Consider the following 134,690-nt stretch of genomic DNA (forward strand, 5'->3'; position numbering starts at 1 on the left):
TCTTCTGCTCAGTATAAAACATACAAAATACCAAACTGGAAGAATAAAGTGTTGGCGTGACTTGTGGATATTGACTTACTTTCCTTACACACCAAGAATTCCTATTATAATTGTAATTGATTTAGTTTAATTCCTGATTTCCTACTGTAAATGGATTTAGGAATTTATTATTTACTTGCCCATTCAGGTTTTGTTGTATTATAAATATGACCTCCTACAAGGAGAAGAATACACAGAAAATTCCCACAAACAAATATTCTCTCATAGTTTTTTATATTTTAGCATGGTATCAGAGCGGCGATCTTGGGATTGCTGACTCTAGTTTCTAAACCTTAGCCGCCACCATGGGGGAGGATGACTCTTCTACTCCTCATGGCGGTAGCACCACTGCTTCCTCCTCTCCTTCTCAACCAACCATAGCCGAGTTGAGTGCCCAGGTGGCTCAACTAATGCAGATGCAGACTCAGACCTCGAAATTGATCCTAAATCAGGATCCTACCAAGACGACCCCGACCTCGACTCAGACGACGACCCCGACCTCGAATCAGATGACGACCTTGAACCCGAATCAGACAACGATTCCGACGACCATTACCTATGAAGCTTCCGCTGCACAGATTGGCATAAAGTTGGATGGCACCAACTATGCCCTATGGTCCCAAGTTGTAGAGTTGTATATCTCCGGCAAAGACAAATTTGGATATATTAATGGCGATCTTCCGCAACCTCCTTCGACTGCTCCAACGTTTCCTCGCTGGCGCACCGAGAACTCTATTGTGAAGGGATGGCTTATCAATTCTCTGGAGCAGAGCTTGATTGACAATTTCATTCGATTTTCAACGGCAAAAGCAGTGTGGGATGCAATTGCCACAACTTACTATGATGGCACTGACACTTCTCATGTTTATGATCTGAAACGACGAGTCTCTCGTATGCGACAAGCTGGTGGCTCCATTGAAACCTATTACAATACTCTCCAAAGCTTATGGAGAGAAATTGATTTTCGTCGTCCAAATATGATGGAGTATGAAAGTGATATCAAGCGCTATAATGATATTCTGCAGGAAGATCGAGTTTACATATTTTTGGATGGCCTTGATGATTGTCTTGATAAGGCCCGAAGTGATGTTCTTCACATGACTCCATTCCCTACTGTTGACCAAGCTTATGCCTATGTTCGCCGTGAAGATGTTCGACAAGCAGTGATGATGGGTTCATCCGATCGAGCCACTGGTGCTGGCTTAGCGGCCAAGAGTGCGCCTCGATCAGGTCCCCCTACTCGTGCCGGACAGCCCCATAATTCCTCTACTGCAGCCCACCTTCAGATCCAGTCATATGCTACTGCTGCTGGTGCGCCACTTCCTAAAACCATCCCACCTTCCCGTCCCAAGGCTCCGACTGATGGAAGTGGTTGCACGCACTGTGGCAACCTCAAACATACCCGTGACACCTGTTTTAAGCTAAATGGTTATCCTGATTGGTGGGAGGACCTCCGCGCTCGCAAGCTCAGAGAAACTGCTAGTAATTCTGGCCGTGCTGCTCTTGTCTCTACCGAACCCCCATTAGCCTTGTTCCCGCAGGTAGATCCTCCTGATAGTCCCGCGCTTCCGGATGTCTCAGGTAACTGTGGTTATGCATTTCATACTTCTGATCTACGAGATACTACTGGTTGGATAATTGATTCTGGCGCCACTGATCATATGACCTTTGATCCGAATGATTTTTTGCACACCACTATACCCCGCCGCACAAGTATTGCCAATGCAAATGGAGTTACCTATCCTGTGACAGGGGTCGGCACTGTTGCCCTTTCACCTTCTCTGTCCCTTTCTAATACTCTACTTGTTCCATCTTTGTCCAATAAATTAATGTCTGTGAGTCAGGCAACTGAAAAACTAAATTATTGTGCCCTAATTTATCCCAATTTTTGTTTACTACAGGATATTCTCACCAAGGAGATCATTGGGCGTGGTACTAAAAGAGGGGGGTTGTACTATGTGGATGACTTCAGTATGGGACGTGCCAATAGTGTAAAGCATCCGTCTGATGACAAGCACCGACAAATTTGGCTCTGGCATCGACGTTTGGGGCATCCATCTTTTGGTTATATGAGACATTTATTGCCCGAATTGTTTTCTGTATTTAAGGACTCAGATTTTAAATGTGACACTTGCATTCTAGCCAAGAGTCATCGAGCATCCTATCCTTTAAGTATGAATAAAAGTACTATTCCTTTTTCTTTAATTCATTCTGATGTTTGGGGACCCTCACCTATTTCTACTCATTCCGGTATTCATTGGTTTGTCACATTCATAGATGATTGTACACGGATGACATGGCTTTATTTGATGAAAAATAAGAATGAAGTATTTTCCGTGTTCCAATCCTTTCACAAACAGATGGAAACACAGTTCAATGCTCGAATCCAGATTCTTCGCTCTGACAACGGTGGAGAATTTGTTAATCATGATTTTCAGACTTACTTCCAGACACATGGCATTATTCATGAGACAACTTGCCCCCAGACACCACAACAAAATGGTGTTGCCGAACGGAAGAATCGTCATCTCCTTGAAACAGCTCATGCTCTTCTCATTGGTGGCCATGTTCCTCGTCATCACTGGGATGATGCTGTCGTCACTGCTGTCCACCTTATCAACCGCATGCCATCTGGGGTCTTGAACTTCAAAACTCCATTACAAGTGCTCGCGCAACACGGGCCTCTGCCCTCTGTTTTGGTGCTTACCCCTCGCATTTTTGGCTGTGTGGCCTTCGTTCATCTCCATAAAAATCAGCAAAGCAAACTTGATCCATGTGCGCTTCGTTGTGTTTTTTTGGGTTATGCCACTCATCAGAAAGGCTACCGATGTTATCACCCTCCTACCCGGCGAACCTATGTCACTTTGGATGTCACCTTTTTAGAATCAGATATGTTCTTCTATGACCCAGCATCCAATTCTACTCTTCAGGGGGAGATACCGAGTGAAGAGCTCAATTGGAGCAGCTTGGAACATGAGGATATTCATCTATGCAAGCAGATTGCTCTCGGCCAAGAAACAATAACAATCGATCGTCCTGAGTCTGGCACGTGCGAATGCTCTCTGCCAAACAACGATCGATCGCCTAACCCTTGCGAAGATGTTTTTGATTCGAGTCATACTCTTACAGATAACTCAGAACAACAAGATGAAGACCCCCCTCTCATTCAACAGTACCAACGAACCAATCTCCTGAGAATATCTTTGAGGTAAATACTCCTACTAGACTTGTGCATTTAGAGGATAAAACTATTGGATATCAATTACCTTTCAGGCAAAATCGTGGGAAGCCACCAAACCGTTATTCACATGATATTGGCAAGACATCCAAGTATCCAATTGCAAATCATGTATCCACTGAGAAGCTGTCTGAACCACTCAAGGCTTTTGTGCATCAGTTGTCTGCTATCCATATTCCAACCAAGGTCTCTGAAGCATTGAAAGATCCTAAGTGGGTCCAAGCTATAAAAGAGGAGATGAAAGCTCTTGAGAAAAATCAGACTTGGACATTGGAGACTATACCACGAGGAAAAAAGACTATCGGATGTAGATGGGTATTCACTATAAAACATAATGCAGATGGATCTATCGAGCGATACAAGGCAAGACTTGTGGCAAAAGGGTACGCACAGACCTATGGTATAGACTATGAAGAAACTTTTGCACCAGTTGCAAAGTTAAACACCGTCAGAGTCTTATTGTCCCTTGCAGCTAATTTGGATTGGCCACTACACCAGTTTGATGTAAAGAATGCTTTTCTACATGGCGAACTCACGGAGGAGGTGTACATGGACATTCCTCCTGGATATAATACTACTCAGAGTGGAACAGTTTGCAGGTTACGAAAAGCATTGTATGGATTGAAACAGTCACCACGTGCATGGTTTGGACGGTTCTCTATGGCAATGAAGAACAATGGTTTCAAACAGTGCAACTCAGATCATACTTTGTTCTTGAAACATCGAAAAGGGAAGGTAACAGCATTAATAATCTATGTTGATGATATGATTATTACTGGGAATGATAAACAGGAAATATCACAGCTACAAGACTATTTGGCTACTGAGTTTGAGATGAAGGATCTAGGTGGACTCAAGTATTTCTTGGGAATTGAGGTGGCTCGGTCGCAGCAAGGCATATTTCTCTCTCAAAGGAAATATGTCTTGGACTTGTTGACGGACATAGGAATGCTAGATTGCAAACCTGCGGACACTCCTATTGTTCAGAATCATCATCTTGGAGAATATCCGGATCAAGTTCCAACTAACAAAGAAAGATACCAAAGGTTAGTGGGAAGATTGATCTATTTGTCACATACTCGACCAGACATTACTTATGCGGTGAGTGTTGTCAGTCAATTTATGCACTCTCCAAGTGAAGACCACATGAATGCAGTTCTTCAGATACTTAGATATTTGAAGTCTGCACCTGGAAAAGGACTTATGTTCTCAAAGCATGGTCATCTAAATATTGATGGTTATTCAGATGCAGATTGGGCAGGTAATGTAACAGATAGAAAATTCACATCGGGTTACTTCACATTCGTGGGAGGTAATTTGGTGACATGGAGGAGTAAGAAACAGAATGTAGTAGCTTTATCAAGTGCAGAAGCCGAGTTCAGAGGCATGACTAAAGGGATTTGTGAACTTCTTTGGTTAAGAAAGCTGCTTACTGAACTTGGGTATAAACCTACATCCACAATGAATCTCTTTTGTGACAACAAGGCTGCTATAGCAATTGCACAAAATCCGGTTCAACATGATCGTACTAAACATGTTGAGGTGGATCGACACTTCATCAAACAGAAGCTTGAGGCTAAAGTGTTTCAGTTTCCTTTTGTGAAATCCGAGGATCAATTGGCGGATATTTTGACAAAGGCAATTTCCAGTAAAGCATTCCACAATTCACTGGATCAGTTGGGCATTGGCGACATCTATGCACCAACGTGAGGGGGAGTGTTGGCGTGACTTGTGGATATTGACTTACTTTCCTTACACACCAAGAATTCCTATTATAATTGTAATTGATTTAGTTTAATTCCTGATTTCCTACTGTAAATGGATTTAGGAATTTATTATTTACTTGCCCATTCAGGTTTTGTTGTATTATAAATATGACCTCCTACAAGGAGAAGAATACACAGAAAATTCCCACAAACAAATATTCTCTCATAGTTTTTTATATTTTAGCATAAAGAGCAGTTTTCTTTTGGCCAATACTGAGCAGCAGTTTCCAAAAAAAAAAAAAAAATGCAAAGACTTGACTGATTGCTATAATAAACTACATAATGTAGTTGTTTCTTCTTAGCTCTCTACAAATTTTCATGATGAATGTACAGTCTCTAAATATGAGATCTTGAAAATGCAATTTTACATGAAGACATATTAAAAACTGCTCTTATGTTTGCAAAGCAAAGTGTATTTCAGCAATACAGTTGCTGAAATTTTCGTTTTGCCAAGAATAAATTTACTTGAAGGAATTAAAAGAAATATGCAGGGGCTGATTCAATACAGTGCAGTGCTTGTTTGCGTTAGCCATTGACGGATGGACTCGCTGTGAGACACACATAAATCAAAGAAAATTGTAGGCATATATAAATACAAGGCTAATTGATCTATACAGTGAAGTCCTTGTCTGCAATCCTAATTAATTATTTCTTTGAGTCTTTGTTTATTTGCTCTACCATTTGGAGTTAAAGACTCAAACATTAAAGAACTAAATAAGACTTTGAAGTTTTCGCAGGCAAAATCATAATTTGAACGTTTTAGCATCAAGAGGAAAGAAATCAAAGAATTATGTTGAACGTTTTTGTATCATTAGTTAGATTTAGGATATATCAAAAAGAACAATATTGTCCAGATTTTATAGTTAAAATTTTTGAGAATCAAAGTATGGAGAAAAGGGGATCATAGGGAGATTGATGAATATTGTTGGTTTTTTTTTTTTTTTTGGCGAGATAGAGTGTATTAGGGTGTACCATGGGTATTTTTGGTAATTAAATAGGGTGTACTTAGTTAATTTTACATTTTGATTTAAATATTAAGGTGTACTTAGATCATAGGGTGTACTCAGTTAATTTTCGGTTCGTTTAGCAGCACTCTAATAAAATCTTACTAACTTTTTTTCCGGTCTCTTCGCAAAGTTTAATGGTGTTTCTCTTCCCAATATTAAAATCAGTCCCTAATTCATTGATAAAAAATGGGACAATTCAGTTACCAAACAAAATATGAACCATCTAAATTCTAATCCCCAAGTTGAGTTTTCTTACCAAAATAAAGACTTGTGCTCTCTATACGAAAACACCTCAAGTCACGTAAATGATTGATAGTCGTTGATGTAGCTCTCAAAATGAGTCACATCTCAATACATATGACCATCACCCACATCTACGGCTAGCCTCTAATTAGAGTCTCAACCCAATCAATAGTTAACAATCATTCATAAGTTTTGACACACTACATACAACCATTGATCGAATGTAGTTCTCGTATTGAGTATAACACTAATCAACAACACAAAGTCAGTATATGAAATGGAAGAATAAATATCGTAGATGCTCATGGCAGAAAGGAACATAAATTTATTCTCTTTTTTAAAAAAATAAATAATTTAAAAAAAAACTTTGAAAGTGCATTTGAGCAGCATTCGACTTGTTTTTGGTAGTGTTCGTTGGTCCTTAATTCTGAAAACAGATTTTCAAAAACCAAAACTAACAGCAATGGAATTGAATTGCAAAAGAAATTTGGAATTCAGCCTCTGCAATTATGTACAGAAAATCAACCAAATGCAGGAGAAGCCAAACCATTCTTAGAAGAACAAGGCAGTCAAAATCTAATGAAACATTAATCATTCTTTGTCAAGGAACATAAACTCAATCAAATACAAGAAGGTTATCGAATTCTGGTCCTGAAATTGCACATTTCATCACATCCTCTGCTCTAGGAATGCATTTCTGTACATCAATACCATAAGGTGCTTGGATCTGATGAGCTGCGTATGGTCTTGAATCTGACTCTCCATTCAAGAACATAGTGAGCATATTGTTTGAAAACCCAGTTAAAATAAGACCTACTTTATGGTTCTCCTTCAATGGGCAATTAATAACCTCTGGCTCACGCATGCCACCATTAAGATTCCAAAAAACCATATCTTGCAGAGTCTGATACCCTCTTCTTCTGTAATTCTTCAAAGCCTTTCTATAATTGTCCCGCCAATCGCATTTGAAGGCTTTCCGAAAATCCGTGTTGGTGAACACAAAAATCCTCTTGGGCATCTTTTCAGGGCTTAGATTTTGTGAGGTTGCAGTGGCCAAGATTTGGTTGTAAACTGCTAAGAAGTCCAATTTCACAGAACACTCTATCCCCTTGGACTGAAGATTTATCCGCCTCATGAACTCGCACTTGGACTGAAGATTTTCTCCTTCGATCTTGCAAAGCTTGGGAGAAAGGCTAAAGGGAAAAACCATTCCATTCCATGGATTTTCACTCAGTTCTGAAATCAATAACCCCATGCCAATGCAAACCATATCCTCGTATGTCTTTCTCATGCTCTCTTGGATGTCACATACGGCAAGACAATTCCTCAGCTTCCCTTTGTTTGAAAAATCTTGGACTAGTGTCTGCCATTCAAGCTCTGATCTTTCATTATGTTCCTTGTTCATGTACAAGAAAGGAAATACTATTTGGTGTGGAAGTCTTAGCCCATCACCAATGCTTACCCGGAAAAATTCAACAACGTTTATATAAAGCTTAAATTGAGATTTGCTTCCATTTTCGCCTCCATTTTCCATCAAATACAATGTGCTTTCATATTCTCTCTCATTGCTCAGGATCCTCCTGTATCTTCTCAAACCAGCCAGGGCCTTAGGGTCTTGGGATAATAGCCCTGGTACAGTAGGAACATATCTGATCTTCCTTGATGATGATGATGATTCTAGCACTTTGCGCAGAGGAACAAGTACTTGTTTCCTCAAACGATCACGAACCCTGTAAGCGTAATGAGCTTCTTCAAGCTCACTGTACTCTTCATAGTCATGGCGTGGGAAAATTCTCTTTGCTATGTTTTCACACAGCAGGGTTGCTCTGTCATAACCAGAATTAACTGAAGCACAAAATTTGTAAGCAAAACTGATTTTTTCGATCTCACCAGACTCCAGAAACCTGAGATCCGATGTCAAAAAATGTGCAAACATCTCCGAGATTCGATCATGCAAGTTTCGATAATCCGGGTCACTTTGGTACCTCTCGACCGCCATTTTAGCCCTGCCAATGCGAGTATCTGTGCCAGTTATCTCTTCTCTGTTCTTCTCCTCAACCCCAGTTTCTTCCTTGTACGGATAACTCTGATAAAAGTCATCTTCGTCAGAATCATAATATGCATAGTCATAATTGATTATTCCATTCTTCTTTGATTTTGCTTTTGCTTCTGCTTCCTTCATCGGGTCTTCCAAAACAAAATAGAGAAACCCCAATAGATCTTTGAACCAACCTTTACCCCCCAAAGCCATGACATTCAGCGACAGGGTTAAAGGGTGGTTTTTGTGCACCCACAACAAGTCAAGCCTCTCCACCATTCGAAGAGCAAATATGAGCTTGAAAGTGGAGAGAGGGTCAAACTTCCATGCCTCTTCTTCATAATAAATCAGATCCCGCTGGATCCCCCCGAAGTACCAGTACTCGGGAGGGGTCTTTTTCCGGGTGTGATCAGCAGTGTATCGGCTGGCTTTGAAGAAAAATGTAATGCACGGGTTTGAGGTTGGGTGTGAAGACTGCCTAGATTGGCCTCTACCCATTGAAGGGCCTGGTTCATAGGTTGTCTTAAGCGTAAGGTCGAAGATGTCCGGGAAGGGGTTAGGCCGGCAGAGAGCCGATGGCCCAGAAGATAATCTTGAGAAGGAGGAGCCATAGTTGGGTATGGAGAGAGAGATGCAGGGTTTAGGGTTTAGGGTTTTGAAAGAATTGGAGAATGCTGGGAAGATCTGTTGCGGCAGAGAGAGATATTAGATTTGTTTGTGGCTAATTTATAGGATGAAATTACTTGGGCATCAAGTCTAAGTGGAGGTGATAAAGTAACTGATCTTGGCCAAAAGTTGCTTTTTTCAATTATTTATTGGATTTTCAATTTTTCTTTTGAAAAATTAAATGAGATTTTTTATTTAAACCCCTACTTTTCTTTGTTCACCCCAATACTTAAATCATTAAGTTGTAAGTTTTAACACAATATAAAAAGCCAAAAAACGTCATCCAACTTAATACTTAACCATAGTACATCTATTCACACACCCCACCACTCTACATAATAAGTTTTAGAAAAATGCAAATTCCTCACCACTCTTGATATCCTTGAGATCCGATGCATTGAAGCACCTTGTGCAGCTAGGCGATTAGGTTCCACAACTGTAGAAGATTCTTTCCAAGGCTTGAAGAGAAAGATCAGTCATGACAAAATCTCATATATACTACAAATACTTTTACTTCAAACGGATGCCTAGCACAAGAAGAAAATCTCATGTATTTTTGCTTCAAACTGATGCCTTCAAACCGTCCTTAAATTGATGCCTAGCACATACTTTTGCTTCAAACTTTCACCCCAAACAAAATCTCATGTATACTACAAATATTGTTTAATGATTTAAATATTAAAGTGAACAAAGAAAATTGTGGGATATAAATAAATTTTTTTTTATTTCTTATTTTTTTAGCTTGGGGTGTATTTAAGAGTAGTTTGGAAAGATAGTGGGGTTTTCTTAGAAATTGTGAAAATTTAAATTAAAAATTGGGGTAAAGTTAGAACATAGGGTAAACTAAAAGAAGTGTAGTGTTTAAATAAAAAATCTCAATTAAATTTGCAGACCCTTGTCCAATCTCCGTTTGAGGAAGTGAACCAAAGGAGGAGAGAGAGAGAGAGAGAGATTCGCGGAGTGGACCGGATCTGGCCATGTGGCGGCAGCGGAGATAGAAAGAGAGAGGAAAGGTTCAGAGGGCGTGGAGAGAGAGAGTGACGGCGGAAGAAGAGAGAATAAATAGGCGATGTAAGGTTCTCATCTAAGTTCACTTACATTTTTTACTACCAAAATCACGCTCTTTTCAAATTCTATTTAAAACTAGCTGACCTTTACATGCTTTGCAAGGCTTCATCAGTTTTTTTTTATAAAGTTTAGGGAAGATGTAAAATCTAGCTTACCTTTACCTGCTTTACAACTATTGTAAATTAAGTTACAAAACATGGATTGAAAGTATACACCAAGTATGCAAGACAAAACACAACAACGATTCGTTGCATCTAATAGAAAGCATCACCATAATTTGGTGGTCAAGTTCCAAAACTTTTCCTGCAAATGAGCACCCAAGCAACAATCATCTCAACAGAAACTATGTGGTCCTTTTATCAGTGTGACTATTTACAACTATAACTCTTCGGCAATATGGGCAGTCCCCTCGAATTCGAACCCAGGGACCCAAGCAGACAGCATGGAATCTATGCGCACAAGGCAAGTTTATAAGCTCATCTCCATCTAGGAAGCTCTCCAGGCAGATACTACAATCTCGGGATGCCCTTAAAACCAACCTGTCAACATCCCTTTCTGAGCTGCTGAAAAGCTCAGGGCTCAGACAATCAAGGACCTCTTGAGTGAGACCCGGAGGCTTCTTGTTTGCTTCTTGCAAGAGTTGCTGCCTTTCAATTTGGGAGCCCAAGTTAGTGAAAGGATAGGCACCGGCTGACCGACCAGTCAAAATTTCATTACCCCAATCCCTTACATCAAGGGGACTTGATTCATCACCATGCACTAGCCCACTTCCGTAAACGTTCAATGCTCTACGATGCCTAAATAAAGCCAAACAGAACAAGGAAATTTCATCAGAGTCAATACGAAGAGGCAGGTTTTTTAAATTTAGGCAAGGAAGTTGCTATCATCTCTACATGGGTGCTTAACCAGTTGATGGATGCTGAGTTACACGCCAAACAATAGATCATAATGCTCGGCTTAGACGGGCTGACAATCGTCAATTGGTAATTGGTGTGCATCCCACAACCAATTGGTAACTGGTGGAGAGTTCTCATAATTTTATACATTGAGATCATGCAATGCTCAGAATATCTAAGCACGGTAAAATTCCACAGCAAGATTCATTGTGAAGTCTAGTCTTAATCTCCAAATTAACTTGAGTGTTACCAATAAATGGGCAATAATTTGCAGCCAGCATCCAAATTTCAGCTCCTAAGTACATGTATAATCCATTAGAATTGCTAATATGCTATTGTAATTGGTAAACAAGAAACAAAGCTAGCTATTTTCCTCAAAAGAAGTACAATTTGGAGGCATTAACATGCAGAGCAGCAGAAACTGACCTGGTTTGTGAAGGAGGCATCCCTCTCAGCCTCTCAAGAAGCCTTTCCCTAGCGAGCAAAACAGACCCAGGAAGCCTCTCGTTCCCGCTCAACCCGGGACTGCTTGCACCGACCCCATTTCCCGAACCCGAGTGGGCCCCACCTTGCTCAGCCCCAATTGCGGCTCGCTCCTGACCAACCAAACCCAAAAGCGCACGGATTTAAGAAATTACGAAATTCAATTGCAGAATTTGAAATTAAAAAAAGAAAGAAAAAAGTTACCGGAAGGGAGGCGCGGTGGCGGAGATGGCGAGGGGTTCGGCGGAGGAGAGGATCGCAGCCGTCGGATTCATGATGGTGATTGTGATGGCGACGGTTGTGATTGTGGTTTCGATCGGGAAGAGGAGGAGGGAGAGAATCGAACCCTAGATCGTGGGTGGCGGTTCGGCTGTTGTAGCGAGACCTCCGGTTGTAGAAAAGCTCCGATGCGCTCGTCATGCACACACACACACACCAAACAGCGTTCTTTAACCTCACGCTCCAAGAAACGATTCTTGTTTCTGTCTGATGTTGATGGATTGACAGTGTTTTTTTGCAGAAACGGTTGGGGAAGAAGAAGGGACGGTACTCAAAACTCTCCACCTTAAAAACGCGGTAGCTGAAGACTGAAGAGCATTTTATAGTAATGTTTTTTATTTATTGGTTGGAAATGGCTTGTTTTTTGTTGCTTTTTTGGTACGTTTTTTCTGATTTGGAAAGGATAGGATTGAGATGAGGACGCGTGTCAGTGAGAGAAGGAATTTCGTGGATTTTAGGCGTTGGATTCAGATTATATTTATTGCTTTTTTTGGTCAAAGATATTTATTGCGTTTTTTATATTTTTGGGTAATGATATTTATCGCGTTTAACCAGTATTTATCGGAGAAAATATCTTTGATGAGATGGATTGGATTGAATTGGATAGTGACTTGAAAATAGACAACCAGCTTTTGCTTTTTTCTTTGAACAAAAATAGAGCTTTTGCTTTTTCTTGTTAAAATAAAAAGGAGGAAGTTGATGTTAGGCCCAAAACACAAACGCTGTAGATACAAGCAAGCCAGCCTTTCTTACCAACTTGGAAAAGAAAAACTTGTCTATACATGTTTCATTGATGACGTGTGTCTTACGTGGTCGTAAAACATATATAGGCAAGTTTTTCTGCCATAATACGGATTCAATTTTTAACCCAAAAAAAAAATACTGCTTCATACGTGGTCGTGAATATAGATTAAGATGTATATTGCCAAAGGGATCATATTCGATGATCGTATAATAAAACAGTTGATTTATATACTTATTACATCAATTATTTAATTAGCGAACAATTTGTGTGTTACTATATTGTAAACATGGAAGCCAAATTTTGCAAATATTGCACGAACTGGGGAATATTGTACTCGTGTACGTAGCCATGCATGTGTATGTACATATCCAAAGAGTACAATTTATACAAGGGCTAGCTTAATATATATATATTATATATATGATATTGTTCGTAAGGGCACCGATCTTATTTAAACAGTAAGTCCGGCCACAATATACAATTAGGCCATATGATTCACAATAAACCCTTTCTAATAATATTAGATACTTCAGTTTTATAGATATAGTGATGATTGAATATATTTTTCTCAAATGAGCTCACATATGCATGTACCGATAGTAATGATCCGGAGAAGTGTCCGGGTCGGGTTTCTCGAGTACTCCATCGACGTTCCGGAGCCAGAAAGTCTGGTTGAGAGAAGCAGCTTCCTTGGGGACATCATCCATCACCCCTTCATGCCCTTTGGGAACATATATTCCTGTTCTTGGATGTGGAACCCAGTTGCACATCCATGATGGGCTGCCACTACCAGTCTCCTCACTGTCACTCTCATTTCTGCTTGAAATTTTCTCTGCAGCTCCCTTCATCTTGCTGAATTGACGTTGATGATCCACTCTCTTAGCTTCCCTGCAGTATGAAGTGTCGCACATGCATATCATTATGCCCCCAAAACTAAACCAGTTGTACCATCTTAACTGACCATGTATAAAAACATTACCTAACCAGAAACATCTTTGATTTTGCCACCCCGCTGCCTCTTGTCATGTCCCTCAGCAATCACCTAGCTATTATCACAAATTTGTATATGCCAAGGCTTATATATGCCTGTATGCATGCGATATATATATATATATAATAGACGGAGGAATATGTTCTATATGGTGAAGGTTTATGCAGCGAAGGGCGTTCAAAGAAGAGAAAAAAAGAAGCATTGGGTGCCAAGAAACTGATGGCTCTAAAGAAGTTCAAATGATAAATGTGCCTTGTGCTGATTTGGTGCTCTTCGTTTAAGTACAATTGGAATATATTGTTCTTAAAACATGCGTGACCGTACACATTCTTTTTTTCTGCAGATGTGACGTCTGGTTGCTGCCCAAGTACTGCACGTGTCAGTTCCTCTTTGGTGGATTATGAATAACCCTAGCTTTGTTGGAAATTAATCTAGGTGATGCACGATTAGGAATATCTTTGTGAAGTTGAACGCGATAGCCCAAATCTTCACATCAATGATCATGACCAACACTAGTCACACTCAACTCATATCACTGTCATTTTTCTATAAAAATATAGTTATATAAGTTTCTTTTCTTTCAATGACTGTCGTTTATGATCTATGTTAAACTTATCTTTCAATAACTGTCGTTTATGATCTATGTTAAACTTATTTTTCAATAACTGTCGTTTATGATTTATGTTATCAGCTACTGCTTAATTAAGATAAAATTCTTTTTAGAAACTTTGATGGTATCGGTATAAGAATAAATTTATTAGTTATAGAAGGCATTAAGCTTATTCTAGGAAAGTGTCATGAATAGTATCAAGAAAAACTCAAAATTTTAAACAAATCTTTTAAATGTGTCATATGATAGCTCACTTGAGCGAGTTTGATTAACCTTGCATGCTCAAAGATACGTCGTACATATATACACCGAACCAATTATGATTTTTTATTCGTACTTGAACAAATTAACCACCTATTTCCACTTTCCATCCTAGAGAATAAATCATAAGGAATCATATTGCAATCAAAATTTCTGTTTTGGGTAAAAGATTGAATTGAATACACTAACATTTTTGCTTTCGCACATAATCTCTAAAGAGGAACCTTCCCACATAAGTCAAGTTTTCAAAAAATCATAGCCACTTCTCTCTCAAAAAACACTCTATAGTCGTTTTCACTTTGAGGAGGAGGAAGTCACTGTTCTTCCTCCCCTCTCCCCCTTCTTTCTTCCTCAAAGGCAGAGCCAATGAAAGCCCACAAGGGTCAGCTGACCCTTTTGAAATTCCATAAATAACCTTGCATTCATTACTATTTACCCTTTGCATATAATTTATTATTAAAATATGACCCTTCTCAACTTTCCTTTTTTCTTTTCTTTACTATTCTTTTTAAATAACTTAATTAAAGAATTACTAACCTAAAAGTTAAAGCAGGCAACCGAATGGGAGATATATGGATGAATGACAGCTTGATCATATACATTGAGAAAGATACATTTGATATTATTAATGATAATGAAGTGATTATGAAAAGATTTCAAGAGATGAAAACTCTTCGAGGACGATTGTGAATGTATTGGAATGACATATGAGTTATTACTAAAGACTTTGTATTATTAGATAAATTTATCTTGTTATGAGATTATTTTATTTTTTGAGGTTGACCCTCCTCGATGAATTTTCTGGCCCCGTCATTGCTCTTCCTACCTTCTCCTTTTCCCCTTAATTTTTAGAGACAGAAGGTTTCCCCTATTTATCTTCGTTTTTTTATTTATTTATGATTTTCCTCCACTCATCACATGCGAATACGCCTCGGCATCGGATCTCCACCTACGTTTCTGTGTCGGATCTCTACCACAATCAATTTTGTTGTTTCTTTATATTTGGAATAAGTTGTAGAGACTCTTTGGCTTTTCTGTGTAGTTTTCATCTCTTCTTTGTGAAAGCTTTCCACATCTCCTTTGTGAGAGTTTTATTTGTATTGTTATGGCTTGATTTTTTCAAGCTTTATCTACTTTTGGTTATTTGCACTCTTAGTTGGGATGATTATGCTAGAGATTCTTCAATCATGCATGATAGTTAGTGGTAGAGCCCCATATAGTCTTAATTTTGATGTTAGATCGCTCCATTATTGTAATGGCCATTTGTGACTAGTTTGCATTGGCTCTTTGTGGCTAGTGACATCTTTGCTTGAATTATAAATGCAATTTCATTAATTAAAAAAATATAAATAAATAAATAAGAGGAACCTTCCCCTTCGGCCAAGCCAAAATTACATTCTTTTTTATGAAGGCCAAGCCAATTACCTTTGAGTACTTGTCCTTGACACATAAGTTCAAACGACATTACATTGGCTAGGAAAGGTACACAAACAAATATCATACTTCTTAATTAATCTTACAAATAAAAAAAATATAAAAAGAAGGCAAGAGTGTAAAAATAATTGTTATTGACCACTTAAGTTATAAGTTTTTATGAGTGCCGTATAACTTAGTTTTTTGAATTTTTCACCTTTATTTGTGTGGGTAGGGATTCAAAATCCCAATGTATCTAATAAATATTTGCGTAGACAATAAACCCCCACCTTGTAAGTATCATGCATCCTTAGTTCTAGGTTTGATTCTCCCGCCATCAATATCACTTTGTACCAGAAAAAAACCCTTTCCTTTAATCGCTTGTACTAAAAATTAAAAAAAAAAAGAAGAAGAAGTTAAAAGTCCATTATTTGATTTTGATTTTGATTTTTTTTATATAAGTTATAAGTCCCTTATAATTTTGTTTTATTTATTGAAAACAAAATTGGTCATTTTCTTAGACTTTAGAGCACTTCCACCTCAAAGGGCAAAGGCAAAGCAAAGGCAAGGCAAGGTTTGTAACTATTCACGTGTATAGTGGCAACCCTTGTCTTTTTGTTTCCATCCCAAAGGGTAAGGGCAAGGTCAATTACTATTCACTTTAATTTATTTTCTATTTTTTATACCTAAACCATTAATTTTGATAAGATTTTTTGATAACCACATGTCACTATTTATTATAAAAATTCTCATCTCAAATTTCAAATAAAATTTTAGGATAAGATTTTCGGTTGCCACGTGTCCATATTTATTATAAAATTCACATATCTAATTTTAGATAAAATGTTCGGGTAAGATTTTCGTCTGCCACGTGTCCATATTTATTATAAAATTCACACCTCACTCATCATACAATTGAAATACTCCCGGTCTTCATAGTCCAACACAATTGAGTACAAGGACGAGTCAATCATTGGCGGAGGCAGTTCCACTGGATCACGACGTGAGAGAGTATTTTTCTTCAGAGGATGTAATAGTGCCATTATTTTCGACACAGAACGCACCACTAGAACCGACTGGGGCATTGTTCACTTGAGGAGCCATGTGTAATGGTTTTCCGCTTTTTTGTTTTGCCTTGAATAATCTATTTTAAAAAATAAAATTGGAAATGCAAGAAATATATTAATAAAAAAAAAGACATTAAATTGAATAAAACGACAATTAATTTTTTTTAACTTCGTTGCCAAGATTTTGACCACTTCGAACATTTGTCCACGACCATCTGGTTTCAATGGAGGATGCCATTTGTATTTTTACACAGATAGATTTTTGTAGTAGAAAATTTGGTGTGGAAAGTGAATAATATTGGTAGGTATTTGTAGAAAAAATTTATAGAATTTTTTGATTTTTTTTTTTACAAATTTTTTCAATGTTTTTTAGCCAAAAAATGGACAGTCGTTGGATTGGATAAGCTTTTTGGACCGGAGGCTCCAAAAGAAGCCACGTGGCTTGTAGCCATTGGTTTCTGGCAGTTGTGGATCAGCACTGATGTCAACACAAGAAATTTAAATATTTTTGGGAGACTTTGGAAAAACCCAAAGGAGAGAGAAATGTTTTAAAAGAAGCTAAAATGGACAAAAGTGCTCTTATTTATTTTTGGATTTCTTAAGGAATCCTTTACATTTGCATGTTTTTGATTTGAAAGTTGAGAGGTTTTTGTCTTTTTTTAAAAAAAGCTTTGGCTTTTTCCAAAAGTGAAATTTTTTTTGTGGCTAAAACATAAATTTATTAATTTTTTTTACTGTTGGCGCGTGTATTCCACGTAGGGGTGGGTGCGGTCCGGTTTGGTCCGATTTTCACCTCAAATCGAAATCGAAATCGGTACTATTTAACCGGTCCGATTTAGGTAAAAAAAATTTCAAAAATCGGCCGGTTCGGTTCTGACCAGTTCCGATTTTGAACCGGATTATTAATTTTTTAATTTTTTAATTTTTTATGAAAAAAATATATTTAAAAATAAAAAAAAAACTTATTTTTTTGGCTTAAAAATGAACAAATAATCAAATTCATACATTTAGAAATTTTTTGAAGTTGAACTTGAAAAAATAGTGATTATAAAATTTAAAATATGGCATTATATTTTAAAACATTGTAAAAATAAAAATATATATATGACCGGTCCGATTCAGTTCTGTCTGGTGCGGTGGGGTGTAAAATTGAAACCAAAACTGGTTGGAACCGGTTCGGTCAGATTTGTTGACTTTTTTGGTCAACCGGTTTTTTTTCACCAGTTCGGTTCGGTGTTTGGGTTTTCCGGTCCCGATGCCCACCCCTAATTCCACGGGCTCACAATTAAAATAAAATAAAAATTGATTTCGACCGCTAATGTTAGCAGCCTTCGAGCCACAGCCCAGACAATTCTTGCTCGTGAACTTGTTTGGATTGGTAGGGTCCCATCTCTTGCCCGAACTGGACCTTGTGCGCTGGTGGGGTTTTTTGGGCCTAGGACCCCCTTTTGCCTGCCTTCCCCCTCGCGGTGGAAGTACTCTTACAGAAACTACAAACTATATAAGACATTTGACACCAATAGAAAAGAAAAAAAAAATTATATAAAACAAATGAAGATTGTAGAGTGAAGACAACTCAGGGCATCTGGCGGCCAAGCAATAAAGAAGACGACCGAAGAGCCCATGCTTGTAGAGTCGTAGCTCACAAATGAACAGAAAGAAAGCAAAACAAAGAAAGACAAACTAAAAATTCGCAATGAAAGTGAAAGCAAAAAGCCCCAAAGCGAAATTTGGGCTACCCGCAGTCTTCCTCCTCTGTTCCCTCTTCTTCTTCGTTGGCTTGTTCACCTTCACCCTCCTCTCTCATGTCTCCTTCCCTCAATTTCTCTCTGGTCCACGCTCGGTCTCCAGAACGCTTCAATCGGAAGATGGCGAAGATCACGGTCCAATGCCGCAAGGCGAGACCGGAGACAGCTTTATTCAATCGATTCCATTCCAGGTTTGTGTTTAATCTGATCAGTATTGATTGGGATTTGCTTTGCTAATTCGGTCAATTGGGTTTTTGGGTTTTGGGTCTGTTTGACATTGTTGAATCCCACAGGTTTTGAGTTGGAAACCGCGGGCCCTTTATTTTCCGAGATTTGCAACTGCGGAGCAATGCGAAAGCGTGATTGAAATGGCGAAGACTAAGCTCAGGCCGTCGGCATTGGCTTTGCGAAAGGGAGAGACTACTGAGAGCACAAAGGGGACTAGAACAAGGTATCTTTGTCTTCCATTTTTAATGTTGCTCATCATCTCCACATGGTGAGCAATTGAATATGGATATGAGTGGAAAAAGATGGGCCATAATAATGTGTTGTGTCAATCAGAAATGTTTAATGTAATATTGTGCAATTATGCCTAGCGTGCTATGGGGAGAGTAGAATGTTTGATATTTATGAGAGAAGAAAGAAAGGGACCCATGGTGTTTCATTTGGAAATAAAGTGGCACAAACTAATTCGAGCTGTTGGGAAAAGTTAATATGTTGTTAATCGTAACATTCTAGAGAAGGATAACTTCTTATTTATGTGTTTCTTTATCCACTGTGGCACAAGCACATGGGTTCACTTATCAAGTTTCTTCAAAATTTGTTTTAAATCAGTGATTTGTCATAATAAGTGGATGGGTCCCATTACTTTATAGATACATTGATGTAGAGGAAATGGAGAAAAGATGCCTGCATTGTTCATCTTCTTTCATATTTGTCATCCTGAAGTTTTTAAAACATAGTTGACTCCTGACCTAGATTCTGTACAAGAAAAAATGACATCATAAGTTGGGATATGTGAGTACCGGGGGGATGATATCAGGGTTTGTCAGTTTGATGCGGGTGCATTGACTCGCAATTCCTTGTTCCACACATAAAATTATTTTTGTAGATCATCTGTTATTCTGACCTTACCATGCTCAGGACATGTTTTCTTATGCAACTTGCAAAATGAACTACAATATCAGCGGAGTTCGTATTTCGTGTTTCTTCAAACTGCCATTAGAGACTTCTAGAATAGCTCATGCACTGTAGTTTGTTGACCTGTATTGTATAGTTTGCAAGTAAATGGGAATTTAATGCTGGACATATTTTAATTTCTTATTTATCTTTTTCTATTATTAAGGGCCTGCATCTTTGGGAAATTTGTGAAATGAGTAGTTTAAATGTTTCAAGAAACCCATTCATAAGAATTCTTTTGGCAGGGAAGTTTTGGAAGATAATTTATAAAAGAGCCTTGTAATATCCCTTTCTGTATCATAAAACTTGTCATCTCTGCTTTCATCAAGTTTATGTGGTATGCTGCTTTGGAATGTATCCTATAACTCACAATTAATCACCTTTGGTTGGTCCCCGTGCTGACGATCAATGTTAAACATGCTAGTTTGAAGGTGTTGTACATAGAATGTTTTGCTGCTTGTGAAATTAACTGTTAGTCTATACTTTATTATAGTTCAGGCACATTTATTAGTGCATCCGAAGATGAAACCGGAATCCTGGAGATTATTGAGGAAAAGATTGCCAGGGCTACAATGTTACCAAGGACCCATGGAGAGGTATTTTTATCATTGTATATTATTCAGGGGCAGGCTTAAGTGTGAGGGGGAATTCAAAAGCAGTTAAGCAGATGTTTTTCATTGTTCATATGTTCTTTCTTTTTACTGGTAAACAGAAAATAGTGTATCCAATACTGTTACTACTTTCACAACAATTTTAAAATGTTAACCTTTCATTACAGGTAAATTCTAAATTAATCTGAGTAATGCGAAGATATCATCATATTGCAGGCATTCAATGTTTTGCGGTATGAGATTGGCCAGAAGTATGATTCTCATTATGATGCATTCAACCCATCAGAATATGGTCAACAGAAAAGCCAAAGAGTATATACTTAACTAGCTTCTACATCATGTGCTGTCATTTTCTGCTCTGTTTTTATTTCGGAATTCCTTCCTGCCAAATAGAAGATCCCTGATACTTGATGGGATGGTTTGCGTATTTATGCACTTAACACCAGCCAAAGAAATAAATAAATGAACACATAAAAAAGAACTACAGTATTTCTTATAATTTTTGTGTAATGGTCAGCATCTCTATTATGTAATGCTGATAAGCAATACTTGTGGAATTACTTGAATATTAGATCACAATCATAACCCTTTTCTAAAAAAACAAATTTGCAACAATGGTTGACCATTTTACTTCCAAAAAAATCAGTTGTGCTTTCCAACTTATGATTTTTCCTTTTTCGTCTTCTATAATGTATACTTTAAATTGAGTATTGAGCAAAAAAAAAAAAAAAAATGAATGAATGAATATTGGTGTTGCAGCAGTTATTAATGATATATTTCAAATGGTATTTCCATTAGTCCCTTTTTCTGTTTATGTCATTTGAGTACATTTGTTGCTTAAAAAAATATTGGGTTGAGGACCTTGAAGCTGACATCAAAAGATTGTTAGTCCTTAATTTTTCAGAACAATTTATCATCATCGAGCTGTAATTGATTTCTGTAACTTAGAAGGATGACTGCAGTTTAAGTTGTCCTGATTTCTTCAGCTTTTTAAAAAAGAAAAGATTAAATAAAACTTGTAGCATAATCCCATTATTCTAATCACCATTTTTGTATTCTAACATTCCATGGTTCTATTTTATATGAGCCTTGCCTATAAATTCCTTGCCCATTATACTTACTGAACTAGTTAATAGTTATAGATCCTTTTCTCATACCCTTTACATTCAGCCTAAAATTATATTTGAAACTAATTTATAATTATAGGTATGCAGAAGTTGCAAATTGCTTTTTCAATTCATGATTTCACCTTTCTGTAAACGATTTATCGTTGTTGCTTCTTTCCTTAACCATTGATACCTAACTGTCAAAACTTTACACTCAATGTTGCAGTTTGCTTCCTTCTTGTTGTATCTTTCTGATGTAGAAGAAGGTGGAGAAACCATGTTCCCTTTTGAGGTGGGTTAGAAAATTGATATACTATTACTTTGAAATATTTGCATGCACTCATCCTAATTTTTTTTTAATTAGTAGAATGGCTTACATATGGGTATGAGCTATGATTACAAGAAATGCATTGGTTTAAAGGTTATGCCGAGGCAAGGGGATGGACTTTTATTTTATTCAGTGCTTCCAAATGGCACAATTGATCAGGTTAGTTTACTTTATCATATCTTAAATCACATCTAATTCTTATAAATTGCTTTTCTTGTTGTTATGAACGATGTGAATTTGGACAACTTGTTTCTATTTCCTTTGGCATCAAATTAATTTATTTGAATCACATCTAAGTATTTATATATAAAGGATCAGTAACTAATTAGTTTATTTGAAACTTGGAATTGTCATTTCGGTTCTCTTCCTCTGTCACTTCTTGCTGGTGATTAAACAAAGAGTCTTTTGTGGCGCAATTTGCAGACATCTCTTCATGGAAGCTGCCCGGTGATCAAGGGGGAAAAATGGGTTGCAACAAAGTGGATTAGAAATCAAGAAGATCTGGAGTAAGAGTTGTTTTATTCCAAATGTTGTTCTTTCTGGAGCTGGTGGTTCCGGAACAGTGGAACAAAACAGATCACTGGTTTAACAACTGCAGTCCAGTCAACGTCGAACAGTGGTACTGGAGTTTCCGTTCCTTTCATGTTTCAAGTATAGAACTGAGTGAACTATGTTCTTGCAGTAGGCGGCGCAACAGTTACTCTTGGATGTACAGCCCAAAGATGGGGTGCTAAACTTCTTTTGTTTTGGGTCGATAACCATGCCACTTGTTATAGAAGAATTCTTTTGTGTAGCTTTGCTGCTAAATAATGAATGAACCTTGTATGTAAAATGGTATTTTGATTCGAGAATTCTTCCTTCAAAATCGAAATTTTGAGTTGTCGACATTTTGTTTATTAAGAATTCTCCATGCATAATTGTCATCATCCACAACTCTCTCGGACTACCAAAATAAAAATTCAAAATTGGTCAGGATATGAAATATGGTACAATTAAGTATTGAGTCCATTTCTATTCAGGGATTTTATCAAATAAGCTTAATGGAATTTGATTGTATTTGAGGAATCTCTCAATTGAGACAGCATATAGTTTTTATTTTGTCAACGAGCCTTAACTCAAGTGGTGTCGGACAGCAGAGATCTTAAGTTCAAATTTCATGTAATTAAAAAATAAAATAAAAAATAAAAAAAGAGTGAGTTGCCACATAAGCAAAGGTGTGATTCTCTCGTATCCTCCACATCCAAACACACCCCAATGACAGAATAAGGTAACTTCATTTTAAAAGGACCGTTGGAGCCAAAAGACACGCCCTTTAGACTGTAACGGCTACTTACCATTTGAAAAAAAACAATAAACCCTCTTTGGATCCCAGCCAAAAATCTTCACATTCTTCTGATCACCAAATCCCAAAAGAACAAAAATCTTCTCATTCTTCCCTCAGATCTCACAATTCCTTTCGAACTCTTCATCATTCTCTTCTGCGATTCTTGATCCTCGTTTTCGTCTCAGAGATTAGCCATGGACCTCGGCTGCTTGGACTTGGGTTGCATCTCCGTGTCAGACAAGCAAGGCACTAACGACGCCGTTCTTGATTCCGACAACAAGGAAAACGACGCCACGACCACCGCGAGCCCCAAGATCGGAAAGGTAAGTATTTTGACCTTTCGTTTTTCAGATTCAATTCAAGACTACTATTTTTCCATCAGTGCCTTAGATATGTTCCGTTTTCTTGAATCGGATTCTCTGTTTGTGTTTGGATCCTGATTTGTTTAGGTTTTAGTGGAGTTGAAACCCTAGGACCTTGAATAAATGAGGTTTATTGATTGGCTTTGATTTGGTACTTAATTGATGGTTGTTACTCATTTAGAACTCTAAACCCTTTGTTATTTTTTCTCTACTGTTGGGATTTATGCCGATTGAAATTGTCAGTTAAATTTTTCTTAATTCCTCTACTTGGTGTTCTGTTTTAGCTTCACTTTTGTGTTGATATTTTGATAGAAGCGGATTCGAAATGCTTTATTTCCACTGCTTAAATTCAGTTGGCTTTTGCTTGATAAGATATCTATGTCATTACAAGAATACCATGGATGTTGGAAAGAAGGCAATTTTCTGTAAATATGAATTTATTTTTTTAATTTAACTTGACATTTCAATGTTGACCTTTCTGGTTGGTTTTTGTGTTCTATATTTGCATGAAATGCTGTGATATAGAACCAAATTAACAATTTCTGTCAAATCCTGTATTGTTTTGTTTGACATCCCCATTTTCCTTTCTGAATAGTGCAGAATAAAAATTTGAGAGAGACTAGCCTATCGACATTGAATTCTCTTAACAAATCACAAATAAAGAAGCCTTCTCATCGTAGGACCTCTCCTCTGAACTGGTTCCCGCGAAAAAAAGGGGACTCCTATTTGAAGAGGAAGATCAAAATGCTGCAGGTTTTGCATCTTTCTCTAATAAACACATGTAATTTATGCTCTAATGTTTTTTGATTAATTTCCATGTTAACCAAAATACTAATTTGTTGGTCTTTATCAGGAAGTAGATGGCATGAATTTAACTCTCGATGAGACTTTAGGGGATTCTAATCCGCATTACTCAAAAGTCCTAAGGGAAAAAATGGCAGCAAAAGAAGCTGCACAAAAGGCAATGGAGGCACGAAAAGCAGCACTGGTGGAAGCATCTTGGTGTCGCATTCTTAGGGCATCCAGGTAATAGTTTGAACTTGGATGCGTAATCATGATTAAGCAGTTTAAAGGCTAATTTCTTAGTTACAATGTTGTTTTAATCTTTATTTCAGGATTCAAAGCAAAGAAGCAGAAGCACAGCTGTTGAAAGCAGACAAGGCTGCAGCCGAAGCTTTTGAAGAGGCAACAGCTGTGGGAGTTATCATGTTTGACAAACCAAATTGCCCTCGGAAGCCATGTAAAATAGAAACATCCACTGTTAATGGAGGAGAGTCTACTACTCACACAGTCACAGCATCTTTTGAGACTGCATTTGACGTTGATAAAGAAGTAGCTGCAGCTGTTAAAATTGCATTAGTAAGGCTTGGAAATTCTCCTTCTTTTAGTAAAGATGAATTCAAAGATCTGCTCCGAAAAATTAGTGAGAATCCTGATACAAGTGAAAATAATCAGGAATCGTCTGAGTTTACTTCAGAATGTGAATCAGAATCTGGATCAGAACTTGAAGTAGTATCCCAGAAAGATACTATCATTTCCCAAGATTTGGATCATAAGATGTCAGGTTTTGAGGAAAGACAGAGTAAAAACAGAAGGCAGTCATTTGGTAAGCTTAATATGGCAAAGATAGCAGACATGATGCTTGAGAGGCTTCAATGTTTGCAAGAAGATGAACTCTCCTCTCTTGCCACTATAGTTGCTACTTGTGGTTTAAATGCTGCCTTAACGGAAGTTGAAAATAGCAAGCTTCATGATCAAGGCTCTGCTGCTGAGACCCTTCCACAAAGATTTGGAGCGGCAAAGCCTGAATACTTCAGAGATGGGCAGGTGAGAAGGAAGCAAACTACATCAGAACTCCCAAGTCTAGACAAGTTTTTAGTTAAGCACATGACCAAACTTGAGAAAGAAGTGCAAGAAGCCAAGAATAGAAGGAATAAGTTGACGGAAAAAACTGAAACTGTTGATGAGAAGGCCAAATTAGATAACATTGGAAATACCTCTGAAACCATTCCAGGCCTGGGAAGCATTTTTCTGAAGCATGGTTCAAAATTCGAAAAAGAGATTGAAGAGGCAAAGAAAAATTCAAGTGGACATTTTGAAATGCTTCAAAAGAGTTCACAGAGAAACAAAATATCTTCTGATGCCATTCCTGACTTGGAAAGTATGCTGATTAAACATTCTTCAAAACTTGAAAAGGAAGTTGAAGAGGCCAAGACGAAATTTGTGAAAACATCTGCTACGAGTGACCAAAAATCAGTAGTGGGCAGTCGTAAAAAAGAACATGTCTCAGAACTCCCCAGCCTAGACAAGTTCTTAGTGAAACATGTCTCAAGACTTGAGAAGGAAGTCCAAGAAGCAAAGAATAGAAGGAGGACTGATGTACATGAAGGAGTTAGGTTTCCTTATCTGAGGAAGAAAATTGATTCATTTGCATCAGTTGCACAACAAAAGAAAATGGCTATTTCTTCTTCTGAGGAAGGATCAGAGGGGAAAGAAAATTTAGACTTAAACAAGGATGTTGAGGAGCATTCTAGGATGGAGCAAAATGAAGTTGGGTCTTCACCGCAGAATCCTAGTGCAGAGGAAATAAACTCACTTCAGAATACGATGGCTGAAACTAAAGAGACTGAAGATGGTTTAGACAAGATTATGGTCAAACCAGTCCACTGGTTGGAAAGGGAGAAAATCCAAGCCTTGGCAATGGGAAACAATTACGAATATCATACGCTCAAAAAGAAAAAGGGAGAAAGCAGTGTTACTCAATGTGAGAGCTTGGACAAAGTTTTGGTAAAACATGTTTCCAGACTGGAGAAAGAGAAGATGAAGCAACAGTCAGAAGACGAAGCAACTGAAGTGAAAAGAAGTAATGCAAAACTGCCTTCACATATGGAAGAAGCATGTGGTTTGGACCAAATTCTGGTTAAACATAAATCAAGGCTTGAAAGAGAAAAGGTGGCTGCTGCTCAGCAACCAGAAGAACAAACCAGATTCTCTGTAACTCGTAAAGAAGCAAGGGAGAGAGAACTACAAGAACAATGGGGAGGTTTAAGCTTAGGAAACTCCATGAAGCCACATGTCTCGAAACTTCAACGAGATAAGGTAAATGCTCTTTTTCTTGTGCTTAATGTATTTTTTGCAATGCTTTGTTGAAATTCTGATTATTTGTTGGTTTCTCCTTTGCGTAATGGGTTTGTTGGTATTTCCATTTTGTGTAGGCCGCTTGGATTAAAGCTGAACAGGAGGAGAAGAGGCAAGGTACTGGTTTCTCAGATTGAAGCCGAATATTATAAAAGGATTGAAGACGGAAATATAGTTACATGTGAACTTTTGTGAAGTCTCTTCATTTTCTATTCAGTGATCAATGCGATCAATGCGATCAATGCGATCAATGCTTTTTTCCCCCCCTGTTTTTTACCATATTGCATTGTAACAGGAGAATGATAATTGTCTATAAATATAATCAATTCAATTTGGTTAATTCTTTGACTGGTAGATTGGAGTCGTTTTCCAATCTAAGTTTGGATTTTATTTTAAATTTTGCATTGCCTCAAGCCAGTGGAAATAGGAATGTAAGTTTCAAAAGGGTACATCAATAAGAACCCCATCGAATTGACCATGATCAAGTTTTGACAGAAAAATTGATTACTGCCAAAGCAATCATAAAAGCCCTTTGATCTTTAAGAGAAGCAACGAAAAAGCGCTGGAAACAAAACCAATTTTAGGTTCCACATTGTACATTACCTAGCCGATTTGGATGTAACAGATCATAATTTTTACAAGAGACCGTTGAAGCAAAATTGTTATGGATGCTACCAAATGATCTACCAACAAATGGAATGATACAATTTCATGGCTCAAGTAACTACACCCTCTCAAGCTCAGTGTTGTGCTTGTCCAATTGGTCTTTCAGATCCTTTTTCCACCCTTGGATCAGCCTTTCATGCTTCTTGATAAGCTCAGTCTTTATCCTCAACTCCTCTTCCATTGCATCAATCTCCTGGAAAAATGAAACCGCGCAACCATTAAGAAAACAAAGACTTAATAAGCTAAGGACAAGCTGAACAACATGGTCTTCAGATAACCTTTCTAAGTTGTTGAGCCTTGGTTGGCTGATCCTCACGTTGTAGACCAATAAAATATAGTTGAAGCTTTTTGGCAGCTTCCATAAAATCTCTGGCATGCCTCTCCACATCAACTGAAGCAATGACAGAATAAACACCATCAGAGGAAGTAAAGATAAATGCATCCTTGGTGCACTGTTGTTCATTGTGCACTTCAGGATCAAAGAAGACTCTGCAACTTCATTTACTACTTTACAAAGACTGACAGTCATAAGGTTCGATGTTACGATTGATAAACAAACTCACCTTATGCAACCTCAACCTCAAAGGCCAAGTCAACCCTGATTGCAAAGGTACAATAAAAGATCCATGGATCTTTTGTGGCCACTACAAGAATGATATTTTTCAGGTGGGTACACAAGATTTACCCAAAAACATAACCAAGAGTTCCAAAACAATCCTAACACTTGTAAGTAAAACTTTCATATGAAATGGAAAAATTCATAGAGAGCAAGACTTTATGTCCCCATTTATACATCCAGAATCCAAACTTTTGGTCAAAATGGATTTTCTTACCCCCTCATGAATATGTTATGTAATCTACAATTTCTTTCTTCTCCAGCCACTATTTAGAATTAAAGGCTAACACTTGGTTATTTGAGATTTGATTTGAAACAAACAACAACACTCTTGCTGTTCAAATCTCCCAACTCTCTGTTGAAATATAACTACTTTGCCAAAGCTGAAGCAGGAGATCCCAAACTGAGTGTGTTTAACCAATTTAATATATTCCTTACTCTTTCGTTTAGGCTTTGGCCAGAGGCAGGTACATAGAATGTTTTCTATTGTGGACCCAAGAAACCCCTATTGCAGTCTTTTTTATGGGTAACATAGCTCTGTCACGAGGTTCACCCTCTCAAAGTTTATCAACAAAAAAGTGAACTACAAATTTTCACTTAAAACGAATGCATACACATCCAAAAAGTTGTAGTTTTATCATCAAAACTTAGAAACCCTAGCCTCAGTATCAGGATAAGTGGTTAATCTGTGGGTGACCAAGCATCTGTATCAAAGAGGATTCACATAAAAACAAGCAAGCATACACTGAATGGCATGTAAAGCTATTGGTACTAACTCTGATGAGAAGGGTGGGGAGACCGGTCAATTGCTTGAAGCTCTCTGGCAGGCAAGCATGGAAGCAAAGCAGCCTCCAGTGCTATCACACAGGCAACCATGTCTTCCCTTTGAGGTTGTGGGGATTGCATCTGGGCATCAATTTGATGCTGCTGCTGATCTGCCGCTTGTCTCTCAGCCATGTGAAAGATAACCAACACCTGCAAAATACCCATAAACCAAAATAGATAGGAAATGAAATTGAAGTATGAATTCGATTATCCAAATGGGCAGATAAGAAACCCAGAAGAATAAGAGGAAAAAAATGTAAAATTTACAGATGATTTGGTGGAAAACTAAGTATTTAAGTATCTGGGTATAACCAAACTAGCATGAAATTTTCAATCTAAGATTCAACAGCTCTTAGTATCTAAATAATATCTAAAAGTGCGAGGCTTTTGCTAATCTATTAATCATACAACTAAGGAAGAGTGAATTGAATCCATAAAAATTAACTAAAAAAAGCTTAGGAAATATCCAAATGCGTATTCTCTCTTTCAATTTCAGACAAATTATACAAATCTCGTGTTACCTTAGCCTTGGGTGAGACTGAAATCAAAGCTTGATATGACGAAACAATCTCATTCAGTGTAGAAAGTTCAACCTTCCTTGTTCTCGCGCGCTCTCTCTCATTCAGTGTTGAGTATTGTTTCTTTCCCTCTTCTCCGTTTTTCTCTTTAGCTGAGAATTTACCTCTTCCACTTAAACCTCCCTTTAAACATTAAAAAAATACAAAATACAAAACATATATTGGTTATTAAATTGATATTTTTATAACCAGTTTAGTTTTTTATTAACCTTTAAAAAAAAAAACTAAATTAACAAACAAACACAAGTAAATTTAGGTTTTACCCATAAATTTTTTTTTACTTTTGAAAAAAGCCAAAGTTTTTTCAAAAAAGACAGAAAAACCTCTCAACTTTCAAACCAAAGACATGCAAATGTAAAGGATTCCTTAGGAAATCAAAAAATAAATAAGGGCAATTTTGTCTATTTTGGCTTCTTTTAAAAATTTTCTCTCTCCTTTAAACTTTTCCAAAGTCTTCCATTAACTAAACTGAAAATAAAGTGACTAAATTGGAGAGTCCCAATAAAGTTAGGAAGATCAATGTTAATATTACTTGATATGAAATGACCAAAGTTGTTAAATTTATTGGATTATGTTAATGAGCCTCCACTCACACACACATTCAACTCAATCTTTGCTATATCAGAGGTTGTCTTGATAATTTTTTTTTATAAGGATGATATTATAAATTAATAAGAAATACTCACATATATGATTGAGAGCATTTTTGCTCATCACTTTAACTAAAGTGTATTATTATCATCATCTTTCTCAATATTTGACACATGTCCATATATATAACTATGATTCAATAAATACAAAGTAAAAAGTTGATCATTGCTATGCCTATGGACATGTATCAAATATTAAGAAGGCTAGTGAGAACACATCTTAGGTTAAAGTAGTGAGTAAAAATATTTCCTATATAATCTGACATGGTATTGCAGGCACATCAAAAAACGTATCATCTCTTATTTGAGAAAATTTTAATTACAACAGAAATAAAAACTATTTTACTATTTTTAATCAATAATTATATACCACGTGAAAATATCATCACATATGTCATAACATTATTGACCAAAAATTACTACCCTGTTTTATAGAAGTGTTTCTCCTCTTATGTGGCACTTGCCTAGTTGACCGACTGACATAAATCCTCCTACTCTCCCAACCTCCAACTAAGTCCAATTTATTTCCAGCGAACCAAAAACAAAACTGAAGTCCAATTTTTTGTCTCTATTGCCTTCTTGCCACCCTTTAAACCCAACCCTCCTCCTTCCTCCTCTCATCTCTCTTCTTTCTCTTCCACATTCCCAAATAAAAAGAGCACCCTACCCAAAACTCAAAGCAACGTTTTTGGTGCTTTTTCTGCAGTCTGGTTTTCCATATCAGAGCCATGGGAGGAGGCAACGGGCAGAAGGCCAAGACGGCACGCGAAAGGAACATGGAGAAGCAAAAAGCCGCCAAGGGTAATTCTTTCTCTTACTTTCATTGCATAAGCCTCAGATTTTCTTAGACCCGTGTGTGATGAAACTGATACATCTGGGTTTTGTTCATTTATTTATTTAGGAAGCCAGCTTGAGGCCAACAAGAAGGCCATGAACATCCAGGTATGTGGTCCCTTTGCAAGCCTTGGCTTTAATTTGTTTCAAAGTATTATGCTTTATGATGGGTTTTGCTGTTTGATTTATTATTAAGCTATATATCATTTGTTGGTGCTAAATTTTCATTCACCAAAAAATTTAGGGTGCCACTCAAATTTTGTTTATTTTTTGTTATCCATTTGGTTGATGAAGAATTTCATGGTCTGATTAGATTTAAGAGCCAGTGACTTATCTAATGTTTGTACAGAAACTAAACTTAATCAATTTTACTTTGCTGGGGTTTGGAGATTTTGGCTTTTGTGATTTGGTGTTGTAACTTGATTGATTGGCAATGAGGAAATATATGTTACATATGTATGTGTGTTATTTGTACGCTTCTTGTAGTGATATGAAGATGGTTGATGTGGAATTTTCCAGCTTGAGTTCCGGCGCCTGAGTTTTTCACTCTGTACATCTCTGTTCTAATTGGTTTTTTCTTTTCTATTTAATCCAATGACTCCACTTTGATTTCAGCTCCTCCTACGCCTTAGCTGATCAACAATTGCTGTTATACATATCCATCCCTACTGAATCATGTCCACTTGATCATGGGCAGATACTAAGTTGCAGTAAAAAATCTACAAATGGAATTTATTCAGATAGAATTTGCTCACTTGACATCCCTTATGCATATTTTTATGCTTTAAAACCCTTTTAGAATGATATTGTTTTAATCAATTTCCTATAGATATTCGTACTTGTGTTTTCCATTTGTATCGGTTTCATGCGTTGTTATAATTTTCAATCTTAGGAGATGCTTTGTTAATTTGCTTATTTGTTGTTGATTATAAGTTGCCTCAAGTTCATGTACATGTGAGATGTCTAATTCTGCTTTTGGACTAGTGATCTCTAAGCATGACTTGTACAAAGATATTCTTGTGAGTTTATTATTCCTACAATGTAGCTTGGTGGAATTCCATACCTTGATAATGATGAGGTTGTGAGAAGCTATGACTGACATATTGTGCTTGATTCACTTATTTTTACCTGCTCGATGTCATTGCATTAGAAATAGTTTTTAAACTCATTGACAAAGTTTGTGACTCGGTTTTATCTTGTTATAATTGTCACTGGTGTTGTCACTCGTTTCGTTCCCTCAATGATGCATTTTGGCGGGTAATGGTTACCGAATGCAGTGCAAGGTGTGCATGCAGACATTTATATGTACCACATCAGAGGTGAAGTGCCGGGAACATGCTGAAGCAAAGCACCCTAAGGCTGATGTTTATTCTTGTTTCCCACATCTTAAAAAGTGATCCTTAAAACTGCAAAACTTGCAGACTGGGACTGGCTTTAGAATGTATATGTATCTTGCTACTCTGGCTTTAGAATGGCTTTAGTTAATGAAGTTGTGTTGTCTATTCAACCATCCAATATGCCCAAAAGAAAAAGGTCTGTTAAAGAATAAAGAAAATGGTGTTGAGTTGGATTTTGAATGTTAAATTACTAGGCACAGATCAATTTAGATATCTGGATTGGAGCATGCGTCTCATAAATCTACTGTATTTTCATTAAAAATATATGATTTGGCTAAAGCTTATTTGTCTTGCACAAAGTTGCTCTGATCTATGAGTAATCTTTTGTTTGACAATCAGTGTCCCATGGTTTTTTTTTTTTCCAATCCATGTTATACGTGTGTATTATTATATCATAGTATATAAATTATGTCATTCATTCATATTACAATGTTTGGATTCATAACATCACGTGACGGTGATATAGTCTCGCTTTAAAATTTCGAATGTTTAGATTGATAACATCATATTACGGTCTTATAGTCTCATGACAGTCTTATAGTCTTGCTTTAAAATTTCTTTTCTTTTTGGGTCAGATCTACCATAGTTAGACAACCTCATTTTCCTATTGGTCAAAAAGAATCCTAGTAACCCACTCCGCCATATGGTCCGGCAAAATTGTTGCTACTGAACTGATTGCCCACCATGAATGTCTTCGGTCAAAGAAGCTTCACAGGGCAGGTTCCAAATCACTCATTAAGCATCAGCTCAGAACTTACTCAAGCATATTGGCCAATTGGCTTTTACCAACCAGCAAATAAAGAAGGAAATTTCCACTCCACTCAATTCTTTCTTTGTGTGGAAAGTCGTTTCTGTGAGGACACTAATAATTAAAAACCACATGCTCTCGAAAAAGACATATTTTACATACAAGTTGCTAAGTTTGTGATTCTTCCATTCAAAAGGGAAAATGCTTTATAATTCATTTATTTTTTCAACTTTTATCCAAATTCTCACACATGAAGTGGAATCCATGAAATTGTATCCGAGCAAGACCTATGTAAGGAATTAAACTTTTGTTACAAAGGGTTTGTATTAGGTCACATAATGAGAAATAAATAAAGTGTATAATTTCGTGACAGAAAAGTTGAAGTGGTTGTGATAAGTCACGTGATGAAAGATCAATACAGGAAATATAAACTCATGACATACACTACTTTTTATAATAAAGTTTGTTGTAAGCAAGAGAGTTAGGAAAATAGCAGAACAATAGTTCGATTATATAGCATCTCCCCTATAAAAGAAAAAAAGAAAAAAAGAAAAAAAGAGGAATAAAAAACAGCACCTTCAACCTTTTGATCCCTTGAACATGAACATGGTACAAGAGGGCCCAGCATATATAATGGGTTGAATTCAGGCATGCCTGCCTAACATGGCAGGACATAATTGGCAAAAGCCAAAACTAGTTCAAAAAACAAACTCACCAAACTCAATTCCACACTGTACCCGGTCTTCTGCTCTACCGTTTTGGTGTTTCCCCATAGTCACCACCCTCACCCACCAGGTCAGCAGCTAAGACTGGGTCTTCTCCAATTTCCCAGATCACCCCTCAAGTGGCCCCCACTCAACGCGGCAAGGCAAGACTTTCTTTTAGCTCCCTTTCACAAGTCCACAGACAAACTCACAGGTCAGTCATGACCACTGCATGAATTTCCCACTTGTTTCCAATCCAATTGGCCTTGAGAAGTCTGAGAAGACCCTCTCTCTGCATCAGCAGGAGAGAGAGAGGAGGAGGAGAGAGAGAGGAGCTCTAAAGTCTAAAGGACTGTAAACAGTAGTATTTGAATATTACTATTCATTGAGCACACCACACAAATCGTATTTGACTAGACCAACTTTGCAAACCAAAACCACCACTCCCTTCTTTTTCTTTGTTCTTTGTTTTGCTTACTTCTCAAAGTTCTTCCATTTTCTCTCCAATGGCTCCTCTCTCCATAGTATCTTCCTTTCTCACCTTCCTGTTATGTATTTCTCCTGCCTTCTCCACAAACTCTGAAGGTACTTCCTTCCTACCCATCTTGCAAGATCCTCTCTGGGTTTCAAATTTTCCCTCTTTTCCTCAACTGGGTTAGTTTCCTTTTGGTTGCTGAGAAACCAGAGAGGAGAATCAGGGAAAATTTCCTCAAAACCCACATCAATTTCAGCTTCCAGTTTCTTTTCCATGTCCTCTTTGTTGGGTAGCTTTGAGATTCTGTCATTCTGCCGTTCTATCATTTTGACTTGTGATTTAATTTGATTTCAGGAAATGCTTTGCATGCTTTGAGAAGCAGACTCAATGATGCCACCAATGTCCTGCAGAGCTGGGACCCAACTCTGGTCAATCCCTGCACTTGGTTCCACGTTACCTGTGATTCTAATAACCATGTGATCCGTTTGTAAGATTCTCTAATTTCTTTGTTCTTACCATGTTTAAATTTAATCTAAAATTTTATTGGGTTTATGTGCTTGTTGGATTTCTTGTTTGAGTGATGGAAGCGCTTTTGGAATTGTTGTCTATTTATGTGTCCTGATTAACTTCCCTGTCTTCAATTTCAGGGATTTGGGCAACTCTAACATTTCGGGGAGTTTGGGGCCTGAGCTTGGGGAGCTGAAGCACCTACAGTACTTGTATGTTTCCTTTTCTCATACCACCCTTTTCTCTTATGCTGTATTTGATTCAGACCCCAAAAAAGAAAGGGGCTGTATTTTTTTGGCTGCTTAGAAAAGCAAGGAAGCAAAAGATTCCATGTTTATACTGTTTCCAACTTTAGAAATGAAAAAGCTCACTCAAGTAACAGATTGTGGATTTAGAGACCCACATGACTGAAGAATTTTTTTTTTTCTTTCTCCTAGTTCCTTTATCAAGTGGAAAAAAGAAAATTTGATCAAATCTTGATTTCAATTTACTTATACATGTTCTGACTTTGATAACAATGTACTTGTACAATTTGTTAATGAAAATAATTCTCTGAAGAAGTGATTGAGTGAAAATCTCTGAATGTGTTTCAGGGAGCTTTATAGAAATGACATAAGTGGCAAAATCCCAAACGAGTTGGGGAAATTGAAAAGCCTTGTTAGCATGGATTTGTATGACAACAGATTTGAAGGAAAAATCCCCAAATCTTTCTCCAAATTGAAGTCACTCAGATTTCTGTAAGTACTTTCAGAGACTGATTAGCCAGAATATTTCAACATTTACAATTCACAAAATTGCAGCTAATTTGCATTTGACATGGTTAAATTGATGATGCAGGCGACTAAACAACAACAAACTAACAGGATCTATTCCAAGGGAGCTCGTCAGCCTTTCTAGCCTGAAAGTTTTGTAAGTTATAATCTTGAGATAACTGGAAACTAAAATTTAAACCTGAGTTTAGTTCTCATTCTGAAATTATTTGGCTAGTATATTACTGTATTAGTAGCAGTCTTATGAGATTTTAACGTGACAGTGATGTTTCCAACAATGATCTATGCGGAACAATTCCAGTTGATGGCCCATTCGGGACTTTCTCAATGGAAAGGTACCATTTCTGTCACACCCCTTTCTTTCATCCTCTCAATCGTATGCAGTATGTGCCATGGCACTAAAACCAATCATAGCCTAAAGAGAAACAAAAAGTTTATAAATGAGTTTTGAGTTTCCTATTAGGTTAATAGGATAGGTTATGGGGACCCAATTGTTTCAGCTTTCCAACATAACATGGCCATTGAAATATGTGGTGTGTGCATCATGCATTTCAAATGTTAACCAAGATACAGGCCCAATATGAGACCAGATGGTGGTTTGGATAAGTTCCGGTTAATTGTTACGGCACACAAAAAATTTCATCATTGTATATCTGATGGATAGTTTTAACTCTCAGAGAGTGAAGTCACTCTGGAGCCTGGAGTATTGGAGGGCATGATGATTTGAATGAATACTCATGAACTGAATCTCAAACTTTATTCTGGATGCTGTTTCAAAAGTTAAACCAGTTCTTTTCCTAAAATAAGTTCCTTAATTACAAATCATAGTATGCATATGATGGTCATTTTCCATAGTCTAGAGACCTTGAACAGGTCTCCAAGTCCCATGCCCTATAATCATTATTTACCCCATTGCAGTTTTACTGAATTTGCCCACCTGGTTCTGTTTCATTATTTACCTCATTGTAGATTTACTGAATTTTTCCTGGTTCTGTTTCAGTTTTGAAAACAACAGACTTAATGGCCCAGAGCTGAAAGGACTGGTACCCTACGACTTCGGTTGCTGAAGAAGAAGGCTGGAATTCGTCGATCATCCTTTTAAAGATAGTAACCTTGTATTATAAAGGAGCAGGATTGCACTTACTAATTATATTATGCATCTGGCAATGGCACACTGTTAATGTATGGATATGAAAGTAAGCACTATCATAGCAAAAATAAAATTATTCTGAGATCGGAACCTTCAATATGATCAGGGCAATTGTTGTATTAAGCCACAGTATTGTGTACTGTGGACAGCTTATTTATAGGACGGGACATCTGTTGTAAGGATAAATGTTCTCTACCACTTCACCATTCCACCACCTGAGCTTCAATCCCCTTGTTAACGAGTACTTGCGTTAAGTAATCATAATGTCTAGATTAATTCATAAGCTCAAACCCGATACTTGCTATAGTTTATCGTATCAAAGGATAATCCTTGGGTCCTCCTGGACCTTCTCATTATTTGTCATTGTTTTAAATGGATGCTTGGTTGCATACAACAAATTTTGTCAAAATGAAGTTACAAAAATGAGCTTTGCAAACCCTAATTTCCAAACAAACACAAAAAGGTGCTCAATCCCAACCAAAAATCATCAGAACAAGAGGCTTTACGAAAACTTTGAAAATTTATGCATTATGAATTACACATGCATCCGTCGTAAGATATCAAACATGCATCATGGACACTCAGAAATCACACATGATCTATTGTTCGTAGAACACCTCAAAACTCAATGTTGTTCTTGGACATTTTTTTTGTTTGGTCAGATGTCCATGGACACATCAAGAGTTACGAAAATGAGAAAACATAGCATACCTCAAAACTCGACTTCAAATGTTCATGGACTACTGCAAATGCAAAGGCAACGTGTAAAATTTCTAGACACGTGGCATAATAAAATTGGTACACCTCATTTTCTGGAAACAGTTTGGTTCACGTTCAAAAAGGTCGGCATGTAACCGAAAAGTAAAAAAAAAAAAAAAGGTCGGCATACATATACTTGACGCTCTTTTCCTACTTGCCGTGTGTTGAGTAAGGGCATACTCGCTTGCACTTTACTCCACGTGTGTAATCACACTTTGAAGTTTCTTTTTCCTTTTTCCTTTTTCCTTTCTACGAGGGAAAAGTATTGCATACCGATTCTTGTTGTAAAATAACTGGGATATATGCGAATATTGAGCTGCACGTAAAGTAGATGAGACACAGTATTTAACGAGGTTCGGCTATACCTACGTCCCTGGAGAGCAACAGCAGTAACTTTTCCACTATGTAAAATAATAGGGTTACAACTTTAGTGTTTACAATATATGTGGCTCACTAATTTTTCTCTCTTGGAGAAATTTCTCTCCACTCTATTTTTCTCTCTACTTACTCACCCTCTTTCTTCCTTCTCTTCCTTTCTTTCTTTCCTCACTCTTTCTTCTCTTCATTTTTGGTGTGTCTTACAAGTGAATGAGCAAGCCTATTTATAGGCAAAGTAAAAGGCTTCTAATGGAGACATAATGATTTCTCCCCAACATTATAATTTCATCTTTTGACTAATCATCCCACTTCTAACACCATCATTTCTTCTTTTGACTACCATACTCAACACCATCATTTTTCTTCCATCATTTCTCTTTATGTGGGCTTCACCAATATTATTTACAACAATTCTCATTTAAAGAGCTGTTTTTTGTTGTTGAAGGAAATGCAATTTTCACATTGAAGAGCTTGAAAATATTATAAATGTAAATGGTGCTATGAAGATACCAGTAACCCCGAACTGTAGCTCTTCTCTAGAGAGTGATGTTTGTTTTCTATATTCTTATTACTAGCTAATTAAAAAATTACGTAATATGATATACTTAAAGTTAAGAATTAAATTGTTCATATACACGTAAATCTGTGCTAAAATTAAGACATGATGGCAAAGAACTTCAACTCCTATTTTGAAAATGTAAAATTCTCATTTTGTGAGTTTTGAATATTATTTTCTCCATTATAAGGTTAAGAATCAATTTACTATTCCATTCTTTTATATATTTTTGTTTGTTGAATACTAAAATGATGTCTCATATCAATTCTTAAGTTTCATGTACGTTAATATGACTTTTGTAGAGAGAAAAAAAATGATAACATTAGTAAACACTAGAGAATTTTTATGAATGATATCTCATTAGTTCAACCACTTGTTCGAGACTCAATACAGAACTATAGAATTGATTGTTATCAACCATTGAATATTAAATCCAACAACTTCCCGCATAGTTCCCAAGTGGCAATGGAGAAAAACTCATATCTATAGGGAAAAAAACCGCAATGTACAAGTGTACATAAACATGCAATTATTCTTATGCACCAAAAAAGGGGGGGAAAAAAAACGAAGAGAGACCATTGTTCTAAAGGTTAGGGAAGCGAGTACAAACTTCATACATAAAGTCGAGAAAACACAATTGAATTTTGAATTCATTTCTATATTTTAAAAGAAAAACCCCAAATTTGCCACCAAATGACCAAAAGTCCCTTTCTCTATGTAACTCGATACACGTCTCTCTCTCTCTCACATGTCGCTTCCTTTTGTTCAACTTAAAACCCCTCTCTCTCCCAAAACCCCACGTCAGAGAGACCAAAACCAAAACCTCTGCCCTTCTCCCATTGAAGACCTGCAACAACCACAATGACGGCCGTTTTCAGAAGAAACACTAACATCACCCGCCTTCTACACAAGCACTCCATCACCGACCCGATCGGAGCCCGGACTCTTCTCCAATCCCAAACGCAGTCCAAAGCCTACCTCCGCTTCCCCCAAGTTTTCCGGAAAGCCCGAGACTACGACCTCTCTCCCTCTGTCTTCTCCTCCGCCTTTTCTTCCTCCAAGTCCTCTGCTGAAACGACGTCGGTTTCTAAGCTTGGGTTCGTGGGTTGGTATCTGGGTATGCTCCAGCACCGGCCCATTTTGACAAAGAGTGTCACTGCAGCGCTTATTTACACTGCTGCTGATTTGTCTTCCCAGGTGGGTCAAACCGTAATTAAATCATCACTTTTGGGCATTTTCTGGTTACCCATTTTGTGAATTGGCTCTTGTTTTAATATGGTATCTGATGAAACTAATGATATTTATCAGACATTAGCAAAATCATCATTTTCAGAATCTTATGATGCTGTAAGGACATTGCGCATGGCTGGATATGGGATGCTGGTTTTAGGGCCATCCATGCATTTCTGGTTCAATTTCATGTCAAGAGTCTTCCCAAAACGTGATATTTTCTCTACATTGAAGAAAATGGCTATGGGGCAGACGCTTTATGGACCTGCCATGACTGTTGTTTTCTTCTCCTTGAATGCATGTCTACAAGGTATGCATAAAGCATGTTTCTTTATGGCACATTTTTCATGTTGAATACTGTTTGTCAAGGTCCAAGGATTATATGTGCTCTGCCTCAAATTTGTATAACTTTATATTTTGCAAAGATTTTTATGAATTAATGCTGCATTTGTCTCACAGATCAATCAAGCGTAGTACGTAAAATTTGTTCTACATTCTTGAATCTGGGAATTTCTCTTTTCATGTTATACTTTGTTCAGCAAAGATTGCATTTTAAACCTGTGAGGATCGAATTAAGCGGCAATTAGATTGGTTTGTCAATGATTGTGAATTAGGTTGTTCTAGGTTTTATTTTGTGAAAATTATGATTGAGCCTACCACACTTCATTGTATAAGTTACTTTGGAAATTGGCTTTCCAATTTTTATACTTGAAATCAAAGATGAAAATCAGTTTTACAGAGAGTTGATAATGGGATGCTGAAAAGGGATAAATACATGCATAGAGTGTAGTTGTAGTTCGCCCAGATAAACAAATGTCTAGATGTACTGAGTTTTAATCTTGACCCTTGTGTTTAACTTTTGGGAACTGTTTCCAGTGCAGAATATGTTTTAAGTATACAAGGTGTTTCATTTCAAGTTCATATGGTCTAAGTATTTTCCATGATTGCCAAATCCAGGTGAAAACGGTACAGAAATTGGTGCCCGTTTAAAGCGAGACTTGTTCCCGACATTGTTAAATGGTGTTATGTACTGGCCACTATGCGATTTTATCACATTCAGATTCATTCCTGTCCAATTACAGGTATATGTGGAAGTCTCTCTCTCTCTCTCTCTATTTTATTTTGGTTTTTCTCAATTTTTTTGGTTTTGGGAATCAACTGAAATTTTAAAGGGGTTGTCTGCTGAGTTCTATTCTGTCACACACACAACTTGGATTTGGCTCCAGATAATAGTGGGAAATTTTCTGGTTTGATCAGTTCACCTCATTGTTTGTCCAACCGACACATTTGACATGATCTGCAACTAACTTGGGAACTTTTGTTTTTTTCCTCTTATACAGCCATTAGTGAGCAATGGATTTTCGTATCTGTGGACCATTTATATGACATACATGGCAGGCCTGGAGAAAGCAGGCACAACTTCCTAGCTGAATTGACTGTAGGTGCCAATTTATTTCATTAGTCTCATCTTCAAGATCTAGACATGTCTCCACAACCGTTCTTGGAAGTTGCTCGTGATGCCTTTACACAGTAAAGCTTCTGGGTGCCTGCGCAGAAATGCTAATGTGACATCCAAAGCCGAACCATGGTTGAAGCGCAAGCTATGAATCTCACTCTGATTTAAATTAGACAGAGCTACATTATTTATGAATTAGATTCATTGGTTTATCTTTAGATCGTGTTTTTCCCGGTACTTGTAAAACAAGCATACACGTTATGTTATGTAAAGCAGTAGGTTGATGTTGAAGAAGAAACTTACAAATGACAATCTCTTTTCTCAGAAACAAATGCATGCCGGATTTTCATTTTGCTTGTATATTAAATTTTTATTTATTTTTATTTTCTGGAAGAGCTGTTTTTCAGCAATTCAAGTTCTTTAGAACAGGTTGACAAGTATATACAAGTATATAAGGAAAGGCACATCTTTGGTGAGTTCCTGATTATTGATATAACTGGTGCTGAATGAACACCATCTCAAGGTCCTCATAAACTTGGCATCAGAACGTCATTGATTCTTTGAGTTAATGGATATGACTTTTATTAAACCAAAGAATTACATACAAGAGAAGTATTACAGGGTGTCTAGATAAGAATCTCAAAAAAAAAGTTACAGTAAAACAACAACGTTCATATTGCAGACGCTCAAAATTTCTTCCAAATTGTATAGCTGAGCAGACCAAGCCACCCACCTTCTCTTTGCCAGCTCCATCAATCAACTGGCGAGGTCCATGTAGGAAACACCACAAACTTTGCATTTAAGGCTTTCTTCAAACTTGAACTGATCCTCACTCATTTTTCTTTATTTTGACGGCCTCTATACAGTTATATTGCCGATACGAAAGTGGAATTACACAGAACATTGTATTTTATTGTCAACTGCTAACTTCATTACGTACAAAGTTCAGACAGCAGCTCTTCACTGGTGGGGAAGATTAACATACAAATAAACAAAAGATATTTCACACATCAGTTAATCATCGTATATAGCAGATATTCATTCCTAAGAAAGGAAAGGTTCCATAAAGTGAGTTGGGAAGCGTGGTTTTGAAGCAACACACACACACACACACACACAGAGATACATGTTTTTTATTTAAGGCAATGAATTGTGAGCTCAAAGTGATGATGTAGCTTACTTTGAACAATTTATATGCTTGCTATTGTAGTCAGAAGCTCACCTGTTATAATTTACAGCAGGCTTGCAACCGCCTTTGGATATGCATTTCTTCACTAAAAGAAAATTGAAGCGACCCCTCAATCAAAGAGATGCCTTCTCAAGAACTTTGCTCACATAAGCCTAGGCATTGATCACGTCAAGGACTGCACACACCATTATGTCAGTTAAGTATCAGTGCTCCGAGTGAGGGAAGAGGAGAAATCCTGCCAAAATTATTTTGTGACCAGATATTTCAATTACAGGCCCAGGAAAAATAAGACAAATTTCATAACACAGCACTAATAGGTTTCATTAGCTGAGATGAATGTAACACTAAAAGAAAAATAAGGCAAGCAGGAAAAGTAAATTAAATAATATGCAACTGTCTAACTGCAATAATTTGAATTGTGAATAAGATGTTTTCCCATAACTTGGTAATAAGAAAAATGGGAACAAAAACAGATATTCATTGAAGAACAATGTTCAAACACTGGTGATGTCTTGTATAAATTGTTTACACGTTTTGGTATTGACATGCCCCCTCCAAAACAATTATCAAGCCTATATCTAAATGCAACCTAATGAACTTTACCCAAAACTTCTCACATAATCTACAACTTATTCCCTATCGCAATGCTTCAAAACTCCGTACCAGGCAGAGACTAAAAATCCGTGTAAGGTTAAAAAATTGATCCAAAACACTGAACTATGAATAACTGATGGTGCAATTTCATGTCTCGCCATCTCATCAACCGCTGAATGTGTGCAATGATTTATTTCACTCTTCAGAAGCACACAAGACAATCTTCTCACGCTGTATGGCCCAATCTGCACCGAGTATCTGGGGATTTAGCTCAACTGAGGTAGAAAAATCCGATACAGTCACATAAGTAGATTTTCTTTCTCTTTGCATATTTCTCGGAAGTGACATCCCATTCAAACCATCTTTGTACGGGTATGAGCCACTTAGTTGTTTTAAGTGCTCATTGCCATGCCTTGTCCCAGCTAGCTGAATACAAGGTTCTATTAATCTCTTTAGGTAAGCATCTAATCCATTATTCAAGAGGTTAACACAGTCTACAGAGACACTAACGCCCTCCAATTCCAACTTCCGCTCCAAACGACTTCTTAATGATCTTGTATCAGGTAGCTCGCCACAGTTTTGACAGGTCTCAGGGTGGTAAGTACTACACAATGATACATTAGGAAGAGCTTTACGTGATCCACCCAAATTTATACCTAGAGGAGCTGTTACTGGGCTTCTACTTTGAATAGATGGGCTTCCTGCGTCCTGTTCGACCTCTTCTCCATCTTCTACAGAGGCAACTTCAACAGGAGGTCTGCTTCCAAGAGAAAGCAATTCACTAGCGCTTTGCTGCTCCAGTGCTTTAGAAATGAACTCCTCAGATGCCAAATTTTGGGGCTTTCCATTTGGCCCCAAAGGGCTTGGGCGGTCCCGGAACTTGCGTTCCCGATTAACTGGAGACCTGCCCTTGCGAGGAGATTGAGGAAATGCATCCGCATTAACTGATTGAAAACCATTCTTCTGACAGCCATTCGCCACTTTAACATTCAGGGTACTACCCCCTTTCTTAATACCTGTCAAGGGTGGAACTTTTGCAAGGCAGGCATTCTTGATAATTGATTTGATAAGTCGGTTATGAAGATGGACATTTTCCCTCCCAATAGTCCGATTGCAAAACTTGTCGAATTCACACTTGCTAATCTTTGAACTAAACAATCTCCTGATCAGATCAAAGTATTTCTCAGCTCTCTGATGCCCAATCCTTTGGATAATCAGACCTTTCAGCTCTAAAGTGTCGATACGAGTATAGCTTTGATTGGGCACCATTTCTTCCCCTCCACTTGCTAAAACTCACCAAATCCAGATCCTCATTGAAACCTTGAATTCTCCAGCAAAACCCAGATGACAGAATACATGATCTTCAATCCAAAACCTAAAACCCTAATTTTCAGACAATGTTTTCACCTGCATGTTCACCAAAGCATCAGAAGCAAATTCCCAAATTTTCTTAATCAAATTGAACATGGGTACTAAAATTCTGCTCAAATTACTTCAATTACAAAGATAAATATCACTGGGAACCAAACATTGACTAAACCAAGAGTTCAAAGAAACATAAATATCAAAATATCTTTCTAAATTTGGAAAATTAACGAGAAAGAGTAGCCGAAGCAAAAAAATTGGACAAATTTGATAGATTTCAGTAACAATTTACAGATATGACAGAAACCCAATTCAGATTTTGGCATGAAATAAAAACCCAAAAAGCGCGTTGACCAAAGAACGAAGAAAGAGAGAGAGAGAGACACAAACCTGGCTCGAACGAGGTCACAGTTGGATTGCCCTTTGAGTTTGAGTGTGTTTTTTATTTCCTTTATTTCCCAATTGTTATTTGGTGATTGTGCTTTGTCTGCTTTGTTTAGAAGCTGTTTCTGTTATAACAAGGACATGCCAAACAAGGATTAGGAAGAAGAAGGCTTTGCCTTCGTGTACTTTTCAGATGAAAACACACAAGTGCGCTTTACTGAGTTTGACAATTGAGATGTGGAGACTTTGGTTAGGGCCCGTTTGTTTGCGCTTTTTTTTAACTGTCCTTTGTTTTTCTTTCCTTTCCCTCCCTGGCCCCCCTGTGGTAAACAGAAAAAACTCCCACAAAGTTACCGACCAAAATTGGTTGATATTGTCTATTTATTTATTCAGTTGGGAGATCGAACACTATTGATTGTTTACTATTGATCCATATAGATTGTATTGTGGTGTTCACGTCAATCAACAGTTTATCAATTAATCATGTGCGCATAAGTGATTGAAAATAGCATATTGCTATCAGACTAACCTTTGAGGGTACTGATAATTCACTGAACGACTAACATTAGCATATCTCTATTCCCGTATTATCTTGTTAGCAAACTTTTTAGCATATCTCTATTCCCGTATTATCTTGTTAGCAAACTTTTCAGGGTTTTGTAAAGTAGTGGGTTGATTGATCTTGTTGAAGACAAACCAAGAGAGTATCACTTAAAAATCTATTTTCTTGGAAACAAATGCTTGTGGAACTTAAAAACCAAGTTCTATATTATAAGCTCTTTTTCTCCAGTTCTAGAAGAAACTTGTCTTTGTGCTTGGTTCACTGAAAATTCTACACATCTAACGCAAGCAATTCGACTTCTTCTTCCCTGTTGAGGGGGATAGTTTTCCATTTAACCTGGTTAACTTATAAGGCTTTGTCAGCAGATTTGCTTTTGGATGTGTAGATTCAAACCAGGGAGGCAATTGAACAAAAACAGAATTCTATAATGAATTGGATTCTGTCAATCGTCAATCAACAAAAAATTCAGTAATACAATCTGATATTTAAAACATAGCTCATCTTGAGCTCAGTGAAGCAAGCCTCAGAACAAACTACCCTACCTATGCAATATAACAACATTCTAACCACTAACTATGTTAGTAGTCAGGTCAGCATTCTTCAAACAATGCCCTCTGGGCTTTGATATTGAGCTGAGGCTTCAGATCTGGCTGTGCGCCTTCCACTGTTCACAACCAATTAAGAGTACCTCTTCAAAACTATTTAATCAAAAGAAATTTCTTTGAAATTATATAGCCGACGAAGCTGAGCGGAACCAACTTACCCAACTTCTCTTTCCTTCTCCACACTGCACTGATAAGTTTCATCAATTGAGAAGAATGAAAAGTCCAGTTAAAATAGGGTGAGCAAGAAAAGTAAAATCCATTTGAAGTTCAAACTTTCTAAAGACTTGTAACTGTCTAATTGATAACTGAAGTCACTGTGCAATTATGAACGTTGAATATATGAAAATAGGGAACAAAATAAAATTAATTGAAAGTAGTGTCCAAACCTTCAAACAGTGAGGTCTTGTATGAAAACGTTAACATATTACTGTATTAACATGCCCTCTTAAGAATGACTATCAAGCCTATGCAACCTAATGAGCTTTACCCAAACTTCCCACAGAATCCACAAATTTTTCTTATGTCAATGCTTAAAACCTTGAAGAGGCAAAGCCTACAAATCCATGTGAGGTCAAATGATCAAAAAACTGAACTATGAATAATTGAGGGTGTAAGTTTCACGTCCCTTGATCTCATCAACTGCTGAATGTGCGTATAAAAGGTTTTTTTTTTCACTCTTCAGAAGCACGTACGACAATCTTCTCAAGCTGTATGGGCCAATTTTCACCAAGTATTTGCGGATTTAACTCCACTGCTGCACAAAAATCTAACATGGATGCATAAGTAGATTTTGTTTCTCTTTGCATATGTCCCCCACGCAATGTCCCATTTGAACCACATATATACAGACTGTTTAGTTGTTTTAATTGCTCATCCCCATGCCTTGTCCCAGCTAATCGAATACAAGGTTCCAGTAATCTCTTCAGGAAAGTATCTAACCCATTGTTCAAGAGGTTAACACAGTCTACAGAAACACCAATACCCTCCGTCTCCAACTTACGCTCCAAACGACTTCTTAACGATTTTGTATCAGGTAGCTCACCACAGTTTTGACAGGTTTCACGGTGGTATGTACCACCACACACTGATACATTAGGAAAAGCTTTACGTGATCCAACCAAATGCATGGATATACCAAAGGGAGCTGTTACTGGGCTTCTACTTTGAATAGCTGGGCTCCCTGCAACCTGTTCAACTTCTTCTCCATCCTCAGAGGCAACTTCAATGGGAGGCCTGCTGTCAAGAGAAAGCAACTCAGTAGGACTTTGCTGCTCATGTGCTTTGGAAATCAATTCCTCATATGCAATATTTTGGGGCTTTCCATTTGGCCCCAAAGGACTTGGCCGGTCCCGAAACTTACGATCTCGATTAACAGCAGACCGGCCCTTGCGAGGGCATTGAGGAAATGCATCCCCGTAAAGCGGTTGAGCACAACTCTTCTGATAGCCAATTACAACTTTAGCATTGAGGGCACCTCCCGTTTTCCTAATACCTGTCAGTGGTGGAGTTCTTGCAAGGCAAGCATTCTTGATAATTGACCTAATAAGCTTGTTATGAAGATGGACATTTTCCCTCCCAATAGTCCGAATGCAGAATTTGTTGAAATCACACTTGCTAATCTTCAAACCAAACAATCTTCTGGTCAGATCAAAGTATTTCTCAGCTCTCTGATGCCCAATTTTTTGAACAATTGTAAATTTTAGCTCTGAAGTGTCAATACGAGAATAGCTTTGATTGGGCAACATCTCTTTTCCCTCCACTTCTTGTCTTATAATTCACCAAAATCAGATCCACATTGAAACCTCGAATTCTCCAGCAGAACCCAGATGACAGAATGCAGGATCTTCAACTCAAAACCCAAAACCCTTATTTCCAGGCAATATATTCATCTGTATATTCACCAAAATGGCATAAAAAACAAATTCCTAAATTTCTTAATCAAAATGAACAAGACCCATGTACAAATTTTGCTGTTGACCCAAAAAAAAAGTACAAATTTTGCTCAAATAATATAAATGTCATCTCGAACATGAACTATATCATGAGTTCAGAAAAACACAAGATTACAATGTCTTTACGACATTGAAAAATAAAAGAGAAAGAGTAGCAGAAACAAAAACAGAGCAAATGTGATAGATTTCAGCAAAAATTTGCAGAAACCCATTTGAGATTGTGGTAAGAAATCAAAACCCAAAAAGCGAATTGACCAGAGAACGAAAGTACAAAGAGACACGCACCTGAGTGAAACGAGGCCAATGCTTGAAGCTACTTCTGTTAACCAAACAAGGATTAAGATGAAGGGCTTTGTGTGCTTTCCGAACCTTCTTCTGTAAAAGCTACACGTGCGTTTTTCTGAGTTTGCGAGATGGGAAAGTCTTGTTTAAGGCCCGTTTGTTTGCGCACTTTTGTAACTGTCTTTTGTTTTTCCTTCCTTTACCTCCCCTCTAGTGAAGAGATAGGAAAAATAAAAAAACCTGTTTCATATTTTTAAGGGAAAATATTTGGCTTTGATCTTTCTTTTTGTTTTTAAAGAGGGGAAACAGAAATTAATACTACTTTTTTTATTAGCTCTAGGTATACTTTACCTCGGAATCTATATATCATCACATCAAACGCAAAATCTTATTGAGGCATATATTGTAATTGTACGTGATATAAAGTCGGAGGTCAAAATCTCATTCATTCATACGTCAAATGGCCTCATCATTTGGTTCGTAACCTACCAACTTGCTACACTATACTTAGGATCTTGCTTAGGAGGGCTTCTGGAAGAGCCCCTTTTTTTACAACCAAAAGTGCTTTTTACAGTATTTGGCAGCATAATAATTTTGAAGTGCTTTTGGGTTATAGAAATGCTTTTTGGAGAAGCATTTGGCAGGTACTTCTTCAAGAAGCACTTGGATTTCAAATTTTTATAATAAACGTGCTTTTGTTAGAAGCGCTTATAAGCGCTTCCTAGAGATGCATTCCCAAATGAGCCAAATTCAAACAAATACTCGCTTGTGTGCAAAACAAGCAGCTAGTGAGCAGCTTGCCACGGATAGATAAAGTAGGAGCCTAGAATTGTTACCGTGGTTCATTGACTTCATTTCGAGGACATTGGGTTTAGGGCTTGCTATGGATAGGCAAAGAGTTGAGATGCCAACAAAGCGGACCATCTGGGTTCTCCATTTGGTGATTATTATACATAAAGAACTTTATAACCTTTTCAATGCAATCGAAACTCTGAAAGCATGTACAGTTTTCAAACCCAGTTTTCATCTTGCACAAACTAACTTCATACAAACACCAATACATCAAAATAACTTCAAACACATAACAAAAAGAATTACAGCTTCAAACACATAGTATTAAAATTACAGCTTATATGGTAAAGAATTATACATTCGTTTATAGCTTTGCAAACCAGTGAAAGTTGGTACGAAAAAGACTGGCTACTCTAATTTCAAGACTTCTTCTGACCTCAATTTGGAGGGTTCTTGTTCTGTATCAAGTGACAAGTCTGTGAGAAGGCCAACTGAAGCCTCATCTACATCTTCTGGATGCAACTGCAAAGCCGATGAATGGCCAGCTGGACAATTAAGGGGAGGCTCAGCAGGTTGTTCTGCATCAAAATGTGCCCACTTCCTATCCTTTGCATGAACTAAAAGAGGGTACAACAAAACCCCAACAATGATTACACAACCACTTACAAAGAAAGTCCTTAGAGAAGCCAAGCACATAACAAGAACAAGCAACAATGCAGGAGGCAGGCAAAGCATTGTTGCCCCAAATGTTTGGAAGGGGACTTTGTAAGGTCGATGAAGGTCTGGCTTCTTTACTCTCAATTTTATAAAGGCTGCAAATTCAAGAAGCATTCCTATAGCATATAAGAAATTAAGAAATTCCAAGATCTCCTGAAAACTCATCCACGACAAGAAGATAACTCCGGTAGCAGAGCACAAAATGCTAACAGTAGGTGTTCCATACTTTGACCTACAAGATGGAATTAAACAAACAATCAGGTAAGTGCTCATCAACACTGCACCTAAGGTCAGATAGCATCCAACTCAATTTGGAAGCAAAAGGTCCTTTTCTTTGAAGAAAGGATCCCCTATCTAACCTTGGGATATAAATTATAAATAATCTGTCACTTAATTAAGTTTATAGATGAAATATGCATCAAAGGTTAAATTCCTTGAGGTTGCTGAGGGAGATGAAGCATAAAAGTTACAAACCTTGAAGCAAATATAGCCGGAAGCATTCCCATCTCACTCATCCCAAGAAGTTGAAAGGCATCACTGCTCATTTCTGCTTCAAACAACCCCATGTTAGACATTGCAGCAGCCGCTTGAATCCACCACTTAAGCCAAAAGCCACCTATTAACATCCCAACTTCTGCAAAGTACCCATCAGTCCAGTCACTAGAGGCAGAGTTTAAAGCTCCTGTTCCAGCAAGAAGTGGGATCAAATATGAAGAAACCACCACAACTACAGCCCCGAGAAGAGCCTTTGGAAATGTCTTACTTGGATTTTCAACCTCCCCTGCAAGGGTACTTGCCTTATCCCAATAGTTCAGATTCCAAAACATACTATTGAAGTATCCCCTCCAATCCACCTTCTTAAAGTCTACAACTAGCCACTGCTTAACCCTTATTCTGGGAATCGAAAGAATCGCCATTACAAGAAACGGGCAAAGTGAGAAAATCGCAAGGGAAACAGCAGAGAACCCGACAATGTGTAGTCCACGGTAGTTCAAGTATGTCAATGAGAATGTTATTCCCAAAAGAGCTGGAATTCGAGCTATCAACCGGTTGAAGATGGGAAATGAATGCTTCAAGTAATCCAGGAATAGGACAGGGTAAAGAGCGTTGTCCATAACCCCACTAAACCATTTCCAAAAGCCCTCTTGGAAACCCCAGAAAGGCCCAAAAGCTGCTGATATCCAGAGCACATATCCACCATTTTCAGGGAAGCTTGTGGCAAGCTCAGCTGTCACTAAAGCTTCTGGGATGCTCCAAAACAAGGGAAACACCAAGAAACCAAGCAAAGACAAAAGAGGGCCACCCCCAGCCCTGACTGAATCCTCTACACCAAAAGGACCCCCAGAAACCTCATAGAAAATTAGAGCTATAAGAGGCAAAAGTGTCAACTTTGGGTTTGGTTTTGCGGCTGTGTTCTTTGTATCATCACTGACTATTCCCTCTTCAGCCATCCACAGACAGCAGAGGGAAAAATATATGAACTCCAATACCAAGCAGCCTAATGGATTCAATGAACTGGGTTATGCCTAAAATTTAGATCTGGTTATTGTTTCATGATGCTAAGCTGTAACCGTAGCCTGCTAGCTCCATCAAAACCCATAACAAAAACAATCAAAGAAGTTTCTGCAGGTGATTTTGTTCAGAGAAAGTACCTGTTTTGAAGGATTTGCCAAATTGGGTGTGGCATGATTTTCACAATAGAGGTGTTGGCTTGGATCAATGAACCCTCTCTTCTATTTTGCTTCTTGGAAGAAACTAAAGCCACTTCCTTCCACAGAAGTGGTGAAATTGGATCCTTCATTTGTGGGCGAGTCTAATCTTTGACTGGGGATGCGTTCCATACGCGCTGTAGAGTCACGTGAGGCTAATATTTATGTGGAATGTTGGGGTGTCACTACACTGTCCTCCCATACGCCATTGTGTTGGATTGCGTACTGAACATGGCATGGATATGTGGAAGATATGATGATGACCCATTGGTTCCCCAACGTGGTCGTTGATTGTGTGAATGTGATGTATGTTAGTTGGGGTCGGAAACAAGAGACATAAAATACATGGAGGCGCCATTCGAATGCATGTAACAAGTTCTGCTATAAAAAAATAAAAATTCACTTAACAAGTTACCTAACCACCTAATACACTATCTTACAATGATTTTTCTAACCTATAGGTAGAAATTGCCTCCAAAAGTCGGCTCATAAGAAAATGGTGCTCAAGAGTTTTAAAATCACTTTAAAATATGTTTTTTTTTCTTTCTTAAGTGGGCTCTTGAATCGTGACTAATTACTTACTAGTACTTAAGCAAATATTCCATATTAGAATTCATACACCAAACAAGCTGTATTTTTCCCGCCACATATCTCCTACACGTCTCGCTGTCTCTGAAAATGTCGGAGCATCCATTGCAGGCACTGTTTCAAACTGTTGCGAAAGTCTCAAATTCAATTCAAGCCCAACTTTCTAATCTCATTGGCCAACCTCACCACTCCTCTCCCACAACCCAAACACGCCTTTTCTCTGTCTCTTCCTCCTCCAAAGTACGTTCGTCAGAAAATGTCTCCACCCATCCCCAGCCCACCGATCTCATCAACAAGAAAAAGGTACTCTTTCTCATTGATGATCGTTACACTCACTCGTTTGCAGTGTTTTAAATCTAAAGTTGCAGCCTTTGTTGGATCTCCTTGTTTGTCTTCTGTCTTAGAGAGATGGGTAACTCGGTAACTGTTTGATAGAAGTCCTGAACGAGTCTAGCGCTGATTTTCATGTGTTAGTGCATGTGGATTTTTCTCTAATTCACGTAAAGTGAATCCCATTGAAATATGTTTTTTTGTTGGAAGCATTTGTTTGGTGGGTTTTGTGTGTAAATGTAGGGTCGGCTGAGATATTGTGTTTGCGGCAACATAGGATCGGCTTATTGGCTGATACGGGTTGAGTATACTAATGCCATATCTTTCACTTTACAAAATGTATGCAGGTTGAGTTCCTGTAGGCACCAGTAGCCATAGTTAGCTTCCATGGCATTTTCAAGCCATTTTATTCTGTCAAAAACATATTTAGAATTTCAACAGGAAATTGCTTTGTTGATAATGATGAATCAATTCCTTATATTCAGGGAAATTCGGCTAGTCCTTTGACTAAAGAAGAGCTTGGAAGAGCCACTTGGACTTTTCTTCACACTCTTGCTGCTCAGGTAAACAAAGTAGTGAGTGTTAGTATTATTTGCAGTGTGCAATAATGTTGTTAACGAATCCAGAACAAAATTGAAAGTAAAGTTGGTATACTATAAACTAACTAGTCCCTTGGTTCATTCCCCTTGCTTTACAAAAATATCTTCTTGTTTTTTAATCATCCTAAAGATAACTACTGCAGACTACCAGCTGAAAAATAGACATTTGCAAGAAAATTACTTATGTATACTGCACCTTTTGCTCTTGATCACAACAAAATGACATATTATGCGCATGTAATTATTAACCGTTTCATGTAGATTGAATTATTTAATAACTTTTATTTGTTTCAGTATCCAGATAAACCAACAAGGCAACAGAAGAAGGATGCAAAAGAATTGGTATATGCTTCTCTCTCTCTCTCTCTCTCTCTCTCTCTCTCTCTCTCTCTCTCTCTCTCTCTCTCTCTCTCTCTCTCTCTCTCTCTCTTCTCTTCTTTTAACTAGTCTATGTACCACAACGAAAATGATGCCATGACTTGGTGCTTCATTTGGGTTTCCATTAAGTTATTATATAGCAATGGACCATAAATCTACTTCATTAGTTGTTCTTTGTTCATTTCTGAAGAGCTAAGAAGAGTTTCACAATCCTACTCCTGCGGAAATATGATTGCAAATAATTTTTTCTTAAAGGGTAACACCATTAGCTCATTACAACTCCTCAATTAACCTCTGGCACTCCAAACTGATTATCTTATGATTTTTATGCACTCACAATGTGGAGTCCCACCCTTCTTAAATCCTTATTTCTTTCGGATGGAGTCTCATCAGAACTTAATGTAGGATTATCCAGAAAGGAAAATGTTTTTTCTTCATAACTTTGTGCAACCTCATTATTTTATTCTAAAATAATTCATTTTTTGGGCATGTTTTCTTTATTCTATGTTGGACTTTGTCTTTCAAGAAGCCAATGTGATAATATATTGTTAGGTGTGAAACTGATATACACAATGTGGAAGAATTGGATTATGCAATCGGAGCAACTTATTTTGTGTGCATTTATTATGCAGATGTCAATATTATCACGAATGTACCCCTGCAAGGAATGCGCAGATCACTTTCAAGAAATTCTCAGGTGCACAATTTCATCTTCATTTCAACTTTGCTCATCATGATTGTTCTCTATTTTTCCATAATTCTCAACTACATTATAGGTCCTTTGCTATCAAATGATTAAATGTGACATTCAAATGCTTTACCGTACGATCTCCAAATGCTTCTTCCGTATAATTTTGAACCAATAGATGCATCTTTACTGCATGTTTGGCAGATCAAATCCTGTACAGGCTGGATCACATGCTGAATTCTCCCAATGGCTATGTCACGTGCATAATACAGTTAACAGAAGGTAAGTTCTGCAGAAATCTCCACACAATGCTATTAGTTTTTTCTGACCAGATACTAGAGTTTATTTGCACTGCTAAGATTGGATTTAGTCACCGCAGTGTTTGAAAGGTAGTCTGGCTGACACCAGGCACCAGCTCAACTGTCCCGGTCCTGTAATTTGAGATGCTATTTGATCTGTGGCCCTTTGAGAAACCTGATAATTTTTACATTTTGACAGACTGTATTCTTTTGAGTGCTAAAATGTGGGGTTATTGATACAGCCTTAGCAAACCGGTTTTCCCCTGTGAGCGAGTTGATGCAAGGTGGGGCAAGTTAGAGTGTGAGCAGCGTGCTTGCGATCTACTAGGACTTACTTCAGGATTTGAAGACAAAATGTATTAAGTACTTTCTGGGTCAGATGTTGAATTATTAGAGTTGATGGTAATATTGTACACAGCATTGATTGTAATCAACTTCATATAAAAAATTGCATGAGTTACAAATAAAACATATCGATAGTACCCCCTTGCATATTTTGTGGGACTTTGCCCTTTGTGCATGTGCAGCAGTAGACAAAGCTTGTACATGAACAGCTTCTACATTTGAAGGGCCTAGATTGATCAATTCCATGGCTGTCCAAATTAGCAATTTTAATTTTCTATTTTGTCAATTTGATTATGACATTACCATAACCCTTGAGGTTTATTGTGTCCCATATAGAGTTCGGCTGATCATGAATCCCGGCTAATCCAGTCTAACCGCAAGCAAACCACTTTGATTTACTTTTTGGTTCTTGTACTTCTTATTTGCTAAAAGAAGATTAAAGAAATAAGGAAAAAGTGATAATAGGAGGATGAAATAGGAGAGGGGGAGAGAGAGAGAGACAACAATGAAACAACGGACTTTACTTAAATCAATTGGTAGACTGAGTTGAGTAACAAACAATTCACGACATTCATAGAAACTATGGTCAAGGAAACCCAGGGACTTGGCTCTATCTACTTTAAAGACCTTCTGAACCTATTAAACATCTAAGAAGTTCAGGACTGGAACCATATGCCAATTTTCTTTTGGCTTGATGGAACCATACCATTTGCCTTAGGCTACAACGACAATGCAATTTTGTAAATGGAGATAGCCATCAAAAATCAGAACCAAACTCTATCCAAAAATGATCAAGCCATGATGCAGGAAGAGTTGGACAAAGCGAGATTAGCTGAGCTTGATCACTTCCATATTCAAAAGCGAGTGACCTAGTGAGCTTACGACAAGACAGAAGGGTCGAAATTATGAGCCTTGGTTAATGAAACATAGTGTAGAAGATCATCCTTTGACATTTCAACAGCATTGACAGTGTGTTCTTCCCTTCCATGCAGACTGCCATATACATCAGGAGAGCTTTGCAAAAGTAGTCCTCAGGCTATCCCAAGCTGACTGCCGCTGAGTTACTAACTCATTCGCTGCCCGTGCCATTCCCTCCATGGCAGACGCTTGTGCTAAGTCTGAGACTAATCCATCTCTCACAGTAGTAACTTGTGTATCAATGGTATCCAAAACCTCATGAGTCTTCTCCCTATCACTAGCTTCCAAATTCTTTATTTCGGACTCCAACTCTTTGATCATGGCCTTAAGGTTGGCAACTTTCTCATCTGTGGCAAGAATTTCTTTCTTCACCTCAGCATACTTTGAAGCTTGCTGCAGGAGCACAAACTTTTTCTGAGCAATTGAGGCTGATAGGTTTGACGCCACCTTCAACTTATGTTGAGCTTGGAGGAAAGTAGAGGTTTCCTCTGAAAGATTAACCCCGAATGATGAAAGGTCCTTCAACTCTGATGGGCATGGATGGTATGCTAGAAATATGGCTGAGTATGCGAGAAACTCCTTTTGCACTTGATAATCAGCTAAAGCTTCTAACCCACGATCAAAGATCTTCTGGAGTCCCTCCTTGGCCAATGCAAGCTCATCGTGCCCAACCAACGACTGCGCATCTGCTGGACGAAAGTCAAAACTAGGAACTGGCTCAGATATAAGATCAGCAACAGCAACCATCAGCGCATCCATGTTCCCTAGCTTGGATGAAGAGGATAGATCCTAAACATGCGAAAGTATATGAGTGATTGGAATGTGGATGATAAAAAGAACAGAAGCAAAGAAGCTCACCTTGGAGGCATTGGAGGGTGAAAGAAAGGATCGCAATTGTGGGATCACTTGAGCATCTAAAATGCTTCGCAGCGATAACACCAAATTCTTTGATCTCTGTTTCAAAATGTAAGCAAAAACCCCAAGAAATATTCGTAACAATCACTCTAGAAAAGTAAAGAAAATGAAAGATTTAAGGCTACAATTTGTAAAAAGCACTGGTAATGGTACCTGCAGCTGGCAGTAAGACAATGGTTTGTCTGCAAATAGTGCTCAACGAAGTGCATGTTCACGTATCGACTACAGAAGACGTCCTTGCAGGACAAACAAACCCAACTCTCCTTGACGTCCTGGCATCTAGTATATCAAAACCGGTCCACATATTAGAAATACAAGTTATGGTTCAAGATTCATACACTCAGGGTTTGATAGTGTAAAAGTGGTAGATGCCAGAAGAACTTTGAAATCTTCTTTCATCGAAGTTTTCTAGTTGATGGCTCTTGCCCTTTGGGGAGATACATATTATATGTGAAACTAAGGTCGTCTAGATAGTAAATTGTTACAAAGAGAAAGCTAATTATTCAAAATAGGGTTGAGTTTATTTTCCTTTTCTATTTCAACTAGGCAATCACTTGGGTCTTGGGTCTAGCAGATAATTAAAGTTCATTCAACATGCACACTTTTCTACTCCATTTGTGTATCTTTGTTTTCCCAGATGCCAAACAATCAATCATTCCCAACTCCCAAGCAAAGCAACCAAAAACAACTCAGAGTCTAAAGCAACCATTTGAAGAAGTAACACGAACCTCATGCATGGAGTATCAGATTTGGGAATGCGGGTGAAATCAGAGGACAGAAGAGCCAGGTGATCGCAGCATGTCTTTGCCTTCACCAAACAAACCATTTAGATTTAGTCATAAGCTTTCAGAAAAAGCAACTAGTTACTAAGCGCAGATAGATTACCTTAGGAGAAGAAGAGCCAGAGCCAGCTTTCTTTGCCATTGAGGAGTTGCTGCTTTGCGTCTTTGGGTTTCTAAACCGCTGTTTATGTATGTCACTTGGATACACCAATCAAACTAAAAGCTGAATCGCCTTTTTTTCGTGACTTTGAGGTCCTCCTCTCCTTTACTGCTCTCTTCTCTTTATGAAACTTCTAGGCTAAGGCATCTGATATTTTATAATTGCACATGATTTTATATCCTTTTTACTTAGTTTTGTGAATTAATTTGACTAAACATGTTGATTTTAGTTATTTTTTTTAGCTTATGAGTCACGAAAGGTATAAATTCGTCAAATATTCTCATAATAGAGTTTGACATGATTCCAATTAGAGATGGAAGATAGCATCTTGACGGTTGTCCATGAATATTTTCATAATTTTTGAAGAAGGTTAGGGCTCGTTTGATACACCGTATTAGATTCTGGATATGAGTTCATGTCAGTTATTTGGTGTCAACTTGTATTATTTAATTACCTAACTATTTTAAACGGGTTGGGTTTTTAATACTCTTCTTACCTGACTAACTAATATAACCCACACACCCTGGTTTTGATAATACATGCTTAATTATACGGCTAGGGAAAAAGAACACCCACGTTCACGCGAAAAATCCTATTTTCATCTTCTTCTCCCTAGGATTCCTCTACTAACTTCTCCATAGGTTATTCTCTTCACTCTTCTCCATGTGTTATTCCCCCAACCATAGTCAAATTTTGACATTTTGGCCAGAAATGCTTTTCCAATCTTATACACGGCCATGTTTGGTACGCCTCACTAGACTGGCCTGGGTTAAATAGTACTTGAAATTCTTGTTTGGTAAGAGACGGGACTAACTTAAATGAGACTGTATAGTCCAATAGTGAAAAAAAACGCATCACTCGTCTTCTAATACAGTGAGCCTGAAAAGTGGTTTGCTAAATAGCACGCTCGCAAAATAGAACACGTGAGTCTGACTCCTCTCTTTAAAAAATATCATAATTTTATTTGTTTTCTTTTAATTATTGTTTTAGATCTTTGAATGGATTTTTTTTTGTTGCAACATTTATGTTTTTAGATAAAAATTCTTAATTAAATTTAAATATTACAATAATTACTTTGATATTGCATTGGAAAATCAAACTATATTAATTTACAAATGTTTGATATTTTTTTGATATTGAAACAAGTTTAATAATTCATGATGTGATGCTTTCTTTATAGCAAGCAATTTTTACTTTGTCAAGTTATATTTTTCAATTTGAAGTTAAAAGTCAAATATACAAACATTATACATACATATATATGTATAATTTTTTTTAATTATTGTTTTACTTGGTCTCTGAAAAACCTAGAATTATATAGAGTGAGCTTAGCTCCTTTAACAATGTTTCGACCAACTAAGATTAATCTTGAGAAGCCAAAAACCAAATATCATAATTTTATTCTTCATAAAAAAAAAACATAATTTTATTTGTTTTCTTTTTATTATTGTTTTAAATCTTTTTTGTTGCCATATATTGTTATAAATCTTTGAATTTGGTTTTTTTTTTGTAGCATTTATTTATCTTTCAGGTCAAAAACCCCAATTAAATTTAAATATTATAAGAATTATTTTTTTAGTCCGACACAGCACCAAACATATGTCTTCATTATTTTTACAATCCAGCTTCTTAGTCCGACACATTACCAAACGTAGGTCATTACTTAATCCAGCTTAGGCTAATCTGAGTTAATCCAAAACAGTCCTAGGATATAGTCTAATCCATGACAATCCGTCATGTCAAACAACCCCGAACAGGCTAAATTACCAATCCAAGCAAAAACTCAGGTGGAATACCAGTCCATTTATTGTCTAGAATTGTCGTGGGGCCAAGTCCAAGCCAACTCGCAGCCATGTGAAGGAATAGAAGTGGTGGGCCAACGACTGAGATTAAAATCTAACGGTTAAAATAAATAAATAAAATATTATAAATAAAATATAACCCCAAAACACATTCCAAAATCTATAAATATACATCAATTTGTTAATAACTTTATTTTTAAGTAAAATTATATTATATTTTGGAATTTAGATTTTTGTAAGTTAAATTGTTCAAAAAAAAAAATTAATGTTTAAACAAAATATATATACATATTAATGGATAAAAAAATATTAATAAAAAGAACTTAGGATTCAAATGGGCCTGGATTTCAATCATTTTATCTTGAATGTACTTTTTTGGGTCAATTTATCAAGTTCTTTTGAGTATACGAGAAAGATTCAAATTTCAGAGCATGGTCTTAACTGGAATTTTTTTGGCATCTTATATGTATATGGGATATAATAGGGTTAAGAGAAATAGATGAGGTACATACGACAGATTGAAACCCAAAGTAGGACCATTTGTTAAGGTATATCATATATACAATTAGCAAACTATCCACAACTCATTCAACTACAACACATTGAATAATACCAAATAGTTCAAAGGACTTGATAAAGACGATCCATGGTTGTCCAAATTAGCCATTGAACTGTACTATTATGTCATCTGGATAACAGACATGTGCAGAACTTATGCCTCGGTATAGAGTACAGTAGATCATGAATGATGTTTAGTATCAAGTTCTGCGGAATATGCTACCTAGCAATCGAATGGTATGACCGTATGAAATATGAATGTCTCTTTAAAGAACCTCATCTGATAAGAAAAACTCCAACATGTGTACTGTGATTTATTTGATCACCTCCAGTTATAAACTATCTCTCAGTGTGCTTATTTTCCATGCCGGCTATTAAACCGTCCGGAATGATGGGGCCTCTCCAAATTTCAGTATGTAGGCAGTTTCATACACAGCCCGGAATTGTGGGATTACTGAGCATCTAAACATGTATCACAGGAGAAACACCAAACTGATAGATCACTGATTGAAATAATAAAGTGAGAAAAACAAATTTGGAAACAATCACTGTAAAACAATAAATAAAAAAGGAAAAATTTGTGGAAAGCATTGATAATTGTACCTGTAGCTGAGAGCAAGACAATGCTTTGTCTGCTGATAATGCTGAACCGTGTACTTGTTCACAAAAGGGCTGCACAGGACGTCCATACAGCAGAAACATAACCAGTTCTCATTGGGGTGCTGGCATCTAATTTATGAGGCACTCAGACTCAGATCAACGTAAAACGGGAACAGAATCAGAAGGAGCAACCTTTGGATTCTCTTTACTATAACAATCTGAAGATTCTATTCGATGTGAGAGAAAGCCTTTCGAATCCTTTTATCGTCGATGAAAGGAACAAGTTTACTTTCATTTCCTATTGCAACTTACATGCAAGCAACAACCAGTAAAAAACCAAGTGTGCTATGAGGTTATTTAAGTAATGACATGGTTTTGGCTTCATGTAGATGAATTAAAGTTTATTTAACTTGCAAATCTACAAATTAACTAGAACAACCTCATGCTGTAGAATGCGGATCCTAGTCCTCACTCAGAGGCCTGCAACAATGCTACATTGTATTTTCCTATGTTTTCCTTCTAAAGTCTTTTTGGGGAAGGGGGAGATTGTTAGGATTGGTTAAAGAATAAGGAAGTACTTAGGAAGATGCCATGCACATTGTTGGATTAGGTGGCTTTAGAGTATTTAAACAGCAGTCACTTCCTACGGTCCCATACTTTATCCCATTTGAGATGCAAACACAGATTTTCGCAGAAGGAATCATATCTATTGCATGACAAAGGATATAGAAATCTTATACCAATTGTAGCAGTCATGTAAGCAATCTCAACTTATTCATATGTCTGAGAAACAGCATACAAATTAAGAAAGCAAATGCTTAATAGACAGTCATAGGTGGGAGAGGAAATTAAACCAAGAAATTAACCAGAGATTGGTCAATTAAACGTATTGTGAGAAAAGATGGACCCTTTGTGATCAAGGCCGAGGAATGAAGACATTCAATTTTTGGCCGGGTAAATATACAACAGAATCTCAGTTCTTAAAATGAGATTGTTAAAAGTACACACCAACCAAACTTTCTTTATCTTTTAACTTGGTTCAATTTACAGACTACCAGTCTTTTAAAAACTCTCAGTTCCCATAGTTGCAAAATTAAATCAGAAATACAAGTTATGGTTCACATTCAAGCAGTCAGGCTTTGATAATGTAAAAATGGTAAATGCCAGAATTACTTTGAAATCTTCTTTCATCGAAGTTGTCTTTCTAGTTGATGGCTCTAGCCCTTTGGGGATATATATATATATATATATATATATATATATATATATGCAACTAAGGTCACCTAGAGAGTAAATTATTACAAAAAGAAAGCTACTTTTCATAATAGGGTACAGTTTCTTTTCCTTTTCTACTACAACTAGGCAATGACTTGGGTCTTGGCTCTAGCAGATAATTAAAGCTCATTTAACATACACACTTTTCTACTTCATTTCTTTTGTGTATCTTTGTTTTCCCAAATGCCAAACAACCAATCATTCTCAACTCAGAAACAAAGCAAACAGGGTTTTAAAAACAACAACAATTCAGAGTATAAAACAACCATTGAAAAAGTACCATGAACCTCTTGCATGGAGTATCAGAACTGGGAATGCCGGTGAGATCAGAGGTAAAAAAACCAGGTGATCACACCATGTCCGTGCCTTCACCAAACAAACCTTTACATTTGGTCATAAGCTCTCAGAAAAAGCTATATATGTTTTAGCATCAACCATTAAACTTAATCTATTTCAACTACTTAAAGATTACCTTAGGAGAAGAGACAGAGTCAGAGCTAGCTGCCATTGCCATTGAGGAGTTGCTGTTGACTTTGAATAAAATTTACAATACAAAGTTTGCGAAGAAAAATAAACCCGCAAGATTATAAAGTCAGTAACTGATTAGATTGTAGTTCAAAAGCAGTACCCTTATTTACAAAATCACCTCACTAGGGTACTTGATGTACAGTAAGTTACATATCCTACTTTGAACCTCAAAACCAAAGAAGGAAAGGCTGTACGAAACCTCTCTGCTTTCCCAACCATAACCTATCTTCTCCAACCAAATGTAAGCAAATCCGGGGGAAGAGAAGCAGGATCGAGCTCCCAACAGTCTTTCAAAAGGTTTGGAGCCTCATCACCAGAGAGCTTCCTAGCAGGAATTTGGTGTGAAACCAACCTAACGTCATTCTTTTCTAGCCATCTAATAGCATGGGATCCAATCTCCCTCCTCTTAAATACTGTCTTGAACCCATCAACCTTCTCAAGATACCCCATACTCAAACCGTGCATCTCACTATAAGTGGTCAGAAACACAACTATGTCATAGCATCGCTTATCTTTAACAGACATGTTGCTTCCCTCTGCATCCAAAGCTGCTTCATTATAAAGTGCCCACACGGAACCCTTCTTTGGATAAATACGATAAATTTCTCTTGCAGCCCTTTCACAATTCACGACATGAGAAAATATATTCACTGAATAAATGGGAGTCTTCCTGGCAACCTTAAACCTCCCACAAGAGACATGGAATCCCATTTTCTCCCAAGAAGCCAACCACTCATTGCCATTATTTTGAAGATCCAACCAACTCATTTTCACCTCAAAAGGATTGACAGAAACAACTTCATCGATCAAACCATAATGCCTGGGCATTCCATCATCATCATCATATATCGCCCACACCTGCCCTTTCTTAAAGCTCCTCTCCTCTCTATCTTTATCAAAATCATAAAAATCAGAATCCTCCACTGCCATAATCTCCAAATCCCCACTCTTTGACACCCTGCTGCTCCTGTCTACTGCCAAACCTCTAGTCTTATCACTTCCTAAATCCTTAATCTTCTTTGAAATAGTCCGTCTCTCAACTTCAAAATTCTTACCCTTCTTCAAATCGTTATGCCTCAGCCTCTCCCTCTTATCTTCCTTCTCTCTTTCATCCTTCTTGTCTTGAAGCTTCAACTTCATCTTCATCTTCTCCTCTTGCGCCTTTTTCTTCATTTCCGACTGCATTTCTGCCAATGTCATCATGTCCTCACTGGTTTTTGCCTTCTTTGGTTTAGACCTCTCCATCACCTCTCCAACACTACTCATTCTCCTTCTCAACCTCCAACCAAATGGTTCACCACCATTACCACCACTCACACTTTTCCCTCTCCCACCACTACCACCATTAATTTCACCACTATCACTCACTCTCCTGCCCAATCCTTCATTACTTATTATTTTCCCTTTTGATGCCAAATCGGTGGCGTTTCTCAACCTCTCACTGGTCCTAACCTTAACATTTTCACCACCACCATTCTCATCACTTTCAACCTCCAGAGCCTTAAAGCTCTTCCTACAACTTGGGCAAACCAAATTATGCCCCAAATACCTCCTCTCAAACTGGTGGAAAAGCCGGCACGTCGAACACGAAGTCCAAAAAGTCTCCCTCTCCACCACCACACTCGAACCCAAACCCCCAACACCACCCTCTTTAATCTTCTCATCCTGAATCCTTATCCTGAGCCTCATATCATACTCCTTCCTCTTAAGCTTGTCGGAAAGGAACCGAAACGCCTCGCTGACGAGTTTGAAAGCCTCTTCGGAACCGGCATGTGGGTTCTTGTCAGGGTGGAGAAGAAATGCGAGCTTCTTGTAGTTCTTCTTAATGGTGTTGGTGTGGGCAAAGGGCTCCACCTGGAGGATCTTGTACCAGTTGGGATCGGGGGTTTTGGAGGCTGTACGGAGGATCTTGAAGGCGGTGACCATGGAGGAAATGCCGTCCAGGTTTGGGCACAGCCGCTCCGCTCGTTTTGCGTATTTGAGGGCTGATTTGAAATTGGAGTCTTTGCATTTGGCCTCAGCTACAGATTTCAGCCCCCGAGCTTCTTGCTCCTGCTCTGCTTCTTCCATATTATTTTTCTTTCTGTCTTTTAGTTTGTAGGGTTGAAGGGTCTGAACTGGTGAGCAAGCAAAACCAAAACAGATTGAGCAAAAACAAGGCACGAACAAAGTGAGAAAGAAAGGGAGCAGCTGGAGTTTGCATATATTATATATAATATATTACTCACCTGTTCTTCGTTAACAGAGAAAACTCAGCAGCATCTTCTCCCGTTTGGATTTGTCAGAATCAACAGAGTGGCAGAAAACCGGACTGGACCAGGCTTCGAACCCTAGCTGTTGTTTGATGCCATACTTTCTAGGACTGCACTGTAAAATATTATATATTTAAAAAGTTATCATCTTTATCAGAATAAATAAATAAATAAACGAAATGGTGCATACTATGGAAGTGGAACCCATATCAGCGATATACTAGATCTGAAGATTTTCAATGAATTGAAGTAAAAACAAACTTAAAGCAAGAATGAGACAAACATGCGCCAATAAAATCGAAACCCTAAACCCAGAAAATGATGATAACATTCATCAGAAATCTCAAAATTTAACAATAAAATAGAAAAACAAAACTTGAGAGAGGGAGAGAGAGAGAGATTTGAACCTTGTTTGAGCCAAACCAGAAGCCGAATACACCAGGGATGAGAGGGACTGCGCGAAGAGACCATGTTATTCTAGACTATTGTCCAATATGCATATCCAGTCCGTGATGCACACTTAAGCCCACCAAACAGGCCCTAGACCTAAAGAAATCATTTTGCATCCTACAATACAACTAGTCTACAACATGTATGATAATAGACAGTCCCGAACTCTTGGATTACAGGGGTTCAAAAGATTGTAGTCATCCACCGTTGGATGTAACATCCAACGATTCAAAAAAGTTTCTTAAAAAGAGTGCAAAAGTGAGTGAACCGTTGAATTTACATCCAACAGTGAGTGATCACAAATCTCTTGGACCCCTGTAGTCCAAGAGATCGAGATATTGATAATAGATTGGATTCAAAGCCAAAAAAAAAGAGTGTAAAAATAGGACCACCTGTTAATGGACTAATATAAATTTACCAAATTATTCTTAATTCATTCACAGGTTTTAGAGATATTTTTTTGAAACACATACGAAAAAAAGTTGGACTAGATTTGGAGTGAAGTTGATGAGATTTGGACTAAATTTTTTTTCTTAATTCATTCCCAAGTTTTTCTTGTTCTTTGTACTGTCGGCATTTTCGACAGTTGATGACATAAGCCGTCTCTAATTTGATCCAAGAGGCACATACAACAACAAATTATATAACAGCTAGTAGTTCAAAGGACTTGATAACTACAATACAATCCATGATTGTCCAAATTTGCCATTGAACTTTACTATTATGTCATTTGGATGACGTACATATTTGCATAAGGAACCTCATCTGATAAGAAAAACTCCAACAAGTGTACTGTAAGTCTGTAATGAATTTGATCACCACCTCCAGTTATGAACTCTCAGTTTGCTATTAAACCGTCCGGAACGGGGGGGCCTCTCCAAATTTCAGTATGTAGGCAGTTTCATATACACCCCGCAGTTGTGGGATTACTTGAGCATCTAAATATGCATCGCAGGAGAAACACCAAACTGATAGATCACTGTTTGAAATGAAAAGAAAGTGAGAAGACAAATTTGGAAACCATCACTGTAGACAGTAAATAAAAGATGACTTGAGGAAGGAAAATTTTGTAGAAAGCATTGATAATTATACCTGTAGCTGAGAGCAAGACAATGATTTGTCTGCTGAAAATGCTGAAGCATGTGCTTGTTCACGAAACGGCTGCACAGGACGTCCTTACAGCACAAACATAACCAGTTCTCATTGGGGTGCTGGCATCTAGTTTAAGAAAATTGTTTCCCATATTAGAAATGTAACGTATGATTCAAGACTTAGGCACTCCAACTCAGATCAATGTATAAGGGGTAGAGAACCAGAAGGAGCAAGCTTTAGATTCTCTTTCTCTATAACAATTTGAAGATGTAATTGGATGAGAAAAAATTTCAGATCCTTTTATAGTTGATGCACTTTGAATATAAATATGTGTAAAACCAAAGGTTACCTAGACATTAAACTGCTAGGAAAAGAAACTAGAACAACCTCATGCCGTAGAATGAGGATCCTAGATCTCTCAGAGCCATGCTTTCAACAATGCTAGATGTCTTCTCTATGTTTTCTTTTTAAAGCTTTTCAGGGGAAGTTAGATGCAATGCACATTGTTGGATTTAAACAGCAGTCACAAATGTTCCGCAGTCATGTAAAGCAACCTCAACTCATTCATATGTTTGAAAAACGGCATACAGATTCAGAAAGCAAACGCTTAATGGACAATCATACAGCATGTGACGTTATGGGTGAAGAGACAAATAGCTGCTAATACAAACAAGAGGATGAATGAAAAATTAGAAGATGGGTTGTCACTTTTGTGAAAAGAAAAAAAAAACCCTTTATCAAACTCTTTTGCTAGTGATAACAATCAACGCTGGAACAAGTGATCAGAGGCTAAATTGAGAACTGGGTCAAATTGGAACAACACAAACAAAACTGAAAAACTGAAAAAAGAAAGGTTACAACTTTGAGAAAAAGGAACCTGTTGCAGGGAGTATCAGGGGCGGGAATGTGAGCAAGATCAGTGGACAGGGAAGGCAGGTGATCGCAGAATGTTCGGGCCGCCACCCAACCCGATTCAGCTCCAAATATCAACTCTTCTTCGTTTTCAACAAATGGTTCCGCCTGATTCGTACAATCAACAAAACCCTTTGTCACAAAATTTCAAAAGAATCAAGCTTTCGGCTTCAGCCAAGCGCAGAGATAAAAGATTACCTGAGCAGCAGAAGAAGAGCCAGCTTGGGCTGCCATGGAGGAACAGAGATGGTCTCTCAATCTCTATCTTTTTTTGTTCGAAGATAGTCTCTCACTCTGAACAAAGTTTTTTTTTTTTTTTTTTGGTCAATCACTCCGAACAAAGTTAGAATTAGAAACTCGAAAGGTCTCTGTTTTCGATTTTTATTTACGTTTATATTTATATACGGGTCGGGTCGGGTGGGCCTGCGTTTGGTGACCCGACTAGATAACCCACCCGTGCGTTCTTATAAGTCTAGGGTTTTGTTTTCACTCTCTCCCATTATAAATACCAGTTTAAACCTAGCTGCTCCACTTCATCCGCACCCTGAGATTCCTCTGCGCCTGCTAGGGTTTTTGCTTCCTTCAAACCAAATCATGGGGCACTCCAACGTGTGGAACTCTCACCCTAAGAACTACGGCCCTGGATCGCGCACCTGGTACTCATTTTCCCACTTTGATTTTCTAGAAATTTCAATTCCCAGTTCATTTTCATTGGTTTCAAGGTCAACTCTGTTGTTAGTTTATTTAGATTGATTTGTATTTTGTGTGTAGTCTTAACTTTTCTGTTTGCTAGGGTTTCTGTAATTTCTGTCTGTTGTAGGAAAACAGTCCATGATATTGAACGTGTTTGTAGTCAATAATATTTCGTTGTGGAGTTTGTCAATCTGATCATTCTTGCGGTTTTGTTGCATATTTCTGGAATTTATAAATCTCAATCTTAATTGAATTGGCCCTTTTCACATGGGTTTGTCATGCTCCCATTTGTCTGTTGATTTACCTAATTTGGTCAAATAAGCATATTCCCATTGTTATTTGAATGCATTGATGTGTTGCAATTTGTTGAATTACATGAAGACATCTTGGTCAGATGTGTTCCATGAGTAGCTGTTGTTGATACATTTCTCATTTGGATTTGTTACTTATTTGGGTCTGGTTTGTGTTTATAACTTTGCATCTTTGCAATATGTGTGTGTGTGTATATATATATTGATTTTGCTTGTTTTGGTTTCCTTTTTACAGTCGCGTGTGTGGAAACCCTCATGGGTTGATCAGGAAGTACGGTCTCATGTGCTGCAGGCAGTGCTTCCGTAGCAATGCCAAGGAAATTGGCTTCATTAAGGTAATGCTTTGAGAACATTCAGCCACTGTGTGCTAATTTCCCTCACCGATCTAGAATCATTTTCACATTGTAATTGGCGTTCTTTTTGGTTGCAGTATCGTTAAGTAGCTGACCTTCAACGTCCCAGGACTTGAAGTTTTGGCCCAAGAATCGTCAGAGTAGTTGTTTCTGAGTTGTCATGAACTCCAAGAAGATATTTTTGTTTTAGCTGATTTGCTGTTGAACTTGAATTGGTGGTCAGACTATGAATATTGTGTTAATGAATTAAAGTTTGATTTATGTTCTCTTTTGTTGTGGCTGTTTCTCATGTTCTGTTCTTGTTCATATCCTATGGAATTTAGCACATTCTTGCTTGCTCAGTATTCCGTGATATCAAAAGACTTTTGTTCAACACTATCTAATATCGAACAAAAAAAATTGAACTTCGAAAGTAAATGGCACTGATCTTCCACATTGTTCTTCTGATTTTATCGTTTAGGGTTTCTTTGATTGCTATGTGCCATTGTCTTGCTATGTGCATTAGGTTGTAGTTATGGTGCACACCCGAGTTGTCGAACCAGATCATAATCTTAAGTTGATGTCTGTTTCTTGTTCCATTTAGTCGCATGTCCGGTTGCCTCTGCCAAAATTAATTAGTTTATCAGTACTGTCAAAACGTTTGTAGAACAATGTGGAAGACCGGTGCCGGTGAAACTATTGCTATGGAATTATGCCTGCTCGAATTCGGCAAAAATCGCCTTCTTTGTTGAAGTGGAGATTAACTGAACCAAGTTAAAAGATAAAGAAGCTTGGTTGGCGTGTACTTTTAAGAATCAAATCGTAAGCACAGCGATAATGTTGCATATTTTAGAAGTTCAGATTTCATGTTATGCAAATTTGATTAGAAATTTTCATGGTATGTTAAAATCCAACTGCATCTAGTTAGGGCGTTTTTCTTGATACAAGCGATACTAGAGAAGGAGAAATTAAACCACAAGTTTTCGGGTACAGTGATAAATATTTAACCACTTCGGCTGTGTTTGGCAGGCCTCACTGGACTGGACTAGCTTAAATAGCACTTGAAACCCATGTTTGGTAAAATAAGGGACTAACTTAAATGAGACTATATTGTCCAACAGTAAACAAAACCCCTCGTTCGCTCCTCTAATTTAGCGAGGTTAAAAAGTAGTTCGCAATATAGTGCCTCGCTAGATTGAACCGACGAGTCCCAACTAAACTCATTTCTTCTTCTTCTGAACCTGGAATTGGACTTTCTTGATTTCTGTTTTCAGTCAACCATATTCACTTAAGTCAGAGCCTTGGCTTGAATCAAAACCCCCTACCACAATCAACCTGTTAGACCACCACCATGAGTTTACCTAATTTCCGCAACCAAACAAACCCAAATCCTGGCTGGACAAGATCGAAGAGGACATGTGGGGAAAACGCATTTGCTGAAGCCTTTGCCTAAGGCTTTCTCAATTGAATAAAAAGGAGTCAACGGGGGAGAAGAAGAACTGGGGAAAAAAGGGATGTGGAGGTGGGTTCCGATGGGAATGAGAGAGAGAATTAGGGAGGTTTATGATTAAAGAAAAAAACCAGAAAGAAAAAAGGGATGTGGACGTGAGTTGCGATGGGAGAGAGAGAGAATGAGGGGGGTTGTTGAATAATGATAACAAATAGAGAAAAAAAAAAGAGAATGGGGAGGTTGGGTTTCTGATTAAAGAAAAAGAAAATAGAGAGCAAAAAAAAAAAAAGATAAACAGAATGAGGAGGTTGGGTTGGGCCTGAATCTGATGATTTTTTATTTTTTGTTTAACATAATTTTATCCTTTAAAAATATCAGAATCTTCGTTTTTATTTATTTATTTTAATATTATTGTTTTAAATTTAATTATTACAATAATTATTTTTTAGTCCGACATAGCACCAAACGTAGGTCTTCACTATTTTTACAATCTAGCTTCTTAGTCCGATGCAGCACCAAACATAGGTCAGTACTTAATCCAGCTTAGGCCAATCCGAGCTAATCCAAGACAGTCCCAATATTTAGTCCAATCCATGACAGTCCGCCGTACCAAACGACCCCTTCAGTTATAAGCTCTAGACTGTCAGAGTCGTTTTCAAAGAATAGTTCATTTGATATTTGAAATTTAGATGGTTCACAACTTCCCCTTCTCCTCCTCTCAGTGTTCCTGATGATGCTTGGCAGTTTCAAAAATCTGTGGACTTTTGAAGTGGGGCAGCATTACATCAATAATAGAACCAATCGAACATGGCAGTCCTATGCCATACATTCAAGCCAATACCTCCAAGTTACCAATAATTTATGAAGTTAGTTCATGTTGAGTAGGTCTAGGAAAATCATGGTGGTCACCCATTTTGGTTACATCACAAAACTTTTGTATCTCTGATGCCACCGACTCTACAATCCCTGTGCAAGTTCAGTGCTTGCGTTTTCTTGTCTCCAGGACAAAAATGAACAAACTTATATTACCTTTCTAAGCCAAACCACAATGCATTTTTTTTTTTCTGTATTTTGCTAATCAGTGGAGCTTCTAGTTCATTCTTGAGAACAATTTCTTGTTTTTTCTTCTTATTCAACAGTAACTGGAATATCATAGCGTGGTATTACTTATCGGCACATTATTATATGGGTGGAAGACGGGTTTATCTTAGAAGATAAGATATGCCCGTGTTAAAACATGAATGAATTAGTTATACCATGTGACGACAGTACAGTCTCACCCGAAAATTACTCTTGAAAAAAAAGAGTGCAAGAAGTGCTAGCTGAGAGTACCAGCAGGCATCAGTAACATATTATGGTGCAACTAACAAATTATACTGAGGTGACTACAGCATCAATGATAGTGAAGATTACCTAAATGCAAATAAAAGCACAAATGGGCATGCAATAGCAATAATATACTTCACCAAACTACTTGACTAAAATTTCTTCATCTCCAAGTTAGTTTTAAAAATCCTCTTTTTCAGATGTCTTTTCTAACATCAATCACTTCCCTCTATCATTCAGGTACAAAACTTCTGGAACTCATTAAATTTTCTCCTCTCCCACAACCATCAAATTGCACAATTGAAAGCTTCTCACATGACTGGCATGCAAAACTCCTGGAGAAATTTTCCCCAAGTGTGAAGATTTTAATGTAAAACAATGAATCATTGTGACTCTGGATTGTTGCCAACCATCATGAAGGGGTTTATGAATTATGATTTTATGATGATCCTTTTAGATTCTAAGAAAATTAATGCAGAAAGTATAAATCTAACCTAATTAATCACATATAATACACACATGTTAGACTCTATATGCAAAATAATCACTTTTTTTTTTTCTTTGGAAAGGAAATGGTCACTTTCATTTTCTCTGTTGGGTTGAAGTGGAGAGGAGAAGCAATGTTGGAAAGCTATGGGGTGCAGACAAAATCATTCTCCTGTAGTTTATAATCACTTTCAAAACAAACTAACTAATACCCAATTAAACAAACATCACCTAGCGGGTGTGTGTTACTTTTAAACTAATTATCCAATTGGAGTGTACCTTAAGTCACATGGCTGCAAAACAAATCCAAAGCTATCATCATTTCAGGATATTGTAGGCTTAGTAGCCAAAGCTGAAATGATGCTATTCCAAAATTGGTGAATCAATATTCTATAGAGAGACTCAGTTGGGATTTGGGGTTCTTAACAGGTTTGTAATTGTCTGCTAGTAATTTTATCATTGATGGATCAGATTCTCCCTGAACTTTCACTGTTTTCAATGGTTTTTTCTTTTTTTTTTATTATTATTAAACAACTAATGTCTACGAGATTTGAACTCAGAACATTCCTCAACAAAATAAAGGCTAATTGTAACTAGGCTAAATGATCATTGACACTAAGTGCAGCACTGCACTGTTACATCGTTTGACTAGTACATTGCTCTCTCGGTGTAGTAGCTTGAGTCTCCGGACTAGTACATTACCACTCCAAGCACCTCGGAAATTAACCGCCATGTTCTGTGGTTCACTGCTAAAATTACCAAACTCCTGCAGATTAGTATCTATTTTGAAGTCAACAAGATAATAATTGAAGCTCTAATCAGTGATGTACGGACACCAATAAGGCCTTGAGTGGTTAGTGTGATTAGATCTTACCTGATGTGGGGCAGACAGTGAGGAAGTTTCATGTTTTACTGTTAAAAAAGTTGATGCTTTTGTATTTTCAAGTTGGCTGGAGAAAGATATTATGTAATCTGTCTTCAATTGCCATACTTTGGTTGTACTTTCTCCACAAACACCACATGGGTTAGGGCTTCATAGGTAGATTAGACTATCATAATAAAAGCAATTAGGCAGGTGGGTTAATGAGGTTCATTGTGTACTTTTTGGTTGCCTTTCCAGCTGGTGCAGTGCAGGATTCATTTCCTAGCCTCTTCCAAAAAATAATTTCTTTTTTTTTTCTTTATAATAATTTTACTGAATTTGAACAGTAAGATTTGTATTTGGTCGGATCACGGATGGGATTATCTTGTTTTTGGTAGATTAAGTCCATGGAATCAAAGAATAAACAATGCATATGTCCTGCATTTTCTGATATAATATGAACCAGAAATGTATTAGAAAATATCCATATATATACAGTCAAACTAAGTTAGATTTCATAACCAGAATGAAAATGTTAGAGAGAGAAATGAACTATAATTTTGGATGGAAATATAAAAAAATTGCTGAACATATAAGGAAAGTTGATGGCACTAATCACATTTTTCTTCTTGTTTTTTTTAGAAGGAATTGGGAAATTAGGTAGTTGGGACAATTTGCCAACAAATTTTTAACCAATTTTCCTTTGGACCATTTGAGCAGATGCTAAAAGATTGAGATTTATTGTGGAGCTGATTTAATGTTGATGCCTTTGAATGATAAGTGTTTCTTTGATATAAAAAATTGCGGAGCTAGTGAATCGGGCTGGCAAGAGCCACAACAAAGAAAAAAGTTACGGGGATTTAAAAGAAATAGGAAATATGTTGAAAGCAAAGGCATAACTAAAAATTGAGAGATGGTGATTAAGATGTGGTATCTCTTTATACAAACTAATGCTAAAAAAGGTTATATAGCTTAGCTTGCAAAAATGACACAATGCAATTGAGTCCATCCTTTAATCTTGTTTAAGCTTATGGCATCATTAATTTATGTCATCAACCACTTTTTTGCTTGAATGCTGTTTTCATGGAGGTTAGCTCACTCATATCTTTCCCTCATGAAGAAAAAAGAAAATTATGCAGCTTGTATTGCCATTATAGATTAGTTTTATAGCTGCATCTCTCTCCTTTTTTATTATTATTTTTATTTTATATTGTGCCTCTCATTATTTTGTTACTAATTTGGCAATTATGACAACTTCCACTCCACAAATGCTATCCATGGACAGTGTACAGTAATTGTTCTGTACAGCAAAATAGTACATACCAGAGACAGAGAACAAGATTGGAATTTTTTTAACCCATGTCTCATGTATATGTGTGAGAATAAGATGAGGTGAACACATACCACAATTTTGGCATATACTTGTACTTTGTACCACCATTTTTGTTTGAATTCAAAACCTCCTTGAAATAACAACTCAAGCGTTTCTCATCGGGCGATAATCTATACGGGGATTTTCATATCACGTCATCCTAATAATGTAATATGTTAAATTATTTGGCGATAATTTATAATGCATGTTTTTTTTTTGGACGAAAATTTATAATGCATGTTTAAAACTGAATAATATATACATGTATTTTTTTTTTTCAATTTTAGTGCATGTCATGATATTCTGATACTACATCAGCAAGAAGTCCCTTGGTTTCTTTGTTCTTTTTCTTTGTTTTGTGAATAAAATTATATAATCCAATATCCGGAAATTATTATATGGGAGAAAGTCACATGTGGAGAAAATGTATTAATAAATTAATTAAAAAGTTTTAAGACTTAAAATGCAATTAAATCAACATAACATAACGTTAACGTCCCTCCAAAGTTTCTCAGAGAAAAAAAAATCCCAAACCTGCAAAAACTCTCATAGCATTTTCTTTTGGCCAGAGACGCTCCCAGACTCTCTCTCTCATACACTTGCAAATCTCGCCTCTCTCTCTTACCGACTTCTACTTCTCTTTCTCTCTCTCTCAAAACCCACAAACACAGAGACAGCAAAGCTCACGGCTTTCTCTCTCAGCTCCAAAAATGCTGAATCTCCCGCAAACCTATCTCAGAATTTCCCCTTCTCCTGCAATTTCTTAAATCTGCATTGCTAATTTTTGGGCGCGTGATGGGTTTGCGAGTGGCACAAAAATTCAATCTTTAAGAGGGCAATGTGAGGAGGAGGACTTAGGATTTTCAACAGTCCTATGATGGTGGCTGCCATTTCTGAAGCAGCTTCAAACGACCCTCCAAACCCCAAAACCTCCGCAGACCCACGCTCACGCACCCATCTCCAAAACCCATCAAGGCCTCCCCTTTTGCCCTCAGAGAAAGACAATGGCTTTGTGCAAAGAAGACCCAGAGGCAGACAAGTCTCGTCTAAGTACATGTCTCCTTCTCCTTCTTCTTCTTCCACCTCAACATCCACTTCTACTGTCTCGTCCTCTGCGTCTTCTAGAAGATGCCCATCTCCATTGCTCTCAAGGTCCATAAACTCCTCTTCAAACTCGACCCCAGTGCCCTCTTTGGGTCCGAAACGGGCTCAATCGGTGGACCGGAGGCGACCCATTACGCCTCGGACCTCCACGGGTCTCCCTGAGGCTCGGCTAAGCAATGCAGGCGCTGAAGTCTCTGCTGCCACTCGGCTTTTGGTCACTTCCACTCGTAGCTTATCAGTTTCTTTTCAAGGTGAGGCCTTTTCGCTTCCGATTAGTAAGACTAAAGCAGCTGCCTCGCCTAGTGGGGCTGTTGCGAGGAAGGCTACGCCTGAGAGACGCCGGTCGACCCCTGTAAGAGGAGATCAGGCTGAGAATTCTAAGCCTTCTGATCAGTATCGGTGGCCGGCCAGGACCAGACAATTGAGTTCGGGTTCTAATAACTCGTTGTCCAGGAGCTTGGACTGTAGTTCGGAGACTAGGAAGCTCAATGGGATTGGATCTGGGGTTGCGGCTAGAGCATTGCAGCAATCTATGATTGATGATAGCAGAAGAGCTTCCTTTGATCGCAGATTGAGCTTAGATTTGGGCAATGCTGAGCCTTTAAAGGCTGCTGAGCAAAACCCAGATGCCAATTCAGCCAATGATTCTTCTGTGCCTTCTGATCTCACTGCTTCTGATACAGACAGTGTTTCCTCTGGTAGCACTTCAGGTGTACATGATGCTGGTGGTGTTGCGAAGAGTCGAACTGCCCCTCGTGGCATTGTTGTGTCTGCAAGGTTTTGGCAGGAGACTAATAGCCGGTTGAGGCGGTTGCAGGATCCCGGTTCGCCTTTATCAACAAGCCCTGTGTCTAGAGCAGGGTCGAAATTCATTCAATCTCAATCGAAAAAGTTTAATGGTGATATCCCATTATCATCATCTCCTCGAACGATAGCTTCCCCCACTAGGGGACCAACTCGGCCTGCTTCTCCGGGAAAGCTTTGGACTTCTTCATCAATGTCACCATCAAGGGGGTATAGTCCTTCTCGGGTGAGAAGCAGTGTTAATGGTTCCTTGAATATTAGTTATTCTGGTCCTGCACCTTCAATTCTCAGTTTTTCTGTTGATACTCGGAGAGGGAAGATGGGGGAAGATAGGATTGTTGATGCACACATGCTCAGGCTTCTGTATAACCGTTATCTGCAATGGCGATTTGTAAATGCAAGAGCAGATGCTACCTTCATGGTGCATAGACTGAATGCAGAGGTATGCTTGTGGTGCTATAAATTGCAATGCTGTATATCTTCTAATTGTGTTTCTTCAGGAATTTGTTTGGTGCTTGTATGGTCATAGACTCATAGATATTGTTTGCCATGGTTGATGTACACTTCAATTTGCTTTGTACTCATTATACTGCACACATCTCCATAATTAGCATGGTTCATGTGTGTATGTTCATTGCTTTCCATCCAATTAGAGTTTCTTTCCCCCAGTAATTACAACAAGAACGGGAACTTCTCCTTGTCACCTTGTTTCTTTTATGGCAACTTTTTTTTTCCTTAATAAGTACTGCATTTTCCTTTTTCCTTATGAATTTAACATTATATAATCCATTTCTGAGCTCTAATCAGAAGTATGCGAGGTTATTTAGGGAACTTTTGGTTTTAACCAAGTGTGGAAATACAGAAGGCTGCATAAATATTTGATACCAATAACATCCGGGTAATAAAGGGATGAAGCTCAAGTCTTAAATGAGGTGTGCCACTGTCATTAGTTTTTAGCTGTAAATAAAAAAAAGGTGTGTGGTTGTCATTGGAAACTTCTGGAGTGGATAGATTTGGAAAGTAGTAGAATGAAAAGGTGATTTGTGAAGTCTTTAGAGTGATTATTGAGTTGACTGATTGCTCTAGAATGGAGTAGATGGCTTTCGCCTAGTATGCAATGAACAATCATGGCTTGTCGGGAGTTATCTTTAAGCAGGACTTGATTTCTCTTTCAGTTTAATAGACTCCATGAATGGAGATTGCATATTGTCATGTTTTGTCGCTTAATTGGTGTCTTTATTTGATGTCTTCAAACAAGACTCATAGTGAATTTGGAATTTGATAATGCATCTGTCTCTTTGGTATATTTGCTCTTTTTTCTTTTTTCTATATGTTTGAACTTGTCTGATTTTGTTTAAACTTTTCAACATGTTTGATTTTGGCTGAACCCTTATGATTCTATAAAACATAGCTTTATTTCTAGTGGTTGAATTCATGCTTGTCATTTCAGCCACAAGTGAGTACTTTAAATCAGTTTGTTTGAGCTTTTTCACATCCATAGAATGATTTCCATTTCTTCAACTATGTATAGAAGTGACGTGATACATTGTATCTGGTTCTGATTTTGTTGACAGTTCATATGTGTTTATCACTAGGGTTCAGAAAAAGTTTATTCGTACTGGCATCTCTGCTGCATATGATGTGATGAAATGGTCAGGATGGTTTCAGTTTGTGTACAGTTTCTTTTGTCTAAATTTGTATTTTCTTGGGTGCCAGAAAAATCTATGGAATGCATGGGTATCAATCTCAGAGCTACGGCATTCCGTCACGCTTAAAAAGATCAAGTTACTTTTGCTGAGGCAGAAATTAAAGTTAACTTCTATCCTCAAAGGACAAGTAAGATTCAGAGATTCACTATCTTCATGGCATTTACTTTCTGCTCCATATTTATATATCATTGGCTGGAATCTGAAAGTGCTATAATACGAAATATGAGTAGGTGGTGGGAATTTTTTGTGATACTTCATTAAAAGATTCATGTTCAGGAGATGTACTTGAGTTTTGTGCTGACCTTCAGTCTACAGTTATGACCAGTCGTGTGACTTGCTAGGTAAAAGTTTAGGGCTTTAATTATGACAGAAATGAAATTAGTCACATTTTTAATACCCACTGCTCCCCTAGACCCCTTTTTTGTTTTTTGTTTTTTTTCTCTATCACTCTTCTTTCCACTTGGTTGACTTCCTTATTAACTTTTAACTATATACGTTCGAACAAAAACTGATACCATTGCTGTTGTTACCTCTGCCCCTCCGGGATTAGAGGCTTGCTCTTTCGCTGTGTGCAATTTTGAGCAACGTTCTCTCTAAATAGCACCATCAAGACGTTAGTGTTGATAATACTACCTACCACCAATGAATTCTTAGTGACGTAGATTGCCATACTAGTACAAGTTCAAATGCTTTCCATTTTCTGTATTTTGGCCTTTTGCATTCAATAGAAGGAATAATCTTGAGAAGAATCTTCCGTCCACCCCAAGTTCCTTTGTATTGTACTACTACATCAAGTAGCTGTTTAATAAGAAGTTTGTTGTTTTGGTGTTTGTAGATCACTTATTTGGAAGAATGGGCTATTCTGGACCGAGATCACACTAGTTCTTTGCTAGGGGCAACTGAAGCATTGCAGGCCAGTACTCTCCGTCTTCCGGTTGTTGGAAAAGCAATTGTATGTGGCTTCTTCTTACCCTTAACTTAATCAAGGACGTATCGAAGGCCTGAACCAAGGATCCATCACTGTTCAAAAGACTGACTACGTTTATTTTATATTAGGTTGACTTTCAAAAGCTGAAAGATGCTGTGGGTTCTGCAGCTGATGTGATGCAAGCAATGGCGTCCTCAATTTGCTCTCTTTCATTGAAGGTAATCTATTTTTTTTTTCTTCTCTTGAATCACGTTTCTATTCTTCTTGTTTAGTTTCCTTATTCTTCCAAACATTTCACAGAAATATACGTCAATTGCATTCTGTTCTTCCCCTATGTTATAAGTTGTAAATATAAAAATGAACAAAAGTGAGAGATGAAGCCACTGTACCTGAACATTAGCCGAGGAGCTGGCATAGATGTTGTAGTTGGGTAGAACCATTGTTTTACATTTAGGTGAAACAATTTTTTGAGGTATCCTCCGTTAAAAATGTTATACTTTCCAGTACGCCTAGGTGATTGATGTTATTGTTTAATTCCTAGAAGTAATAATTGATTGATTCAGTTGGATTGAACTACAACAGTCACTTACCTGACCTAATTGTTTAGTAGTTGTTGACATCTGCACCCCTACCTGATTACTCTTTTATTTTTACAGCATATGGATTTTGTTTCCAGAAAGACCCTTAACCTTTTTTGCAGAGTATATTTAGAAGTGCCTCCATAGTCTAGCAATTTTGATATCTCCTAGACTTCATGCGTGTTATCTATTCATGCCCGCTAGATGTGAACTGTAGAGCCTCGTTATGAATAGCTTGAAACTATGCAAAAATTTGAAACTGTTTTAAGGAAGTTTCTTAAACACTTGCCATTGCAGGTGGAGGAAATGAATTCCTTGGTGTCTGAACTTATGAGGGTTACCGCAACAGAACGGTTTGTGCTTGAACAATGCAAAGATTTTTTGTCTACATTATCAGCCATGCAGGTAGTCTGGTAGTCTATGTCATTTTTTTTTTCCTTTCAAAGTTTCACTTTTTTCCGCAGTTTTTCAATTGCTTTCTTATTCATTGTAACAGGTCAAGGATTGTAGCTTGAGAACACATATAATACAATTACGACGTGTACCAACTACCCGCAGCCTGACAACACGTGTGTAGAACTGATCTTATTTGACTACTCACTCCTAATGCTAACATATTACATGGAGCCTTTCTTTTTCCACCGGGTGGAGGCAGCAGAGGTAATAAGAATGGATCAAGTAGCTAGTTTTGGCTTCTGATGTGGCAATTTTTGGAACCTGGTTGTGGTCTTCTGTGTCATGCATCTCAATGTATCTTTTGTATCTGAAGAATACAGAAAATGGCTTTTCCCCTCTCACTAAAATTAGCTGTATACAAGCACTCTTTTCTTTCCTTTGGGCAAAAAGGAAATGTATATGTATATATATGTAATTTCTCCTCATCACACTGTTAATCAAGTAGTTTGTGGTAAATCTCTTAATTCAATCATCTTGTCATGCCTTTTCTTCTGCTCAATTGTTCGTGATTTCAACAATGCCATCGTTATTACTTTCTGTATAGAGTCTCAAACAGATTGTTGGTTTTTCTATTTTAGTATAACCCAGGAAATTGGCTAAGTACAAGATCTCAAGCTGTTTAACGAAAAGGGTTTAGGCTTTGCCTCTGAATCTTATCACGTTTGTAAACTTTTGTGCTATCTTTTTCTACAGCTCATATGAATTATAAAAACAAGAGGGATAAAATAATTCATCCTTGGATACTTCCCCCACATTGTGCACTTCAGTGCATGAAAGTTGGCAACCTCTTCTTTTCTGTTCTGTTTTTGTTCAGACTTCAGAGAATCAGAAGTCTCTTGCCCTCTAGTTTCTTCAAATTCTTGTAAGGATGAAAATCCACGAACCCACTTGGCACATGCATTTGCCTCCATTGATGGAGGGGTGAAAATGGTTCTGAGAAAAGATAATATTAGCATCAGACTTTGACTATTGATTGACTGAAGTCATTATATCCAACGGTTCACAATCATCCCCCACGTTAAGGTTTGTGTTCACATGGCTCCTAAGAGAAAACATAGAATTGGAGTCAACTGGGAAGAAGAATTGACCTAGTTTGACTAGTTGGGTCAAGCGACAGCCCATGTTAAAGTTCCAGCATGTGAGGATGTTAGGGCCACCATAATTTAATTCCGACCCAAAAAAATTTAAAAATAAAAAAAGAGAAAAAAAGAGGGCCACTAAAACCCAATTGCCCCTTTCCCGTTTTGGACTGAAAACTCATTTGCCTTCAAATCCTTCTCCTACAAAAGACAGACTGTCGGTTTTATAACGTTTGTACCATTGTGGGCTGCAGGGGTCAACCATCCCATTTGGTTAAACGAGTAAATCTGCCCTTTTTTTTTCTTTTTTTTATACCGTAGATCGACCTCCCTTCCTGTACATTAGTAGTTAGAATATTATTTAATAAAAATAAAAAATAAATATCCTTCATGTCCATTTTTTTCTCAATACATAATCAAGAAACTGTTGAGAGATATATGCTGTCGTGTGGCATAATTTTTTTTATACATGCGATAATTTATTCTAAATTAGTCGATTTTATAGAAAAAGAATTCGAATTTTGAGTGCAAATGGGTGGGTTCTTTACTTTGGTCGATTGGTTTAACCCACGTTTGCGTCATGTGACTAAATTTTAATTTCTAATTGGTTGAATCTTCCATGACGTCATTAATCTGTTGTACATGTTGTCATATTGTTTAACAATTAAGATCTCAAACAAATATTGATATTTAAAATAGATTTTTAGAAGAAATACTAGAAGGAGAAAGATTCGAAAGCTTTCCAGCTGGAAACCACTCTCAGATGTCTCATATGTTAGTGATGCGGCGACACAATGTCAACTTCCAAAGTTTGCAAAGAGAAAAATTAGTATGTAAAATGGACCCAACTCTCCAATAATTTTTTCCCTCTCCAAGTACGCATGACCTAAATTGGAGAGGAAATGGGTTGGATTTTGGGTGACCAACCACAAACATCTAACACATGAGAGGTGAGTGTACCGTCCACCACGAAGCCACTGATTCAAAAAATTAATTTACATATTTGATAAAAGGCAGTAAATTTTCGATACAAATTAATATTATTATGTCATTTATTTATTTATATTATGACATGTGTATATTTATTAATATGATATCTTCAAATATAAACATATTTCCCGTCCAGGATGTTACACATTTGTATATTGAGGGCTCAAAATAAACAAAAAAAGGCTGAACCAATAATTTATATTGACAAAATTTATATGGAACCTTTTTTTTTCTTCACAACTTTTTTATACAGGTTCTAAAAGTGTTGTGCGGCCCTTGGAACGACTCAAAAGCCAAGCAATAATATTCCAAATATCTCATGCCCTCTACACAATTCATTTCCAAATTTTCATCCTCCAATCCAACCTTGACAACTCATTAAACCAACTGAGACTGAAAATTTCATCCATGCATCAGAATCTTCAGTCATGGCCTCTGAATATATATTAATAAGAGATTATAATTTTTTTTTAAATTTCTTTAATTAACTTTATGGTAAAAGGTCAAAAATCGAAGCAAAATTACAAGAGGATGCTTTTTTTTTATGCTTAAACAGCCGAATATTAATCCCCCCATATTATTTACTCGGCAATTACAACAAGAAGGAAGAAACAAAAATATATATTCTTGACCACGTATGCATGATCAAATGAATAACCTCAGAAGCTTTGTCGTTCCCTTCAAATTATTACCACAACAATGATCTGCTGACGACGAACTGCTTCCTAACGTCGTCGTTTCGGACTCTTCCGCCGAGGACGGCGTCCCCGCCCTACAATCTCCGCGGTTGGTCCTCGACGTCAACCCACCCGCAGCCGTCAAGCAAAGATCAAGATCAGGCAGCTGGCAGTTCGCCACGTCATGATCATCAGTATCATCGAAAGCCAAATTGCTAGACCTCTTCTTCTTGGGGGACTGCCGTTGTAGTCGAATATGATGATCATGAACGCAATTTTGGTGGTCGTCACGAGTGTACTCGGGAAGTGGCTCCAACGTGCCGCCGCGTAGCACCGTCTCCACGGCCGCCTGGCACACCTCCCACTTCCCACTCAAAAGAAGCCCCGTCGCTCCATTCACCGGATTTATAGTCCGCCCCACCGCCTCAAAAAACAACGACTGAAATAAAGCTATAAACAAAAAGCTAATCACCATCAGCAATCTTTTTATTTTCATATGTATACGTTCAGAGAGACAGACCTCGACGCTACAGAGGCTACTGGGTCTGTAGTGGACATCATCATCTGAATTTATGTAATATGAACATAATTTAATTTTGATAGGGAGAAATGTTGTTTACCGGGTCGTTGGGATTCGGAGACGGCGTTGATGAAGGAGAAGAGGCCGGCGCGGCCAAAGAACTTGGCAACGAAAACGGTGGCGTGGGCTTGAGCTTGGGGGTCCTGTATCCATTGTAGGCATTGCCTGAGCATGCAATTGTCACTGCAACCCTTTCTTAGGACTCGGCATCCATTGCAACTCATTTTCACGCATTAATAGTAAATAATCGCACTCCGATTGATGATCGTCGACAACAACAGTAGTAGCTAGGGTCACAACTAGTAATACATAGGAGCCTGCGTCTAATTATTGTAGATGTGGGAGGCCGTCTTAATATTTGCATTATGACTTGTGTATATATAGGGTGAGAGTGTGTGGGAAATGTTATATAATTATATATGCTTTTTCTGTTTTTTTTAATTATATGGGGAGGGTTGAATCTCAAACGCAGGGTATTCCTGCAACAAAGTAGAAAGAAATACTATTAAAATAATAACTAATCGATATAGTTAAAAAAAAAACATAATATAATCATTTAGATTATTTTTAGACGGTGTTAAATATTCTTATTTGAACTTACGTGACATATTAACAGTTTAACAACATAACATATCAAGATATATATTATTGAGATTAATCAGCGTCTGGTTGATATATATTATTGAGATTAATCAGCGTCTGGTTTGATCAACTTGGGTTAAGTTATTTGAGGTGGAGTTGAGTACATGGTTTGACTGTATAATATGGAGGGTTTTTGGGTTGGGTGTACTTCCAAAGAACTTGGTGAGGGACGGCTGCGTGTCTCCGCGCAGTAGGTGGGTGTGGTTCATAGAATTTCATTCCTCCACCGTTGGATACCTCTGCATGGATATTATCTAAAATCTATGACCAGATTCTGTTTCTGTCTTTTTTCTTATTTTAATTTTCCATTTGTTTCTGGCTGTGCTTAGCTTGTACCACTCATGAGACGCTTGCATGCAACAAGACCAAACGTTTTTGGTGTTTCTGCTCTCTCTCTCTCTCTCTCTCTCTCTCTCTCTCTCTCTCTCTCTCTCTCTCTCTCTCTCTCTCTCTCTCTCTCTTTTAGTTTTGGTTGGAGCAGCAGAGTGCCTCAAGAAAATTCCATAAAAGAAAAAAGTTATTATTACTACCTAGTGGTTTAATTAATAATTAATTAAGCATTGTTTAGAACATATAAATGAGTGGGGGGTCTAGCTGGATTGAATTTAACAGCCAATTAAGTTGGGTGTAAATGAGCTTCCATTCTTTTGGGAAACCAATTTTATATAATGGCAACCATTCTTTATAGCTTTATACATATAATGGTAGAAGAATCCCTACAACTCTCTCTTCTCTTTTTTATTTTTTCAAACTAGAATAATCCCTTACATCACAAGGGGTATCACCAAAAGTATTTAATCAATTAGTATAAATATATATTTCCGTTCCATATTATCCATTTTAGTCTCTGAAACTTCGATAAAGAATCCTGTACTTACATGTTATGATGTCAGGCTCTACTATACTTTAAAATTAGATTCCACTTAATCGATAGCCTTAAGAACATATATATTATATGTTGTGCTAGAACATTCTTGACATAAATTATACATATAACAATTAGACAAAAATGACTTCACTTGAAGAGTGAGTGAGTGGCTATATTTACAAGGCGCAGAATTTGGGAAGAAAGTGGGCACGCATGGGACTAATGATAAAGATGACGACATGGACAAAGTAAAGGCATTGAAGTTATAGTCGCGACTCGGGTACGTGGCATGTTTATCTCATTAGCACCACGATTAACTAAATTAATCCCACATTAAAATATGTTTAAAATAATGGTTAATTGATGTTCCAACTAAACAAAGTTTGTGGAGAATGGGATTCCAATATAATTAACTTTTCACAGCTCACTTTAATTTGGATTTTCATGCTTCCGAATGTAAGGCCACTCTTAGTCACTAACTACGGTTGTGTATTTAGGTATATATATAGAATAAAGGGATGGGACATCACTTTGGCCGTACACATAAAGCGAAGCCATGGATTCATTGGATTAGTTGTAAGAGAATGGTGTCGTATTAAGCATCACCATTGGCAATTGCAGCTAATTTCAAATGTCCCTTCCATGACCTAGAGGGACACATGTACATTAGGCAGGGTAATGGGAAAGATTTACATCTTAATTACTTTCTGTTTTGCTTCTTCCCAAAGTTGCACAATATGTAAACACACATCTTCCAATTATAAGGACTACTCTTTGTTGAACTCTAAATCTTTTTGGTCAACCAGGTGGACTACTTTGAATAGAATATATGACGGGCTTAGCGGATTTGGGAATAAAGTCGTCTTTGGTGTGAGTATTTTTGCGCTGTGTGCCAGCTGCCACAATCGTTGATTCCGTGAAAGTCGAGGAAGTGTTATGGTGATTTTCACCTTGGGTCTGACTTCGTTAAACGATTTGGGCCGAGTTAGGAACGTTTTCTCGGCCGTTGGGTTCTTAGCCTTGGCAACAAGGCTACTTGCATTACATTGTCTTTGGTGCTTGAGACTGTCGTGCTCGGCGTGGTCGTGTTCGACTGTCAAGTGATCTCTGAAGTTCTCTTTGAATCTAAATGAAACAATAACTACAATGAAAGAAAAAACGGGTTAGATGATGCTCAAACGAAAACTTTGAAGAACATAGTTGTTTGTTGATATATTGAATGGATGGTTAAAATGACGGTATGCAAGAACTTTGAACAAGCTTCAAAGTTCTTGGTGATATGCTACATTGAATGCTAGAAAAACAAAAATAAAAATATCTAAATCTAGTTTAGGAAAAACAACAACATTTCGGCTTCGTTTTTTTGTTGTTGAGAGATTGGGTCTTTTTATATTAGAAATGAAACTGTTATACTATTTATAGGCGAATTGCTGCCTTCAAAAGGCGTCGAGATATACGGCCACTGCCCAAAGTTTTCTTGTGCCGCCCTCCTACCGTCACATCATGCCTCGATCACTGTTCCAAGTGCCTTTTCTAATCAATCTTTCTTTCCAAGTTCCAAGGGTTCCATTCTTTGAGCATCTCAAGTTTCAAAAAGTAGCTCGATGTCCCATCATTCCTTTTGCTCTGGTGCGCTTCTCAAGGTGGTGCACTTGAAAATCCATTCCTTAGTCGATGCTCATGCTTTTTTACTCGGCCGAGATCCTCTAGGCCAGTGGCGGATCCAGGATTCTCTGACCAAGGAGTCATAGTGTAAAAATTCTGAATATTTTCCAACAAGAAAAAACATGGCAAAACCAACAATATAAACTACAACTGTCAACGATGACTTTTCATCTTTTCAAAACGTTGCATGATAGTTTCGTTATCAATATAAGCAAACACATCTACATATATTATATATACATCAATTTCATTATACACAAAAATTATACTCACTTGGAGTTTAAATGTAAGAAGGATGCTACTGGCAAGATGTGGTCAACGCCGTTGCGCAAGCAAAGTGATGGTAGTTGAGGTTGGGGGTTGGTTGGAGATTAGGGACGGTTGATTTGGTAATGAGGATTTGGTTGGGGTGTGAAGTTGGGTAAAAGGGGGAGGGTGTTGTGCTGATCCTTTTTTTGTTGTGTTTTTTTTCTTCTTAAACTTGGCCCAAAACGACGTAGTTTTGAGGCCAGGTGATTTAAAAAAAAAATTAAGAGCCCTAGACCAAAAGACATCGTTTGGCTATGAGCTGTTTAAAAATAAAAAATAAATAAAAAATGAGCATTCACGCGCTGCGCAGCAAAGGCCAAAGGGGGAAGGACTTTCGTCAAGCACTTGGTGTGCACCCAAGAGGTCACACACAGGCTAGCCAAGGGGTCACCTATACAGTTCACAACCAAGATTCCGACATTCCAAGGGGTCGTCCGGCCCCTCTGGCCTGTCGTGTGTTCGCCACTACTCTAGGCCAAGGAACAAATGCTGAGCCTTGACTTTGATCAAGCTTTACATCATGCTTTAATGATTTGGGTTGAGCTAGAGAATTAGGTCATCCCTTGGTGCTTGGGCCGAGATTTCGAACCATGATCTTTGGGCCTTGTGGGGCTTAGTCAATCTATTTGGCATTTTGGGTCGCAGTGTTTTAGCATGCTTTGAGACCTTGGTCGATCCTTGTTACTTAGGCCGAGTCCATTGTGTTACGGCCATGGTCTTTTAGATTCGACTTCGGGTCAGTTTGGTATTGTTGTGCTGTGAAAATAATCGTTGTCAGATTTGTTGTGAGAGAAATCATCTATGAGATAAAGCAGTTTGGCATTTAGTAAAATTTTTGTTAAAAGTGTTGTTGGTATTGATTTCTGCATAATCATTAAACCCAGCGCCTCTTCGAAACTGATTCCTAGATAACAGAAAATGAAAGCACCTCATTAGCTGCTTATCCTCATAGCTTTCTCTCACAATAGTTTTTAACAATAAGTGATTTTCTCACAGTTTACCAAACGAGTTGGGCTTCCCAATTTTTTTAAAAAATCACTTATCACTCCAAATAAGCAATGCTAAACAGGCACTTCATATTTTGCTTTGGGCTTTGAACACTTTTGCCTCTAGGCCCAAAGCCTTCGCTTAAATGGGCCATTGCCACGTCATTTTTCAATGTAGGGCCAAGAGGAAAAATTTAGGTTTAAACATTCTCAAAAGATGACTTAAAATGTAGATAGTGTCGATCGCCGAAATATATTGTGAGGTAACCCTAGGATGTGTGCACTTTTTTTACCATAAAAATATCTTTGACGTAGAAAAACGGACACTGTTTGGCTCCTTACATTCCTACCAATTACTGTCTGATACATATTCAAAATAACTCATTAACATTACAAAAAGAAAAAAGTTTATGCATACATGTTAGACTGATCAATCTTTCTTTCCAAGTTCCAAGGGTTCCATTCTCTGAGCATCTCAAGTTTCAAAAAGTAGCCCGACGTCCTATCATTCCTTTCGCTCTGGTGCACTTCTTGAGGTGGTGCACTTGAAAATCTTTTCCTTAGTCGATGCTCATGCTTTTTTACTCGGCCGAGATCCTCTAGGCTAGTGGTGGATCCAGGATTCTCTGACCAAGGAGTCACAATAAAAATTCTGAATTTTTTTCAACAAGAAAGAACATAAAGATGGTACTCCCATTCATAATTCATGGCAAAACCAACAATACAAACTACAACTGTCCATGATGAGTTTTCATCTTTTCAAAACGTTGCATTATAGCTTCGTTATCAATATAAGCAAACACATCTACATATATTATGTATACATCAATTTCATTATACATAAAAAGTGTACTCACTTGGAGTTTAAATATAAGGAGGTTGTTACTGGCAAGATGTCGTCGACGCCGTTGCGCCGACGAAGTGGTGGTAGTTGAGGTTTGGGGTTTGATTGAGATTAGGGACGGTTGATTTTGTAATGACGATTTGGTTGGGGGGTAAAGTTTTTTTTTTTTTTTTTTCTTAAACTTGGGCCAAAACGACGTAGTTTTGAGGCCAGGTGATTTTATAAATAAAAAAAATTTAGAGCCCTAGACCAAAAGACGTTGTTTGGCTTGGAGCTATTTAAAAAAAATAGCCCTCGAGCGTTGCACAGCAAAGGCCAAAGGGGGAAGGACTTTCGTCAAGCACTTGGTGTGCACCTAAGAGGTCACACATAGGCTGGCCAAATGGTCGCCTATAAAGTTCACAGCCAAGATTCCTGCATTCCAAGGGGTCGTCCGGCCCCTTTGGCCTGTCGTGTATTCGCCACTGTTCTAGGCCAAGGAACAAATGCTGAGCCTTGACTTTGATCAAGCTTTACGTCATGCTTTAATGATTTGGGTTGAGCTAGAGAATTAGGTCATCCCTTGGTGCTTGGGCCGATATTTCGAACCATGATCTTTGGGCCTTAGTCAATTTGTTTGGCATTTTGGGTTGCAGTGTTTTAGCATGCTTTGAGACCTAGGTCGAGCCTTGTTGCTTAGGCCGAGTCTATTGTGTTACGGCCGTGGGCTTTTAGATCCGACTTCATATTTTGCTTTGGGCTTTGAACACTTTTGTCTCTAGGCCCAAAGCCTTGTCTCAAATGGGTCATTGCCACGTCATTTTTCTCCATAGGGCCAAGAGGAAAAATTTAGGTTTAAACATTCTCAAAAGATGACTTAAAATGTAGAGAGTGTCGATCGCCGAAATATATTGTGAAGTAACCCAAGGATGTGTGCACTTTTTTTACCATAAAAAAATCTTTGACGTAGAAAAACGAACACTGTTTGGCTCCTTGCATACCTACCAATTACTGTGTGATACATATTCAAAAGTAACTCATTAACATTACAAAAAGAAAAAAGTTTATGTATACATGTTAGACTGTGATTTGTCTGTAAGAAGGAATGACTCATTACATGTAAAGAGCCAAGCAATTTCCTAGAAAAACTACAAATTTAGAGAGACAAATTTTCCCTTTAATGTGAAGACTCGCATAAATATTGAGATTTTAGAGTTGCACTATTAATTTTTAGATTTTTCCATCATCACGTTAGGGTTCAAACCTAAGACATTCGAATTTATCGCTTGTCCATACTTACCTTTTACCACTAGACCATCTAGGTTAAATTTCTTTTATCTTTTATTTTATTTTATGGGATTTGACTCTTGTGACGGCAAATCCTTTGTCAATATTCTACTTGATCCTTTGTAATAAACGATCCATGGGTAAAGATAAACGTGATCTGATTATGTGTCTTTTATGTCACTATGAGACATGCCAAGCTCCTATGCCGCACTGAGTTGTTTTTTGGCAGAAACAAAGCCAAGAAGGCTCCAAAAAAAACCTATCAATGTTAAGTACAACTAAATGGGGTTAACATCCAATTATTTTATGCTAAGATGTGCTTAATTTACTAATATAACTCGGATAACTACTAGCCGCGGCACACATATGATGTGCCCCCTTCTGCAGACGTAATCTTTGATTTTTCTTCATTCATTCATTTTAACAGAAAATTTTTGTCACCACCAAAAAAAAAGAAGGAAAGGAAAGAAACAAAATCCAGACATGGAAAATAGATTCTGGGGAAAGCTAATGGGATCATGACGGTCGTTTCGAAGCTATTTGTTGGAGAAATCAGATTTTGAGCGGTTTTGTTTATGCTGGGAGTGGTTGACTTTTGCTGTCAATGGTTCCCTACCTAGGTAGCTTGATTGATTAAAAAATTAGCAAAATCATATCCTAATTAGCAACTTCTGTATTTTAAATGGTTCATTCTTATTACAAATTCAACGGTGAATTCATATTAATCTTGTTGAGAATTAGATTTAGGAGAAGGGGGAGATTCAAGGTTTTGAGATATTTGCAACTTTGTAGGATTTGTTGAGTTTTGCAGTATGGTTTTTGTTGGCTGAGTTTGTGATTTTTTATTTTCCCAAATTTTTGATAGAATCAATTAGGGATGGACATTGTCCGATTTGATATGCTTTACATCAAAAACGATAACCAAACCGAATAAATTAAAAACTCAACGGATTTATGTTAAGGTCCATCATATTTGAGAAATATTGTTATTTTATTTAGGGCAAAAGTGCTTAAATGTCCGGAATGTTTTTTTTACCCCAATTTGTTGTAGAGTCGAGTTAGGAATTTGTGGTAATTGAGGCATGATATATAAAAATAAAAATAAAAAAAATAAAAAAAACTCTTACAAAGAAAAACTCAACGATGCATTTTGTGTTTGACCTTCCCTTGGGTGCTCCTTTCAATGGTACGTGAAAAAAAACATTGATAAAATACGTAAATACTACGCGTGTTACTGCAAAATATATGAAAAGACATGTATTATTCATGGAAGATATGTACGTATGCATACATACATTTCATATGACAAAAAAGAAATGTTTTTCAAAAATACATATATACGTGTATCATACACAAATCTACTAACTGGGCCTCTAAACCATTGGACTCACTTTCTTCCAAGCTGTCAATATGTCAAATGGGCCCTTCCTCTTCATCCCTAAGTCCAAGAGGCCTAAAAGCCTTGACCCCCAAACGTCAACTGGATTTTAATGTCGAGCTTTGAGTTGGGCAATTTTGTGTTCTCACTAACTCATGTTCATAAAAATAAATAAATTTTAGAGATTAACAAATAAATGATAGAGCACCATAATCGTGGATTAGTGGGACCTTAATTGCCGCGCATCTTCCTAAGTAACTTAATTATTACGTTAAAATAGGAAAAGTTTTGCGCAGACACACAGCCGCCATTTCCACTAACTCTCTTCCTCTCCAGGTGTCCCTTCATTATAAGCCCCTCCCTCTAACCGATGAATTAAAACCTAAAAAAAAAAAAAAATTAATGAGCCCAAGAACCAAGTAATGATTTAATTTAAAAGCTGCGTAACAGCTCTATCTCTTCCACTAATCCAATGATTACCCAACTTAATCCGTACCCATAATTGAAAATCCCATCATTATAAATTTTCTCTCAGAAAAAAAAGAAAGGAAAAGAAGAGGAACCATCAACCAAATATTTATAGCTGTCCATTGCAGCTATAACTATATAATTAGCTCTACATTTCCATGCTTATTAGCTTTGTGGGTTAATTAGAGTGTGTGATTAGTGACTAATCATGGTTATTATGGGAGAGGCAGGGGAAAGCTTGTTGGTGATTAGAGAGTTGGACATGAACAAGGACACAGAAAGTGTGGAAGAGTTAGAGAGGAAGTGTGAAGTTGGTGGTTCTTCATCTGGCAAAATGTCTCTCTTTACTGATCTTTTGGGTGACCCAATTTGCAGGATTCGAAACTCACCCTCCTTCCTCATGCTGGTGTGTGTGTGTGTGTAAAGCATAATTAAGTTCCATTTTCGTTTTTTTTTTTTCACTTTTATTACCTTGTTAATTGGTCTTTAATGGGGTTTGTTTTGTGGTTATAATATTAATCAGGTGGCTGAAATGGGTCCTGGCAAAGAAATCGTTGGAGTCATTAGGGGTTGCATCAAGATCGTTACTTGTGGCAAAAAGCTCATAAGAAGTACCAATGGAATTGCAAACTCTAGCAATGAAGATTCTGATCCCAAACTCGAACCCATTTGCACCAAACTCGCTTATATTCTCGGCTTACGAGTTTCTCCTTCACACAGGTACATATACATTCTTATTCAAATAATTTTACATGTACCATACTGTGGACCACATCACGAATAAAAATGTGACTACATGTAACATGTTATAAAATACGAGACAAATAGTTGCTTTTAGCAATTACTTGATTTTTGACAAAATTTAGTCTAATTTAATTTGGTTCCAATGGCTTATGATCTTCTGCAGGCGTAGAGGTATTGGATTGAAGCTTGTTAATCAAATGGAGGAATGGTTTAGAAGAAATGGAGCAGAGTATTCATACATGGCAACTGAAAATGACAACATGCCTTCCCTCAACCTCTTCACTAAAAAATGCCACTACACCAAGTTTCGTACCCCTTCAATTTTGGTCCAACCAGTATTTGCTCACCGAGTCAAAACTCACAATCGAGTCACCATCATCAAACTCAGCCCTCCAGACGCCGAGGCCCTCTACCGCTCCCGATTCTGCACCACCGAGTTTTTCCCACAGGACATTGATAGGGTTGTGAAAAACAAGCTCAATCTTGGCACGTTTTTGGCCGTCCCAACTGGATTTTCGTGGCCCGGTTTGGTCAAGTTTCTGTCTGAACCGCCAGAGTCATGGGCAGTTTTAAGTGCATGGAATTGTAAGGAGGTGTTTACTTTGGAAATCAAAGGCGCGTCGCTTGCACGGCGTTTTGCGGCGAAGGCCACGCGCGTGGTGGACAGGGCATTGCCTTGGCTGAGGATCCCTTCGGTACCTGAGGTTTTTAGGCCTTTTGGGTTGGTTTTTCTCTATGGTTTGGGAGGACAAGGCCCACGCGCGGTTAAGATGGTGGAAGCGCTTTGTGGCCACGCACATAACATGGCTAGGGAATTGGGTTGTGGGGTGGTGGCGACTGAGGTGGCAAGTCAAGAACCGTTGAGGTTAGGAATACCACACTGGAAGACACTATCATGCGCCGAGGATATGTGGTGCATCAAGAGACTACTGCAGGATTATAGTGATGGGCCTATTGGAGACTGGACCAAATCTCCTCCTGGGCTTTCAATTTTTGTTGATCCAAGAGAGTTTTAGTAAAATGACCAACCAGAAAAAGAGGCAAATTTTGTAGTTTTAGTGTTAATATTGTAGTTTTAGAAGAATGCTAGCAATCTTCTCTCCAGCCTAGTAATGGTAGTATAATTGAGCGAACTGTTTTGTATCTGTAGGTCTAAATTTTGTTTAATCCACTTTTTCTAATATTTGAGTCCAAAAACAGGTCCTAAAATAAGATTTCATAATTTCATGAGTTTCACGTCACGTGAGAGAGTTGGGAAAAAAGTTGAAAAGATTCGGTGTGGGTCAATTTTCTTTATGGAATCGGGCATTTTATATTGTGAAACCAGCATATGACATGCCTGCTAAAGCTCACCACTGAACAATTTCCTATATGTAAAGAGAGAAATGTTTTCTTGCTAGACTTACCAAAACATCCTATAAAAGATTTTGACAAGTGAACATTTAGGTTTGAACTCTTGACAATTGCATCACCATTTAGGTTTAAAAGATTTTCTCACAACCTGTGATTTTTTTCTGCAAGTACAACAAAAACCCTTCTTCCAAACTATATGTACTTCACTTTTGCTCAAGTAATAGACCACCAAGTCTTTTTTAAGTTGCTAAGATCATAAAGAGAGAAACCCGATAATTTCCGACCTATTTCTGTGCCAATTAGTTCTACTAAGAAACCGAATGCCTCCTATTTCTGGAAGGTGTGGATTTAGCCTCTTCAGGATTAGCAGAACCAAGGCTTTCAGATGAATCAGAACCACTATTCTCACCTTGTACCCCTTTGCTTGACCAAAGCTTTGCAAAAACCTTCTTCTTTGACTTAAGTAACCCTCTCATTTTACTGACTGCCGCCTTGTCAACACTGCCTTTGCCATCTCCATTCTTCTCACCCCCTCCCACACCACTGCTCAACCTTAAGGAAGCTAGCTCCCCCTTTAGGGCCTTAAGCTCTTCAGCCGAGGCCACTGCATCCCAATCCTCCTCTGTGTTGGTTGTCACAGATCTTGAGCTCCCATGGGACCCATTGTTTAAATCCTTCATGCCTTTAGGCAGGTCTGGAGTGCTGCTGCCTGATGAAGCAGCTGCCCTGACTTGCTCAAAAAACAGTACCTGCACAACTACACGCAATGGAAGTCTCTCATTTTGCACGGCATGCATACACGCATCAACTGATAGCTTTTTGCAGTCCATCAGCTTGCATATCCTCTTCCTCTCACTCTTGCTGATCCCCGGGTGCTCCTGCATCATAGAAGGCCAGAGTGTGAAAAATAATTCACCACAACACTAACAAAATACAACACAAAAGCACTCAGGAGAAAAGAATTTTTATTAAACAGAACACTTTAGCATCTTGTTTGCAGAGTGACATGTAAAAACTTGCATGCCACCATGCAAAGACTAGTGCCTATTAAAAGAATAAAATGTATTCTAAGCTCTTACCTTAAGATACATATCAATGGCTCGGTAGAGCCCATCATGAGAAGGCTGAGAGAAACCTCTCACCATCTCTGCAAGATCAACAAACTTCAACAAGGGTAGGTGGGGATCCTTTGAAATTTCAGCAAGATACCCATCTATCAGTTTTGCCACCATCAACTTAGAAGCATCCGACAAGATCCCCGGCCTCCTCACCTCCAGAAGCTCATGGCGTTCTTCTACTGCACTCTGATCTTGCCTTAGAAACTCTTCAACAATTTTTTGGACTACAGTAACATCATAAATTGTAGGTTCTCCTTCTGCTGCTCGTATCAGAAGATCATTTACAGAAGCCTCCTCCAGTTGCTGCCCTATTCTCCTCACCAGCTCTCCTTTAGTCATGTCTCCAGAGTCCAAAAATATAGCTGCTTTTAACATTTTGAGCAAGAAACTACAAGAGGCACCACCCTTCTCTTCAGGCAACAGCCAGACAATTGTATCCACTGTTGATCGATGCTTTGCCATATCTCCACCCTGGATCATACCTTTGCTAAAACCTGGAAACCTTCTGTAAGCATAAGCTTTCAAGGCTTCTCCTATCACTTCAGCAGAAAGTACTGCTTTGGTTTTGATATTCGTTAGAACACGCTTGTATAAATCAATCTCAAGCTCACACAATTCTTCAACCCACCAGTCCTTTGGAACTGGACGATTTCTAACACCGTTCCAATTTGGATCATTCCCATTTTCCTCAGGGATCTTCTTCCGATTATAGGTATAGGACCAGTCAACTTGTGAAACATCAACACAGGCCTTGGTAGCTATAGAGTCAATGCATTGGCTGACCAACTTTAGTTCCTCAGATATTGGCAAAAGAGACTTTGTAGTCTGAAGAACAATGATTGAATCCTTCCAGCTCCGGAAAATGCTGGAGCTAAGGAAGACATCAATCTTGTAAATGAGATTTCCTTTCTCAATAGACTCATGCATTCCCAGATATTCAGCAGCACATCGAGACACAACAACATTGTAAGCATTGAGAGTGACAGTCATGCCATAACAAAACTTGGCACATATCTCAAAGGCAGCAGGGCCACCTGGAATGTCAGAAATGTAAATTTCGCCTGTGTTTGATTCGTTAGTGTTTGCAACCAACTTCTGCAAGCGTGCACTCTTTGATAGAAGAGGAAACTGCATAAAAGATTATCACTCTGATCAGTATCACAAGACATTTATCTGTAGCCACACAGCAGATTGCAGTTAAAATTTGAGATGCAACAGAATTGTGTTGAGTTAAGTTTGCCAACGCTTTATCATCCCTTGACTTTCAATTGAGTTTAACATATATATCATGCTCAACATTTAGATAATCAATGGTCTTCCAGCCTCTATAAAATCATAAAAATTCATCAAGTGATAAGGCATTTGTCAAGTTTGAACAAAGCAGGTATTAAAATAATATTTCAACTAGTTATATCTTGTAGAAGATAAACCTTATCTTTATCAATCAAGAAGTTGAGAACACCCATAATTTCTTATGACTCTTACAAGCCTTGCACCTCTTTTATATAGCTCATAAAATGTTGGTACCTAAACATATCTGTATTTGTTCTGGTTGCTTTCCAATATGAGCGCTAACAAATTCTTGACTATAGATCGCGCCACTTGAAAATTCAACATACAAGGCATGTCACTGGGGAACCATGTATTTCACCATAAAATGAAAAATGGTGAGTATACCTTATGCAGATAAAACTTTGAATCTCCAACATTAACAATGATGTCTGTTGCCAAATCAGTAGCTACATACCTGCATATATGGAGGTTCGTTTAAAGTGTTAGTAAGGACTCTTCATAATAGGTACAGTGTAAAATAAAAGCAGAGGAAGACCTAGGTACAGACACAATTAAGGCTCGCAATATGCAATTGAAACTCAACCTTTTTTCTTTCCTAAAATTTATTCAGAACCCCATCACTTTTTCTTTCCTAAAGTCACTGTTAATGCACAAGAGTGACCAAGCTGTAAAGCTACATAGTTTATTGTATGAGAGCAGTCATAAATAGAGATTTGAGGTTCTAGCTATGCCATGTCAACGAAGAAAAACAACTCTAATCATACTTTGCTTTTCTTTTCAAGATCTAGTAATGAAATGACAGAGACTGCTAAATATATACTCAACTAAAAATAATACAAGTGATAGCCAACGTTTTTTTAAATGACCATTCATGTACCCTAACAGCTTATAAGTGATAGCCAAAAGCAGTAAGTGATGTTAGCAGGGACACTTGTTGCATTTATTCAAGGAAAGTAATTTGAATTTACTTGTCAATAGTATGCCCACCCAAGTTGCATGGCAAAGTACCAGCTTCAATTCATAATAAATGATACCTTCCACAGGGCTAAATAAAGATTGGATTTAAAAGCCCTCCCTCAATCAAAAGATTGATTGGCTATGATATAAAAATACAATTCATTCTCTCGTATCCTTCATTCCTATATAAGGCTCTTGCAAGACATTTAATTAGCATTTCTACATTTTGTGTACTTTTAACACAACTTTATAATTTCTCATTGGTTTTCTATATATTATCCTGGTTTTTTAAATCAGATATATATATAGATCCTCATTTAATCTAAGAGAACGAATAACAAATAACAAACAATGTGTGGTGATCTGCTTATGAGAGCTATGAGAGCACTAATGAATACTATATTGACTAAACAAGATGGATAATACCAATGATTCTGAGGTTTAAAAAAAGTTGATCATAGAGCAAGTGATAGATTCAATAAAGGTTCTCTTCATATGGCCCCACTAAGAGAACTATGTTTCCATGTACTAAAACAACGAAAAAAGAAAAGAGAGCAAAGTTGATACTAAATCATAGAATAAGAACAATTTTAAGACGAGTGCAGGAGAAAATGACGAGAAATGAAAAAAGGATGACAAAATTTACTGTCCAATTTTTCGGTAACCAGATGGCTGCTCAAAATGAGTGGACACAGGCACTATGCGTGAGAAGAAAAACCCAAATTTATCCAATATGAACAGAAAAACCGTTAAAAATTATACAAAAAATTATACCGGCAGGTTTATGCAATAGGAACTGATATGCACGAGACACAATAGCAAGAAAAATAATACAAAATGATGATTGAAGAACGAGGTAGGGCATAAAGAAGGCCCTAGAAGATCTCACCTAACATTATTGCCATCAGTCTGAAACGAATCCGGCTTCGATCCAAGTTTCATAAACTTCATCTTGGCAAGCAAACAATCTGCTTCTCCTTCACTTCCCCAAAACAATACTTCCTCACCACTCAACCTGTCACTGCTTAATCAAATGCTTCACACCTTGACCATCCCGAAAAATAATGCATCTCAATCGAGGAAAAGTTGCTGGAAATGGAAAGGAAGACACCAAGAGTGGGGGACCAGATATAGATATCTGAATGCAACCAACTTCCTGGGCTTCGAGGGAGAAAAGAAAGATCTCAAAGAGGGGAAGGTTATATGTATGCAAGGCAGGGTATGACCGAATCTTGACAGGGACCAAGGCAGTCTAAGAGAGAGAAAGAGAAAGGCAAAGAGAAAATGGGTTTTGTGCAATTTTTTAAGAAAAGGTTCTCTTGAATGGCAAGAGAGCCAAAGAAGAGGGTGTTTCCTTGGTCGGCGGCAAAGCCCACGGAGTCCGGGTGCACCAAGTCAGCTCAGGGGACATAGCCAACAGACTCTCAACACTAAATAATTATCAAACACCAGAGACACTCACAAGCACAAATCTGACTCCACCACACTCCCCCACTATTTCTTAATCTTTCTCCTCTGATTACTCTGTTCCTTTGTTCCTTTTTAAAAGCTAATTAAAGATTCATGCCACCAAGACCTCTTAGACGCCTTTAAAGCTTCAAGTTCCAAACCCAACATGTACACATCAATTAACACTTAATTTATAGATTAGTTTTACCGTTGAAGTTTGAAAACCTGCAACTGAAAACAGCATCTCGGTATCAGTTGAAGAACCCACCAAAACGGTAGACAACAAGCATCTCTTTTTATTTGGGCAAAGTATGGGAATAAATGAGAAAGATCACAAAATAAAGTTATTATAGTAATGGACAACCAAACATCAACTTACCAATAAAAAAAAATTAATACAAAATTGGACTGAAATCTGAGGAATCTAACAGAATATATCACAGAAAATCTAGTAAAATAATAAAGCCAAGATACATATTATGCTGTACAAGTAAAAAGCTTTAAAATCCCACATGAAGAAATAGGCAAATAATCTAAGGACAATCCCCAAAAGCCACTCTCCGTGTACACCCCCACAAAACCCAAGACCTATTCATCAAATCTACAGAACTATACAGTAGTACCAACTAATATCATCTACTTGCAATTTGAAAATAGAAGAACCCAGTTCAAGTTTGAGTGCAATCAGCCCAAACCAAGCCTAGAAATCCAAAAAACAAAACCAGAACCAAAGAAAGTGGAGAGTGTGTGTGTGTGTGTGTGTGTGTGTGTGTGTGTGTGAGAGAGAGAGAGAGAGAGAGAGATAAAGAGAGAAAATTGCAAAGCACAGCTCACCCAATATCTTACGCCACCGTTTCAAGCTTTTTGCTTGAAGAATCAGAAAGAGTTTTCAGCGTTCAGAGGAACAGAGGAAGTAACAGTAACGAAACCAAAGAGTGAGTCTTTTGCTCTATGCACAAGCATTGAAGTCTTGAGAACCAAACCCACCACCAAACAAACTTTCACGAAACTCAGGAAAAACCAAAAGGGCTAAAAGAGAGAACACAACTCAAAAGCACCCATCAGAAAATGAGCTGTTTACTGAGCTCCAAAATCCAAACCAAAGTACACCCATGTCCCAAAAAACTGAAGAAAAGAGGAAAAATCACACAGGAGCAGCACAGCACCACCACCACTTTTCTTTTTTGGCACACAGAAGATGTTTTCCTTTAGTTTGCCTACTTTAATTTGTGTGGGCAAAAAGTAGAGAGAGATTCATTGAGTTTTTGGGTTGCATAATTAACACTCACCTCACTCTCACTCACCACCTTGCACAGTAAAGCACGCTAAAACTGACACGCTGCTGCTTTTCTCTTGCTGCCCCCATAACGCGGACTCTCCTCTTATTAAATGACCCTAAAAATTAAACCCACAAGGCCATAACTTGGATAATGGATGCTATTTTTTCATCATGTGTTCATGTTCATGGTGATGGTCATGTTCAAAAGGTCATGAAAAAACATTGGATTTGGGGAGCTAGTTACATATCACTATATAATATTTGCTTGAACCTTTTGTTTTGCTACACAGCTAAGAAATACATTGTCTTTTCTCTTTTGCTTAATTGGAAATACATTTTCACACTTACCACCACAAGATTTGATATAGATTTTATACTTATTTTGGCATTACTATTTATTTTACCAGATCTTTTCTAGTTGACAGCAAAGGAACACTGGCTCTTTGGATAATTGGAAAGATATTGACCCCAAAAAAAAAGAAAAGAAATAGATCTTAAATTTTCATCTTAAAGAAAAATTTAAGAGAAGTATCATTTTAATTTTTTAAAATTCATGAAATGTTATATGAGGCTAACACCATCTAATTTTTCATCCAAAAATTTGAACTTGCAAGCGGTATTTTTCGACCTTTTCAAAAACCCTCCTTCAAACTCCTTATGTGGGACTAGTTAGCAATTTCGCATATAATACTCGTATAATATATGTAAGTACGTATTTTTAAAACAGTACTGCTACTGACATCAATTAATTTACCAATATTTTAATACCAACTGAAGTTTTACAGTCCATGTGACTTACCAACTCATATATTTTAACTTCTTGATTTATTTTTTTTAATCAACATAATTTTCTAATTTAAGTCCCGCAACGCCTTCTTCCATCACCACAGCAACACCGTCGCGGCTGCTATTATATAGTGTCACCATCACGGTGCCGCATCACCAGTCAGTCCCATCTTCAATCTTGAACCCAACCATTCATAATTCATTGAATGTTACTGTGACGATGCGATTCAATCTGCTCATCATAATTCCGCTGATGGGTTTTCTTAATCATATGGAAATCTTGGTTGAATCCACTGTGTTGTTAAATTATTGATAGATGAATAACAAGAGTAAAAGTTCCCAAGGATAATCAAACAAGTATTTTTGTCAAGATGTATATGTCCAGCATCGTCAAAAACAATACAAGATAATCTCTCAAATCTTCTATATTTATAAGAAAATCTCAGTGATGGGAAACAAAATGAAAAGATTCATCATAGATGGAGGAGGATGTCAGTGGAATAATATCGCATCATCACTACGAACAAGAAGAGGAGATTGTTGAGGCGGTGAAAGTTGGATTCAAGATTGGAGGTGGTGGCGGCACCATGGTTTAGGGTTGCGGGTGATTACCCAAAATGTTAGTATTAAAATGTTGGTAAACTAGTTCGTACTCGTACAAGACATGTATTAAACATATAACTCTTAACCACTTGCGCTACAATTCTCTTATTTAGAAATATTTTTTGGTGTCTTGAATCCCAAATTTCGATTAAAAAGTCAGAGAAAATACATATTTGGGATTTGGATATGTTGTGTTATATATAGAGAACTTCCAACTTGTAGTATTTCTTTTGGTGTCTTGAATAGTGTGTTTCATTTGTATATATGTTCCTGCAGGTTCTCCCGAAATTTATAAACTAATAAAATGGTGACATGGGGCTGTTGGTACCAACTAAGGTCCCATGTGAGCTAAAGATTAAAGGAATCAACTGAGTCTGCTAGGTTTCACGCCAAGGGCATATTCAATGAAACTTCATAATTAAGATAGAATGTGCATGGCATATCCACCTTCCATGAAGCCTTAATGTATAGATCAAGTATAGTCAAAGATGTATAACATGTTTTGAGTTCTATACTACATATATGTAGGTTCGGATCATAAGATGACGTTGTGGAATGGATTCCACTACACTAGTGATAAGTACAGTGTCTTACTAACTGGTTAGACTTGAGCGCTCATGTATATAATAATGTAGCTGGTATTTTGTTATTATGATCTTTTTGCACCTATGATCAATTCGAAAAATGTCTTTAAGTTTGAATATCGTTTATTTTGCGGATAATAAAAAAATAAAAACAAAGATGACGATTACAGTGATGTATATAGGACATCTCAATCCATAATTTCATTCTTAAATTATATATCATCTTAAGTTGAGGATGCATAAATTATTGATTAGGGTTATGATTGCTTGCGGTTGACAGCGGTATATCTCTCACTCACAAGTCAAAAATATTGTGCCTCTCTTTCCTTGCCTCGTGAAATCACCAAACATCAGCATGAATAATATTCAGTAATATAAAACTCAGCTTAGGATATATCAAATTCTCATTTCAGCACTTCCCTATGATAGTGCCAGATTTCTTTAGATTTACAAACACCTCAAACCACCACATTTCAAGGCCCTCCTCTCTCTCTCTCTCTCTCTCCCCTACACCCTCACTGCCTTGGTATATATATAATACACATGGTGCTGACTGTTGTATCTTTACAAATACTATTTGCTGATATAAAAAATTAGGGTTCCTTATCAAACACTTGACTCTCAATTGGTTTTGGGGGGTTTGAATTTGCAGAAAGTCATCGTGTGGTGGGGGGTTGTTCGATAAGGATATGTTAGTCAGCAGCTTATCGTCACGCGAATGGTTTGCTATATGGTCCTACTCTCTTACCTACATGCCCTAATGTGCAACCATTATCAGAATTTGAATAGAATATGCATCACAAAGCTTGTGGTCATATGCTATAGTTTGAGAAAAGGGCCCCCTATTGCCTACTTTGACCTCTAACATGAATGGGGCAGACTTTGTTTGATATGCTTGTCTCCTTCATTTTGCAAATGCTTTTGATATTGCAAAAGATTACTTCCCCCGATTTTGTGTGGAGATGGGAGACCCCTAAAATTCAAGCAATAATCTTAGCATGATCTTTTAGATGCTTGTTGTCCTTTGCTAATGACAAACATCTTTACTTGTGTCAGTGTGAGCAACTGATAGACGTTGATCGATGTAAAAGACATGACAAACCAACACTTATGCTTGATAGGCAATCAATGTGAGTAATTGACATTGGTTAAGAGGTCTTGTTGTACGGCTCAAATTAATCAATTTTTTGCGTCAATCATGTACATTAGAAGAGAAAATTGAATAGTTGTTGATGATCGATTGTGAGATATTGCACATTCATCAACGATTATCATTCACTCATGTGCAAATAAGTGGTTAGTATATAAAACTAACTAATCGTTGACGGACGTAGGATTAATTGTGAGATACACATAATTAATCAACAACAATCTAAGTGATAGGGGATATCAAAGCCAGCCTTATAGGGGACAATGTAATACATACATATATATATGCCTAAAGTTGAAGATATGTGCATAAAGATTGCAATCTCAGCTAGCTAGCAATTTGTACTTTCGTCATTAGGCCTAATTAAATGGTGATCCCATTTACAACTCACCCAATAATTTGGCATTTGATTTGGGGAAAAAAATGTGGTGCATTGTTATCGATATATTCTAACACACACAGTGCACATGACAACCAATAAGCCAGTACTTAAAAATCCATTTGCTTAATTAATTACATATCCGATCCAAGTTAATTAGGTTTTGACAGAAACAAAACCCTAATCATCAATCATCACAACCATTGGCCTCTTTGATCATGTGTTGCCACACATGAACCCTTGAAAATCCAAAGGCTAGCATGCCTCAAAGTAGAAGATTTTAATTTGATATCTAATTAATCCTAATTAAGCTATGTACTATTTGTGAATCAAACATGGTCTGGACTACCACTGTAGTAGCTTAAGCATCTTTTCCCATGTTTCCGGTGAGATTTACGACTTGGAAAAACCAAGCTAATTAAGGACCAACCTATTAAAAAGTGAGGAAAAAGTACAAATTTGCAGAAGAAAGCAATCACCTTATTATCTTAATTTAACATGACTAGTAGTTTTCATGTTTAATTATGCAGAAAAGTACGCTAGTCGTCGGTGGAAAAAGCGCTAATTAGGCATTTTGGCCATATAATTAGGCACCCAAAGGGAATTAATTAGCTTAGATAGGCAAAACCATTAGGCACCCTAAGGGGATTAGTTTATGGTCTTCACAGCAAATGGCAAACAGATTCTGTGGATTGAGAAATGATGATCTGGGATTTAAAAAGCTCTCTCAATCAAACCATGCAAACTACAATATTATTATTATAAATTAATAGCTCTGTTTATACTCCATGCCACAAAAGTTTGTGGCCCAAGTTCATGCATGGACTTGTATTCAAATGCCTTTGTACATATACATAGCAGTGAAATGATTATTTGGCCCTCTCTCTCTCTCTCTCTCTCTCTCTCTCTCTCTTTTTCTGATGACGACACTCTGACATATGGCAATAGTGTGATGCTGTAGACATAAAGGGTTTGGCAACAAAGACATGATGATGATGATGAAGAGTGAGTGACATAGAAAGGTTGTGTGTTGTGTATGTATCAGCCAAGGCAGAGGGCAGAGGCTGCCTCTGTACTAGTCTCAGAGGCTCTCAATACTCTCTGCACCCTTTTCTTTTCTTTTTCTCTCTTTTTCCCTGCTTCTTCTTCTTTTTCTTTTTCTTTTTTTGTTCTTTTTTTGTTTTTGCATTTTCTTTATGTCTCTTTCCCAAACTAGTACAATTTATTCTATGTTTGAACCAATTAGCAGACATCATGACCTAGATTCTACAGCTAGAATCCTGATTTTCTTTCAAAAAAAGAAAAAAGTGCATGCATAAAAATGAAAAATTTGAGTACCCAAATGATCCTTTTGTGATTTATGAAATGGGTCCCTGTAACCGAAGTTGATGCCCAAATTGCAGTTGCATGGGCCCCTGCAAATTTGTATGGTTTCTTTGGGTTTGCTACTTGCTAGATGAGTTTGAGCTGAGTTGGGTACTTGGGTCAAGTTCTGATTGGGAATTTGGGGTAGACTTGGGTTAGTACATTTAGGTTTGGGCTGGATCTGGATTGGAAGAACTTGCAACCCAACCCCCCCAACTTATCCCAAGACCAAGCTGCCCAACTAATCTATACAAGTCTTTGGACTTGGGTCACTGTGTTATGAGTTTCTTGTTGAACTAATCTTTTTCTTTCTTTTAGGGTCTTTGTTCAGACTAGGTTTAGTATGAACTGTTAAACCAAAAACTACAAGCAACAGAAGCTCATCATGATTTGAACAAAGATCTCTATTTAAAAAACAAAAAATCATAATGTAATAAGATCAAAGAGGTTTAAGTTCTGTGAGAAGAGTTCAATGAAAACCAATTGTCGGAGTTCTAACATATGCAACAATATTTCGGTACTTCTTTTTTCCACATGAGAAGATGTCCAAAATTCAAATCCTCCCTCCTGAGTCATACTTGAACCAACGTTGAATTTAAGTATAATAAAAAGAAGCTAAAACTTGGATGAATTGTAAGAATATGTGTGGTTTTATTCCATTTTGAGGGAACTGAGTAGGAATGTGCTGTTGAATATAGAGATTTTATATACAATAAAAAGTCAATTTTGAACTTAACTATACATATGCCTAATCCCTTGGTCAGGACCAAATACAATGTCTCAAACTTTTGCTTACTGTGCCTCAGCTGACCCAACCACACTCAACAGATTTTGCCACCTCCAAACCAACTATTTTAGACCAAATCTTTGAATCCAACAAGTAGTTTTTGGGTGATTGCATATTTGCCTACCAAATGGTTCTCAATTCCAAACCATCAAAGAAAGATGACTGTTGACCTCATCCACTATTGTCATAAAATAATCCATCAAATTATTCATATAGTCCAATATAACAGTTGGGCTCTAAATAGGATTATAAAATATTTATAAGACAAGAGAAATGTGATTTTGATCCCAATTGGTCTCATAGCCACCCCTAATATTAACTTTTGACTAATGAGAAGACTTTTCTTTGTGATTGGTTCAATTTTACTGTTCTGGGTTCTGAGCTGACATTTTTTTAAAAAAAAGAAATAGAAAAAAATTTAAAAAAAAATCCAAGTGGGTACCTGCAGAGAGGCATAGAAATAATTATAAAGAGAAGCATGACAATTACATAAGTTTTTATTTATTAATTATTTATTTAATATACTTTAATGGGAAAAAAAATTAAATGAGAATGCAAAATGTGAAGGGGAGTTCATGATGGTCTCTGGTCTTCTTCCTTTCACGTTCCTCTTGTCTTGACCTTCTCTTCTTCAATGTCCACCAATCCCTTCATTATCAAATTAATTTCTTATTAATTAGTTTAATACCATCATTATCAAAGATTAATTTCTTCTTAATTGCTATGATTTGCAAAGGTAATTAAAATGCATGACCAGAAATGGATTGATTGATTAACTTAACGAAATGGATTTTCTTGTCGTAATTGTAAGATTCCACCAAAGCATTTGTGTGTATACCTCCGGCACGCAATCAAACACAAACATCTTCCTGAATATGTATCTCCACATCTCTAAACTGTTCAAGGAAGCAACCCCATCAAGCCTCCTTCCCATTGCGTGTGAAAGAGCTCTTTTTTCTTCTCAAATGAACTCCAAAACAGTTTCTAGGTAAGCTTTACAACCACATAATGAAGTTCTTGACTTGTATTATATCTCTTACATTTTGAGTATTAAAGTCATGACGAACAAGTAAATTCACTTCACATAGAAAAAATTATTAGTTCAGTTCAATCCAGTAAAAATTAGTCCACTCCACCACGACAGCTCCTTATACAAAGTCAGTCAACAACCCAAATATAATAAAAAGAAAACGAAGATTATAGCCTACCCTTTAAATAATTCATGATTCCGCTTTTGCACATAATACATATGTTACTAGGTATCGATTTAAAACCATTGGTTAAACAAATTCTTGTTTTTTCAGTACAATTCGGGATCGAAAGGCCGAGAAAGAGACAACATTTAAGCTTTAGCCAAATCACTGAAGTTCTTGTTCAAATAAGTAAACTAAGAATTTGACAGCACCCCACCTACCAGATCAGTGGCATTATCCAAATGGAGAAATGTAAATCATATCGATTATTATTATAGTAGATGCACCTGTAAAACCAACATTTAAGTCCAATTGATGACAGGTTACTCCAGAAGGGACATGACCTCTTCTTGTTTTTATGAGTAGGGAAGGGAAGAAGAATAATTCATTGACAAAGCAATTACAAAACAAAAAAATAATGAAAAATTGAAGCAGCTTAATTGTCAAAACTCAAGACCGCGTTTGGAGGAAACAGCTTTGGGCACACGGCAAAGCCTCGCTTTCACACTGCTGTAGGAATAAGACATTTTCATTGCTCAGCTTCTGAAAGCGTACATACTGGAGGGAGAGTAGTAGTGGAGTGCGTCAACACGACTGCGTTTGTGTGATGAGACGGGTACGTTGGAGAATAATAAAAAGCATTAAGCAAGGTATTTATTTATATTTGAATGTATCTTCAACAACATACGTACAAACATTTCATTTACACGTATGAACATCTTTAAATTATTAAAATCAAATGAGAAATTATAGTTAGTTACCTTCCATTTTTATCTTTTCTTTTCCTACATTTTTTTATTTATTTATTTATTGTCCTTTCTGTCATGCAATGTTTTATGATAACCAAAATTGTTCTTTTTCGAGGTCATCCTTCAAAACTCAATTAAACTGAAAAATCGAAAAATCGTGTGATAATTTAGTGTGTGAGATGAGTATGTTGGAACATGCATTAACAATGTGATAATTCAATTCATCTATTTATTCGATAACAATTCTATGATTGAACGATTCTGGGTTAGTTAATTTTTTAAAAGAGACAATGACAACCTAGAAAATAGACAATTCTGATCATCAAATTACGCTATAGAATAAGAATGGAAAGAAAAAGTAGTTAGCATTTCCTTGCTCAATCATACCAATCATGTACGCCACCATTTATTTTTGGAAAACAACAAAAAAATGTCTACCTCCGCTCCTTACATTTGCAAAACAATATAGTCCATGTGAATTTATACTCAAAATTATTAAAATAGTAGGCAATCACAAGTGTCCTAATTAAGCCACGCAAAAGCTAAACCGCATTAAAATTATTGAGTGTGGCATACATAAATATTATATATATCATATCATAAAATGATGCTCTTCAACATGTGCATTAAAGGCATGAACCACATGGGAGGCTGCCATGGGTTTCATCAGCCTATTATCCACATGTGGTTCCTGGTGGTGGCCTTTGCCTATTCTTTGGCTCTCTGTCTTCCTTCGTGCATGTCTGTTTTCTTTATGTACTTGGCTTTACACCTCTCTCTCTCTCTCTCTCTCTCTCTCTCTCTCTCTCTCTCTCTCTCTCTCTCTCTCTCTGTCTCTCTCTCCGCCATCCCCAGTACTAGTGCATGCATTTGCCTGCTGTGCCTGCGCTGTTCACGCTGCATTTCTAATAATACCACACCCCACCCCCTTAATTAACATATTTAAAGAAGAAAATTAAATGCACAAAACCAAATTAACTAAACACCTTGACTTGAAAATCGAAAACAGCAAACAACAAACAAACGTGGGTTAGGTCAGTGGACAGTAAACTTGTCATACTACAGTCAAGTTTGAACCATGCTTCTTGTAAATTAGATTAATTTTTTAGTAGTTTAGAATATTATTTGTAAACAAAATCCAAATTTCATAATTACTACTAAAAAAGAAAATTAAAGAAAAAGATCACAGCTCAGGATTAACCAAATTTGGTTTGGGATACTCGGAAGAAAAGATAAATTCATTATGATTATGTAACAAAACGATGAGTCAAAAATAATACCCAAATCGAATTGATGATAAAATATTAAGTAACCAATCGGAGACTAAAACCATTGTTCACAAAACAATGAACGAATTGAATACTCTGTACAGCATGCAACAACTCATTAAAAGAAAAAAAAGAAAAAAAAAGTAAAAAAAGTAAAAACATGCAGCTAGGCTATGGCTATTGAGCTTGTAATTCACGTAAATATTCTCCCAAATCAATCTCGACCCAACAGCCACCGCGGTTTCTTCCCCAGCATCGGACTCTGCACCTCCTGCTCGACAGATAGTTGACTTTTCTTGTGTCCTCCGAACCCCGGCCAGAACTCCGGCAACGCCGGAAGGTTCAGGTCGAAGCCGCGTTGACTCTGGTGACTCTGACTTTGACTGTGGCTGTGGCTGGAGGCCCCAGCGCCTCCGCCGTCTGACGTGGTGAGGGCACTGGTTGCGCCGCTGCCGCCGTCGTAGTGACAGCGCTTGTGGCCTCCCAGGGCCTGGCCGGTGGGGAAAGTCTTGTGACAAATAGAACACTCATGGGTCCTACCGCTTGTAGTGGCGGTGGCGGTTGACGGGTTGTCGGTGGAGTTGACGGCGGCGGAAGCCGCAGAGGAGTCTGATTTGCGGTGGCTGGCCTTGTGGCCGCCGAGGGCTTGGTAAGAAGAGAAGGCCTTGTTGCAGACAGAGCACTTGTAAGAGAGCTTCAGAGACGGCGGCTGAGGAGGCAGCTCAGCATCTGCGTCGGCGGTGGTGCCGCGGGCGAGCATGATGAGGCAGAGAGCAAGGTACTCTTCCTCCGTTGGTGGGTCGTCAACACGTGGCCGCTTAGAGCGCTTCCTCTTGGCCCATGGCTCCTGGGACTGGTTGAGGTGGCGATCCTCCACTTCCTCAAAAGATGAGAAGGGAGGGGAAGGGGTGCTGGGGGATTTCAAAGCCTCCAAGGCCATGTTTGGCGTGCCTGAAATAATACGATGGCCGAGAGAGAAAGATGTAGACTGGTTTGAGTGGGCAAGAAAAAGGTGTGTGCTTCAGAGAGAGAGCTCAATTTGGTGAAATATTGGGTGGTGTTTTTTTTTTTTTTGGGTTTTTTTTGTTTTGGGATATTGGTGGAGAGTGAAGAAGAGAGATGTGGTATTTATATATGAGTTTTGGGAAGAGTTGGTGAGGGAGAGTGAAGTCGGTCAACTAAGAAAAAAAAGAAAAAAAAAAAAGGAGGTGGAGTTGGAGTTGGAGTGGGAGTGGAGAAAGGGAGAGAGGGAGGCGAAGAGGCGGTGACTGAGAGCTTTTGGTTGGACTTTTTCAAGTCAAAACAATTGTATGCTTGCGTTGATTTGCTTTTACATCCACAAAACGAAGCAAATCACACTACTTGGGTCCTAGGGCGTGATCAACACGGTTCAACTTTTTTTCTTTTTAATAAAGTTTTTTGGTATTTTTTTTAATTAGTTTTTGTTTTGGTAATTAGTTGGTAATTTTGGTAATTACAAACTAATTATACTCACAACTTTGCCTAGAAAAGATGGATAAAATAATGGGAAAGGGAAGTGTCCCTAAACTTCGCATGATGTCATTGTGTTTAACAAGAAAGGAACTAATTACTACTTTTGATTAAATGATTTTTAGCACACTAAAAACAATTGATCAAATTCTACATCATGGGTACTTATCAAAAATAAAAATAAAAGAAAAGGTTAAACTTAGAGAGTGTAGTGACATGGACACATTATGACCTCATTGTGTGGGTATACTATATACACCAAATCAAATTGCAATTGATCATGTTGATATAATTTACAAGAGGCGGATGGAAATTCTTTTAGAAGAGTAGTATATAAAATTTGTTTTAGCTAAAATTAGTATATAATCTTATGCAATTTGATGTAGAATTGAAATACTTCGGCCATCAAGAAGAAAAAAAACACTTTAAGTGGCTTAGTCTTGACTATATAAGTAGATTTAACCATTCAAAGTTGATTACTTTTTCTTGCAAAATGCTATTAACTTAATCAATTGGCATGCCCTTCTTATTAATAAGAGTTGTACTTTGAATAGAGTCGCCTAATAGAGCGTGAGCAATGTGAAAATCGTGAAAGATACTCATAAATGACTCATCAGATTTGAATTAATAAATTTAGAAGATCTTCTATGATCAAATAAAACATATTTGAATTAAATAGTTCATCATTCTTATCAGATCTCCATTATGTTTTAGTGATTATAGCTTTTTTATTTTATCAAAAGTGATTATAGATTGTTTTGAATAAAAAAGAGAGATAGTAAGTGACGGCTGAAAAAGATAAAAAGACGAAAGATATATTTTAAATGAATTCAGTATAAGATTATTAAACGATACAGTTAGTGTGTGAATGATGACTTTAAAAAGAGACTAATTTTGAATATATACATATAGTAACAAAATTTTAGTGACAATATATACATATAGTGACAATATTATATTAACACTTTTTACTGAATAATTGGAAATTGAGATTAAATGAGAATACATCAAAGCACCTCTTTTTCAAGTTATTGCATAACAAAATTGAATATGAATGATCCATTTATGTATTTATAGGTAAGTAACTAGCTGTTTGAAAAGGGAACTGGCCATTTGTGTTTTTAAAAAGTGAGCTACCCTTTTTTTTTTGTTGGGGAAAAGTGAAACAAACAGTAATAGCTAGTATATATATTAACTAGATGTTTTTTTTAATAAAAAAAATAGTGAAATAAATAAGAAACTGCTAGTTGCTTTGAAAAAAAAAAAAAAGTAACGGCTAATTTACACTAATTAAATGTAATGAAAAAAATTTAAAAGTAAAAAAATAATATTTTCCATGTAAGAAAGAGTTGTAGAGTTATTATGGTGAGTGAGCTTATTGAAATCGAAGTTCATTTTATTGACCTTTGAAATGAACTATTGATCAATGAAATGAAATATTGATCTCTGAAATGAACTAAACTTTACTAATGCGGGTCAAAAGTTCAATTTATTGAAATAAAATTGAAATGATTCTCACCATTGTGAATACTCTTAGGCTTCAACAACTATAACAATAGTAATGTTGTAGATACCAAAATAAATCTTACAAATTTAAACTTGAATTGATTTTCTAGTGTTTTATTTTACTACACTATAAATTTTGTTTATTCTAATAAGGTATTATCCTATCATTTACATATTATATTTGGTTAAATTCAAGAAGTTATGATTCCGATACTATGCTTAAGGAAAGCAAAAAGCTTTTTTTTTTTTTTCCTTGGTAAGTAAGTAAAAAGAAGCAGAAAGTCAATAAAAAAGAAAACCCGCCCCTTTAATGGTTTTACTCAACGGAAACCTACCCCACACACAATCTTATTACGTCTTAGCTTACGTGGTGGTGAGCTGAGAAATCAAGTAAGAATGCTAGCTTCTAAAATTTCCAAAAAATAAAGAACTAAAACTTGGAATTTTCATATGTTGTCGAAACCAATTTGGGTTTGATAGTGATCATGACTCTGACCACAAAAATTTCTATAGCAATTATAGTGTAGTAAATAGTAGTGTTATATGATATAATTTGTCCACGTATTATAATATAAGTGGATTTGCTCACCTATCTTATTTTCCCACCCACCATTTAAATTTGACAAAACACAATTTTAACGATATCTCATACTCAAAAAGAAGGCGTTTGATAGAACAATCACAAAATTTAAGCAAAAAGTTGCAGTTGAAGCAATGGCCAATGAAGAGTTGCTTGAGAAATTGGACAATTTGCTTAAAAAAAGGGAGGCAAAGAAAGAGGGTGTTGCTATTATCTTCCATTATATGATGGAAAAATCATAAGCTATTATTTTCAATGTGCAAATAAAGAGAATGTTGCTGTTTTTTTTTTCTTTCTAAAATTTGTATGGTGGGTGGGAAGATAAGGTGAGTGAAAAAATAAGACATTGATGGAAATAACAGTACTCTTATTGATACTATTCCCTAAAAAGAAAAAAAAAATAAAATTATCGTTTTCACCCATATTATAACACATATACAAAATATACCATATGATCATACCCTAATATTATTATATAATTTCTCCGATTTCTCGGCTCGTAACAAATTTTGATTGGTTCATGCTCTTCACACGTATATATAATACAAGCATGTGGGTCCCTTTGTTACCTTTTAAACTTTCCATATGTAGGCTTTGAGCTTGTGACTTGGGACTTCTCTTGAGTGCTGGCATTTTGAGTAGTTGTTTGGTTTGTAGTTTATAGTTTTTTGGTTGGTCTTCTGGAAAGACAGCTAAATCTTGCGAGGAACATGCATTATTAGCCACGTGTGCTTTATCATTCCCATGATTATCCTCGTTGTTTTCTAGAAAAAACCAAGCTCATTCGGTACGACCATAAGCTTACCAAATTGCCCTTCTTATTTTTCAACTTTCAAGACTGGAGACTCAGAGAATTCCTATTTTTATTAATCTTTTTAGAAGACTAGACAAGACAGACATGGAATTTCAATCCATGTTTTAAAATAAACGCCTTTTACTATTTCATGTTACTTGTTAGGGCTGCTTCAACCCACTTTCCTATATCATTTTCTCGTTTCTTTTTCAACTATTGATGATGTGTTAGTTTGTCATTTTTTTCTTTAATGTTTTTTTTTTTGGTTTTGTTTTGTTAATGGAGTATGAGTGATTCAAATTTTGGGTTGTTCGAAAGATTAACTATTTGAGAATCTCCGAATTTACGTTTATTTTTAACTCCACTAAGTATGATTTGATCATAATCAATTTTATAAGAATACTTGAGTATATATTGAGCATTTATACTTAAGAACTGAATTCCTTACAATGAGTATTTGTTACAATTCTTATATTTTCTGATAATATTTTGTCTTGTGGAAAATTTTAAAAAAACATATCACTAGACTATGAGTTACGTAATCATCTATCGTTTTAAAGTTGTTGATGTATGTGCTAATCATTTAGATCCGCAAAATGAGTTTGTGAAAATGTTGTTTAAATATCCATGTAAAATGTAAAAATGAAAAAAATATATATATATACTGTTCTCTTATTTCCAAGCCTATTTTGCAAGGGTATTTGTGTAAAATCATTGGTCAGTGAGCTTAGCACAGTAAGGAGTCAGAGTGGCTTCAACGACGCGCAACTAACCGGCAAGCATACGACACGCTACGCGCTTCTCTCTTTAGTCATGGGCACGTGGCAGCCTGTGTAGTCTTAAGTTCCACAATTTTAGATAACCGACAAGCAATTGCAATACAACCACAACAGGCCGTCCATCTTTTGGGAGCATCTGAGAAAGTGCCAGGTGGGAGCTGCTGATGCTTCATCGTGCCACGTGTTGGGACTTTTCGTAGTTGAGCATCCACTCTTACCAAAAGCCCTAGTGGTTCACACTAACTCATGTTTTGTAACCCATCACCGTCATTCTTTCGTATATTTTGATACGTATTACAAAAAATACTAGTTCTCAATGAAAACTACTACTTTTCTCAGAATTCGACTCTCGTTGTTTTCATTAATTTAGACTAGTTTTATCAATTCAATCAATTCAAAATGAATTCAACTACTATTAAACGAGGATTTTTCAACGAGACTAATCCAAACCGTGCCCACTTTACGTTAGTATAGGACATGCAATGGAGTTCTAAATCTTCTTAATAGAGAGAGAGAGAGAGAGCTAAACTAGTGGTACAGTACTTAAGCCAAAGAAATGGAGAAATACGTAAGTTTGTGGTCCAAGTCATAGTGAGAGAGTGGCGTCAAACTTTGGCACACTCCATAACAAGCACTACCGTACAAGTTTGGAGTAGCACAAGATAAGATATTATTCTAAAAGTGAAAGAAGGTACAAGCAAGGCAGGCTGCTGAAGTCACGCCTTTCATAAGCACTTCCATCGTTTTAGAAATTCTAGGGTTTTGGCTACCTAATTAAAAGGGAATGGAGGGTTTTTCACACACGCACACAATCAAGATGCCATGAGGGTTCGAATTTGTGACCTCTTAATTACAACTTAAGGTTATTTTTCACTGAACTAAACCCCATTGGTGAAACAATTTCAGTTTAAGTTATAGAAATGTTTTATATATTTTTGCCATGTTTTGTGTTGAGGAAACAAATTGGAAACTTCAAGAAACTGGGGAAGAAATTGCTATCCTTATCTTTGTAGCTGAAATCCAAAAATTTCTTTGTTAGCATTAAAAAAAAAAGTTATGTATTATATTTTGCAGTTCAGCCATTCAAATTTTCAAGGATTTAATTATTTATTTTTTACTCACACCACTTAGTGGGGTCTCCAGTCAACACCATAATTGGGCTACTGTTGACACATTCAACATACCAAAATATCAATTTGACAAAATGCTTAGTTTGGAGTTTGTCTGAATTGGGCCTACCTGGTCATCAAGATTGCAAAATTTTATAACGAGGACCACCCTATATGGACCTTAGATGAGGTATGTATTTTTAGCCACACGATTAAACTGAACGGCTTAAATTTCTTTTATTTTTAATTATAACTTAAACCCAGCAATCTTGAAGACCCAAATGCGAAAGAACCCCATTACCGCTGCTATTTAAACTACTGCAGGTGGTGGTCGCCAAAAGAATTTTTCCTTGTAGTGCTCCTGAATTTGCAAGTAAGAGTCCCAAATAAGAGATTTTGTGGGTCTTCAAAAGGTTGGTTAATAGTCGCGAAGAAGAATTCTACATTAACCACAATAAATTCATTCTTTAGGGTCATGGTGGGGAGAAAGAAAGAAAACTTCATTCGTCTTCCTCAATTAAATGTTCCATATCGTGAAGCAGGGGCTGAAGATTGTAACAATTTTGTGTTCCAAAACGAATGCATTGTTATAGTCGTATATAAGGAGATATGTCAATTGACTTTTATTAGACTTGGTAAAGACACAACATGGAACTATTTGGATCAAAGATGTGAGTTGATTGAAGAAGTTGTTTCCATTGAGAATAAATTTTAGGTAGTCGATCATTGGACCAAACTTATCTTTTGATATTGCTACTCAGTCATATTTAAATATAAAGATTATTGCACAAGAGATTAAACAACTAAAGTTACGTATAAAGAAGGCACATAGCGTGAATTTAAACGACAGAGAATTTATAATGGCCATAAGGTATTTTGATATTGATCATGAAGCTGGCAAACGTATGAAATGAACTTCAAGATTTTCAAATTGGATTTTGAAAATTGCAAGTGGCTTTTAAAAAAAGACATTGAGTGATAATGTTATTTTTTTTGGGCGATAACTCTTCAATAGCTGTGTTTGCTTTAAAAATTTCCAGATGTCAATCAAATACTTCAACCATGACCTAGAACCAGAAGTTCTGAAGTTGTAATTAATTGACTTATGTCTGCTAATCCAAGTTGTAACTTAAACAATTAATCTTAAACAAGAAAATTTGTACTTAAAGTTCTAACACATGGTTTCCTTAATTTTCTTTCTTTCTTTAGCATATCTTTCATCATAGACTTTAAATTCCACCTGTAGCCAGACAATATTTAATCATTTCATGCTGTAGCTCTCAATCGAATTCACTCAGGTCAGCATTGTTCTCAATTCTACCATTATCAATACCCCACTTCTCAAAAAGCATTCGGATACCTTTTGAATCTCTTTAGCTTGACACTAGAATTTATACATTAATTCTTGGAACAACACCACCAAGAACCAAGTTTTTGTTTTAAATTTTGAACATGAGGGGACAACAATTATCTATCATTGACCGTCGTTTTCAAGCAAAAAATGAATTGCTCATCTTGGGCTGTATAGTTGTGTTATTGGGCTGGTTTTTGTTATGGTTCGCTTTCCTGGGTTGCTTTTTGTTTGCCTAATCCACGTGGTATAGAAATAATTATTCTTTCTTTTTTGGTGAAACGGTGTAGAAATTCATCTAAAACTCATGATGGAGTGATTGTCGATCATTCAAAAAATCGTGGAACATGGAATTTGCAGCCCAAGATTTCCATGTTATAAAAGGCCAGCCAATCAACTCAATGGCAAACACATGAAAAACTCACAACATTACTCTAAAACTTTACTGCAATCTAGATGGTTATGCATGTCCTCAAGTGTATAAAATGTCTTCTTATAGAGGTTGCACTCAAATAGTTAAGGGTCTGTTTGGTATTCAATTTGTATTCAATTTTTTAAATACAATGAATTTATTAGGGTCATGGGGGGGAGAGAGAAGAAATTGGGGGATGCTGCTATCTTTTTGGGTGATAATTCTTTAATATTTGTGTTTTAGGATGTCAGCTAAATTATATATACTTCAACCATGACAATGGAAGTATATTTGATGAAACTTGTAAACCTGATGATTTTGGTGTGTATAATCGACCCCCAATTTGGATTGTGCCAAATTTTCAACTATAAAAAGCTTGATTGATCTCTTCATATTATTTCTCTTACATTGTAACTTGAAGATTTTAAAGGTATTTGGTTTCCTTATGCGCTTGAAGATTTTAAAGGTATTTGGTTTCCTTATGCCATGCTTATTAGATTATCTCTTACATCTGAAATGCTAAAATTTGTGTTTCAGAGGGAACTGTTTCATTCATGTTCCAAGCTAGAGAAACTCAAACCAGCCCGATAAGAATTACTTGTATTCATACGTCCCTCGATGCATGAGCACCAACATTTTGACGATGGGAAGACAGTGCAACACAACATTGCTTCCTCCTAATAATTTAACAAAACATCTTCCTTAGTTACCATAGTGAACGAATGAACAAGGACAACAGCTAAGAAAACGGTTACTGTTTGCTGGAGAACGTACAGTGGATGTGGATTGAACTTTAGACTCTGGCTGGTCAGAAAATCGGACAGCAAATAAACGGTCACAGTTCATCTACCTGTAGTTTCATGTTCGAATCCCCCTTTCCCAACAAATACATATTTATAATTTATATGCAACCAAAAACTATATATTTAATGTTAATTAATTTTCATTATATTTTTCTGAAGTGATTCTGTTTTGTATATTTTTCTTTTTTACCCCACATGAGACTATAATTCAGGAATAAACATCCATAAAACATGGTTGATTTGAGATCGAAGATAAAACCAAGTCTGCTCAAAGATGTATTTGTACAACATGACAAAATGGCCCCAGTTGTTTAAAGGAGCAAAGGTTCCACTCAGGATATGGAGCAAAATGAAAACCAAAGGGAGATAAGCCTCTTTAGAATATCTATTCTACGTATTTTTGAGTAAGAACACACACCAATCATTGTGCATAGACAACTTTTTTGTACCCTTACGGTAGGGTCCAAGAAAAAATGCTAGCAAAACGATCCTCTAGAATCCACAGAGCGAGATATGAATAAGAAAAAGGAAAAGCCTTATCTTCAAATACCACAGAACCTCTCAAGTTCTAACAGAACGGACACACTTGGGTTGGTTGACAGGAGCAATTAAACACTCTCCGTGGCATCTCTTCCTGACTCTTCTGTACCCTGTGCTGCACCCAACCTCTCAGCTGCCAGTCTTTCTTCGAGTGCTCGAGCCCCTCTTTCTCTGCAAAAGGCAGTTCAGTCACAAATGAACATTTTTTTTCCCACTAAAGTTATTTGATTATGCTGGAAGGGAGCAATAAATTCCTTTTTCTTTAATAGTGATACACTTACGGGCATTATTGAAGCCGGAAGGGGGCTACAGAAATTCTGTCACAGTACAAACCTCTTCACTAATTTGCATATTTATTTGTGTATTTTATTTGCAGACTATCATACCGTCTAGTGAACATGAATACCAAAACTGTTTGTAGTATTGAGAACAGAAATGCTACCTCCTTCTAGATGCTTCAATGGGGTCGGATCCAGGCAATGTGGTGCCTCCAAGGGTATAACCTTGGGATTCGCTGGAAGCTTCAAATCTTCCACAGAGCATCCGATGGAATATAGATGCAACAGGATCAATGACTGGTCTGTGACAATTAGCAAGAGACACTTGAGAAATGGCAACCTACGAAAATTATTTTGAAGAGTTTCAAAATAATAACAATTATTCACCTTAAAAATTCAGGGAAGAATGTAGAAAATGCAAAATCATCACTTGGGTCACCCTTGAGTTTAGTTTCTGGTTTCCTCTGCCAGTATCTGAGATAAACCCAGCTAATATAGGTGCCAAATATTAAAATGGGAAGATATGTTGCTGACTGTGCTGTCCAGAAGCTTATGGCAATGGACAACAATATAGAGAGAGATGGTAACCACTGCACATAATTGAAACAACAGCAAATTGGGGGTTATAGGACTATTAATTAACCTGCAGAAATTTTCATTAAAACATCATTTTCAAAAGTCCACACCTTAGATTTTATCTTCAATAAAGGCAACTCCTGATCAGGGATGATTTGCTTGATGCCAACCAAGAAACCTGAAAGGACCCCATAGAAGCCAGAAAGAGGCAGATAGCTGGCACAAACGAACAAAAGAAAGTTGCAATATTATGCATGAGATAAAATAAATGATCAAACCAGGCTAACACATGTACAAACATTATTATATACAATTTCATAGATGGACAATGGAAGATATGTGTTGACAGTTTAAAAAATGATCCGTTTCAAAATTTGTGTGCTATTAGAGTTAGATCTGAATTGCCAATATATCAGCTTGAAAGGAAGACTTTTTTTTTCCTATTTCTAACAAACCAACATGCTACAGAATACCAGATAAAAAGAAGCAATAAAGCTGAAAAAGTAGGGAGAAAGAAAGACAAAAATATGAATCACTGGCATCCCCATAACTTTTTATTTCTCTGAATGTTTAATGTTATCTTAGTAGTGTACTTACAGGTAATTTTCGTTCATCGTAATGTAGTACAACGCAATAGCAGTGATGAAAGTGCATATGGAAGTTAGGAAGTTAACTACAAAGATGAACTTCAAGAACTCCCTAGAACCCCACACAGGTTCAAGCAGCTTCCCAATAAAAAGAAGACCAAGAGTGCTAACAACAACCTGTTAAATAAGTGTAAAAGTCAGTACTATTTCTTAAATGTAAAAAAAGAGAATCTGTCAGGTACAGAAATCTCAGGCAATATATGACTACAGCACACAAAAACTGTTTATCGAATAAGAAGCACATACCCCATATACTGATTGCTCAATGTAACCGGCTGTTAGGAGGTTCCAGACAAAAGGAATAGTCCTACAACACAGAAGTTTGGATTAGAATTAAGCTGCAGGTAAGAGGTTCCAAATCTAAAGAGGTGAGCTGTCTCTTCCTCTTTATTGGAGTGAACGAGCATAGGGATATGCAAAATTAACTCTCTTAAAAAAAATGCAAAATTAATCATGTGATGAACCCCAAACCCCAAAATATTATGATTATAAGTCCTCTATTACATTACTCGGAATGAAATTCCATTAGAAAAATAAAATTATAAAGAAAAAAGAAGGCATAAAGTGATAAAAGCACAGACATGTGGAGACCAATGGGAGAAGCCCAAACAGCCTCAAACAGAGAGGTGCAACGACTACTGGGGTCAATAATGCATCATCTGATTCAAATTTTTCAGGAGAAGGCACTAAGCTTCACTACAAAATCAACTTCTAAATTTTTGCAAAATCCAGAATCTAAGGGAAAACAAAATCAACTAGTCAAAGGACCATCTAAGATAAAACTGCAGAGATTACTTGGCCAATAATATCCCATGCCCCTTGTAATATAAATATGGAACATACAAAGGGTTAGGGTTATCATATAATTGCAATGCCACTAAAGCAGGGCCAACAACCTGAGCTGAGTTTCAGATCAACCCATAAGCAAACGCTTGAAAACATCCTTTTTCACAAAAGTTTCACAAAACCCATCACTGGAAACACAGATTTATGCACTATTTCACTATTCATTTTGGTTAATCTCCAATCCAAAAGCCAACCCACAACACAAAAGCCAACCCAAATTGAACACGGACGCAAAATCGAGAGAAAGACGAAACCTGGCGGGAATGAGCGCTAGATAATTAACGGCCTGAGGGAGAAACTGAACCACAATGTGTCCTCCAATAAGCACCACCGCTAAGCCCTTGCATAGCCGAGTGAACCCAGAGAATGCACCCGCGCCCTGCAAGCCCACCACTCAGAAATTCAATTGAAAAACGCAAATCAGAAGAAAAGAAAAGAAAAGAGAGGAGAAATTGTGCGTTTTGCTTACCACTGAGAGTGATGGAGTGCTCATGGCGCGTGGTCGTTGGACGTTGGATTTGGAGCGGTGATTTGAGATCGGAGTATCAGAGTTTGGGTTTAGCAAGGAAGGTTTGGGATTTGTACAAATTGTGGATCAGTCCGATCCGCGAAGGAGTTGAATTGAAACAGGCGGTGAATATTAATATAAAAATTGCTGTGATTGGGTGAAGGCGCGACCAATGTTCAGATTGGATTGAGTTACAAGGTTTCCCAAATGTACATTTGTTTTTCATTTTGTCTATTTCGTCACGTTAATAGATGAAATTTAACATGAAATATATAACTGCCACACATGAGTACGAGGGCATTTTTGTGTTATCAGTCAAAATGTACATCTATTTTTCTTGATAATGTTAGATTAGATTTATAAGTATTCAGATTTATAAGTCTTAGATTTTTTTCATTGGGTTTTCTGTGACAAGGTTTTGATGAGACCATGTTTGTTCGTTTGAGTCTGTAACCTTAGACAGCTGAATGAAACCTTATTATTTCTTAAAAAAATAAAAATAAAATAAAAACACACACACTAAGCAAAATTACAAGACCAAAACAGAAATTGTACCAAACCACAAAACCTAAAATGTAATTTGGGATTCATTTTATTCGAAAAGTTCAACTCTAGCCAATTTAGCTAAAAACAAAAAGAAACTAGTTTTAAAAGAGTATACTCTAATTTCCATATTCTTAAACTCACCCGCTCTTAAGAATAAATAAATAAATAGAGATGTTGTATATATCGTGTTGAATTGGGAAGATTCAACTATTATTTTTGTTCACCAAAAATTTGGAATTAAAATTTTGAAAACAATGCCTAAAATAATTCCAGAGGAATTGTTTCATAAACATGTTCCATGCTAAAACGTCACATATGATATGAAGGAGAGTGATAAGGCATCTCTTTATGTATATGGTCTTCCATGAAGAAAATTGATTTTCTACGCAATAATATCTTGAACTATAGACTTTTGTCTCAAACAGCCATATGATTGCAATCATTCAACAAGAAGATGGATTAGAATTTGCTTTCACATATCAACTACCAAAAAAAAAAAAAAGGAAAAACAGTTTGGATCTGTTACAACATGGGAAAGAATCCAATATTTTGCACGTCTTCTATTTGCAGACATGCCTACCACCATCTACACAAACATTAATGAGATGTTGATCTCTTACATGCCATCTCATGTATTCAACCCTAAAACATGCTCCAAAATCTGTAGACACTTCTCACCGTTTAATATATGTATTAGGTTAGATATGGACTGTTCACATACCTCACCATTTTATACTTCTCGCCAGCTTGCAATGCCGTCCTTGATCCGCCTTCATCATCACATTTGCGGCTCTGTTTTTGTAAGTACAAATGGTGATTGAAGAAATGATAGCTTTGCATGGGATCCTGAGTTCAATGCAAGTACTAAGCCTGGTGCGGCCTTAACACCTTAATCCAACTCAAGCAGTGAAAATACCAATATCCCTCTTATCCTCCTATCAGTTGCTCTAAAGAACACTGCGAGTGGAAGCCTGCACTCTTAGCTTCTCCAAAAAATGGCTCTATGGGAGTTGAATATGAGCATCATGGGATCGCATATTGCTTTCGAGCAAAAGATATGGGGCTCAAGTAAGCTTCAGAGAAGGATACTAAAGCACGATGGCAAGCCAAAGCTAAAGCTGTGGTAAACATTACAAATGAAGTCCAGTAGAACCTCAGCATCAAAATTGGATTTTTCCTTGCAGAGTTTAGTACATTTGAGAAAATCACTTTGAGCCGACGATCTCTGAAGATGGTACGGTAATCATAAATGGGAGTTCTGGAAGATGGTTCTAGATCTCTGTTGTCATGCGCACTTGCCAATCTCAGATCAGAACTATACCGAGTTGTTGCAATGCCCCGTCCAAATGCCGTAAACATCCATTGATATAGAATGTCTGCAATGACACTGCAAAATTGCTGGCGGAAGAACTTTGCCTTCTTGGATACCATTGCTTGGACCAATGAAGCTCCATCCTATTAGATTCAATTGACAATGAGTTTTTAGTTCATAGGATAAGATGACAAGTGATAGATCATGGGTAAAAAGCATCATGTTTCACATGTACTTAACCCTCCATCTGCCTATCTCATTGTTACTTAACACTCCATTTGACTATTTCATTCTTACTCATGCAAGATAAAGTCCAAATTCGTTCAGCAAGCCATTGTCCTAGAGAGCTACACCAAAAGGTAGACAATACCAGAAAATATGATGCCATTGGCAACCATCAAAGTGAACTGGGAACAAGATGAGTTATCACCTCAAATGAAACTAATAGCAGCTAAAGACGATAGTGAGAGAAGGGAACGAGGAAAACAAGAGTAAAAGTAGAAACCAATTAGAAATGAGATAATGTGTAATACCATACTATCCTTTTAGCCTCTTAACCCTAACATTAAATGTGTTATATCCATAATAGGGGTATATTTCACATTTCCTGTGTGATGATTGATAAAGAGAGTCATCTTAACAATATTATAAATACAATGAAAAAAAGGGACCAGCATAAGGGGACTCACTGCAGTCATCAACAGTCTTCTGAGCACAACACCCTCTTTGGATGGTAAAAGCCTCAAGACCAAGTTTGCAACATCAACTGCACCACTGTCCCTTAGTGGTAAATAGCCAAGGGAAGAATCAGCTTTTGATGCTATCAAACCTTTCCTGCAAAAAAAATATAAGAAACATGAATATTTATTTATAAAGACGAGATGCAACCCCAGCAAGTTATCAGGTAAACTAAGAAAGGCTATCAAAAAGGACCAGCATAAGATTTTTGGTAATGATGGATAAGGTATCCTATTGTGAGGATGATTAGCATCCCATGCAAACCCTAAAAGCTGTTACTGTGACTATCCACACAAAAACAACAGAAGAGTGCAAAAAAAAAAATCAGTAGCTGCTAACAGAAAAATAATTTCCCTTCTTCTTTTCTACTTATTCATGGAGTCATGGGCCTTGCATCTGACCAATATTTTGAAGTTCTTAAAGTTCCAAGACATATTCGAAGAATAAACTTGTACCTTGGGAATTGGACTCCAAGAAATACAATTTAACATACCTGGCTGCGCCTACTTTTAAGAAAAGAGCAAGCCTCTGCCACTGGAACTCCTTCTTTTTGTTAAAAACCACCTGAACCGAACAAATCAAGTAAATCAACAACAAATATACTAAAAATTTGATTTAGGAACCTCACTGGGTAGATTGTCCTCCAAAAAACCTACCCCTATGCCTTTGATTATCAAACAGAAGTTTGTGAAAACTCAGAAGCATGGAAGACACCAAATGGAGAGTCCAAAATTTCTTGTTCGCATGATACCAATACCTACCAAGTCTAAACTAACATGTTTTACACTATAGATTTTACATTACTAAGTATGCAAAGAAATAAAGAAATGCCATTAGTATGCGCAAACAGATATAGATGTACTGCAAGTCCATGTGATAACCAACAAAAAGTAAGAGCATAAGCTATGGTTTTTGAGCATTTCTTACCGAATGTAAAATTTTCCTCGTTGCAGCTGAATTTTCAGTAAGAAGTTTCCGAACAACATAAGGGTATGCAGCTTCAAATGTTTTAAACTTTTTATCTGCAGCTACAGCTAATCCTGAGACAACACACAAAACACGTAAAATCTATTAAGCTAAACAATCTTTATAAAAACATTGAAAAGTGAAGGATGATTTAGGGGTTGGATGCATCACAGAGAGAGCTAGAACCAGCATCAGAAAAATATGAAACAAATTGATATTGGGCAACTTGCTGATTAAGATATGAAGCAAGAAGTCTGAAATCAAGAACTGATTCTGGTCTCATAATACTTTACAATCAAGACAGTCCTTGTATCAGCTTGCTGATTCAGAAAGATACAATCAAGATAGTGATTGTGTCAGACTTGCTTAGGTCACTATCTTGAGGCAGCATACAGGGCATCCAGACAGTAATCATACATCATTATCGTGATTGTACAGGATAGTGATGCATGTAAAAGTAACACAGCATAACCAGTATCCTACAGAATACAGATACAAAAAATATATGCAAAAAGCATTTGATGCCCTAAGGCAAGTGAACACTACCTTCGAAGGAAGCAAGAGAACGTAGAACAAGTGAATAGTACGGTGGCATGCGAAAATGATACTTGAAGGCTATGGACCAGATTTTACCCAGAACCTTCGGAAAAATTACAGTTACAATCAGCCTTTAGTAAATATAAAGAAGCAAGTAATATTATGTGTATCATTACTACAGACAGAGGAGCTATTGTTGTAGGAAGACACAATTACAGATTGCAGATAAGCCAATTTCCGCGTTGTTCAGATGATATTTCATGCTGAAGAATACTTGTAAGTTACTAATATTTACGAGATCAAGACATGATTCTCACCCTGCTGAACTTCACATCAGGAATTCCATCTCTAAATTCTACTTCTCCCAGCTCATATTCTAGATCCTAAATCATAATTACAGCTCAACAAGTTAGTTTCCATAGTTAAGAAAGAAAGTACAACCTCATTGATTTTCATAAATAAATAACAAACATATTTTTCGAAAGCAGAAATAATAGACACTACATAAAACTGAACCAAAGAAGTTGATATGATACCATAGTTACACGCCTGATATTAGTCCCTGGCCTTATGACATCCATTTCGGTCAAGGAATTAACAAGGGATGCCCAATCTCCATTTACTATGTGCACTATGGATGCAAGCATAGCAAATTGATGCTTTTTTTCCATCTGACAAAGCAAGCCAAAATCCAAAAACCTGACATAGAAGTCACCAGTAGAAGTGAAATGAGCTATAGATGCATACTTAGTTATTTGGGTATAGCAAGTAAAGCTTATTTCTACACAATGACAGTCAAAGGCGTACCCGATTTGTCCTGAGGATGTGTAACGCAGGTTTCCAGGATGTGGATCAGCATGCAATAAGCCTGTTTCGAGGAGCTGAACTAAGCATGCCTCCACTCCTTTCTTAACCTACAATAGTCAAACCACAATAATCTGTCACTCGGCTGCCTATGATGACATAATATAGGGAGATCATACTACAAACTGAAACACTCAGAAGAATAATTTGACACGTCTTTTATTGGTGGAATCACTAATTCACTAAGTTAAGAAACCACATTTTCAATGTTATTTTCATTGAACTTAACATAGGATGGCAGCTTACAAATGAATTAAAATAGGATGTCCATATCTCATCTCCACCACCCTAAGCTAAGGCTGTTTTGTCATATTTCATAACAGTATTATTTTGGCCCCTCAAATCTCAAGTCAGTTCTGACAAAATTGATAGCTAATAGCTATCACATAGGCTTTCTAACAGGAATCTGGAATTAACTAGAACCTAAGAAAAGAAGAATCCTGCAATTCAAATTGCATACCAGATCAAGCAGACGTCTTTTGGCATCAAGTCTTTGCCTCTCTGAATAAGTAGAGCCATTATCAATAGAGCTTCCAGCAGATACAGAGAGTAAATCAGTTGGACTCTCACCAACAATCCACTCCATTGTCAGAACTCTCTTACGACTTAATTGTTGAAATATTTTTGGCACAAACATGAAGGGAAAGGAGGAATGAGCTTCCTGTACATACAGCAACAAACAGTAACTAATAGGAAAGAAGCATCTAACCTGGAAACAAACTAGTAATAAACTTTTACGAGTATGTCTTATCACAGAAAAAGGGAGCTTCATATGTTATCAAAAGAATTTCACTTCCATCTAAACAAGTAAATGTAACAACCAATTCTGGATTCTACCCAACTTTTTCCTCAACATAACTTCAAATAAAGAAATATTTAACGACCAAATAATAAAGGTCCACATCAAGGTTTCTTTCTCCTTTGCTTTACTCTTGTTTCCAAAACTAGCCCTTCACTGTTTATTTATTTATTTATTTATTTTTTTTTTTTTTCTCTTCTTCTTTCTGAAACAACATTGTGATAAGAAGTACATCACACTAGGGAAATAACTAACTATTGGGAGATTAACAATTTTATTCACCTATCTAATACTGATGTCAGTTGATGGTTGGAATCTCATGACCCTATGTCATGTTGATTACCAGTAAAAACTGTAAACAACCCCATCCCATTTAGAGCAGGATTGGGAGGTTAACCATTTAATCTGTCCTATAATTTACCCAATTCCTGCAAAATTAATTATTAAACTGCATATCTGCAAGATGAGGTAGCATTAAGTGTAACTTGAGATGCAATTCTTAGTCTTTTAAAGAAAAGGTTAATTAATACTTTGTAATTACCTTTCATGGTAACCATTATAGTTATTAAACTCAAATAAATATGCAATTATTACCATAAACTTGGAAGAATTTGAAGCCTCTAAAGTGTAATCCAACTCTCCAACTAAACCTTTCCCAAGCTCATCAGCATACAGGCGTAGGTCACCTTTTCTCTTCGCTATCTTTTGCAATATCCCAAGCTGAAATGGTTATGTACAACTGAGCACAAGCTTAATGACAAACATATATAGGAAATTAATATTCACCAACACAAGATTAATTGATTCTTTTACAAACCCCTAGGCGAAGAATATATATATCGCGCACTACAATATGACGCAAGTTAGGCCGTTGAACTTTAATAGCAACATTAAATCCATCAAGAGTATGCCCACGGTAGACCTAGAATGTGTAAAACATCAAGCAAATAAGAAATAAACTCGAAAACATAATGATTATAAATAATTCTACATCAATTAAATGCACACATATGTATGTGTTATATACACCTGACCAAAAGATGCTGCAGCCTCGGGTTCCCCAGAAATGTAGCTAAATAATGACTCTACAGGAGATCCTAATTCTTCTTCGATAATTTTCATAGCCACATCCCTGGGAAACGGAGGAATTTGATCATGCAGCTCAGACAATGCCTGCAATCATAAACCAAAGAAGACAAGATGAACAAAATATCCAGCATTCGAGTTATTTCAAGGTAAAGATGAGGAAACAACAAAATATCTTGCATGAAAAAAGATAATATTCAGAAGAACTTTCAAATTGAGGAAAAAGAAACCACAAACAAAATGGTATTGTAATAATTGAAGCCACTTACAGAAACACAAAAGCGCACCAGCATACAACCACAAAGAAAAACATCATTAGATTAAAGTCCACACATATCAATGCAAAACAGGATGAGAAGAATTGGATAATTTTTAGTAAATTTATTTTTTTTCGTTTGCTATACTGACATGGTAAAAGGACATTGACTGCACATGAAAGTTGAAACCTTTACACTTGACGGAAAATACATAGAAGTGTGTTATAAATATATGATTTCAAATTGGTGGCAGATAATGTACTAATATTCAAATAAATAAAAACAAAAATAGAAGATATAGTTCTATACAATCTAACCTTGGAAATTTCAGCACCAATAATGTCTGGCCTGGTGGAAAGGGACTGACCAACTGCATCAGCAAGCAAATGCATGTAACTAGCATATTGGCAATGTTGTGACTGCAGGGGAAAGTAGAAGTCCTAGTATATAATTTGAAGAGCAATATGTAGAATATCGATAGAGTAAATTTTTAAAGAACATAACAAGAAAGATGAGAATTGCAGCTTTAATGCACAGAAAAACTTCAACTAGATAGACTTTCTCACCTTTGATAAAAGTGGGACCCAGGTTTAGCATAGTTTCTTTTAACACCATTCCAAAATTGTATTGTGATACATTCTCATTAATTCCCTCATCCAAACTTGGTCTTAACAACTTCTTTATCCCAGAGGTCCGAATTCTGATTGCAGCAGAAGCAAAGGAGGAAAATACCTTACAACACACAACATAGGGAACCCAATAAGGATTTATTTTATCAAATAGCCCAAATAAAAGCTTTTGCATAACAATCAGATAGCAGACCCTGAACTAAATAACAAGCCAGAAAAAAGATAGACATCTAACAGGCAGGTATAACCCAAGAACATGTTTTATGTTTTCCAATTTACAGTTCCACAATCCAAGAAGATGTGGTGGATCTTTGAAGAAAAAACAGTATTTTACAAGTCAAGATTGGTACACTGTTATGAGGGAGCTCAAAAAATTAGGAAAAGTGTCAACAGTGTTGACTGTAGTTGCTGTAATTTCACTTACAAGCACCCTCATCCTACACAGGATGCAATTAAAATAAGAACTCTAGCAAACTGGTGTTTTAATCAGTAATATAAACAGATTTTAGAAATAAAAAAAAGGAAAGAAGACTTCAAATTTACTGGGGAAAGAGTATTTTGGACTACAATAAATACATGCTTGAAATGTTATAAAAGATTGGAACCAAAGAACTAGCCAACTTAGTGGGCCAGGCCTAGCAGTGCCAAATATCAGTTCAGTATAACTTAAATCCAAAAGTGTGCCATTGGAAGAGCCTCTAGAAAAGGAAACTTAGTACTAGATAACTCACCAATCTAAGAAGGCAAGAGGCACACCAACAAAGCATTGGATATCTCAAAGTTAATTATCTATTAGATATTGAACCTACCTCAAGAAGTCTGAAGGCCACTACATGGGGCCTGCACCTGAAATAATCACCAACACTTTCTGGATCATAGACTTCAGGAAGTGGCTTAGACCAAACCTTAGACAGATAATAAAAGTATAGAGCATATGCCTCGAAAGCCTTGAGATCAGCCATGAACAAATCAACACCAGAGAGTTCTGCCAGAGGATAGATTTCCAACATCAATTTCAACTAAACAAGGTATAAGTTCCAAGTTTCGAACGGGATCGCACAAAATGATAATTTAAGCATTAGATAATCATATGAAGAGGGCAATATATTTTTAGTCAAAAATATTGGCAACCCAAATTTGCTACACTTGAGTTCTTTCCATCCTTATTAGAATGTCATTGGCAAAACACTACATGGTATGGATACATGATTACTTGAGAACAAAACCTATTTTTCCTAGAACAGGAATCAGAGGAAACCTAGTAAGACAAGACCAATCTAGTCCTAACACAAAAAAAACTGATGGGAGGAGGACTGACAGAATTACTTGACAAAATCAATAACCAAGTGATTAATCTTATACTTCGTCAAAGCTTTGTAATTACATAAAAGGGTGAGACTTTACACATTTGCAGCTGTTTGTTAATGAAATCAGAACCAATCTGTCAAATTAAGCAAACTATGTTATAGTTTCTGACCCCTTAGCCAACCCACCACACTCGCTCACTCCACTTGGCCAAAATTTAAAAAAAATCACAAAATTTGCAGTAGGAACTTCATTCATTTCCAAACTTGCAAATCTTTAGCAAGAAAAAGGTATGTAGAAGATGGTACTTAACCAGGATAGGAAGGTTGAGGCCAAGAAGGAGCTGGCAATGGAGGCGCATTGGGGTCTTCGAGGTTGCGAAGCCACACGATGTCATCTAGGGTTTTGGAAACCTCTGGAATTCGAAAAGCCTTATTAGCCCACTGAATCCCACTCCCAATCCCCCGCTTCAGAAATTCCACGTCCTTGCGAAACACCTGACCCAAGTGACCGAAGTCCCCCAGAGGTCGCCCCTGCCTCGCACGCTTGCCCTTCGACGTCATTTCGGAGGCGCCCGTCGACCTCAGCATGCACACCGGCTTAAACGACAGCGACAACGATGCTGCTAGCGCTGTCGTCGCCATTACTGGCCTGCGAGCGAGAGCTGCTGCGTGACGGGAAAATGGGGGTTAATTAGTTGTTAATGTTGTTTAATTGGTTTGTTTAAGGATGTGATTGGTTTTGGGATGGGGACTCATCGCAGTGACGATGATGAAGACGACGAACAAGAGAAGAACGAGTGGCAATGGAGAAAGCGTTGTGGATGCCTCGTGGCCACGGTAAACCGGTTAGATGGGCTTAATCTGCTGCTTTCGTGTATACCGTAAGATTTTAGCACGGGGGTGTTGGTTGGTTCCAGTCTGTTCCTGACCAGTAACACCTTGACACGTAGACAAGCTCACGAGTGTAGACAATCGATAATTAAGAAATCTTACTTTTTGAACTTATAGTTGGCCGTTATTAGGAGAATAAAACTACAGTATATGTATACATTTGTTGGGTCCCAACGCTATGTCATTTTTGGTGACTGAGATTTTTTTTTTCTTCAAAATTTTGTGACTGAGATTGAATTGGATATTGGATTATGAGGTTGATTAACGGTAATTTAATGATGTGTTTGATGCTACTCATCCATCCGAATCATAATCCTACTACATTTGGCCCTAACAAGATTAGGCATTATTCAATCCACGTTGTTTAGATCGCCAAATATTTAACTAGGGTCGTAAATCATATTGAGTCATATCATCTATCCCACCAAATGAACTATATTTGTACATAAACGTGACATGACTATTTTGGGAGTTTTTACACTAAAACGGCAAAAGATTTATTAATTAATTAGCATATAGGACATTGTTGGGTTAATTAAATGAATTGTTGAGTTAAACTAAAAAGTTACTTATAAATGGAAGAATTTCAATCGTAAATTCGATGAAACTCACTAAAACATCCATGTCAATCAATTCGTATAAACAACTAATCTTAGCACTTTAATTAGTCGAAGAATTGTACGTGCGTTCTTTTGTGTTTTCCATTTTAATTAAGCTAGTACTTTGCTTTTTCTTCATCTTGAATTCTTCAGTCTTCCGTTTGCTAAGCATTTTACCATTTCACCCTTAACTTCTGTGCTTGCAGATGGGTTAGATTTTCAAGCAGAACTCAACCTGCACCACACATATAAGATTTGACCTATCAACTGGGATATTCCACACATGGCCACCTATTTGGATTGACAGAATCCACGTGGCCCAATAATAGAGCACAAGCAAGCAGCATTAGCCAATCACAATCCACATTTGGATTCTTCTATATCTCCCACAAGTTGTGTACCCTCTACTACTAGTATTCCTTGCCACTCCTTCCACCTCCCATATTCTAAGTCTCCCCTTCTTCCTCCTCCCACAGACCAAAAATCTTGCAGGCATTCATTTGTTCATTAATGGCTTCCAACACTTTGATGAGCTGTGGCATCGCCACCACAGCCTTCCCTTCAGTCCTCTCATCCTCCAAGTCTAAATTTGCCACCAGTGCAGTCCAGCTCCCCAGTGTTGGTGCCAATGCCTCCTCCAGGTTCTCCATGTCCGCTGATTGGATGCCCGGCCAGCCGAGACCTCCTTATCTAGACGGCTCTGCACCCGGGTAACGAAATATAACAATTCAATAATAATGTTGGGGTCATCAAATATGTTTCGTATCTTGTTAGAAATAAATAAAGTGTAGAGCTAATTTAGATTTGAATAACTTAAATAGTTCGAGGTCATTTGGTGAACGAAATTTGGTGACGCTAACATGTTAATTAATTTGAAGAAAACCATATTATATTTCCTATATTTTGGAGTTTATGTTAGTTTAGTGACATTGTATTAATTTGTTGCTTGTTGGGGTTTCAGTGACTTTGGATTTGACCCACTTCGGCTAGGAGAAGTGCCAGAAAACTTGGAGAGGTTCAAGGAGTCTGAGCTCATTCACTGCAGATGGGCTATGCTTGCTGTTGTAAGTACTAAAACTATACAAACATTTTCATTAAAAATTCCATCAATTTTGTTTACTTTTTTTTACTTGAAATTTATTTACTTTTAATTTGAGGATTAAACTTGCAAATTACAACTTTTGCAGCCAGGGATTCTAGTACCAGAGGCTTTGGGATTGGGCAACTGGGTAAAGGCACAAGAGTGGGCTGCCGTTCCAGGAGGCCAAGCCACCTACTTAGGCAACCCAGTTCCATGGGGCACATTGCCCACAATTTTGGTCATCGAGTTCCTTTCCATTGCTTTTGTAGAGCACCAACGCAGCATGGAAAAGGACCCTGAGAAGAAAAAGTACCCTGGTGGAGCTTTTGACCCCTTGGGCTACTCCAAGGACCCTAAGAAGTTTGAGGAATACAAAGTCAAGGAGATAAAAAACGGTCAGCACACATATACCTAGTCTCTTGTAATTACAATGTTTTATGTTGTCAGACTATGAATGTGTTATAATCTAATTACTCGCTAATTTAATGATTGTGTAGGCCGGCTCGCATTGTTGGCTTTTGTGGGTTTCGTTGTTCAACAGTCGGCGTACCCTGGCACCGGACCTTTGGAGAATTTGGCCACTCACTTGGCTGACCCATGGCACAACAACATTGGGGACGTCATTATCCCAAAGGGGATTTTGCCTTGATTATCCCATGCAATATTTTGATTTACACCCACTGTAAAAATTAAAATTCCATGTAACCGTATGCAATGAATCCGAACATCTTGTCTTTGGCATGCTTGAGTGAGTTTACAAGCAAACTTTTACTATCCCCCTTCATATCTTAGATCTATCTAAAGAACTGTATTGAATATATCAGTTAGTTCTTTTCTAAATCTGCTTCATTATTCTTCAGTGTGTATTTCTTTTCTCTTTGAGAAGGGTTGTAATTTAAGTATCAAAACAAAATAAAGACCATCGAGCAATAGGACACTGTTATTTTATTAATGCTTGCATTACAAGTAGTTGGTAAAACACACACAAACGACTCCTTCGTCAACCTTCACACATTGGGAACTTGCATATTGGGCCTTGAGCTGAGCAATACAGTCTGCTTGACAATCAGCCTCGTTACAGGTAGACGCATCAGGAGAAGGGGCTGGGCGTGGAGCCAACAACGTCATAAGCACCAATGTCAAACGCATTGCAGCTTTTCCTTCTATTGAAAAACTTGAAGAAGAAAAAAAACACACAAAAGTTTATTGAGAGACTGTGTCTTCATGGGTTTTTGTTGATGTGTGAATGGACTGTAATGTAAAGGGTATAAATTATAGGATTTGATGGATGCTTATTATGGAAAGGTATCTGTTTGGTGGATTCATGCGTGTTGTTGAAGGGTATTAACAACATGCGGTGCAAGTTGTTGAAGCCGATGTCGTTAAAAGATTCAAGGCTTTCGACAACACACTTTGCATGTTGTCATACTAAATATCATTGTTTCATTATTATTTTCAAATTCACCTTATAACAATATAGTTCATTTATAAATTGAAGTTTTATGATAAGTAAAACTATTTTCTTCTTTCCCAATAATAAGATAACACATATTAAAGAATTTTCATTCAAAAAATAACTCCATACGTATTACAATGATCAATAGATTCATTGTCAAAGTTACACTTATCCAAATGGAAGTAGAGGGAAATTGTACTATGCCTATAATTACATTTCAAAACCCTCGTCAAGCATGGTCTAGAAACTTGATTTAGTTAGGCTAGACAGCTTATGAGCTGATGAGTTGGATGTAAAGTGCTAGATTGGTAGAAGAATCCCAAATTCAATATGCTACATGACTGCCCGCTTCAGTGTTAGAAGAATTCCAGTTCAGATTGTACTCTTGTGCAATTTCCTTCAACCCTAAGCCTGGCCTCTCCAGAGGGAACACTCTAAGCTGAAATTGAGCGGCAAAAAAACTATATTGACATACAAGTCTGCAGAAATGGATTACCTGTGCATTTTTTTAAATTTTAATGCTTTAGGAACCCACAAACATCACTGTAATGAATAAACTACTCACGCAACTATCTACATGGATCAGTTCCAGTAGACAAAATTCACCAATATTATACACAAAAAGACACTATATATTTATTTCACCAATCCAGAGGAAGATTACGTAGACTATTTAGCATTGAATAGTTCTCTTCTTTGTGATATTTATACAAGCAGCTAGAGCACGAAATTAAAATGCAGCGGTTTTGGTTTTGGGATTTGGGGGTTTTTGGATTTCTCAGTATGATAGACAGAAATTGAGGAGGGAGGAAGGAAATCGACCTGACCTGGAGGCTGTTAGAGGTTGAGAACGAGGAGATAGATGTCTCAGATTCTTCCCGATCAGTTTTCAGAACCATCAGTTTAAAGAGGAAGAAGGTTCCGCACCTTGCTCTCCAATTGGATAAATTTTAGTCTAAAATCTTGAGAATATAAAAGGGATTGTGAGGAAAAGAGAGAGAGAATGGTGCAGGCATGAAGTCTGAGAACGAAGAGGAAAAGGGATTCTAGATGAGAGGGAGCAAGTGAGGGTCAGAGATTGGGAGGGGACGAGAGACAGAGGACGATAGAGGATTTGAGCGTAAGAGAGGGTGCCAATTAGAAAAGTAGTGAATAAAAATAGCGGGACCCTGAAATTAAAAAAGAGTTTGAGAGAGAGACTGAAATTTTAGGCTGAAAAGTGAGCCCGCAAAAAAAATCGGATAGTTTTTCCACCGATATTTTACTGTAGTAAATTGATATAGTTTTGACAACATGTGATGCGTGTTGTTGAACTTTAGATACAACAACACGCAAGGATGCGTTGTAAAATATCTTCGAAATTTCATTTTGACAACACGCACTAAATGTAAGTTGTTGAGAGCGGTATAACACGACACACATGAGACTGAAATTTTAAGCTGAAAAGTGAGCCCGCAAAAAAATTCGGATAGTTTTTTCAACAACATTTTGCTGTAGTAAATTGATATAGTTTTCAACAACACGCAAAGGATGCTTTGTTAAAATGTCCCCGAAATTCCAATTTGATAACGCGCACTAAATGTAAATTGTTGAAATTGGTATAATACGACACGCACTAAATGCAAGTTGTTGAAAACGGTATAATACTACACGCAC

The 134,690-nt window shown here is 37.2% G+C and overlaps 25 protein-coding genes and 1 long non-coding RNA gene across 41 annotated transcripts; 10 read left to right on the forward strand and 16 right to left on the reverse strand.

The window, feature by feature from the left end:
- On the reverse strand, window positions 6,910-8,829 carry LOC18766562. The gene has a single exon (XM_020553556.1). It carries the CDS (start codon window positions 8,827-8,829, stop codon window positions 6,910-6,912), a length of 1,920 nt encoding a protein of 639 aa, XP_020409145.1.
- Window positions 10,151-12,043, reverse strand: LOC18766929 (probable E3 ubiquitin-protein ligase RHY1A). Its single transcript, XM_007201823.2, has 3 exons — window positions 11,649-12,043; window positions 11,388-11,557; window positions 10,151-10,862 (listed from the first exon to the last, which is right to left on the reverse strand). The coding sequence occupies exons 1-3, from the start codon at window positions 11,862-11,864 to the stop codon at window positions 10,409-10,411; spliced, it is 840 nt and encodes a 279-aa protein (XP_007201885.1). The 5' UTR covers window positions 11,865-12,043; the 3' UTR covers window positions 10,151-10,408.
- Window positions 12,656-13,555, reverse strand: LOC109950692. Of its 2 annotated transcripts, none has more exons than XM_020570587.1 (2): window positions 13,448-13,555; window positions 12,656-13,356 (listed from the first exon to the last, which is right to left on the reverse strand). In XM_020570587.1, exons 1-2 carry the CDS (start codon window positions 13,492-13,494, stop codon window positions 13,047-13,049), a joined length of 357 nt encoding a protein of 118 aa, XP_020426176.1. In that variant the 5' UTR covers window positions 13,495-13,555; the 3' UTR covers window positions 12,656-13,046. The 2 variants fall into 2 exon arrangements, with proteins under 2 accessions (XP_020426176.1, XP_020426175.1); XM_020570586.1 differs by having other exon boundaries at window positions 12,656-13,368; window positions 13,448-13,546.
- Window positions 18,140-22,653, forward strand: LOC18766950 (probable prolyl 4-hydroxylase 9). Of its 2 annotated transcripts, none has more exons than XM_020570237.1 (7): window positions 18,140-18,749; window positions 18,852-19,009; window positions 20,231-20,333; window positions 20,565-20,660; window positions 21,681-21,746; window positions 21,876-21,941; window positions 22,206-22,653. In XM_020570237.1, exons 1-7 carry the CDS (start codon window positions 18,507-18,509, stop codon window positions 22,290-22,292), a joined length of 819 nt encoding a protein of 272 aa, XP_020425826.1. In that variant the 5' UTR covers window positions 18,140-18,506; the 3' UTR covers window positions 22,293-22,653. The 2 variants fall into 2 exon arrangements, with proteins under 2 accessions (XP_020425826.1, XP_007198985.1); XM_007198923.2 differs by having other exon boundaries at window positions 18,152-18,749; window positions 21,822-21,941; window positions 22,206-22,650.
- Window positions 22,743-26,946, forward strand: LOC18766277. Its single transcript, XM_020570236.1, has 5 exons — window positions 22,743-23,429; window positions 24,069-24,221; window positions 24,322-24,494; window positions 24,584-26,567; window positions 26,684-26,946. The coding sequence occupies exons 1-5, from the start codon at window positions 23,301-23,303 to the stop codon at window positions 26,741-26,743; spliced, it is 2,499 nt and encodes an 832-aa protein (XP_020425825.1). The 5' UTR covers window positions 22,743-23,300; the 3' UTR covers window positions 26,744-26,946.
- On the reverse strand, window positions 27,111-29,411 carry LOC18766912 (mediator of RNA polymerase II transcription subunit 28). Its single transcript, XM_007201243.2, has 4 exons — window positions 29,235-29,411; window positions 28,665-28,863; window positions 27,551-27,663; window positions 27,111-27,465 (listed from the first exon to the last, which is right to left on the reverse strand). The coding sequence occupies exons 2-4, from the start codon at window positions 28,843-28,845 to the stop codon at window positions 27,331-27,333; spliced, it is 429 nt and encodes a 142-aa protein (XP_007201305.1). The 5' UTR covers window positions 28,846-28,863; window positions 29,235-29,411; the 3' UTR covers window positions 27,111-27,330.
- LOC18767307 (uncharacterized protein At2g23090) lies at window positions 30,457-32,467 on the forward strand. The gene is made up of 3 exons (XM_007201410.2): window positions 30,457-30,742; window positions 30,843-30,883; window positions 32,053-32,467. The coding sequence occupies exons 1-3, from the start codon at window positions 30,670-30,672 to the stop codon at window positions 32,170-32,172; spliced, it is 234 nt and encodes a 77-aa protein (XP_007201472.1). The 5' UTR covers window positions 30,457-30,669; the 3' UTR covers window positions 32,173-32,467.
- On the forward strand, window positions 33,834-36,770 carry LOC18766377 (LRR receptor kinase BAK1). The gene is made up of 7 exons (XM_020570088.1): window positions 33,834-34,209; window positions 34,454-34,586; window positions 34,747-34,818; window positions 35,200-35,343; window positions 35,444-35,515; window positions 35,640-35,711; window positions 36,377-36,770. Exons 1-7 carry the CDS (start codon window positions 34,131-34,133, stop codon window positions 36,441-36,443), a joined length of 639 nt encoding a protein of 212 aa, XP_020425677.1. The 5' UTR covers window positions 33,834-34,130; the 3' UTR covers window positions 36,444-36,770.
- On the forward strand, window positions 38,960-41,298 carry LOC18767617 (protein SYM1). Its single transcript, XM_007201293.2, has 4 exons — window positions 38,960-39,416; window positions 39,528-39,759; window positions 40,407-40,531; window positions 40,790-41,298. Exons 1-4 carry the CDS (start codon window positions 39,081-39,083, stop codon window positions 40,874-40,876), a joined length of 780 nt encoding a protein of 259 aa, XP_007201355.1. The 5' UTR covers window positions 38,960-39,080; the 3' UTR covers window positions 40,877-41,298.
- Window positions 41,465-44,703, reverse strand: LOC18767357. 3 transcript variants are annotated; one of them, XR_002272820.1, is made up of 4 exons: window positions 44,444-44,703; window positions 42,758-44,095; window positions 42,128-42,269; window positions 41,465-41,868 (listed from the first exon to the last, which is right to left on the reverse strand). XR_002272820.1 is itself a non-coding variant. In XM_020569808.1 (2 exons), exon 2 carries the CDS (start codon window positions 43,955-43,957, stop codon window positions 42,884-42,886), a length of 1,074 nt encoding a protein of 357 aa, XP_020425397.1. In that variant the 5' UTR covers window positions 43,958-44,095; window positions 44,444-44,703; the 3' UTR covers window positions 42,505-42,883. The 3 variants fall into 3 exon arrangements, 1 of the variants encoding a protein (XP_020425397.1); XR_002272819.1 differs by having other exon boundaries at window positions 42,128-42,329; XM_020569808.1 differs by lacking the exons at window positions 41,465-41,868; window positions 42,128-42,269 and having other exon boundaries at window positions 42,505-44,095.
- LOC18768598 lies at window positions 45,417-47,992 on the reverse strand. Of its 3 annotated transcripts, XR_002272822.1 has the most exons (4): window positions 47,842-47,992; window positions 45,991-47,493; window positions 45,763-45,786; window positions 45,417-45,663 (listed from the first exon to the last, which is right to left on the reverse strand). XR_002272822.1 is itself a non-coding variant. In XM_020569809.1 (2 exons), the coding sequence occupies exon 2, from the start codon at window positions 47,347-47,349 to the stop codon at window positions 46,276-46,278; it is 1,074 nt and encodes a 357-aa protein (XP_020425398.1). In that variant the 5' UTR covers window positions 47,350-47,493; window positions 47,842-47,992; the 3' UTR covers window positions 45,869-46,275. The 3 variants fall into 3 exon arrangements, 1 of the variants encoding a protein (XP_020425398.1); XR_002272821.1 differs by having other exon boundaries at window positions 45,417-45,786; XM_020569809.1 differs by lacking the exons at window positions 45,417-45,663; window positions 45,763-45,786 and having other exon boundaries at window positions 45,869-47,493.
- LOC18766395 (probable polyamine transporter At3g19553) lies at window positions 48,783-51,175 on the reverse strand. The gene is made up of 2 exons (XM_020569807.1): window positions 49,822-51,175; window positions 48,783-49,579 (listed from the first exon to the last, which is right to left on the reverse strand). Exons 1-2 carry the CDS (start codon window positions 50,796-50,798, stop codon window positions 49,039-49,041), a joined length of 1,518 nt encoding a protein of 505 aa, XP_020425396.1. The 5' UTR covers window positions 50,799-51,175; the 3' UTR covers window positions 48,783-49,038.
- On the forward strand, window positions 51,475-54,555 carry LOC18766844 (FAD-linked sulfhydryl oxidase ERV1). 2 transcript variants are annotated; one of them, XM_020569812.1, is made up of 6 exons: window positions 51,475-51,947; window positions 52,460-52,537; window positions 52,868-52,915; window positions 53,584-53,648; window positions 53,844-53,921; window positions 54,138-54,289. In XM_020569812.1, the coding sequence occupies exons 1-6, from the start codon at window positions 51,735-51,737 to the stop codon at window positions 54,157-54,159; spliced, it is 504 nt and encodes a 167-aa protein (XP_020425401.1). In that variant the 5' UTR covers window positions 51,475-51,734; the 3' UTR covers window positions 54,160-54,289. The 2 variants fall into 2 exon arrangements, with proteins under 2 accessions (XP_020425401.1, XP_020425400.1); XM_020569811.1 differs by having other exon boundaries at window positions 51,478-51,947; window positions 54,181-54,555.
- Window positions 54,782-57,106, reverse strand: LOC18768618. The gene is made up of 5 exons (XM_020569810.1): window positions 57,002-57,106; window positions 56,845-56,924; window positions 56,270-56,395; window positions 56,060-56,155; window positions 54,782-55,990 (listed from the first exon to the last, which is right to left on the reverse strand). The coding sequence occupies exon 5, from the start codon at window positions 55,958-55,960 to the stop codon at window positions 55,289-55,291; it is 672 nt and encodes a 223-aa protein (XP_020425399.1). The 5' UTR covers window positions 55,961-55,990; window positions 56,060-56,155; window positions 56,270-56,395; window positions 56,845-56,924; window positions 57,002-57,106; the 3' UTR covers window positions 54,782-55,288.
- LOC18766876 (histone deacetylase 6) lies at window positions 59,520-66,878 on the reverse strand. 4 transcript variants are annotated; one of them, XM_020569813.1, is made up of 4 exons: window positions 66,726-66,878; window positions 66,493-66,635; window positions 60,022-60,147; window positions 59,520-59,880 (listed from the first exon to the last, which is right to left on the reverse strand). In XM_020569813.1, exons 1-4 carry the CDS (start codon window positions 66,759-66,761, stop codon window positions 59,793-59,795), a joined length of 393 nt encoding a protein of 130 aa, XP_020425402.1. In that variant the 5' UTR covers window positions 66,762-66,878; the 3' UTR covers window positions 59,520-59,792. The 4 variants fall into 4 exon arrangements, with proteins under 4 accessions (XP_020425402.1, XP_020425404.1, XP_020425403.1 ...); XM_020569815.1 differs by having other exon boundaries at window positions 59,520-59,921; XM_020569814.1 differs by lacking the exon at window positions 60,022-60,147 and adding an exon at window positions 65,616-65,741 and having other exon boundaries at window positions 59,520-59,921.
- Window positions 61,746-64,525, reverse strand: LOC18767133. 4 transcript variants are annotated; one of them, XM_007199285.2, is made up of 3 exons: window positions 64,481-64,525; window positions 64,050-64,188; window positions 61,746-63,933 (listed from the first exon to the last, which is right to left on the reverse strand). In XM_007199285.2, exon 3 carries the CDS (start codon window positions 63,889-63,891, stop codon window positions 62,044-62,046), a length of 1,848 nt encoding a protein of 615 aa, XP_007199347.1. In that variant the 5' UTR covers window positions 63,892-63,933; window positions 64,050-64,188; window positions 64,481-64,525; the 3' UTR covers window positions 61,746-62,043. The 4 variants fall into 4 exon arrangements, with proteins under 4 accessions (XP_007199347.1, XP_020425393.1, XP_020425394.1 ...); XM_020569804.1 differs by having other exon boundaries at window positions 61,746-63,938; XM_020569805.1 differs by having other exon boundaries at window positions 61,746-63,938; window positions 64,050-64,183; window positions 64,481-64,522.
- Window positions 67,035-68,166, forward strand: LOC18768092 (40S ribosomal protein S29). Its single transcript, XM_020569816.1, has 3 exons — window positions 67,035-67,183; window positions 67,767-67,866; window positions 67,962-68,166. The coding sequence occupies exons 1-3, from the start codon at window positions 67,122-67,124 to the stop codon at window positions 67,968-67,970; spliced, it is 171 nt and encodes a 56-aa protein (XP_020425405.1). The 5' UTR covers window positions 67,035-67,121; the 3' UTR covers window positions 67,971-68,166.
- On the forward strand, window positions 73,645-79,433 carry LOC18766984 (QWRF motif-containing protein 2). Its single transcript, XM_007199668.2, has 6 exons — window positions 73,645-75,709; window positions 76,984-77,103; window positions 77,812-77,928; window positions 78,033-78,122; window positions 78,780-78,887; window positions 78,979-79,433. The coding sequence occupies exons 1-6, from the start codon at window positions 74,234-74,236 to the stop codon at window positions 79,057-79,059; spliced, it is 1,992 nt and encodes a 663-aa protein (XP_007199730.2). The 5' UTR covers window positions 73,645-74,233; the 3' UTR covers window positions 79,060-79,433.
- LOC18767221 (LOB domain-containing protein 38) lies at window positions 81,471-82,945 on the reverse strand. Its single transcript, XM_007199215.2, has 2 exons — window positions 82,305-82,945; window positions 81,471-82,134 (listed from the first exon to the last, which is right to left on the reverse strand). Exons 1-2 carry the CDS (start codon window positions 82,486-82,488, stop codon window positions 81,653-81,655), a joined length of 666 nt encoding a protein of 221 aa, XP_007199277.1. The 5' UTR covers window positions 82,489-82,945; the 3' UTR covers window positions 81,471-81,652.
- Window positions 90,307-92,631, forward strand: LOC18767044 (probable N-acetyltransferase HLS1). Its single transcript, XM_007198968.2, has 3 exons — window positions 90,307-91,096; window positions 91,214-91,410; window positions 91,598-92,631. Exons 1-3 carry the CDS (start codon window positions 90,899-90,901, stop codon window positions 92,448-92,450), a joined length of 1,248 nt encoding a protein of 415 aa, XP_007199030.2. The 5' UTR covers window positions 90,307-90,898; the 3' UTR covers window positions 92,451-92,631.
- Window positions 92,750-99,053, reverse strand: LOC18768379 (BTB/POZ domain-containing protein NPY2). Its single transcript, XM_007201670.2, has 5 exons — window positions 98,439-99,053; window positions 97,045-97,835; window positions 95,583-95,652; window positions 93,867-95,033; window positions 92,750-93,665 (listed from the first exon to the last, which is right to left on the reverse strand). Exons 2-5 carry the CDS (start codon window positions 97,104-97,106, stop codon window positions 93,096-93,098), a joined length of 1,869 nt encoding a protein of 622 aa, XP_007201732.1. The 5' UTR covers window positions 97,107-97,835; window positions 98,439-99,053; the 3' UTR covers window positions 92,750-93,095.
- Window positions 107,697-109,207, reverse strand: LOC18766794 (zinc finger protein ZAT10). The gene has a single exon (XM_020553707.1). It carries the CDS (start codon window positions 108,685-108,687, stop codon window positions 107,962-107,964), a length of 726 nt encoding a protein of 241 aa, XP_020409296.1. The 5' UTR covers window positions 108,688-109,207; the 3' UTR covers window positions 107,697-107,961.
- On the reverse strand, window positions 116,811-120,253 carry LOC18766653 (rhomboid-like protein 19). The gene is made up of 8 exons (XM_007200422.2): window positions 119,928-120,253; window positions 119,713-119,837; window positions 118,859-118,919; window positions 118,563-118,729; window positions 118,076-118,181; window positions 117,777-117,979; window positions 117,554-117,691; window positions 116,811-117,282 (listed from the first exon to the last, which is right to left on the reverse strand). Exons 1-8 carry the CDS (start codon window positions 119,949-119,951, stop codon window positions 117,180-117,182), a joined length of 927 nt encoding a protein of 308 aa, XP_007200484.1. The 5' UTR covers window positions 119,952-120,253; the 3' UTR covers window positions 116,811-117,179.
- LOC18768496 (uncharacterized protein slr1919) lies at window positions 120,918-129,866 on the reverse strand. Of its 2 annotated transcripts, XM_007199604.2 has the most exons (16): window positions 129,319-129,849; window positions 128,510-128,685; window positions 127,638-127,803; window positions 127,389-127,441; window positions 126,758-126,901; window positions 126,546-126,650; window positions 126,323-126,448; window positions 125,390-125,590; window positions 124,873-124,979; window positions 124,602-124,764; window positions 124,383-124,448; window positions 124,075-124,168; window positions 123,490-123,602; window positions 123,056-123,126; window positions 122,514-122,658; window positions 120,918-121,967 (listed from the first exon to the last, which is right to left on the reverse strand). In XM_007199604.2, the coding sequence occupies exons 1-16, from the start codon at window positions 129,647-129,649 to the stop codon at window positions 121,536-121,538; spliced, it is 2,493 nt and encodes an 830-aa protein (XP_007199666.1). In that variant the 5' UTR covers window positions 129,650-129,849; the 3' UTR covers window positions 120,918-121,535. The 2 variants fall into 2 exon arrangements, with proteins under 2 accessions (XP_007199666.1, XP_020425472.1); XM_020569883.1 differs by lacking the exons at window positions 120,918-121,967; window positions 122,514-122,658; window positions 123,056-123,126; window positions 124,075-124,168 and having other exon boundaries at window positions 123,510-123,602; window positions 129,319-129,866.
- LOC18768163 (chlorophyll a-b binding protein 6, chloroplastic) lies at window positions 130,849-132,418 on the forward strand. The gene is made up of 4 exons (XM_007201177.2): window positions 130,849-131,207; window positions 131,459-131,561; window positions 131,685-131,973; window positions 132,076-132,418. The coding sequence occupies exons 1-4, from the start codon at window positions 131,008-131,010 to the stop codon at window positions 132,225-132,227; spliced, it is 744 nt and encodes a 247-aa protein (XP_007201239.1). The 5' UTR covers window positions 130,849-131,007; the 3' UTR covers window positions 132,228-132,418.
- LOC18767750 lies at window positions 133,116-134,236 on the reverse strand. Of its 2 annotated transcripts, none has more exons than XR_002272910.1 (2): window positions 133,862-134,236; window positions 133,116-133,530 (listed from the first exon to the last, which is right to left on the reverse strand). It is a non-coding gene; the product is annotated as an uncharacterized LOC18767750 (long non-coding RNA). The 2 variants fall into 2 exon arrangements; XR_002272911.1 differs by having other exon boundaries at window positions 133,857-134,236.

This window comes from Prunus persica, chromosome G8 (assembly GCF_000346465.2).
Source record: "Prunus persica cultivar Lovell chromosome G8, Prunus_persica_NCBIv2, whole genome shotgun sequence".
NCBI lineage: Eukaryota > Viridiplantae > Streptophyta > Magnoliopsida > Rosales > Rosaceae > Prunus > Prunus persica.

Bases quoted from the DNA above. Each gene is read 5' to 3' on its own strand.
- LOC18767617 (XM_007201293.2), top strand. From the start codon at position 39,081: ATGACGGCCGTTTTCAGAAGAAACACTAACATCACCCGCCTTCTACAC. The intron at 39,760-40,406 runs GTATGCATAAAG...TGCCAAATCCAG, and splicing joins CTTGAATGCATGTCTACAAG to GTGAAAACGGTACAGAAATT. The intron at 40,532-40,789 runs GTATATGTGGAA...CCTCTTATACAG, and splicing joins TCATTCCTGTCCAATTACAG to CCATTAGTGAGCAATGGATT.
- LOC18766562 (XM_020553556.1), bottom strand. From the start codon at position 8,829: ATGGGTAGAGGCCAATCTAGGCAGTCTTCACACCCAACCTCAAACCCG.
- LOC18768618 (XM_020569810.1), bottom strand. From the start codon at position 55,960: ATGGATGCGCTGATGGTTGCTGTTGCTGATCTTATATCTGAGCCAGTT.
- LOC18766277 (XM_020570236.1), top strand. From the start codon at position 23,301: ATGGACCTCGGCTGCTTGGACTTGGGTTGCATCTCCGTGTCAGACAAG. The intron at 23,430-24,068 runs GTAAGTATTTTG...TGAATAGTGCAG, and splicing joins CGAGCCCCAAGATCGGAAAG to AATAAAAATTTGAGAGAGAC. The intron at 24,222-24,321 runs GTTTTGCATCTT...GGTCTTTATCAG, and splicing joins GGAAGATCAAAATGCTGCAG to GAAGTAGATGGCATGAATTT.
- LOC18767357 (XM_020569808.1), bottom strand. From the start codon at position 43,957: ATGGTGCCCAATCAAAGCTATACTCGTATCGACACTTTAGAGCTGAAA.
- LOC18766984 (XM_007199668.2), top strand. From the start codon at position 74,234: ATGATGGTGGCTGCCATTTCTGAAGCAGCTTCAAACGACCCTCCAAAC. The intron at 78,123-78,779 runs GTAATCTATTTT...TTGCCATTGCAG, and splicing joins TTTGCTCTCTTTCATTGAAG to GTGGAGGAAATGAATTCCTT. The intron at 78,888-78,978 runs GTAGTCTGGTAG...TCATTGTAACAG, and splicing joins CTACATTATCAGCCATGCAG to GTCAAGGATTGTAGCTTGAG.
- LOC18768598 (XM_020569809.1), bottom strand. From the start codon at position 47,349: ATGTTGCCCAATCAAAGCTATTCTCGTATTGACACTTCAGAGCTAAAA.
- LOC109950692 (XM_020570586.1), bottom strand. From the start codon at position 13,494: ATGACAAGAGGCAGCGGGGTGGCAAAATCAAAGATGTTTCTGGTTAG. The intron at 13,369-13,447 runs GTAATGTTTTTA...CATGTGCGACAC, and splicing joins TCAAAGATGTTTCTGGTTAG to TTCATACTGCAGGGAAGCTA.
- LOC18766377 (XM_020570088.1), top strand. From the start codon at position 34,131: ATGGCTCCTCTCTCCATAGTATCTTCCTTTCTCACCTTCCTGTTATGT. The intron at 34,819-35,199 runs GTATGTTTCCTT...AATGTGTTTCAG, and splicing joins CTGAAGCACCTACAGTACTT to GGAGCTTTATAGAAATGACA. The intron at 35,344-35,443 runs GTAAGTACTTTC...TTGATGATGCAG, and splicing joins TTGAAGTCACTCAGATTTCT to GCGACTAAACAACAACAAAC.
- LOC18766912 (XM_007201243.2), bottom strand. From the start codon at position 28,845: ATGGCTGAGAGACAAGCGGCAGATCAGCAGCAGCATCAAATTGATGCC. The intron at 27,664-28,664 runs GTTAGTACCAAT...TCATTGCTTCAG, and splicing joins TCCCCACCCTTCTCATCAGA to TTGATGTGGAGAGGCATGCC. The intron at 27,466-27,550 runs GTTATCTGAAGA...TCATTTTTCCAG, and splicing joins AGGCTCAACAACTTAGAAAG to GAGATTGATGCAATGGAAGA.
- LOC18768496 (XM_007199604.2), bottom strand. From the start codon at position 129,649: ATGGCGACGACAGCGCTAGCAGCATCGTTGTCGCTGTCGTTTAAGCCG. The intron at 126,449-126,545 runs GTTTGTAAAAGA...TAACCATTTCAG, and splicing joins TATATATTCTTCGCCTAGGG to CTTGGGATATTGCAAAAGAT. The intron at 124,765-124,872 runs GTACGCCTTTGA...CTTCTATGTCAG, and splicing joins ACATCCTCAGGACAAATCGG to GTTTTTGGATTTTGGCTTGC.
- LOC18766653 (XM_007200422.2), bottom strand. From the start codon at position 119,951: ATGAGCACTCCATCACTCTCAGTG. The intron at 118,920-119,712 runs GTTTCGTCTTTC...TCTGTGTTGTAG, and splicing joins CTAGCGCTCATTCCCGCCAG to GACTATTCCTTTTGTCTGGA. The intron at 118,182-118,562 runs GTAAGTACACTA...CGTTTGTGCCAG, and splicing joins ACGATGAACGAAAATTACCT to CTATCTGCCTCTTTCTGGCT.
- LOC18768163 (XM_007201177.2), top strand. From the start codon at position 131,008: ATGGCTTCCAACACTTTGATGAGCTGTGGCATCGCCACCACAGCCTTC. The intron at 131,562-131,684 runs GTAAGTACTAAA...CAACTTTTGCAG, and splicing joins GATGGGCTATGCTTGCTGTT to CCAGGGATTCTAGTACCAGA. The intron at 131,974-132,075 runs GTCAGCACACAT...ATGATTGTGTAG, and splicing joins AGTCAAGGAGATAAAAAACG to GCCGGCTCGCATTGTTGGCT.
- LOC18766929 (XM_007201823.2), bottom strand. From the start codon at position 11,864: ATGACGAGCGCATCGGAGCTTTTCTACAACCGGAGGTCTCGCTACAAC. The intron at 11,558-11,648 runs GTAACTTTTTTC...TTGGTTGGTCAG, and splicing joins GCCACCGCGCCTCCCTTCCG to GAGCGAGCCGCAATTGGGGC. The intron at 10,863-11,387 runs GTCAGTTTCTGC...GGCTTTATTTAG, and splicing joins ATGCCTCCTTCACAAACCAG to GCATCGTAGAGCATTGAACG.
- LOC18767221 (XM_007199215.2), bottom strand. From the start codon at position 82,488: ATGAGTTGCAATGGATGCCGAGTCCTAAGAAAGGGTTGCAGTGACAAT. The intron at 82,135-82,304 runs GTAAACAACATT...TTTTGTTTATAG, and splicing joins CTCCGAATCCCAACGACCCG to CTTTATTTCAGTCGTTGTTT.
- LOC18766395 (XM_020569807.1), bottom strand. From the start codon at position 50,798: ATGGCTGAAGAGGGAATAGTCAGTGATGATACAAAGAACACAGCCGCA. The intron at 49,580-49,821 runs GTTTGTAACTTT...TCCATCTTGTAG, and splicing joins CCGGCTATATTTGCTTCAAG to GTCAAAGTATGGAACACCTA.
- LOC18768379 (XM_007201670.2), bottom strand. From the start codon at position 97,106: ATGAAGTTTATGAAACTTGGATCGAAGCCGGATTCGTTTCAGACTGAT. The intron at 95,653-97,044 runs GTGAGATCTTCT...CCATATATGCAG, and splicing joins ACTGATGGCAATAATGTTAG to GTATGTAGCTACTGATTTGG. The intron at 95,034-95,582 runs GTATACTCACCA...TCTTTTATGCAG, and splicing joins CAAAGTTTTATCTGCATAAG to TTTCCTCTTCTATCAAAGAG.
- LOC18766950 (XM_007198923.2), top strand. From the start codon at position 18,507: ATGAAAGTGAAAGCAAAAAGCCCCAAAGCGAAATTTGGGCTACCCGCA. The intron at 19,010-20,230 runs GTATCTTTGTCT...ACTTTATTATAG, and splicing joins ACAAAGGGGACTAGAACAAG to TTCAGGCACATTTATTAGTG. The intron at 21,942-22,205 runs GTTAGTTTACTT...CGCAATTTGCAG, and splicing joins CAAATGGCACAATTGATCAG to ACATCTCTTCATGGAAGCTG.
- LOC18766794 (XM_020553707.1), bottom strand. From the start codon at position 108,687: ATGGCCTTGGAGGCTTTGAAATCCCCCAGCACCCCTTCCCCTCCCTTC.
- LOC18766876 (XM_007201815.2), bottom strand. From the start codon at position 66,761: ATGGCAGCCCAAGCTGGCTCTTCTTCTGCTGCTCAG. The intron at 66,636-66,725 runs GTAATCTTTTAT...TGTACGAATCAG, and splicing joins GCTCTTCTTCTGCTGCTCAG to GCGGAACCATTTGTTGAAAA. The intron at 65,742-66,492 runs GTTCCTTTTTCT...TTCTTAAACTAG, and splicing joins CCTGATACTCCCTGCAACAG to ATGCCAGCACCCCAATGAGA.
- LOC18767133 (XM_007199285.2), bottom strand. From the start codon at position 63,891: ATGGAAGAAGCAGAGCAGGAGCAAGAAGCTCGGGGGCTGAAATCTGTA.
- LOC18768092 (XM_020569816.1), top strand. From the start codon at position 67,122: ATGGGGCACTCCAACGTGTGGAACTCTCACCCTAAGAACTACGGCCCT. The intron at 67,184-67,766 runs GTACTCATTTTC...TCCTTTTTACAG, and splicing joins GGCCCTGGATCGCGCACCTG to TCGCGTGTGTGGAAACCCTC.
- LOC18767307 (XM_007201410.2), top strand. From the start codon at position 30,670: ATGGGAGGAGGCAACGGGCAGAAGGCCAAGACGGCACGCGAAAGGAAC. The intron at 30,743-30,842 runs GTAATTCTTTCT...TTATTTATTTAG, and splicing joins GAAGCAAAAAGCCGCCAAGG to GAAGCCAGCTTGAGGCCAAC. The intron at 30,884-32,052 runs GTATGTGGTCCC...TACCGAATGCAG, and splicing joins AGAAGGCCATGAACATCCAG to TGCAAGGTGTGCATGCAGAC.
- LOC18767044 (XM_007198968.2), top strand. From the start codon at position 90,899: ATGGTTATTATGGGAGAGGCAGGGGAAAGCTTGTTGGTGATTAGAGAG. The intron at 91,097-91,213 runs GTGTGTGTGTGT...AATATTAATCAG, and splicing joins CACCCTCCTTCCTCATGCTG to GTGGCTGAAATGGGTCCTGG. The intron at 91,411-91,597 runs GTACATATACAT...GATCTTCTGCAG, and splicing joins CGAGTTTCTCCTTCACACAG to GCGTAGAGGTATTGGATTGA.
- LOC18766844 (XM_020569811.1), top strand. From the start codon at position 51,735: ATGTCGGAGCATCCATTGCAGGCACTGTTTCAAACTGTTGCGAAAGTC. The intron at 51,948-52,459 runs GTACTCTTTCTC...CCTTATATTCAG, and splicing joins ATCTCATCAACAAGAAAAAG to GGAAATTCGGCTAGTCCTTT. The intron at 52,538-52,867 runs GTAAACAAAGTA...TATTTGTTTCAG, and splicing joins TTCACACTCTTGCTGCTCAG to TATCCAGATAAACCAACAAG.